Below are 144,179 nucleotides of genomic sequence, written 5' to 3'. Positions count from 1 at the left end.
TTCGATTGTGATGTGCTGTGGTTTTCCTTATACTCACCCTACTTGGAGATTGTTCAGCTTCTTGAGTCTTGGTTTATAGACTTCTTCAAATTTCGAAACATTTTTGGCTATTATATTTTCACATATCTCCCCCTCACCCTACCTGTCCCCTTGTCTCTTTTCTCCTCTTGGGATTTCAGTCAAATGTTTGTCTCGTCAGACCCCTTGATATTGTTCCACATGTCATAGAGGATATTTCTTCTTCTTCTTCCTCTTCTTCTTGTTTAGTTTTCTTCCTCTCTATGCTTCATTTTGGAGAATTTCTATTGCATTGTCTTTAAGTCCACTATCTTCTTTTTTTCAGTTTCTAATCTACTGTTAACCATATCCAGTGAAATTTTATTTCAGATGTTATAGTTTTCATCTGTACAAGTTCTTTTTTGGTTCCTTTCTCTATCCTTCATTTCCCTCCTCTTTGTATTCATTTTCCCCTGAGTTCTTAAGCATAATGATCATAGCTGTCTTAAAGTTCTTGTTTATTAATTCCACATCTCTGTAATTTTTAGATTTGTTACTATAGACTAACTTTCCTCCTGGTTATTAGTTATATTTCCTGTTTTTATACATGTGTAGTGATTTTAATTAGATTCTTAACACTATAAATTTTATGTTATTTGGTGGATTTTGCTGTATTCCTTTAAAAAGTGTTTGTTGGGCTTTGTTCTGGAGGTTATTTAGGTTGTTGGCAAATCAATTTCATTCTTTCAAGGATGACTATTTTTTTTCTTAAAGATCATCTGTACTATTTTTTTTTGCTTTTTCTCCCCGAATTCCCCAGTACATAATTGTCTATTTTAGTTTTGGGTCCTTCCAGTTGTGGCATGTGGGGCGTTGCCTCAGTGTGGCTTGACGAGCAGTGCCACGTCCATGCCCGGGATTCGAACCAGTGAAACTCTGGGCTACTGAAGTGGAGTGCGTGAAGTTAACCATGTGGCCGGCCCTCAAAGATTATTTTAAAAGACTTTGTTAGGGCTTGTTTAGACTAGACTTTACTTTCTGGCTGGTTAATCACCACTACTAAATGTTGACTCCTCAGTGGTCTCTACTGAATGCCCTTTGTATTTAACAAGGATATTTTATTCTGGCTATTGTGAACTCAAAATATTCCCAAGTCTGTGTGAACTCTGGGGTTGTTCTCTTTGTGACTCCCTGGCAATTTTTATCACCTTAGAAGTTGTTCTTTGCACAGACTTGTAGAATTTCACCCTTTGCATGTGCAGTTTGACATTTACCCCAACACTAAAGGGGAACCTATAAATATTTCTGAAGCTTTTTCTCTTCTATTCTCCATTACTCTTCCCTGCACACTCTAGCTCCTTCAGCCTCCTTGAACTCTGAATTCTGTCTCCCCTACCCAGTGAAACTGATGGAGTGTCTTTGGGTTCTTTCTTTCCACACTGAGTTTTGGAAATTACATCTAGGCACTCACAGGGTTTACTTTATTAGTTTCCCATCTCAGCCATTATAGTCCTGTGCTACCTGTTGTTCAATGTCTGAGAATTGTTGTTTCATATATTTCACTCAGTTTTCTAGTTGAGTATGTCCTGACAGTAAGGCCAAACTTTTTCCTCCTAAGGGCTGGAAGCAGAAGTCCTAATTTTAATTTTTACCCAGGCACAAAGTTTAAAGAGTGAAATAATTTTCCAATGTTTTAATAAAACAAAACAAAACAATAGCAATTCCCTGTTCTTGACCCCGTTGCTCACTCCCAAAGGCAATCACTTTCAAACCTTTCTGTTGATTGTTTTCATATTTACTTCCATTTTGCTTATGTTGCCATTTTTTGAGTGTTTAGTTTTGAAACATTGACTTTCCACCAGAGAATACATAGATTTGGTTCTTTATCACATTCTCCACCCTTACTCCATACATACAAATTTTGATTGGATAAATATTGTGTTTACATTGTAATGGTATGTGAATATTTTAAATAGCTGATCACATAATATGTTACAATTATTTTTATTTATTGTCCACATTTTTTAGTTTCCCTGGAGTTGATAACTGTCTTGTTTTCTTCATCTCCAGATCTCCTCTAGTTGTTTATTTCTCCTTTTATTATGTTTGAACACTTCAGATATTCTATCCCTAGCATCTTATTAAAGAAGTTGGATTGTTTTTCTCCGAATTGAGAAAGTTTTGTTTCATTTTCTTCTAGATTTCCAGTGTTGTTGTTGTGATATTTGATCCTCTGTATGTGATCTATTTTTCTTCTCTCCAGAAAATTTTAGGACTTTTTCTTTATTCTTATGCTTTATCCTTTAGAGGTCTAAAATTTCACGATGATATATGTTGGTGTATTTTGACATCAGTTTCCCAGAAAGTGAACTTGAGGCAAAGGCTTAGTTGCTGTTTCTTTATTGGTAGTGCACATCCAGAAGTTAGGGGTAAGCAGCAAGGGGAGTGGAGGAAAAAATAAGTAGAGCCAATATGAAGATGCGTTACTGGTCTGATATCACAGAACTGTCATCCATGATGCAACACATCTCAGGATCATCCATCTGAGGTAAGCAAGAGGAAAGAAGTTTATCCATCAGCTCCCATTTCCCACTGGTCAAAGGTTTACCCTGAACATCAGTACATGTGTAAGCGTTAAATAGGGTTCTGGGGCATCACACTCTTTAGTGTCAGCAGAAAAGCTGCAGGGCAGGAGTTAAGAGGCATGTAGTGCTGGCTTGAGGAGAGACATATGTGAAGCTTGTCGGAGCCTGGCAGATCCGGTTGCCATAGAAGTGACTGAAAAAAGAGACAAGGGAGACCAGGAAGATCTGACGTATTACATTAGAGGTGTCTGATACAGTCTGGGTCTTTTTGTTTCCATCGTGCTGAGCTTTTCATGAGCCCTTTCATGAAAATTATGTTGTTCAGTTTTGGCAAAATTTCTCAATTTTTTTTTGGATGATTCCCTTTCCTCATTTTCTCTGTTTTCCCTTTCTGGAACACCTGTTAATCGGATTTTGGACCATCTGGATTCTTCCTGAAATCTTATGTTTTCTCTCTATTTCCATATTCTGCCATATTGCTCTACTTTTTGGAGAGATTTTCTCAACTCTACCTTCTGATTCATTGGATGCTTTCATTTCTACTATCATTTAAATTCCCAAAGGATTTTTATTGTTGTTGTTTCTGAATATATGCATGTATGTATGTACACACACACACACATTTCTCTTCTTATTCAGTGGTTGCAGCATTTGTCTTTGAATTCTCTGCATATTAATTATAGCTCATGTGCTGTTTTATACTTCATGAAAAGAAACCCTTTGTTTCCTTTATACTTTATCTTTTTCTTGTGGTTTTGACCTCTGTATTCATATTAAAGTTGTTCTCCAGGCTTTTGCTGATTAGTATATATAAAAATGGGGCCCTGAAAAGCTGATTGAAAGCTCTCTGTGCATGGGTGAGCCATTTAATTAAAATGCTTCTAAGGGGCCAGCACAGTGGCATAGTAGTTAAGTTCCAGTGCTCCACTTCGGTGCCCTGGGGCTCACCGGTTTGGATCCTGGGCACGGACGTACGCACTGCTTATCCAGCCATGCTGTGGAAGGCATCCCACATATAAAGTAGAGGGAAAATGGGCACAGATGTTAGCTCACGGCCAATCTTCTTCAGCTAAAAGAGGAGGATTGGTGGTGGATGTTAGCTCAAGGCTTATCTTCCTCAAAAAAACAAACGAACAAAAGCTTCCAATGTCGTTATCTTGAAGACTTTTCTTTTGGCTGGTCAGATTCCTTAGAGAAAACTCTTGTAATCTTTGACCTGGAGGCTATATGCCAGGCTGCCAGTGCTCAGGAATCCAAATGGGGCAAAAGGCTGAGAGTCACAACATTTGATACACAAAATTGCACACATCTTCTTTTTTCCTTTTCAGGTTAAGACACCCACTGTCAACTGTGTCGAGGGCTCTCCAGCGAGAGACCCTCTATTTTACTTTCTTCAGAGACTAAGCTCTGGCCTTCTCTCAAGAAGGGGAGGAGATCTTGGAGGCTAACTAGTTCTTAAACAGAGTTGGAACCAAACATCTTGATTTTAACCCCACCTTCACGCCATCTCTAGAGGTAGCTAGTGCCAGTAATTCCTGAGTCTTTGAGGGGTCTGTAATGTGAAATGAGTTGCCTCTCAGCTGTCCTCACTGCCAGTTTAGGATTTAGCTTCTTGAGTCTGTGAAGTTATCTGTATGTTTTTTAGCTTCCAAAAATTTGTGACTAAAATCTCTTCTCCTGTTCTCTTTGTGGTACTTTTCCAAATCTCTTCTCATGGAAGGTAAATGTACATTTGAAGGCTACTCTTCCACCCACTCTAACAAATATAGATGACCAAACTAAGTCCAGGGGCAAGTCCACTGTTCCTTGTGTCTTGGAAAATTTAGGTCTTCTCAATGTGTTTGTAGCACAATAGAATTTGTGTCTCTTAATGTGTCAATTCTGGCTCACTGAGAAATTACAAAAGACTGTGTGTTTAGTATGATATATAAAATAAGACCTCATTCATGAAGTTTTATGCCATCTAAATACAGTATAGTAGAATGGCAAGTCCTTCAATTGATTTGCTTGTTTTTCTCTGCACTCGGCTTCCAGGCGAGAGAACCAAGTTCAAATATATCAACAGCATCAGGTATTTAGTCAAAATAAAAGTAAACATTCCGATATGTGTCCTGAGGCTGAAGAGATGTGGGGCCACATTCTACACTTTCCATATCTAAGTGACAAAGAGAATTGATGTTCAAAATGATTACCTTAAGATGCTATAATGTCTTCTATCAAATAAATTATATTCTCTCTTTATTTTATAAGGTGGAAATAGACATTTCAGAAAAGTTTTTAACAATGAGAATAGAACGTGAAGGGATTTTAGTTTAACTGTAAGCCATTCACCAGAATGCTCCATTTCCCAAAGTTATTCTAGCTTTATGGAATGGAAGTAAATAAGTAAACAATTGCCCAGAATATTTAACTATGGAATTGCTTAGTTGGAAGAAGCTGAGTCTACAAAATTGTAGGCTTGAGGCCACATTCAACAGCAGCAAACTGTTTTTCATCCAGAATCTGTTTTAGTAACTGCTTTGCAGTAGCTGCCTCTAATGAAACTTCCAGAATCGCAAAGAATTACTGAAGCAATCTGCCATGAAAAATCAATAATTCACGTGACAATTCAAAAAATCCCAAGAAAATGCTTTTGAGGCACACCTTCTTTTCTGAGCTCTGGGGAACCCAGACTAGTATATAACAGAGCCCTTGTTTTGAGGGTCTTACAATTTAGTCAAGGAGAAAGATGCTATAAATCAATATCAGTAAAAGTAAGGGGGTACATTAGTGGCAGGGATATTAATGACTTTAGGAGAAATATAAAGGAGGTAGAAGACTTCATTCAAGAGGTAGGTGGATCCACCAAACCAGAGGAGGAATTAATTAGGTGGTTCTTGCTTTTGTTTCTTAGCTCATCATTAGCGCTTGGGTGGTAGGAACTCAGGGCAGCAGTTTAGATGCAGCAAGCTGGAATACAGAGGCAGCTTAAATGAGCATATTATACTGTACAGTTTGGGTTTCCCAAATTTCAAGATCATATTTCATATATAATAGTATATTTATCACATATTTGTATATATTAATCAAGTTTCTTCTGGTTACAGACACCCATTTTAAACTACTTTAAGAAAAGAAATTCTATTGACTAATCTGATTGACAAGGTCAATGTCAGAATGAATCAGGTATGAATGGATGTGGATGTTCACATAATGTCATCAGGAATTTCTCTCTACCTCTTGGCTCTGCTTTCCTGTATGTTGACTTGATTTTTAGGCAGGCTTTCTCCATGTGGTGGGAATTATGGTCAACTCAGGTCTTACGTGGCCCGTACAGTTTCCCCTCTCAGAAGATTAGAGAACAATTATTCTTAGCACTCATATATAGGAAGTGTCTGGGAGCTGCTCTGCCTGCTTTGTGGACCAGTCATGATGGACAGAGGATGACTGACTGAGTCTTAATCACACGGCATAAGGGAAGAGCAGTTTCTCAGTGAAAAGGTGCACTGGGAAGATAGAGACAAGAAGTTTTGTTACAGACATGAAATTACTCATGTTACCTTAATTTGTGCCAATAAACATTTAGATGTGGCTGCTTCTTGAGTTTCAGATTGCACATAGTAAGAGTCACTAATGTAGACATGAATAAAAGGATGGAGAGTTGGAATTGGGGATATTACACATCTGAGATATGAATTATCCCATCTTTTAGGTATTTCCCATCATTAAAGATGACACTCTTAAGAATATGTTACTTCTTGGGGACCTACCTCCTATTAATGACCATTAACAAATCTGGCACTCACAAAGATAATGTGCTAATGAAGAGGGTGAAGAACAAATATGTTCAACAGGACCTCATGGTTCTTTCTGGGTTCTGTTCTTCATATTTGCCAGGAGTCTTCTGAGTATTCACACTCTCTTTTTTTTCCTGGAGATTCAGAAGCATAGGGAATTGCACTTTTAATGGAGTCCAATCTGTAAGGCCTTAGTAGCAGAAGCAAATCTTCTGAATCCCATGTCAGGACGAAAAAAATACTCTTGGAGAGAGGAATGTAAGTGGTTCAAAGTCCAGGCAAAAGATTGAGGCCTTGAGACCTTCAAGAGCTGAAAGAGGAGGGAAAATTTTGAGGCGCTGGGACAAGGAAGAACCTTGATAACTGTTGTAACTTTTCAGATTCAGGGTTTTTAGGTGGTTCAGGTATAAATGAAAGAATGGGAGAGAGAATGGTAATGATTGGGAAAACATGACTTGGAAGGTAGACCAAGGGTGTGGACAGATAAATCTGGGGCATTAGAAATACTGCTTAGGCCTTGTCTGTTTATTTAGCAGTGACTGTCTTGAGCAATGTGTTGAGAAAGTTTCAGAAGCTGCAGGGAAGAAAGCTGTAATTGGTTCAAAAGATCAGCCAGGGGCAAGGTAGCAGAGGTACCGCCCCAGTAATTCTCTCAAGGGCATTTGGTAGAATGGTAAGGAAATATCTAGAACTCAAACCTAGGCACAAATATTTAGATTGCTTCATGGACAGGAAATTAGAATTATAAAATGCTTTAATCACTCAGGTATTGTAGGAATTAAGATGAGAAACACTTTAACATATCCCTCAAGATGGTTGGCTGGAGAGTGGTGTTTAGGGGAATCCGTGGAGAGACACATTGAAAGGATTATCCAACGACTTCAAAATCACTTGTGAGTTTTTAGAAAGAATTTGCGCTTAGTAACCGAATAAATGTAAGGACTATAAAAGCAGATTGCTCATTAGCAAACAGCCATTGCCTAATTTTAATGTATTTGTCCGTTTCAGTTGCCACTCAATCAACTTAAGGATGCTGCTATATATAGGAGATAACACAAATTTCCCAAGCACCTCCAAAAGTGTTTTCCTGCATTCAGCAATCAATCACTTATTGAGCCACTACTATATGTCAGGAGTGCTAGGCTCTGAGATACAAGGCTGCTTATGACATATTTCCTCCCTATGTGGAGTCAGAATTGTAATAATTCAGTGTAATAAATGCTAACATAACCTACCGCCACAGAAACAAGGACAGAGAGGAAGGAGAGATTCGTCCTGCCTAGGGATTTAGGAAATACTTGACAGAGGAGGTGACATTTGAGACAAGCTTTTAAGGGTTGACTAAATGCTCTTGGCTCCATAATTTCCCTATTCACCTGTGGGCTTTAACTTTATTTAAAATCTTTTTTTTTTTTTTTTTAGCTTTTTTATAGATAAGGTATACATAGCAAGGAGCTAAACAAAGGAAGAATGAGATAAAAAAAAAGAATTTGCCTATTGTTTAGTGGAGTGCTGAACATCAAAGGAAGAGATATAAAGCTTTGAGTAAATAGAATGATCTAATTATATGTTATATGGTGACTACTTCTCTTTCCTTTTTTATTATTGTAGTAAGAATACTTAAGATCTACCCTCTTCACACACTTTTAAGTGTACAATACAGTATTGTTAACTATAGGCACAATGTTGTACAGAAGATCTCTAGAACTTACTTACTCATTTTGCGTAACTAAAATTTTATATCCATTGTATAGCAATTCCCCACTTTCCCCTCCCCCCAGACTCTGGCAGCTAACATTCTACTCTCTGTTTCTATGAGTTTAACTATTTTAGATAACTAGTATAAATGGAATCATGCAACAATTGTCCTTCTGTGACTGGCTTATTTCACTTAGCGTAACGTCCTCCAGGTTCATCCATTTTGTTGCATATGGAAGGACTACTTTCTTTTTTTCTTCTTTTGTTTTTAATTGAGGAAGATTAGCCCTGAGCTAACATCTGCTGCCAATCCTCCTCTTTTTGCTGAGGAAGACAGGCTCTGAGCTAACATCCGTGCCCATCTTCCTCTACTTTATATGTGGGACGCCTACCACAGCATGGCTTGCCAAGCAGTGCCATGTCCACACCTGGGATCTGAACCAGAGAACTCTGGGCTGCCAAAGTGGAACACGTGTACTTAACCGCTGCGCCACCGGGCCAGCCCTGGGACTACTTTCTTTTTTAAGGCTGAATTATATTCTATTGTTGGTATATACCACATTTTCTTTATCCACCGATCCATCAATGAACATTTAAGTTGCTTCCACAGCTTGGCTATTGTGAATAATGGTGCAATGAACATGGGAGTGCACATATCTCTTCAAGATCCTGATTTCAATTCTTCTGGATCCAGAAATGGGATTGCTGGATCATCTGATAGTTTTATTTTTAATTTCTTGAGAAACGCCAGACTGTTTTCTGCAGTGGCTGCACCATTTTGCATTACCAGCAACAGTGCACGAGGATTTCAATTTCTCCACATCATCGCCAACATTTGTTATCTTTTGTTTTTTTGATAATAGCCATCCTAATATATGTGAGGTGATATCTCATTGTGATTTAGATTTTCATTTCCCTGTTGATTGGTGATGCTGAGCATCTTTTCATATCCTTGTTGGCCATTAGTATGTCTTCTTTGGAGAAATGTCTTTTCAAGTCCTTTGCCCATTTTTTCATTGAGATTATTTTGTTTTTGTTTGTTTGCTTTGCTATTGAGTTGTAGGAGCTCTTTATGTATTTTGCACATTAACTCCTTATCAAATATATGGTTTGCAAATATTTTTTCCCATTTTGTAGGTTGCCTTCTGTTGATTATTTTCTCTGTTGTGCAGAAGCTTTTTAGTTTGATGGAGTCCACCTTATTTTTGCTTTTGTTGCTTATGCTTTTGGTGTCATGTCTTATGTGCACTTTAATTTAGTTGCCAAATATTTATTGCATATTTACAAAGTACAATCTAGAGACAAAATGAAGACTGTAACATGATAGAAGCAAACTCTTTTTTCTCAATAAAAAGATAGTATTATAATCCTTATGTAAATTTGAACTCCAAAGGAAATGGCCATCTTTGATGAGAGGCTGTATAGCATAATGGTAAAAAGAGCAGTTCTGAAGCCAATCTGCCTAGATTTAATAAAACTTAGAAAATTTACTGTGTCTCAATTTTTTCATCTGTAATGTGGGATAATAATAGTATCTATATCCCAGGGCTATTGTGAGGATTAAATGAGTTAAAGCATGTTAAATTCTATATTCCTTGGCACATAGCAGCACTCAATAAATGTTAGCTAATATTATTATTCTTTTTTGAATACCCAGAGCTAACCTGCATTAATATCCTTATTCAGGCTGTATTTTATCAGATGTGATGAATTTCCAGACCCTAGTCACTTTAGGCATCCTGGTTAATCAGGTGTGAAACCTGAGTGGGGGCCTATGGGGTATCACAGATGATGAGGTTTGCTTATTTTTTCAATAAAGAAAAATCTGACTTAAATACTGTCTTTAGCCACCAAATGCTTTATTTGACAACCAAGGGCAATCTCCTCCTATATGTCTTCCTTTTAAAAAAAAGTTGAGGTCTAGTGAACACATTGCAAAATGAACAGCTCTTAAGTGTGCAGCTTGATGGTTGTTTTTTAATCTGTGTATATACCCATGTAACCATCACCCAGATCAAGCTATAGAACACTTCTATAACCCTAGAAAGTTCCAAAGCCATCCCTAACTGGTGTTTTATAATATGACTACTGGGCCACCAAGAAGTTTGCTTTCTCTTGGTTTTCATCTCAAGACTCCCCTATCTACATCTGCATGTCAGAGCTGATCTCTACAAAGAGGTAACTCGCTCTCAGCCGGGACTGAGATTCAGGAATCTTAGAATGTTCTCCTAACATATGACTGCCTTAAATCAGTCCAACCACTTTCAAAGCCAGGCGCCACTCCCCTTGAATGGCACTGCCACAGCAACTGAAATTTGAACCTCGGTAGAGACTGTAACATAGAATAAAAGAACACCCAGCTCAGTTTCTCTGAGACCGTGGTCTGTGATCAGCTGAGTTTGGATAGCACGCTGCCTTCTCTCTTGGGGTTCCCCTTGCACATTAGTGTATTAAAGGGATTGAGAAGTTCTGTTCGAAAGAAACCTATTAACCAAATGTTACCCAAAGGAACTCAATCACAGAAAGATTTTCCCACTTTTTTAAACCCGCATCTCCAACTTAACATTTGGAAAGTTGAACTCACTACTTTTTTCTACAAACTGGCTGTCTTCCTTTCCTAACTTTTCCAGTTTGATAAATTTACTTTTTCAGTTCCCCAGATTCAAAATCTTGAAACTTCTATTTCATACCCTATATAAAAAGTTTCTCACAAAAATGTTATTGATTCTTCAAAATTCCTCAAATGTTTTATATTCTCATTCCCATTCTCTCTATTTCCCATCGGATCTTTAAAGTCCTTGAAGTACTTCTGTGAATTATTTTTGAATCTCCCTTGAACCTTCGAAAAATGTTTACTTATGAAGAAGATCAAGGTTTTTATCAATGCTCCTCAGTTATTTCTATATGTTCATGGATACTGCTGCTTGTTATACTAATTATGGTAAAGGCTTAGCTAGTATAACAAAGAAACCCCCAGAATATAGTGGATTACATAAGATTTTAGTTCATTCTACTCTCACATGAGAGTCTGGTTTGTCTAGGTTGGCTAGGCAGCTCTGCTTTAAGAGGACATTCAGAGATCCATGTTTCTACTAATCATAGCTCTACCCACCCCAGGCATGGTCCGCATATGCGTGGTTGAAGCTGAGTCACTGTCAGGTCAAAGTTCCAGCCCATGGGAAGAGAAAAAGCCAAAAACCAGGAAAACAGTTTGTCTCTAAGTTAAAGATGACACATATCGCAAAAGTTGGCCCAAACTTGGTCACATGGTCACATCTAGATGTGACTAAGGAGACGGGGAAATATATAGTAGTCCCCCATTATGCGCAGTTTCGCTTTCCAGGGTTTCAGTTATCCACGGTCAACTGCAGTCTGAAAATAGTATTACACGGAAAATTCCAGAAATAGACAATTCTTAAGTTTTAAATTGCATGCTGTTCTGAGTAGCATGATGAAATCTTGGGCCATCCTTGTCCATCCCACCCAGGAAGTGAATTGTCTCTTTGTCCAGCGGATCCATACTATATATGCTACCTGCCCATAAGTCACTTAGTAGCCCTCTTGGTTATCAGATTGACTGTCATAGTACCACAGTGCTTGTGTTCAAGTAATTTATTTTACTTAAAAATGGCCCCAAAGCTCAAAAGTAGTGATGCTGGCAATTTGGATATGCCAAAGAGAAGCCATAAAGTGCTTCATTGAGTGAAAAGGTGAAAGTTTTCGACTTAAGAAAAAAATCATATGCTAAGATCTATGGTAACTTTTATTGCAGTATATCATTATAATTATTCTATTTTATTATTGGTTATTGTCGTTAATCTCTTACTGTGCCTAATTTATAAGTTAAGCTTTATCATAGAAAAACATAGTATGTACAGTGTTTGGTACTGCCGTGGTTTCAGGCATCCACTGGGAGTCTTGGCACATATCCCCTGTGGATAAGGTGGACTACTGTGTTGTCTAGCTTCTTGGCCATGTATGCAGGAAGAGGAGTAAAATGGATCTTGGGACACTAATATTCTGCCATACTATCTTCTCTGTACTCTGGCCACAAAATATCTTAATCTTTTATTCATTCATTCGGTCTATCAGCCATGTATTTATTATTATATTTGTTCATTCATCAATATATATTTAAGTGCCTACTCTGTTTTATTCTGACTGTGTTCTTAAAAAGGTCCATACAAAGTTGGATAAATGAGGGGTGTTTTACACCACCTAAAGAATTTGAGGGACATATTCTTGGAATGGGGGCTACTTAATCTTTCTTATCGGTGAGGTTACCTGTGTGGGCATGCTCACCTCCCAGCACATCAAAGGACCCTATTCTAGAGGTTGGGAAAAGTTGTTTCAAGTGAAGCTTGCCGAATGGGTGGGTTGAAGTACTTTGGATGCATCCCTCCTTCTGAAATATGAGTACTTAGAGAGAAGAAAAAGGTAGGCCAAGTTCTTTAGCAGCAGTATCACAACTGTTGTCTCCATTTCGTGTTCTAATGTCCCTTACGTAGTAAATTGCTGTTTTAATGCCTCCAGAATTTGTCATCTGTTACCCAGGTTGTGGGGAGTCAGTCAATAGCTACACATGATTTACTGTACAAGATTTGTCAAGACAAACACCCAGCAATTTCCATGTCAAAAATACAGTCTTGTTCTGTCCATCCCTGATGAGAACCTCTTCATGCATGAAGGATGAAGACCTCACATTCTACTCTCTAGTTCCTCCCTACGTTAGATGCTTCAGTCATCTCAAGCAAATCTGCTAACCTCTTGGAACCTACATCTCTGCAATGGGGAACCACTGATAATTAATTTTTGGTGTTAGAAACCTACTTTGAACACTCTTACTCTCTTTTTCTTTCTTTTACTTCCATTTCTTTTCTTCTCTTGTTCCTTTCTTTGTCAAGGCTATGCAAAGTCAATGCTACATTTTATTGGCACTGAGCAACTAGCCATGATTGTCCAAACCAATAAAACATGAGCACTGTGAGTAATGACCCACATTTTAAAGTATGGTCCACATTAATAATTACCATGTATTATGTGCTCATCTTCACTGGTTCTTGACACGGTGCGGCACAGAGCAGACCTTCATCATCACGTGATGGTGCTGTACACAAACGTCTTCGAGTCAGCCTTGCCATCTTGAAAGAGAGTTTTATCTTCATTTTACAATGACAGAAATTGAGGCACCAAAAGGATAGTTAACTTGCCAAGGTCATGAGCTAGAAATGTACCTGTGAGTCTCTGCTTATGAGATCTGACCCCAAAGGAGTAGTTCCATTGTCTGAAATAACACTGGGTTTCTCTTCTATGTAGCTGATTTTTCCTGTCCAATTGAAAGTTTTCAGAGACCCTGATACCAGATGCTATGACCTATATAGGAGATCAGCAAGCACAACACTCTGTTGAGGAACAGCAGAGGGGAAAATACCATAAACGCCTCCTTTCCATCCATTCTCTCTTCATTCAGCAAATAGTTAAGGAGTCTATTACCTATCAAGCTCTATGATTGGTCTGGGCAACAGCAGTGAACACGATACAGTCCCTGCCATCAAAGGCTTCCAGTCCAGTGGGAAAGATGGCAAGGAAACAGATGATACAGTACAGAGGGGCAACTGCCGGGATGGAATTAAATTTGTGTTGTTCTGGGAACATATAAGAGGGGATCTCCAATACAGACTCTGGGGAGGGAGGAAAGTTCCTGATCCTGTCCTGACAGTCTCAGAGCTTACACTCTTTGCCTTATTTCTGTAGGAATGATCATTTTAGATCACTGCTGCAGTTAGCAGAAGTTCTAATTTGAGCATGGCTAGGTCCACTACTGGGGATCATACATGGTCTGAGTGTCTGTTAGCATTAGAGGTAAAAATAAAGAGCCTTTGAGTTGCTAAGCTATGTAAACATCTTTTATAGAATATACAGTTAATAAATGGCAACTGTTCATAAAGGAATTCACTCAACCAAGGCAGTAAAAAGTAATGCAATGTTTCCCAAAATAAAGGAAGTGAACATTTTGTATGCCTTAGTCTGGGGCCTATGAAATTCACATCTGCTCAGTCTCAGGCAACTTTCTTTTCTCCTACTGCACATTCTACATGGGCAATTTATGATTTCAATTACCAGCTACAAGGCAATGACCATCCAATCATATCTCCCGTCTGATCTTTTCTTACGTGTTTCAGATCCATATGTGTAGCTAATTGCCTACTGGACATTTCCATTGAGATATTCCACAACCTCTCAAACTTAATAAGCACAAAACTTTATTTATAATCATTCCACCAAATATATTATGATGCCTGTGCTTCCTAATCTTATTGAATGGCACCACTATGAATCCATTTGCTCAGGATGGAGACCAACCTAATCAATTCTAAGTCCTGCAGATTCTAAGTCCCAAGTAGTTCTTGACTCCATCCACTTCTTTCATGCCTATTGTCACTACTCTAGTTGAGGCTACCATTATCCCCCACTTGGTTATTGCAGGAGTTGCCTAATGATTGTCCTGCCTGCAATTTTGCTATACGGCAGCCAGAATAATTGTTTGAGACACAAATCTGGTCATGTCACCACTTGCCCTAAATATTTAACAGTTTCCCCTTGCTCTTTGTATACAGATCTCTATCTTTCCTGTGGTTTATAAGTAGGCTGACCATATGTCCCACTTTCCTGGAATAGTTTCAGTTTACGTTCGTTATTTCAGTATAATTATTAACAGTCCCTCTTCTCACTCACAAACGTGTTCCAGTTTGGTTGATAAATTATAAAGTCACCATATTTATAAGACCTTTCATTTTTTGGGTTTTGCATACTTCTCTAGTCCTATCTCTCACCATTCCTTACTTAAATTTTGTTCCAGTCTCACCAAACACCTTTAATTCTTCTGACATACACTCTTTCTTTTGCTTCCTGACTATTGCCCATATACTCCTGTCCTCCTGGACCGCTTTGCATCTTCTTTCAACCCTGGCTAATGGCTGCTCATTCTGCAGGTCACAGCTTAGCTCAGTTATATGTCTGTCTTATCATCACTCAGAGCACTGATATTTCTGTCCTCATGGTTCTTACCACATTGAAGCTTAATTACAAATATATTTGTCTGAAGTCACCACTAAACCACAAACTATAGCAGGGATTGGGTCTGTCTTGTTCAAGTTTTCCTCAGGAGTTAGTGCTATCCCAGTTACAAAATAGATGCTCAGTAGATATTTGATGAGTAAATGAATGATTCTGGGCATATAAGAATGTCTAGTAGAGTATCAACATATCCAGACTCTCAAGTATGGAGTGGGTAGTTACAAAGGGTTTAACAGTCAGCAAGACAAAGGGGAGGACCATCTGTGTTACTTGTACAGTAGACCTCACAGTGCCTTTCAGGAATATCTTTTCTTCTCCTGGCTGCCAAAAAAAATTTTTATGTGTGACTTCACCTGTATCAGCAAAAGGCTGGTGGTTGGGGCATGAGCTCACAGGATATAAACTTGCCTTGTTCCTTTCCCACTCCTCGGCCCCTTGTTCTGCTAGGGAAAACCCAACTTGAGCATGGGGCAAGTTATGTGTAAAGTGTGAGGCAGTAAGTGGTTGTGCTCTTGCACCTCTACTTCTCGTGTCCTCTCTGTCTAGGGCACCAGACTAGCCTTCTGAAGGGGAGTCCAAATTTTCCATGAGGATATTCCAACCCACAGTTTTGTTTCCTGGTTGCTCTCTTGGTTGCATTCTGAATGTATTATTCTTTGCCTTGCTTAGGCATGGGTAGAGCAGGGCTCCTCAAACCAAGGCCTGGGTGCCAAATCTGGCCTGATGTCTGCTTTTGTAAATAAAGTTTTATTGGAACACAGCCATGCCTGTTTACTTACATACTGTCTATGGATCCTTTTTTGCTATGATGGCTGAGTTGAGTGGTTGCAGTGAAGACCCTGCAGCCCATGAAACCTAAAATATTTACTATCTGGCCCTTTACGGTAAAAGCTTGCTGACCTCTGGTTTTGTATCCCAGTCAAGGAAACCTTGGGGGGAACCTAGGAGCTTGCTACTCCAAGTGTGGTCTGTGGACCAGAAGCAACAGCATCAAAAATTTTATTATAAATATAGAAATCTTGGGCCCAACCCCAGACCTACTGAGTCAGAGACTGTATTTTAAAAGATCTCCAGGTGATTCATGTGTACATCACAGTTGGAGAGCACTGATCTAGGTACCTCTGGACACTGAGGAGAACCCCTAGAAGAACTCACTCTTGAGAAGGCGTTGCCTCTAGGATGTAGAGAGAGTCCGGCTGGTGGCCTAATGTTTACGGGTTGCAGGAGTATCACTATGTTAACAAGCCATAGTTCTTAACCCCAAACAATAAAACCTTAACAATGAATCTCAGGACTATGGAAACTGACAAGGTGAATATGCTAGGGCCAGGGAGACTCCAAGTACTCCTCAAATTGCACCATTAGGCAGCCACATGCTTTGGCTATGAAGGCAGTCAACCCTGAGCAGTTTTTGAGCCCAAGGGTGGCTGTGGGGATTAGCGATGCTGGTCAGAAGCAGTTGCTGTTTTATTACAAGCTTCACTGCTCTATTTTATTGCAACGACAAAAATACTCACTCTTTCTTTGTCCATCTCACTATTTCTGATTTCATTTCCCCTATGGCTACAGTTGGTATTAACAGTTTTGAGGGGGAGAGGTTTGGTGAATTGAACAAAAAAAGTTATTTGCTATCCATAATTTGTTTTGGTGGCTCTTAAATGAAGAAAACCACAAAGTCATGTAAAACAAGGCCATTTTTCTATTACTCTTGAGACATCACACTGGGGACAATTCCTGGAACTCTGCAAGAATCATACTGAGCAGCAGGACAGCATGTCAGTGCCTGTTCCAACACAAGAAATAAGTTGATTGCCATCAAACAATGCCTGTACGTGAATACCAGCTAAAGTTGTAGAATATTCTGTAAGATACTTAGGTGGGAGGGCAGTGAATGTCTCCAACAGCACACAGTGTTCTTCCTTAGAGCAGGAGATGTGTTTACCCTCCCCAAACAATCCAAAATGAAAATTCAAAAGCCATGGACGCAGAGTGCTCTCTTGTTGTGGTAAATGAGCGGTTCCAGTATGTCAACCCGGGGAATTTAATAAATCTCATCATCACCTCCATCGCTGTAACATTTGTCACAGTGAGGAACACGTAAGAAGTTGGTTTTGTTTGGCTGTTTTTGTTGCTGTTGCTTTGCTCAGGATTTTATTTCGCTAACCTTGAGCTCAGATTCCTTTATCAAAGAGGAGAGAACACTTTAAATTTATTAGCTTATTAATTTGGGCAAAAGTACACTGTGTATTTTTTGGAACCTGAGAAGAGTAGTCCTAGTTACTCACAATTCACCACAGGAACAGGGGACAGGGTTGGTTTAGAAACCATGGTTTTGACGGCACTTTTTTCTGCCCTTACTAAACCCATTTCTATAGTTGGTAAATAATAAATTTGATTGATTTTGACATAATTTTCTTTATCTCATTTTACCATTTCTCTGATGCAGATTCAAATGAGTCCATTAAAATAAAAATTACATTTAAAAAAAAAAAGGAGAAACAGAAGAGACTTGGATACGCCAGAATGGATGCTCAGGCCCTTGGACTATGAAGCTGCTGGTGTAGATTCACGGAAGGAGTCTCTCAGTGAGGCTGGGTTGGCGATGCTGGCCCAGGGGGGTTTACAGACCTAAATTTCAGTTGTGTTCTCTTGTACCTCTGAATGACTTGGTGTCCCGTAGCTCAGGGAGCATATATACAGATTTAAGATTCTGGACTGTTGTGGGGCCTGCCCAGTGGTGCAGCAGTTAAGTTCACATGTTCCGTTTCTTGGTGGCCTGGGGTTCACTGGTTCGGATGCCGGGTGCGGACATGGCACCACTTGGCAAAAGCCATGCTGTGGTAGGTGTTCCCTGTATAAAGTAGAGGAAGATGGGCATGGATGTTAGCTCAAGGCCAGTCTTCCTCAGCAAAAAGAGGAGAATTGGTAGTGGTTAGCTCAGGGCTAATCTTCTGCAAAAAAAAAAAAAAAAGATTCTGGACTGTTGTAAGTTGTTTTTGTCAAATCCTTTGCTCATTTAAATGTAGGCTCCGTATCTAAAGACTGGGGACTGCTTATAACTGTTCCCATATTGAGGGCAAGTCCCTTTCCTCTTCCTGCAGCAGGCTGTTCTGATCCAAATAAACTCTGTGAATGATGGAATTCACTCTCTTTCTTTCCCTATTAACTCATTTAAAAGTGTCCAAGATGCTAGTTCAGCAAATAGTACCTGCTCTGGACCAGGTCCTGTGTCAGCACATGTTCTTGAGGTTACTCCTCATGGTTACTCTGTAGGGTAGATATTATTACTCAGGTTACAGATGAGGAGGCAGACTCCCACACGCTAAGTATTCCAGCCATTACACTATGCTGTACGGTGGTATGAGTGGGTTAAAAAGACCTCACTTATTTATTCTTTGTCAACAAGTAATGATTAAGGCAGCTAATATGTAATATGCTGGGCACTGTATTCAGTGTTGGGGATACAAAGGTAAGTGGGTCACTGTTTTTGCCCCAGGGGGATCTATGCCAAATGGCAAGATGTAGGTTTTATTTTTCATTACCTACTTGAGTTGTTGGTTTTGTGGCCCCTTTTATTGCTGTTTCTTGTTATATAGCCCATGTCGACCAGGACCTGTGTGAACTGGCTTAGGCAGAGGCTTTGCTCTGAACGTTCATACTTCATGACAGACAGACACGGGGACGACGAAACAACTGTAAGGCAATGACAAACGTGCTCATTAGCTACAGCAGCTCACTAATTCCAGAATCTCAAATTCTGAAAAATCACAACCATCTAATAAGTAAAAATGAACCTCTGAGCACCCAGATAGAAGTCCCGGAGTCTATTTACTCAAGCTCATGTGCTCTAGTTGCAGGGAAACAATTCAGCTCCTCACTTTGAGCCAATTTACTCCTCTCTCATCCAGAATTTTAACATGATTGGATATCTGCTTGCAGCTTATAGTAAATGAAAAAAGGAGCTTGTTTATCCTTGGGCATTGGCTGGACAAAAGAAGAGATTTGATTACCCCAAAAACCATTAATAATTTTGCTGAGGGCTGATTTTGTGCACCTGAACTGGGAGATAGTGCAGAAAATGTGTTTAACAACATAAAAGAATTGAAAACAAGTACGTTTGATTTGACTTTCCCAGGAAGGGTGTGATTGAGTTTAACAGTTTTGCTGAAAACAAGTGCATCTTTTACCCTTTTGCTTCGTCCTCTCTCATCTCTCATTGGTTTGTGTGCATGGTTCTAGTGCGTCGATAACAGCTTCAGTCAATTATTAACTACAGAGTTTCTGCAAACCAAAAGAGAATGGCTTTTAATCTTACACTCCCACAGTTTCACAGGGGCATGGATTTGAGGTGGAAAACATCTAGCTAGAATTTCACCATCTTTTGGCAAAACAGTATTTCCTGGAGGTCTGCCTAAGTTGCTTCATGTTGTCAGTCACTAGACCTGCCTTCTCCAGCGAACAGCTACACTAATGAGAAAGGAGGCCCTATGAATCAGAAGGGGAACCAATGCACACACTGAATTCAAGGGTGGAATTGCTGGCCATCTGGGCAGAGGAATTATGGATCTTGGCTTAGGAACTTCCATTTCCAAATGGTACACAGGGTACTTTATTGACTTGTGAAGAGTCTTTTTTTTTTTTTTTTTGCAGGAGTTATGTGACTACCTATTTCTGAGAGTGATATAGTATCCAATGGTGGCTTTTCTCTTGAAGGGGAAAAAAGAAGAAGTGAAAAAGTGTACCAGGAGGACTTCATTTTGACATTTGGAAGAATTGTAATATGTTAGTTACCTAAGGAAAAGTGGATCTTTGAATCTGAAGATGAGCTATCAAGTATAAATTCTTGTTTTTCTTTGAATGAGTAGGAAAGGGATGTGTAATGTTCTTGTCACTTTTAAGAATCACACATGTGAACACAGAGCAATTCAGAATCTTGACCAAGGGTGGTGGAGTAAGACAAAATGGGGAGAGCTAGAAATACAGTACGGATCTCTTGACTTGCATTGACGTGTTCTACATGCTAGTCTCATGTTTATATAACTCATTTGGGAAAGTTGCCCACTCTTCAAAGATTAACATTTTACAATGAAATGACTGAGAAACATCCATCTCTGGGTCAAGATGGTGAGAGAAGCATGGTGTGAGGGATCCCACTGGATGAGAACAAGACTAGGAATGATAGACCTGGTATCACTCTCAATGAGTCTCTATGTCTGATAAAAAGAAAAACTTACATTTGACTGCTTTTCAGTGTCTATGTTTGAAATTAAATATGTAATCTGATGTAATTTTGTATTTAAAGCAATTAATAGAATTAGGGATTTATTTACCCAATGATTAAGTGCCTAAGGCACAAGTTTCCTTAAAAATTTCAAACATGGATGAGACTTACATTACAAAGTTCCTCAACTGAATTTCTCCTTTGACCACTATATATAATCATATTTTGTGTTCTCTTGGATTTTACACAGTTTGTAGATAATCCAAATATTTTTACCTTATCTTCTTCTCTCATAAAGGCTCATTTCATAAAATCATCATCATCACCACCGTCACCACTATCGTCTTCTTCAGCATTGCCATCACTATTATTGAGAATGTATTAAGCTCTTGACACATATTAACTCATTGATAGCTCCCAATAATCCAATAAGGTAGATATTATCATTATCCTGATTTTCCTGATGAAGAAAATGAGGCACAAAAGTTAATAATTTGCCAAAATTTATGCAACTAGTATATATTACTGAAGAGAGTCTCTTAAATGTTATTCTATATTACCTTGGATCTGGTGAGATCTTAGTGAAATTTTCATTGTATCTAGGCCTTTATTTTGCAAAGTGAATTCTTCTCTCTACATAGAAGAACTGACTTTCCTTTGACACTCAGCCAATTCTTGACAGAGCTTTGATTAGAACTCACATTCCCCGATTTCCTATGCAGTGATCTTTCTAACATTATACTTTGCTCTTATTTTCTAAGTAATACAATCTTTGCCAGAATGTCCACTTTACAGGGGAAAAACTGTTGAAACCAAAATTCTTCACTCTTCCATAAATAAAATGGTTGGTAGGGGCGGAGACTTAGCCTATTGATTAAAATAGGATTCTTGGAATATTTCTATATTTATTGCTACCTGTGACGACCTGTCAATCTGGATAGTTCATAGATGGCATAGAATATCACCCATATTTGGCCTGTTAGGGAAGCCGTTTTATCACCCCCCAGTGTCCTTAATTGTGAAGGGCTATAGTCCAGGGTTCTCACATCCATTCTCTTTAATATCATTCATAAATGAGTCATGCTGAGTTATATTGCAAAAACAGGTAGTTTACATTCCTCATATCTAAAACGATAAAGTTAAACATCCACATCCCTGGAACAAAGTTGAATAGTACTTGAGTAACTGTGAACTGGACTTGGTTTGCTTCTTCAATCCTTGGAAGATTTCATTCCTATCCAGGACTAGTTTCTTAGGCATAGGCAAAATAAGTGATTTTCTTTTTTAATGAATGAATTGTACGATATATGAATTAAAGCTGTTTAAAAAATTAAGGGATACAATCTCCATAAATATTTTCTAAATTTAAAAATATACATAATGCACACATACACACCATTGCATTAACCTATTATGTACATTATATCCACTATAACAGAAACACGTAAACTAGACTTTTATAGGCTGAGATGAAAAATAAATAGAAATTTTAACTTTTTCTGTCTGCAACCCAGTGGATTGCTTCTGGAGACCCCTGCTCTAGAAGAAGCAGCTGAGATTCTGGAAGGTAACAGAGCATGCCGGCTAGCAGAACCTTTGCTCTTCCTGGCACAGCATGCAGATTCCAGGGTCCCCCGGAGGCTGAGGCAGCCCAGGGAACCCTACTTTTTTTTTTCTTAATTATTTTATTGAAGTCATATTGGCTTATAACAGTGTGTAAATTTCAGGTGTACATTATTTTCAGTTTCTTGATAGACTGCATCGTGTTCACCACCAAAAGTCTACTTTTTATCTGGATTAGTGACTTCTTTTGAAAATGGAAAACTCATTGTTGGTTAACATCTGTTAACTACAAGTAGAGTCAAGTACATTAAGAACATGTGGAATACGTGCCTTCTGCCCATTAATAGCTGGCTTTCTAAAAAATCTGAAAGTGAAGGTCTCCTAGTAGTTTAAGGTGCTCAATGGTATTTAATTGTGAAAACTATAGAACATGGTCTTTCTCATAAACTCTGTTAATTACAGGACAGAATTTCCAAGTATGAAATTGAATTAAATTTAATCTTTCTTTATGGTGAGGAATTTAGATTGTGAGTACCCAGAGGACTTCATTACAAGGCAGCTTCACTTAGAAGCAGAGCATCAATCTACCTATTTTGCTTCTGAGCAGATTCAAACTTATGGGTAAAATATTCCCTTGGGTGAGGCAGATGCTTTGAGAAGTTGCATTAATAACTATTTAGAGCAACTGTTTATGATTCATGAGCTAAGCGAGGTTATTTTCCTGTGGCTCACCAGACCATCTGTAAATTGGCTTGACACAGGGCTTCAAAAGAATAAATACATAGCAAAAAATTCTGAGTTAGAATTGAGGCTGTTTTCTTAACTTAATTTGAAATCCCAGTTCTTGGGTTTTTTTTTTTAAACCAATCAAGTACCTTTTATTTTAAGCTCTTTATCAAACATTTCTTTTCACTGAGGTCTAAATGTCGACTGTAGGTTTTTAGCATATAAACTTTAACATATGATAAACAAGTAAATATTTTTCATTTATTTTATATACATTTCCTAATGTTTGAGTATACCGAGCATATTAAGTAAAGAATATACATGTCTGGGAAACTCAGAAAAAAATAATAAAGTAACAATATTATATAACCACCAGATCCATGACTTCTCCATTCTCCAAATACAAATAAGGTCTCAATGACTTTAATTACAAAGAGCATATACACTTAATGAGAAATGCAACACATGACCCTGTACAATTTAGACAAAACAGAAATGAATAAAAAAATGAGAATGATTCCGCACCACTCCCCCCTGTCTTTCAGGGATCCATAGAGTGTAAGATTCCAGGCCCTCTTTCACAAACATCCCTAGATGTGTGCATGTACATACACAAGTGTGGTTTTTGTTTTATAAACATTGGGACCAAATTATACTTATTGTATGGTAACTTGGGTTTTTTAAATCTTAAAAGCGATCCACTATTATAAAGATTAAATTAATTTTTAACAGCTGTGCATGATTCCATGTATCATCTTTTAAAAAATCATTTCCTTGCAGGGGCTGGCCCCATGGCCAAGTGGTTAAGTTCACGCGCTCCGCTGCAGGCGGTCCAGTGTTTCGTTGCTTTGAATCCTGGGCGCGGACATGGCACTGCTCATCAAACCACGCTGGGGCAGCGTCCCACATGCCACAACTAGAAGGACCCACAACAAAGAATATACAACTATGTACCGGGGGGCTTTGGGGAGAAAAAGGAAAAAAATAAAATTAAAAAAAAAATCATTTCCTTGTTAATAGATATTGAAGTTGTCTTCAATATTTTTTCTATAAAAAATGCTTCCTGTTGAAGACATCCTTGTAAATTTCCCACTAACATTAATCATTAAAATTTTAATAGGTAACATTTATACTTGATTCCAAATTTAAAAGTTATACATGAGTATATGGTGAAAAATAAATCTCCCACTCTTATTTCCCAACCACTCAGTTTCCTTCTCTTTCTTGTGAATCCTTCCAGAGATCTTCTGTGTATGTATGCATGTGTGTGTATACAAAATTTTCCCCACATATTCTGGCATAATCTATAGACCGCTCTGTACTTGCTTTTTAACTTGCTAACAGGTCAGTCTGTTTAAGCTGCTTATTTCTTTTTATTGACTCTGAAGTATTCCCTTGTATGGATATAGTGTAACTTATTCACCTTATTAAATATTAAATAGTCCCTTATTAACTTGTTTCCCATCTTTGCTAATACAATAAAGTGAATATCTTCGTATGCATATCATTTTTAGAGGTGGCCATGTATGTGCAGCGTCACACTTAATTGTGGGATTGTTGGATCGAAGAGTATGAGGAATTTTATTCTGAAAAATTTTAAATTCAAGCCTCCTGTGGAGAGAAGTTGTACCCGCATACTTTTGACCAACAATTTATAAAAAATTATACATTTTCATAATTCATTTTACATAATGCATTTTCCCTTCAACTCGGTCCAACATAGTTTCTCTCTCTTTCTTTCTCTCTTTTATCATGGCCAAACCGGTAGATGAAAATGTAACCTCATTATGATTCTATTTACTATTTTTAAAGATTATCAGTAAGGCTGAACAATAATTCATGTGTTCAAGAACCATCTGTATTAGCCTTTCTATTAATATTTATCTTCCATTTTTCCCAATTTGATTTTTAGACTTTTCCTACTGAGTTATATGAACTCGTTACATTTAAGGCCATTGGTCTTTTATTAGTGATTTTGGTTGCAAATTCCCACCCTGCTTCTTCCAAAAGCTGTCCTCTGTCATTTGACTTTTGGTCATATTTGCAATGCAGTAAGTTTTTATTTTTACATAGCAGAGTGCATCGTCTGTTTTTAGTTGTTTCTGAGTTTTGTTTGATATTTGGAAAGTCCATTTCCTCTTCCAAGCTGTTTAACAAAAATCACTTCATCTTTTTAGCTCTTCAATGCATTATTATTTTTTCTCTCATCTAGATCTTATATCCATCTGGAAATTATTCTATTTCCTTTTCCATATCAAGTTTTGAATCTACTCGTATTGATTTAAAGTTCAGCTTACATCACACAAACACCTCCTTACTAGATTCGAGGACCTTTGCTGCTTCACTAGCCTCCCTCAGTTGTGTTTTGGATATTCTCAAAGAATTATTTCATGAACCATTTGAGGATGAGGCATGATAATTCCTGGGCTATAATCATAGCTTCTGGAGTTGGACAGACTTTCATTTAAATTCTGGCTCTGCTACTTACTAGCTATGGCACCTTCAGAAAATGTGAGGAGATGCTGATGGTCATAGTGGTAGTAGTACCTACATCATAAAGTTGCTGGGAATATTCAATGAGATGATGCACGTCATCTTGGTGCACAGTAAGTGCTTGGCAATGTTAGGCATGATTATCATCATCATTATTAATATAATTATTAATAGTTAATAATGTTATTATTGTTATTATCACTAAAGTCAGTTTGTTGGGTAGAGTCCCATTGAGATAGCTTCCTCTGCTGATCTGGACAGGAGGCTGAGCGATGCCAAAGGGACATACAATGTGAATGTCATTGTCTAATGTGCTGTCTCTAGACATGCCACTCCCAAAGCCACAAGCTGATAGAGCTGGACTATGTTAACAGGTAGGGAAAGGGCGTGTTCCCTAATGTGCAGTTCACATTGCCACTTGGGCCCCGAAGAGCCTTGCTTACTCCATGTCCACCCAGTGTTCACGAAGGCTGAAGATCCTCATAACCATCTCATTATCAGATTCAAACCCAAGCTGATAGGCCTGGTGAGTAACATGTGTAGAAAATAAAGAAGCAGATATTTAAAACCATGAGGTAGGTAAAACCTTCCTGGGCATTCACAAAATACAGAAGTCATAAAGGAAAGTGTCAATTGATTTTAATAACTGAAAGTTCAGAATTTCTGTTTAATAGATGTCAAAAGCAAAGTTAAAAGACAATTCTGGGGGCTGGCCTGGTGGTGTAGTGGTTAAGTTTGCGCCCTCTGCTTAGCGGCCAGGGTTCGCAGGTTCGGATCCCTGGCGCAGACCTAGCACCGCTGGTCAAGCCACACTGTAGCAGTATCTCATATAAAATAGAGGAACATTGGCACAGATGTTAGCTCAGTGACAATCTTCCGCAAGTAAAAAAAACAAAGGGGGAAGATTGGCAACAGATGTTAGCTCAGGGCCAATCTTCCTCACACGTGCACACACACACACACACACACACACACAAAAGACAATTGTGAACCTGACAAAAAATTTGGAATATATATATGTAAAAAGATATCAGCCTTAATATCTAAAGATTCCATGCAAATTAAGAAAGAAAAAAACAACTAATATAAATTTTAAAAATTATAAATGGTTAATAAACCTGTGAAAAAATGTTCAAAGCAAATTAAAACAGAGATATATTTTTGCCCTTCAGATAGACAAACATTAAAATATTTATAATAGCCAAGATCATGGGTACATTGCAGGCAGAATGCAATTTGGGAGTACCTAAAAAAATTATACTATACATACACTTTGAACCAGCAAATGCCACTCCTAGATATCTTTTTTACATACAGGTGTGCACTAAGATATATGATTAAGGGAATTAATTGCCACGCCATAAAGAAGAAGTTAAAACAATCTAAATATCCATCAATAGAGGAATGGTTGATATGGAACGCTACACAATGGTTAAAAATCATGTGGTAAATTCTGACGAGGAAAGATTTTCCAAACGTATTATATGGAAATCAAGTTTTATACGGAATTCAAGTTATGGAATTATATGGAAAATCAAGTTGTAAAATAAAATGTATAGTGCGATTTCAAAAGTGATAAGAAATTATCCAGACCAAAGTATATATCGTATATATAATTATGTTGAAAAAGGTCTGGAAAAATGCACACCTCATGTTAGAATGGTTCTGATAAGGAGAGTGGAATCCATGAGGGTGGAGCAGTGAGGAGGTAGGAGAGAGAATATGGGAAATTTTCACTTTTCATTCTCCATACCTCTTTGTTGTTTAAAAAGTTTATGACTACAATGTATTCAAGTGTACTTACATAACTAAAACTTTCAAAAATGACATCATGGTTATCCTTACATAGTACTGCTTGCCGTAAAGTTTAATGGAATGATTACTTGTAAAACCTTGCGTAATATAATTTATATTTTTCAGAATACAATTGGAAAACCAATTAGGAGATCACAAATAATCAGGGCGTATAAGAAGATTGCTCACAAACCACTAAATTTAGGACCGGCCTGCCATAGCACATGTTTAAGACAATGCCGAGGTCCTCATTAGAGCTGGAGTCAGGTTATAATGAGGTGATTCTGCTGACAAACTGCACCCAACCCCATCATACTAAATTCTGTGCTGCAGAAAGCAGTGTCACATTCTGAGATGGACTTTCTTTCTCTGCTGCAATCCTACTGAACTTTTGCTCTTTAACATATAAGAAAAACAGTGGCAGAGTGAAACTTCCCTGGTGTCATTAAGATTGTGAAACTGACACAGTTATTTGGCAAAGCTGTTGCACAAGGACATCATTAATCTTTCTTGAAACTTCATGAGAAAGAGATTGATGCCTTAATATCCCTGAATTTTCTGCCTCTGAGACTGGCCCTTTTGATCCGTCATTTGTTTTCCTGCTTTTGACAAAGATGAGGTTATATAAAAAATTTCACTTTCCTCTTCTCTGTACATACTATCTGTATAAACAAAACAAGAGTGAAAACACAATGGTAAACAGCAGTGTTATTCATCTGCAGAAGAAGGGAGACATCAAGGAATGAAGAGGACTGTGACAAAATGGTAAGTGCATGCTCCACCCAAAAGAGGCAGGGCCGTTCATTTCCAGCTAGTTGTTACCGTGTTGGAATGGAAGTCTCGTGGTGCAGTGTTGTGTGCCAGTGTCAGCCTATCAATAACCAATGTGGTGGTTGGACTGGCCCTTGTGGTTCTTAATATGCTTGCAAGAGGCCCTTCAGCAATAATCATCAGGAAACTTTGAGAAAATAAAGATTTATTACTCACAAGACCTAGAAATTTCAACCTCACCTGGGGCCACACAACAAAGTCTCTGGTAGAGAGAGAGAGAGTGTGCATGGGCCTGGGGTCCTGCTGTTATTGGGGTCGAAGATGGGAGCCTAGGGTTTCTTGGGTTCACTGTTTATCGGTGAATTTAAAACAAGAGCAGAAATTTAAAGTGACGGTGGTGGCCTAGCTCTTTATCTAGTGGTGTGGCTGGCAATGTGTTTATTTGTGATAGTCATCTTCAAAGTTGATGCCTCCTTGAAATGGATGCCTTGGCAATCAAAACTTAAGTCAGGCACTTGCATTACAAAAAGGAGAAAAACCAACAGTCAGAGCTTACATGACATGCAGATTTTCTAATTTTTAAAGAGAAGGAAAATATCCTGATTTTATGTGATTTCCCCCCCAATTTTTATAAATAGGGAAATATAAATATAAAATATAAATACAAAATGTAGCATGTAAAAATTATTTAGCCAACCCTATGAAACATACGAAAGCCAAATTTAGCTTATGGGCCACCACTTTGCAACTTCGGATTTATGTCATTCCTTTTCCCCTGAGTGCTCTGCATCACAGATTCCCAAACATGGCAGTGCGTAAAGACCACCTGTGGAAATTATTGAAGATATAGACTATCAGGCCTCACTCAGTGTACTAAATTTGAAACTACACTTTTAACAAGCTCCCCTATTGACTGTATAAGCTAGCCCAACAAGAGCTTTTGGCTAGCAGCCCATCAGCTATAACTGGAATGGCAGATGGAATCCATCTTGAATGCAAATTCCAATCCATTAATGGGTGACTGCCTGGAGCACTGATTAGAGGGGGACTGCCAGATTGTGACCTGGTTCAGTGGGGAAAGATTGGTGATCTTTTAGTGATGCCTACCTTGGGCATAGGTGAATGGAAAGATGGTACGTGCACAGGTTGTTTGCTGACTATGGCTCATTTGGTAGGATCTATGCTTCTAAAAATAATATTTAAATCCCTCCATAAAGTGATCCCACTCTCTTCTCTGGTCTCAACATCCACTTTATTCTGCCTCATATGTGCAGCTCCAGCAATATCAAAGTATTTGTTGCTTCCCAACGTATCATTCTCTTCCACTGCTCCGTAGCTTTATTTGTGCCATTTCCATCCCCGACCTCCTCCCTTTCTGGGTGCCTCTTACTTCCTGTTTAGGGCTCAGCTTGGATATCTTCTTCCAGAGGAGGATTTTTCTGACCTCTTCTCTCTTCCTTTTTCATTTCAGGATGGATTAAGTGCCTTGTGCTTCCTTGTAAGTGTCCTAAGAATATCTCCATCATAGCATTTGTTTCATTTTATTAAAATGATCGGATTATACTTGCCATTTCCTCCCTAAACTGGAACCTTTCCCTTCTTGAATATTTTATTCATATATGTATAAATGCACAATGTATTATCAATTATATAACTAAACTACATCTAGGACATCTGCAGTGATGAATTAATATTTATTAAATTGAACTTTGCTATGTTTATTATTTATAAACTTGTAGTATATATGTTTGTAATGAAGACTTATCTTTCTTGCTGAATTACATCTTGCTTAAGGGCAAGGTACCTGGAAACAAAGACGTTAAAAAGATATTAAAGCATAAAAGCTCCTTACAAATTATCTTATTAATATATTTCCCTTATAATTGTATACAAGAAGAAAATGAGGTTGAGAGAGGAGGGAAGATTATGGGTTAAGATTGGTTTCTGGATTCAGACTGCCTGGGTTCAAATCCTGTCTCCACCACTTCCTAGCTATGCGAACTTAGATGTAAATTCTAAGCTTCAGTTTTCTGATGTGAGAATGATGCCAATAACATTAGGTCCTTAATAGGGATAATATGTTGGTTCAATGAGAAAACCTCTTTTTAACACTTGGTAACATTCCTACCATGTTACAAGCACTAAATAAATAGTGGTTATCATAACAGGTTAAGTAGTTTGCCCTTGAAATACATAGTAGTTAGTGAAACAGCCAGAACAAGAGCCCAAGTTTTCTGACTTCCATTCCAGTTACTTCGACAGCTTAGTTGATCCTCTTCTATGGCAGACTAGATGTTTCCTAGTTGTCACATTGGCCTAGACCCCAAATACCTAAGACTACTGTTTTCTCAGATGAGGATTGTTTTGCTAAAGCCTTTAAAAGTAAGTGCTAGGTGAAGGGAAAGTGTTCTCTAGCAAAAACAAAACAAAATGAGAACAGCAAAAAAATTTGAACTAAATGAATAGACAAATTCCTTTTCTTGCATGTAATATATTATGTAAAGCATTTATAAAAGCCACTGAATACATTTTGAACCAAGTTTGCTTACAATCGTTTAAAAAAATCATCCATGGTGAATTGATGGGAAACATGTCTGGCTGTGTCCTCTCAATGACACTGTGCTTATAAAATGGTGAGTACTTGTGAGTCCTTACTAAAATCATGACAATTATTTGAGCCATAGTCATTGTGAATAGTGTGAATAAATTATTCTTCTAAACCTTGTGGCATTTCGTATGTTGAAATTCTTGTTTTTAAATGAGTTGTTCAGGATTCTCATTAATCTGAAGAAAATAAGGAATATTTCACTATTACAGTGTGGCAACCAGTTGTGCATCTCTTTGGCTCTGTCACGCGTCAACAAGGCTACATTCTGAGAAGTGCATCATTAGGTGATTTGGTCACTGTGCGAACATCATAGAGTGTACTTACACAAACCTGGATGGTATAGCCTACTACACACCTAGGCTACATGGTACTAATCTTACGGGACAATGGTCATATGTGCAGTCCAAAACATCATCTATGTTGACCAAAACATCGTTATGTGGGGCATGACTACACAGAATGTTCTGTTTGATGTAATTTCTGGCATCCATTTCCTTGCCTTGCCTACAATATCCTCTCTCAAGGCTTCTAGATATCATTTCATGTTAGCCATACTCACTGGAAATCAATTAATTTAACCATATAATCAAACAAATCAGTTGTTAATATATACTATTTTTTAAATTAATCAGTTTTAAAGGATATGATCAAATATCTTTGGATAATTCTAGCCTTGAAGCTGACAGAAATCATTCTGTTTTTACTGAAAACAGTAATGCTTAATTACAGGTTTAGATCAATGTATGGTAGGAACCTAAATCCTTTTTAAAAAGGGATGTATGCTATTTGTACAGAGTTGACATTGGCATGGTACCTTGGTTCTTCATGACAATGTGATCAACCAAACCAACACTGAGACTGCCCACCTCCAGTTTCCTTGTTAATGAATAAGAACTGTGTTATATGCCCACCACTAGGTGAATAATGGGGAGTGACTGGGACCAATTACAATTCATCCTATGGGGCTGGACACATTGTAATCAACAAATCAGAAAGAGGGGGGAATGAGTGATGGGAAAGTAACCGACAGTGTGTAGTGTATGTTATGTCACATCTAGAAATCAGTTCAAAGAACAGATCCTAGTGCTAGGATGATCAGTGTTGTTTCACGCCAAGGACGGCATTCCTAATGATCAGGCATTCACATTCATAAACAGCTTGGACAATAAAAGATGCACAAAAGCAATAACTGTTATGAATTTAGTTGTGATAGTAAGATGCATTCTATTGAACGACTGCTCTTGCATTTATGCATTTATAAGATATATTTAGAAAAACTTCTATTATTTCAGGCCATGCTAGTTAATAAAGAGGTTTTAGTTAATAAATAAGATTAGCATTACACCAAGAGGTTCAGTAAATACTAGTTGTTCCCAAACCAGGCTGTGAGTCTGAATCACACGGGCTTTAGAAATTCCAAGGGGCTATGCGGTAGCTGAAGTGCATTAGTGTGAACAATAGAATGGTCCAAGGTATTTGTAATTTGAACAATAAAAAAGCCTAGAGACATTTTGTGACCTATAGAGTTCAGAGTAACAATATATAAAACAAACACGCCTGCCCTGAGTACATTGGTATTCTTAAGGGGTGATTAAAGTGTAGTCAGGTGTGAGTAGAAATCTTCATTAAAAAGATGGAACAAACCAACTTGTGTTTGCCTCTATCCAGTGGTTTTTAACTTTCTCAGTTCAAGGGCTTCATTGAGAATTTGAACAAGGTTATGGAACGATTCCCAGAGAGATGCACATTTGCATATTCACTCAATGTTTTGAATATTAATAACCTCTTCTCCAATGTTCTTGGTCCTATTAGAAAAACTGAAGCAGCATAGCTAAAAATTAACAATAGATACCATTAATTGAATCCTTACCAGTTTTCCAAGTTCCACCTAGCTCTATTGAATGAAAAGCTTCACTGGCTCAAAAATACACGATTTTATAAAATTCTTTCATTGTTTCTGATGACATTAACCGGATCCCTCCTGGTTAGTCAGTCTATTCTTTATCATAACACTCATAAGGGGCCTGATTTGTTTGCAGTCCAAATATTAAGTAATTATTTGAGCTAAGAAATTCATGGCTGTAATGTAAGCATTGAACGTTAAAAACAAAATTCATGATACCAAATCAAAGAGAAAATAGCAATGGTGTGAGCTGGACATGGTTTTTATTTGAGTCATGTAAATGATAAACACATTAGCATGGCACAGCTTCAGAAAGCAAAGCTCATTGACCCCTAGGTCCACAGGTCTCATCTTCAACCCTAATTTTGCAAGACTTTTGGAAGTTTTCCAATTCCTAAAGCTTTTAAATTTTCATGCCGTTTCAATAAATTCTTGGTTGTGTGGAAGGAGACTCTTTCAAGTGTCCAGAATGGTTCTGAATCGGGAAAAGAATAAAACAAGCCATGTCTCATGTCTAGCAACAACCAAAAAAGAATCTTTGAATATGATGCAATAAACACCATGGAGAACAGTTAAGATTTGGAGATTTACCCTCATTGGTTGTTTGGGCAACAAAAAAGAATATTCTTATTGCAAATGCTAATTTTAAAAAGGACAAAAATGGGGAATCTGGTTTAGGCAAGAAAAGGACAGTAGAGGCCTGGGTGAAATAACTCAGGGAACAGAAAAAGAGAAAGTAGCCCCAAACAGGGAAGCAGTGATAACTGCCAGCATTATGGGAGGGATTTTAAAGTAATTTTGCATAGCTCAGTAATCTACCTGGGAGGTTTTCTATCATTTGTTGTGTTAATATATCTTTGACCCATCCAAGGATCTATCAGGTGGGTCAGGCACATTAAGGTCAACAATGGAGTGTCCAGAAACAGAATCAGATTAATATAAGAGCTTAGTGACATTTAGCGACCACTAAATGAGGCCACTATTGTTTCTTAGAGAAACAACATATAAGATAAATACGTGCCCTGATCTCTTGAGCGCCCTGTCAAAATGGAGAGTGAGGAACAGAGGCTGAGTCAGTACCTTCAGAAAGAACAGAGCTAATTTATGTTTGTTTTCTTGCAGTGGTCTTTACATCTTTCACTCGTGGACCTCACTGAAAATCTGAAAAAAGACTATATATACCCTTCCTAGAGCAATGCACATAGAAGCATAGTGTTTTGTGGATTGATCACCACTTTGCTAATGTTCTTGGTGATACAGGGAAATGGAAACAACATGACTAGTAATAATAGCTCCAATTAGTTATTAATTAATTAAGCTAATAACTAATAGCTACTATTAATTAAGCCTTTACTATGTTAAAGGCATTGTGCTAAGCCCTTTATATACATTATCTCATTTAATCCTCCTCTTGATGCAATGAAGTAAACAATATTATTGACCCCATTTTACAGATGAGAAAACTGAGGCTTAGGGAAGTTAAGTAGCTTGCTTGAAGCTCTACAGCTGGCAAGTGGCAGAGCCTGGACTCAGACTGAGGTCTGTCTGAGGCCAGAGCATATACTCTTTTTTTTTTAAAGACTGGCACCTGAGCTAACAGCTGTTGTCCATCTTTTCTTCTTCTTCTTCTTCTTCTTCTCCCCAAAGCCCCCCAGTACATAGCTGTATATTCTAGTTGTGAGTGCCTCTGGTTGTGCTGTGTGGGACGCTGCCTCAGCATGGCCTGATGAGCTGTGCCATGTCCACACTAAGGATCCGAACCAGGGAAACCCTGGGCCGCAAACCGGAGCGCACCAACTTAAGCACTCAGCCATGGGGCCGGCCCACAGAGCATATACTTTTAAACACTCCTTTATACTACCTCTAATTTTTTTAATTTAATTTTTTATAGGCACTTAAGATCCCATATTCCAAGCTGGGCTCTAAAAGATTAGTGAGCCTGCTGAATTTATATGCTACGTTGTTTGTGTGTGTGTGTGTGGGTGGGTGGGGGTGTGTGTGTGTATCTATGCTATGTTTGTTTTTCTGGAGATCCAGAGCTTTAATCAGATTCCTTTGGGATATTTCATCTACAGTAGTGGAGAGTCCGTCATCTAGTGATGCCAGATTTTTAGCTACGGATTAAGTTAGGTCATCACAGAGCCACGTGTTTGGGCCACATTGATCATCTTCCCTCCACTTCTCTCACCTCACAAAATTGCTCCTATTGAGCTGTTTTTGGAATTATGTCTTGAATGAAGACTACTGCCAGAAATAGCTATATAAAATCTACTACCACATTTACATTAGGGATATTTTTGAGTGTATTTTTAAATATATCCTTCAACGTCTTCTAAACAAACCCCAAGCAATAAATTACCTTTGGAGGAAAGAAAAAACATCTTTCTTTAAAGAATGTAATGGTGTATCCCTTTACTTAGAAGTCAAAATTTCAGACTCAAAGTTGCAATCCGGCTTTGGTACTTGTCTAGAGGTCTTTGGCCTATATTTGCATCTGACCTTTCCCTCAGTCATAGCCATCTACTCCAGTTTGTATTTTTTCTTGTTTTGAATATGTATATTTCATTCCATGTATTCTTGTAAGGCATCTCAGATTCTTTATGGAACACAGAAGAATGTAAACTAAAAATTTAGCTTTTTCAAACCTTCTTCTTTTTCTGCAGCTCCATGCCTAAGAAGGAGGCAGAGCTTTAAAATCCTGTAGAAATTTGTTCTTTTGATACCTTAACCTTCAAAGATACAAGGAAATGATCCCCAGTTAGGGTTATACAGCAGACTGAAATAATACAATCACCTCCAGTGACATTTTTCTTTCTATTGACTTAGCAGAGGACTGCATCCTGCTTCCCTTCCCCCCTGTAAATACTCATCTCAGGCAAAAATGGATTTTTTTCATTCATGATCGGATTTTCTGAGAAATAGCTGTTATGCAGCTATATTGTGTTGTGAATCAAATGAGAGCCATATGGTTTAAACCTTGGATTTGAAGGGGCAAAGTTCTCTTTCACTTGTGTACACTTGAGTATATGATCAAAAGATCAACACGCCAGCACAGGGGTTGGGCAATGTAGTGGTATTTAGGCGTAGCGTCAACATTTTTCTCAGGAAAAAACTTTGGATTTTCTCAAGTAGTTACAATCAGTAACTGGTTAAAATTCAAAGCCTTACCTTACAGAATATGACTCTTGAAAACATTTTAAGTTGGATTGAACCAGTTGTGAGCTTTGCTAGGAGACTATAAAAAAATCAGGAAAATGCTTAAGACAGCGTCAGTGACTGTCTGGTCTGAAAACATGTATCCGGAAAATCTTATCCACAGCCTTGGGTTCAGTTACCCCCTGCATACCAAGAGAACTCTCAAATTTTTGCTTCTAGCCAAAACTAATCTTGTAAGTCCTAAACCTATATATCTAACTACTGGCTCCTCAGCTCTAGTTGGGTGTCTCACAGTCATTTGGAACTCAACATCTAAGTGGAATTCATACACATCCAACCTGACTCTTCTCAGTGTTTGCTCTCTGAGTGCACAGCATCTCTGCCCACCCAGTGCAGACATCAGAACCCTGGGGGTTACCTTGAGTCATTCCTCTCCTTTCCCGTCTCCTCCTCCCTCAGTACAATTCCCTTCTATCGTCCCTGCCAAAACTGGTTCCTGCCAGAAATCTTTTTTCACCCAGATGACTGAATAATCCTCCCAGCTAGTGACCTAGATTTCACTCTTGCCTAGGCACAGCCCATTCTCCACATTAGAAGCTACAGTGATATTTTAACGTTACGATCTGAATTTATTTAAATTTTTCAGTGACTTCCCATTACTTTAAAAATTAAGACCTAAATCCTTAACGTGGCCTAAAAGGTACCCCCGTGAGCTGAATATTTTTTCAGACTCATCTCTAGCACTTTCCACACTGGCGTTATTCAGGTTCCTCTAAAACCAAGTGCTTTCTTGCGTTGAGTCCTTCAAACACACAAACAAACACTCACACACAATACCTAACTACTTTCTGTTCTACTTTCAAGCTCTGCTCAACACACTTCCTAACAGACACTTTCCCTGTTACCTCTGACCGATTCAACCTATTATAATTTTTATAGTATCCTATATGTGCCCTTTCAAATACTGATCAAATTTAATTAATTATATAAGTAGATGTTTAACATCTTTTTGTTTGACATAAATTTCATGACAAGTGGATGACATTTCTCTTTTCACACTACATACTCAGTATATGGCACAGTGCACGGCACAAAGTAGGAATTGAATGGATTAAGTGACAAGTGGTGTGCCAGCTGCATGAGTTAGGTGTAAGATGCCAATCAGTTACATGATTTTACCTCGTGGAAATTATTAAAAATTAATGTTACTAACTATTTCTATGTCATTTTGGGAGAAGACAAGTCTAAACACAATTTTTGGCAAAAACTAGGAAAGAAGAGGATGGGTCTTTACATTTATCGAGTGCTTACAATGTAAAAGGGCTTTAAAACATCATGTTACTAATTCTAGTGTAAGTCTCAGAATTCCCCGGTGAGAATTCATGAGAAAGGAAATGGAGACCCAAGGACTAACTTGACCATAGTTACACAGCTATCAAATGGCAGAGATGACAATAACTCAAATGTCTCAACAAAATAAGTCCATTTTTTTGAAACAACGGGACCAAATTTATCTTCTTGTGTATTATAGGACTACGGAATAATACCTTCCAAGTTGTAGGCATTAAATAAATATTTCTGAGTAATTATGTCGATTTAGTTAGATTTTTATTAACAAAAGGACATGCTGGGATCTAGGTCTGTTTGACTCAAGTGTCAAGAAGCCATTTCTATCACGTAATGGTCACTCCACTTATGGGATGAATGAAGAAAAGACAGCAATTAGCAGTAGTGTTTTGATATAAACACTAAAGATGTATTAATAGCACAGAAAACTTAAAGCTTAAGTGAAACTTTGGGGGTTTGTGGAAGCAGTCTTAATCAAATCAAGATAGAAAATAGCAAGTTTTCTATCTGCTCCTATGCTATGTGCTATTGGGTACTTCGACCTTCAAAGTTTATGAAAGAGTATTAAAAAACCCTTGTTCTCCATTTCATTTATCCTAAGGACATTAGAGCTTGTTAGATGTGTCTGTACTATAGCACGACATGTTCCAGGACTCTTGAAGAAGCAGATGACAACATGTTGTTCACTTCTCTGCCTCTCTCTCATTTTCTGGGCTTGGTCTTTTAAGAGATAGCTGCAGCAGGGTAATGGATAGGCCAATCTCCTCAGGCAAACTCCTCTTTGGTGCCTTTGAGTGCGGACTTGACTATCAAGCATCCACAAAGAGAGAAATCTGGCATTGCAGTGAATTGGGTCCCTTGCCACGGTGTGTGTGTGTGCATGTGTGTGTCTCCTTTGGTGTTTCTTTGCTCTGGATTCTGACATGGTTCTCCTGTGACGTGCAAGGCCACACCGACGTGGGTGGGAGGAGAGTGAGGGGTCTTCCTTGCAAGAGTCGGATATTCTTGGAGTCAATGTGGTGAAGAGGTGTTCATTCTTGAGAATGAACATGTAGAAGTTAGGCTTTAAAAAGGCAAGAGGGAATGTTTGTTGCTCTTTGGGGTCAGCCTCCCCCTTGTAAAGGATGACCTTTGCTGAATGGGCCACAGGGAAATGAGCCTGGAGCTGGGTGGAAATGCCTTTAGGAGACCACAAGACAAAACACGAGCAAATGATATTTTATGAACTGTGCTGCCTGGTTGTATGTTCCTATCTGGTTTTGTTTCCCTTTTCGTTCTGTCTGGGCTTTAAGTGGAGTTTGTTTAAACGCTTCGCCCTGTGTCAATTCTAGTACTAGGAATTTAGAGAACAGTTGTGTTCTACATTTGAGCTGGAGTATTACAGGGTGAACATTTTCTACTTGTGTCCCTGTGTGCCAACTCTCTGGGCCCATGTGTTAATAGCAGAATTGATTATTGAAAAGTCTATCCATCCACCTCTTCCCCACACGACAATATTTCTCCATTGAAACCTCAGAAAATATTAGACTTGATTTATTAAGCCAGACTCTGGTCTCCTTAGAGGAATATCTTTAGTGTCTTCTTTACATAAGATTTCAAGTTTCTCCATAGTCCTCAGATTTCTCCCTGATCATGTTGCTGTTATCTGAAAGTCATTTAAGAAAAAAATTTTTCTTCCAAAAAAGGCTTAAAGGCACAATATACAAATACCCGGCTATAGTAGTAGCCTGAGAGAATTTTGTTCATTCTGAAATATAATTTATCAACCAATAAGCATAGGATTTCATAACCTTTCTTGTTTGAATGGGAGGGATGGGTCAGAGACTAGGAGCCCTTTGTGTAGGACAGAGGGAGCAAAAGGGTGGGAAAGAAGACAGCTTAGAAATATCAAAGACCATGTGGGGTTACTTTGCCTTTTCTCTTAGATGAGGCATATGTACTTTCAACTGGATATTGGGACAACAGGTCCTGCTCCAACTCCTTCTGCCCTGTGTGAGGAGTGGCAAGCTACGAGACAACTAGGTTTTCAATGAAGGACCAAGTATTCAGTGACTTTTTTCCCCCAGCCATAGCAGAGTTTCTTAAGGAGAATCTGATTGCCAGAGAATTCACAAACAGAGGTACCACTGTATTTTACATCTCCACACAATAAATAAGAAGGGGAAACCAAGAAAATAATGTACTCCCTGTTCCAAAATGTTATGCTTTGCTATATAGTTAATAATTCGAATTTAGGAGTCATCTCAAAGGAAATGGGTGGGTTGATAATGACTTACTGTGAGCTTTTAAGAGTACAGACACATTCGGGGGCCCTTATCACAAGAAAAGAACCCCACTTGGCGGCAGGATAGTAAAAGCTATAGGTCACACAGACAATCCAACAGGAAATGATTGAGTTGGGATTTTATAGAGATCTCCCAGCATCTCACCTTCTCACCACTCTTAAATTTGCACCTCTGGAGCTTGGGCAGTTGTGCTTTCCATCATTGTTCTCTTCAGTTTCTTGCCCTGTTAGGTTCTAGAAGAACCTCTGACTTTTGAGTTTAAGGACAACTGACTTACTCTGAGGAGATAGAAAAGGATTATTTTTGCTAAGTATTTTTGAGGGCTTTTGTCATTTGCAATCTTTTTTATTTTGTACATTTTGTGTTTTACATTTTGTTTTGAAAAACAAGGAGAACCAAGGCCCTGCCAGACAAATAAACAGGGAAATAGAAAGGAACAAGGACAATCATGTGGCCCCTTTCATTTGGGAATAGATCACTCATGGCCACCAATATTTGCACATAAACTGCATTTATCACCATAGCAGAAAAGGAAAACAAAGATCAAACATTTTCCAAACAATTTCACCAACAACAGTACTAAATCCTTGCAAATTTTAATTATATTGAAGTATTCTACACTCTTATTTCTCACACAAGTGATTAAAAAATCTACTCCTTGTATTTGTCCAACTTTTTTTAAAATTCAAAAGACTTCCATGTAATGTTTATCTCATTATCAAAGGTTTTGTGCATGGGAAAATAGTATCATGCCCATTTTGTGATAACAATAGTATTAACACGTTTTCATAACAATCTAAAAGCATTCCATTCACAAAATAAGTCTTGGAGGTACATTTCTCCATTTTATAGGTGAAGAATATAAAATGTGGTAAAGTTGTGGCTAAATAAGGCTGATGGGAGGTCTGAAGCCTCAATTTCGAACTGTAACTTTGAAAAGATTAGGTAATTTGCCCAAATTCTGGAAAAGTGAGATTAGAATCCTGGGCTTCTGGAGCCCAGTTTGTCATTCCTTTTGCACCAGTAGCACTTTTGAACATTCATCCTATTTGGAGGGAATTCCCCACCTTGTGAATCCTTGCTTCTCTTTATAAAAGCCTGCTGCTCCGTTCCCAAGCCACCTTGAAGCTACAGTTAGAGTGCAGAAAGCCACAGCTGGTGTTCAGATGCAGCAGTTGGAGAGGTTCTAGAAGAATCATCCACTGTCCAGCCTCAGGGTGTTGATGGTGCAAGATGCACTGTCTGTGCCCAGTGGAAGGATGGGGCACAGCATCTCTGAGGTCTGTAGTAGCATGTGGCATGCTGTCCCCGGCTGTGTAACTCCCAAGCCTGGTTCATGGGCTTTTCTGGAGAAGCTACAAGCTATTTAGCATTCTTTAATAAATTTAATTCCCACTTACACTTATTAAGGTAAATTTATTTTCTTTGCGATTAAAAACCTTGACTGATATAGAGCTCAAGTTTCTTTTTAGTGAGATGAGTTAGCTCCCAAGTCAGAAAATTCCGTAACAAACATTCTTTGGTCACTTTTAAGGTTTACTCATTCTCAGTTTTAGCGTTCACGCTCATTAGCTATACTTTACCCAAACTACCATCTGTGGTTGGACAATGTGAATACAAAGGACGTGAACACCTAGTTATAAAAATGCTGCTGTTGTTGAGCTAATTTATTTATTCAACACAGCGTTGATGTGCGGGGAGCAGAGGGAAAGATGGAGATACACTTGGGAAAATCAGGTTGAGGATCTTAAATGTCATTTACTCACTCATTCAACAAGTATTTATTGAGTGCTTACTATGTGCCAAGCTGATTTCAGATGCCAATGTTAGACCTGCTAGTGTTAGAACTGGCCATATGTCTTAGATAGCTCTCAGTGATATGCTCATATTAGTGCTATAAAAAGGTTCCTCTGGCTGAAGGGTTGGCAGGAATAGATTGCAGAAGAGTGAACCTCAAGGAAGGGACACCAGTTAGGAGGCTTTTTTGACATTTCAAGTAACAGAAGATGATAATCTGACATAGGATAGTGCCAGTGAGGTGGAAAGAAGTGAAAAAACTTGAGAGATTTTTATAAAAGTTAGAATCAATAGAAACTGCTGATTTATTGGAGGTAAACGATGAGACAGAGGGAAGAGATAAAGAAAAAATCCAAAGTATCTGGCTTGAGCGGTGACAATTACTGAGAAGTAGGACAGGAGGAGGAACAGGTTTGAGGAGCAGCTTCTGTTGTACAAATTGGTTTCGACCACTTTTGGGTTGTATAGAGAGAAATGACAGTAGGACATACAAATCCAGAGTTTGGGAGTAAGATCAAGGCTAGCGATGGAGATTTGGGGGTCTTGAGCACATAACACAGAAATAAACACTGAAGTCATGGGAAGGGATGAGGTCACCTAGGGAGAATGTAGAGAAATGAGCTAGTGTAGCAGTTCTAAAGGTGTGCTTCAGGGCCCCCTGTGTGTTCTCAAGACCTTCTGGGGGTCTACGAGGTGAAAACTACCTCTGTAGGTAATACTAAAATGTAATTTGTCTTTTCCACTCTCATTCTGGCACAAAGAGACAATGGAACTTTTCAGAGGCTACATGGTGTGTAATGAGGTCATCTCTTAGAAGGCTAATGGAATTTGTGCTTTTGTATTCCTTTGTTTTAAGAATTTATCAATGTAAATTTCTAACATTGTAAATGTTGATAGATATAACTCAACATAAGCTTTCTGGGGTCCTTGGAATTTCTGAAATGTAAAGGGGTCATGATATAAAAAAGTTTGAGAACCAGTATGCTAGAGAATTTAGCCTTAATTCTATAGGCAAGGGTGATCATTAAAGATTTGAGGGTAGGGGAGAACATAATCAGAGTCATGTTAATAGAAAGTTGTTCTGATGGCAGCCTTGAGGTTACATTACGATGGGGATAACATGAAGCTGTGGAGATGATTTAGCTGGTAATTACAACAACTCAGTATGTTGTTACTTGGGGCTTGGACTATGGAAATAACAGTGTGAATGACAATGGACAACATGAAAGAAGAATAAATGTGACCTTATTATTGACTGAATATGGGTTGCTATTGAAGAGACAAAAGGAGTAAAAGTCTTGCTTCTCCTACCATTTCAAGCACAGGAAAAATCCTTGACATTCAGTGAGGATTCATGAGATGAGCACTGTCCAACAAAAATAATAATGAGAATCACATAATGATTCTAAGTTTTCTAATAGCTACATTAAAAAAATGAAATTAATTTTTTTTTGATGAGGAAGATTGTCCCTGAGCTAACATCTGTGCCAATCTTCCTCTGTTTTGTTATGTGGGATGCTGCCACAGCATGCCTTGATGAGTGGTGTGTAGGTCCATTCCTGGGATCCGAACCCGCAAACCCAGGGCTGCTGAAGTGGAGCATGTAAACTTAACCACTATGCCACCCAGATGGTTCATGCAGTGAAATTAATTTTAATAATTTATTTCATTTAACCTAATATATTCAAAATATTATCATTTCAACATGATATTCAACAAGTGAAACTGAGAGTCCCCAACGCAAAGATTTCTGGGATTAAGAGATGAGATGAGTGGAGACGAGTGATTCTTTAGGGGGGATGTGAGTTTAGGGAAGGAAAAATTCAGTAAAATGAGAAAAGATTAGACCTTGATAGTATACAGCAAATTATCATAGTATGCCTCCTCACCATATGCTCATTCCATGATAAGTTCACGTTCCAAGATGAAACAAGAAATTAAGATGCATGGCATGGCAGATTCTGGAAAGGATAATAATAAAAGAAACCCATATGATAAAAAAATCCCAGTCATTTTTAAAGTTCAACAAACAGTCATTTTGAAAGTTCACTTATTACACACATTTATTTGCCTTATTAATTTGGAATGTTATTCTGAAATTGTATCAAATTTTTACAGTTTAAAGTCCCAATATCTGCTTCCCTTAGTTATGCAAGATTTTCTTACCCAAAATCTGTTTTGCTGATGAACTCCTCAGTTATTTGTTGTTTTTGTTTTGTTTTCATTATGAGAATCCAGGAGTCATGATGTAACGTTGCTATGGTAACGAATATGTACAAATAGATGATTAAGGGTGGGGGGAAGGTTAAATCTTGAGAAAAACATTTGCACGTAAATTTCTTTAAAATGAAATTTAAAAAAACTCTCATGTAAATCTTTTTTCTGTTATGAACAAAAACATGAAAGATGTATTATATCACATCTTGAACAATGCATTTGTATTGCTTATATTAAATAACAGGAGTCACTTAGTATGCTCCAAAGAGTATTTTCTTAATAATAGCTCATTTAAAAAGATATTGAGGGACTGGCCCCATGGCCGAGTGGTTAAGTTCACGCGCTCTGCTGCAGGCGGCCCAGTGTTTCGCTGGTTCAAATCCTGGGCGCGGACATGGCACTGCTCATCAAACCACGCTGAGGCAGCGTCCCATATGCCACAACTAGAAGGACCCACAAGGAGGAATATACAACTACTGGGATGCTTTGGGGAGAAAAAGGAAAAAAACAAAAAATCTTTTTTAAAAAAAGATATTGGATTAAGACTGGATTAATTTCCATAGGAGTGTTTGCGTGTGTGTATAAATAAAGAATATTCCTAAGTAAAATTTGGGACACATAAGGATGAAGGTCTTTTCTTGGTTGTTATGAAGATGGCATTAAGGACTCAAGCATATAAGAAATATTTAAAGTTGCCTAAGAATATACTTTGCCCGCTATTGGGATTCAATACATTGAGAGTGGTTAACTTCAAAGCTTCCATAGTATTGATATTGGAAAAAGAACATGCATAAGAGGACAGAGGGAAATAGTATTTGAAGATGTAGTTTAAAAGAATCCTACAGATTAAGTACTTAGATTTTTTTACATATTAACCTTTTTTTGTTGTGTTACAGAACTTTGCACTAAGAACTCAAAACATCCTGCTTCCTTCATTGGCTGGCCATATGTTGATTGGCACGGCACCTAATAACTCTTGGTTTTTTTATACCGTACTTACGGCAAAGGTAATGATCTCTGCCATCTGATGAGGACTGCACCGTCCAATAAAGAAATAATGCGAGCCACATATGTAATTCAGAATTTTCTAGTAGTCTTATTAAAAAGCAAAAAGAAATAGGTGAAATTAATTTTAGTAATATATTTCATTTAACCCCGTATGTCCAAAATATTATTTCAAAATGTAAGCAATATAAAAATTATTAATGATATACTTCACATTCTTATTTTGTACTAAGTTTTTGAAAGCCAGTGTGTATTTTGTACTTACAGCACATGTCAACTTGGACTAGACACATTTCAAGTGCTTACTATCCATATGTGACTGGCAAATACCATACCATGTGGATAGCAGATACCACAGCGGACAATGCACTGCTGGACTAAGAGGAAAGGGTTGAGTTTGTTTAGAATGTTGAAGTTATTCAATAGCCGACTTCTCAGGATAATAACCTTGCTTTCTTTAGAAGATGAGAGCTTTCCAACTTGCAGGGACATTGCTTACTGCATTCAAGAGACAAAATAAATATGTGGGGAGTACATACCTGACATGAGTGTAATGCCTTATGATTTGACAGTGTGTTCACATTCACTGCCTTTTTTAACCCCGATCGTGATTCTAAGAAATTGGGAGGGATGACGGTCCATTTATTTTTGAGGAAGGCGGCCCACAGAGGACACTAAGTTTTGCTCTTTCAGCACCAAATCTCATGATCCAATGGTAGATCACAATCTAGGTACAGTTACCAAATAATAAGCAAGCCAAGTCAGCCAAAATATAATGTGTCCTAGCATTTTCTTGCCTTTTTTTAAAAAAAGCATCTGTTTTGTGGGTGTCTGGAAGGGCTCAGGCTTGTCCCACATCTCCGTTTTTTTTTTGTTGTTTGCTTGGATCCAGAATAAAATGAGAACAAAGTCTTTTTATGCTTAGAAATGTTTTGATTCATCCAAGGTGGTGGTGATGGGTTGAGAGCCTCAGGACTGTCACAGTCATGCATCAAAGTCCAACAAACATCCTACCTCCAATACTGTGGCCCTTTGATGGTAAAGGCAATTGTATACACCATTCCACCATAGGTCTTTCCTAGACCTCAGAAAGAACATTCGCCTTATTTAGAGCTGAGCTGGGTGAAGCAAGTAATATCTCTTACTCTAAAGCAATTAATTTAAATGACAATCACTTTTCAAGGAGGCCCATAACAGTAGCGATAACACCAGTATTGGATTCTCGGCTTTTTGTGTTGTGCAGGTTAAAAGAATCCCATTCACTTTAGTGTATAGGCTATATACGTGGATTGAATTTAGGCTAATTTCTATTCATTGGTAACGTTGCCCTTACATTTTCAATCATAATCCACCTGGGAAGCACACCTATTTGATAATAAGCCTCCAGGGACTTAAACAATACTCAAACAAGTTTCTAATATATTACTTTAAATCATTCTTCACCTCCCCTTAATCCGTGTATATAATCCCCCCTCCCCCACTGTCTCCCTCTCCCTCCCCCGCGTCCAGTTTTTCAATTGCTGAAATTGTAGCTGCAGAGATAGCTTCCATAGGTCGGGGCCTCTACCTCCAAACCTGGATTACATATGGCAGACGATCACATCACCTGGCGCAGGTGGTCTAGCCTTGGTAGCCATTCATAGAGTGGAGAGTCGCTGGAAGGCATCAGACAAGAAATGAAGTTTGTTAAACCAAAGCTTTAGGTAGCCGATTCGGTCGGACAGCTGGTTATTTCCAAGGCTGGACAGAGAGGGCGCCCTTCCACAGACGCACGCACAGCCAGGATGTGGTGGTGGGACGACACGGGGAGGAATACCAGGGGTGTCTCATGGCTCAGTCTAGTTAGAAAATCTTTAGGGCACTGGACCACAAACGAATGTCAAGCGATCTGGACGGCTGGATCTTCCGTAGGAGACTAGAGAGCGGACCACCAAGAAGCAATTGCTGCAGGGTTTAAGTTTCCCTAAAGTCTCAGCAGGGCTTTCCCTCCCGTCCCAACCCACCCCCACGGTATCCAGTCTTGGGGTTCCGCGCCATCCCACCCCGTTCCTTCCCCCCAGCTCTAGGTGATCTCACTGCCTTGCCATCGGGCTGCCTTTGCCCGCCTGCCGGGCAGCGCCAGGCCCGGGGCGGCTGTGAGAGGGCGCAGGGGGCGGAGGCGCGGCAGGGGCGGGCTCTGTCGCCCCCGCCCCCGCCCCCCTCCCAGCGCGGCTGCTGGGGCCAGTGGCAGGAGCGCCGCGCACCGCCCGCCGCGGGGGGCGTGGGATGGGGGAGACAGAGGAGGGGGGCACACGCGCCGATTAGAGCCAACCGCACACGTCAAAAGGGTGTCAGGGCTGTGCTTGCCTCCCGCGCCCCGGGAACTTCAAAGCGGCCCGCGCTGTCCCGGCCACGTCGCTCCGCTCCGGGGCCTCGCAGCCCCGGCAGCCGCCTGGTGGCCATGACCCGAGCGCTGCACGCCGCGCTCCGCCAGGCTCTCCTGCTGATCGCCGCCGCCGCGCTCTCGGCAGGTAGGATGGGCGCCCCTTCCCCCGCGCCCGGAGGGTGGGAGTCGGGGGCGCTCTGCAGTGGGCGCTGGGGTGGGGGCAGAAGGTGCTCCGCCACGGGGCCGAGTGGGAAGCGCCTGTTGGATTGAGGGGGCGCGGGATAGGGCGCAGCGTGGGCCCCTGAGTCTGGCAGCTGTAGGGGTAGACAGGTGTGTTGGGGACGAAGACACCAGGAGGAGGGAAAAAGCGACAGAGATGAAGGGGTATGAGTATTATGAGTGAGATGGGTGACAGATTGGGGGCAGTTTGCCGCGGCGGGAGTAGGAGAGCGTGTTTGTAGGTGTGCGCAGGGCTGGGCATTGGGTGGCACCATGAGTTTACTCTGCAGGGGCTTCGGGGACCCTCTGTGCCGAGCTCCGGAAGCTGAACAAGGATGCTGGCGTGGCGGTGGTGGGAGGGTGGGGGGCGGTGGTAACGAATCAGTCTGAATTTGGGGAGGTGGGGGATACCTCAAAAGCCACTGGTGCCAAGCTTTGTAGGCGGGAGTGGGAGCTTAAATCTATGTCGTGTGCAACGCACATTGCTTTCGAGGTACGATCTTTACTAAGAGTTGAAAAAATTCTGGCAGGCGTCCCAGCGTTTCTAACAGGTCTGTGCCTTGAAAGGCTAAATAGAGCCCTCGGCCCAAGCTAGAAACCCATTTCTTTCTAACGTTCACTAGAAACTGGGGCAAATGCATCTTTGGTAAAATCATAGTATGCTATGTTGAGAAACCCTTTAACTCTAGAATTATTTTCATTATTACATTATCCTGGGTTATGGAGACCAGGAACAGATTTCCTTGCTAACTTGTTCTTTAAACATTTCAAACAGACATTTAAGACATTTGCACATAAAAACCAGGTGTTTTTCCGTAGAGCTGTACTTTGTCCGAAGCTGATTTTGATGCATTTTTGTTTTCTTGGATGACAATCTGTTTGACATTAATAGCTATACGCGGGGTGGGTAGTTTTTCTCTTAGTGACGTGTGCAGGAGAATGTTTTGAATAGTATGATTTGTGCCCTGTACATATTTCAGTGTTTCAGATGGCCTGAGAGAATCGCTAAATACAATATTCAAGTGAAAATTTGATTATTGGAAGTGATGAATTGGTACAATATGAGGATTAAAGCATTTCAGTTATCTTTGAAAAGGCACAGCCCCTTAGGAAAGCGGGTACCCAGAGACTGTCAGGAAGATGATGGCATACGGTGAAATGTTTGCTTTCAGAGTTAGGAAATCCATCAATGGGAAGAAAACTGATTATCAGAAAGTCTTTATAAAAAATGGGTGGAAACTCCACTAACTTGGAGTACTCAGAGTGCTCGTGATAATCTAATAGAATTTACACACGCGCGCAAAAAGTCTTCCAAACATCACAGTTTTGACTGGGCACCTGTGAAATTCTCTCTACAGGCTGTCTGTACAACCCTTTGATTTTATGGAGCTAATAACTTTGCTGCAGACATTTTAAAAAATAGACAATTATTTTTTGTTTAGCTTGAAAGGTATATTTTGTTATAGGACAGAATCTTTAGAAAATTTCAGAGACCCTGGGCATAGCAACTTAGGTAAACATGCCCCACTATGTTCTTAAAAAGACATGGAAAATTTGGACATTGAAATGTGCAAAAAAGAAAAAAAATAGATCATCCATTCAAATTTGATTGTTTCCTCAAAATTTGAAGGCTAAGAAAAATGCCTGATATGGAGATAATGTGTCAATATAGTAGAGACGTACTTATTAAAATGGAACTTTTATAATGAACTTTTCTGTGTCAAATGCTATCATTTTCAAATCTCTTTAAGAAACTTTACCTCTCTTTGTCCCACAGAAAAAACGTTTGTTGTTATCTACATTTTTGATTCTTAATTTTTATATAAATCTTTGATTATTTGACAGAGGGATTTAAGGTAATTTATTTATTTCCTCTTTTAAATTGTTTTTCTCATGTGGTTAGCCACATTATTTTTGTCTTGCTCTCTTTTAAAAATCACCTTGTTAATCATGTTGACCATTTTTGAAAATGTACATACCATTGTTGACATGTTATATGAGAAGTTGCTATTGACATGATGACATAGCAAAACGGTATGACAGAAAACATCACATTCCAATTTGGCTCTGCTGAGCACCAAGCCTAGAACCTTAAATATCTGAAGACATTGATAAACCAATACACCCTTTTTGCTTTAGCTGTTCTTAACAGCATCCCTATTACTTAGGCGCGGCATGCATTAACAGCAGAGTAGAAACTATTGCTCCTTGATGAGAATCTCAGAGGGTAACCGCTGATGGCAATTTAGAGAAAATGTATATTGGTCTGGAGTGGCCTAAAAATTAGTCTGCTCTGAGTTGTGTAATTATCTAGTTTCTGGGTTCCTTGATGTTTGATAAGAAAGACCTGACATGACCTCCTAACATTTATCATGTGTACTAAACAAAGAATTGGCAGAAGTGTCCTGGAGTTCTCAAATTTGAAACTGTGATTTGCATATTATATAGATTGACACATTGTGCATTCTCTACCAATTTCACGGAACTCCTTGGTCTTGGCATTATTAAGAATCTGGAAAGCTAGATGCTGTTACTTTAAAAGTGAAAAGATAACTGTTTCATTTAATAACCAGGGTGGAGGTGGGGGTGTCAGGTAGTGAGAGTTTACCCCCTAACAACCGTTAGCAGTTCCCACTATAAATGTTAAGTGGTACTGGAAGGGAAAGTCAAAACCTTGGGCTGACTGCGTTTATAAATGCAAAAGATGTGGCCCCTTTGTCCTTGTTTAAGCACAGTTATTTACTGGTTGGTTGACACAAATGTGGCAAGAGGCTCCCTGGTTCCAAGGAAGAGACTTCTCTGGCCCAGGAGAAACTCTGTGCACAAGTCTTTGGGGGCATATTTCTTCACTGACTGTACTGCCTCAGCCATTTTCTAGCCTCAAACTTATAGAAGTGTAAACTAGAGAGTTCTTCTCATTCGCTACAGTCATACAAAAATAAAGGATTTGAGATGTGAGAGAAAGAAAGGAGCAAAGGATGACCCCAAATTGTTAACCCAGGCAAAGAGTGGAATGAAGCAGACTGCAGGGGGAGCATCTGGGGAGAGAAGGGGACAGTGGCATTTAGCTGGAGCTCAGTTTTGGATAGGTTGAGTTTGAAATGCCGATTAGACACTAAAGCAGAGATGTCAAGTCAACAATTGATTTTATGGGTCTGGAGTTCAGGGGGTAAGTCTGACCTGAAGATAACAAATCTAAACCCAAGGACAATTACAGGTAATTTTAAAAGACATTAAATAGGGTTACAGATTTGGCAAATCACAGAACACCCAGTTGAACTGAATTTCAGATAAACAACAAATCATTTTTGCGTTTAAGCATGTTACAAATATGACATGGGACATACATACATTAAAAATTAGTTGCCATTCAATTCTAATTTAACTAGGCATTCTGTACTTTTATCTGGCAACCCAACATTAAAGAAATGTTGTGATGAGGTGAACTGAACTGCGTCTGATACGTGTATTCCTAGTTATTGCGTTAGAAGGAGAAGGATAGACCTATTTTCTAGTCCTCGTCTGTTAAAACTTTTGTTCCAGCTCCTCTGCCGTCCCCACATACATCTCTGAATGGGGCACTCCCAGCTCTCTGCGCTGGCTGTCTCCACTGCTCTGAGTAAGCGGGGAGGGATCCCTAGTCGTTCCTATCTTACATGAGTATCTGAACATGAAAGGATATGTGCAAAAGATAAGAATACATCTCTAGGCCCCCTGCAAATGACTGTTATGTGAAAGCAGTTGGTTTTGCCCAAATTAACTGTCTTTTGAATGTGATTGCTGTTTTCAAATGCATTTTTAGTGTATTTTCCTTTTGAATAAACATTCGTATGTTTCCCTTTTAGGAGAAACGCTTCCAGGCGGTAGTTGAGATCCAGTTTGTTGTATTTTTCTTGGCAGTACTTGCATCTCTTATTGTAAATAAGAGAGGGTGAAGAGGAGAGGAGAGTGGATAGAGCTGGGGCTAGAGAGGCCGTGAGCCCCCCAGGACCTGATAATCTGACACAGTTTCAGGTTTGAGATCATGTTGCCCCAACAGTGATGGCAAGTCCTTTGGGAGAGGGGCAGGGAGACATAAATATCAGGCACAGGCTGTTTAGTGCCTGCTCGAGCTAGGTCTGGACCTGCTACCAAATGATTATCGTTGGCTTCATTTTGAGATTTGTAGGGGAAAGTGTCCTAGAAATGAACAATTGTACGCATAGAACATTAAAAAGCTCAAACAGGTATGTTCACATGTATCTAAAGAGTTGATTTCAATAAATAAAAAATGAGAGTTTATTTTCAAATGTAAGTTGAAAACAGAACTAAACAGAAAAAAAGAGAAAAATTCCAAGCACAAAGAGGGTACTATGTATCATTCCTTATCATTTATATCTGTGAGGCTTCTTCTGGATTTTCCATTGCTTTGGACTTCTTTAAGTTTTTCAAAGCCGATAGTCAAAATCTCAAGGTTTATCCTTAACGTTGTTTAAGAAATTGGGATAATATTGGAATATGTTCATAAGTGGTAGAGAAATGCTACTTTTGTGAAGGAACCTGGGAATACCTAAATACTGTTTTGGCTCCGCTGTGCCTCACCGCCAGTCTAAGAGGGGTTATTCTGTCCTATACTAAGGGGGATATCCTAAAAAAGGGAGGCAAAGTAACTTTTTCTTGTTACCTGGTACTTTGGCTCCAAATTGCATAGTGGAACTCTATATACTCCCCTTTTCTAAACTTTTATAAACAATTAAATAGCCTCAGAATAAAGAAAGAGGGGTTGTGATAAATCGGAATCCTGGATCCTGACACTGTGATACCCTTGGAAGACTGTGCAATGCCTGGCCAGTTGAATCCAGAGGAGAGGACCTCCATCTCCAGTACCTCACATTAGTGCAGGCTGCATGGCCCTTGTGATAAGAATTCCAGACTATAATCTCAGGGCCGACTGTTAAGTGAGGAAAAGACAGAGTCTGTGGAGAAAGGTGGCTGGTTCTTTTGCATGAGGAAGCAAGTCCTGCCCTTCCCACACCTGCTATGAAAAGAGTAGAAGACAAGACCGTGACTGTGAGCCTGTGCCTTTCGTGTTCTTTCAAAGCTGGATCCCTAAAGTGTGTGAGCCTCTTGGTTCCCTGGAATCTGAACAATACAAATCACTACTCCTCTCACTTAGGGATCCAGTAAAAAGTAAAAGAGAGGGAGGAGGTGAGTAGGAGTGTGAAATAGGCAAGGAAAACTTTATTTCCATAGAAGCCACACTCCGCTGTTCCTCAGGGGACGCTCCCTTGCCTTATCACGTGGCTTTTGAATTCGTCTGCTCTGATTGGCCAACCAGACTAACCAGGTTCTGCTCTGTCCTGTTTCTTCGCTTTTTCTCTTCTGGAATAACTTCCCTTGTCTGTTGTTCTTTTCTGTCTTTTTAGAGTAGGTGCATGAAGACTGTTTCTTTAGAACTGTTTTAAATTAATCCCCTCAAGAATTCATGGGTGAATCATTCAGCATGACTCAAGAGCTTGGCTTATTATTTTTTTAAAACAATTTAAATTTGCCAGTGACTTAAGCACCCCAGATTAGATCAATCTACTTTTCCATTAAACTTTTCACATTGAAATGATTAGGATGCTCTAATTTTGAAAGTGAAACACATACATTTTCTGCTGGTCTATTTTATCATCCTTAACCTCATGATAAGGTAAAATGACCGAGATAGATGCCACATCTCTCTATGTTGATTAAGTCCCGTGTAAATTTTTTGTTCAACACCGTGATTGACTGAAATAAATGCTCTGTGGTCAAAAACAGGATTAGAAAATAATTTAATCCATCGGGATCTGGACAATGATAATTTTAATGCAGTATGTTTAGTTTCATAAATACATGCTTATCCAAGAGAGAACTCAGAGGGTGGCAATCCAGATTAACACAGCTTTAAGGAACCAGATTGTTTTAAAACAGAGCCAAAATATGTTAAAGACTATTAACTCATCACATCTCACAATTTGATCTGATGACATTTTCCTGGCCTACTCTTCTAGAAGTGTGTCTTTTCCTTTCCTTTGTCCCCATTATTGCTCTTCAAGAGTGAAGACCTACTTTGTGAGTATTTGCCTGCTCTAATAACCACAGTGAGACTGCGTTCTCACTCAGATTCCACTTACAATCTGAAGTGTGCATTTCCAGGAAAAAGACAGTACACTGTAAATTTGAAACACTGAATAAAGAATAACTATATGATTAGCAGAGGATTCCTTACAGGATAATAAATGCATAATTGAGTGAACCTCCCTCCTTTTTTTTTTTTTTAAGATTTTATTTTTTTCCTTTTTCTCCCCAAAGCCCCCCAGTACATAGTTGTATATTCTTTGTTGTGGGTCCTTCTAGTTGTGGCATGTGGGACGCTGCCTCAGCGTGGTTTGATGAGCAGTGCCATGTCCGCGCCCAGGATTCGAACCAACGAAACACTGGACCGCCTGCAGCGGAGCGCGCAAACTTAACCACTCGGCCACGGGGCCAAGCCCTCTCCCTCCTTTTTTTTTTATCTTTCTTTCCTACAGCTGTTCTCTAGCTGTATTATGTTAGCTATTGTATATTAAAAGGCATTACTTTTTTGCACAGAGAAGAAAGTTGACTTTGTTAAAACAACTGGGCCACTTTAAAAGGACTGAGAGTTGCTGCACCAGATTGAGGTGAACGTGCTCCTTTGGACTTGCTTTTACTGAACTCTGCTTTGGATATTGTCATTATCATAAAGTTTTTCATAATATTTCCTTATTATCTTTTTCATATCTCTAGGATTTGTAGTGCTGTCCCCTCTTATATTCCTGACATTGTGAATTTGGATTTTCTTTCTTTTTGTCTTGATCAGTCTAGCTGGAGGTTTATCAATTTTATTGATTTCCTTCAAATAAATAACTTTTGGTTTTATTGAATTTCTCTGGTTTTTTTCCTTCAATTGTTTCCTGCCCTTATCTTCCTTATTTCCTTCCTCTACTTACTTTGAATTTAATTTATTCATTTTTAGTTTAGCTTCCTAAGATGGTACCTATTAGATCAAGGGTTGGCAAGTTTTTTCTTAAAGGGTCAGATAGTACATATTTTAGGTTTGTGGGCCATGCAATCTCTGTTGCAACCACTTAATTATGCCTTTGTAGTATTAAAGCAGCCATAGACAATACATAAATAGGTATTGCCATGTTTCAATAAAACTTTATTTATAAATGGGCCAGCCAATGGGCTGTGGTGTGCTGACCCTTTCTTAAATCATTTATATAAGACATTTCTTCTTATCTAATATAAGCATTTAAAGCTTTAAATTTCTTTTTTTTGGCAACTGCTTCAGCTCATCTGTAAGTTGTGCTATGTTGTGTTTCATTTTCATTGAGTTCAAAATATTATCTAGTTTCTGTGTGTGTGTGTGATTTTCTGGGACCTGTGGGTTATTTAGATGTCTGTTGTTTAATTTCCAAATATTTTTGGAATTTCCAGGTTATTTTGTTATTGACTTCTAATTTAAATCCATTGGGAGGATGAAAGAACATAATCTGTATGACTTCAGTTCTTTTGAATTAATTTTTATTTGTTTTAGAGTCTAGCCTGTGTCTGACCTAGTGAATGTACCATGTGCACTTGAAAATAATGTATTTTCTGCAGTTTGTTGGGTTTAATGTTCTATAGATATTATTTAGGTCAAGTTGCTCGACAGTGTTATTTAAGTCTTCTCTATCTTCACCGATTTTCTGTCTTCTTGTTTTATCAATTATGAGAGAGGCTTGTTTGTATCTCCAGTTTACTTCTGAATTTGTTTGTTTCTCTTTTAGTTTTTCCAATTTTTGCTTCATATCTTTGAAAATTTTGTTAATGGGTACATTCACATTAAGATTGTTTTGTCCTCTTGATGCATATTTATCATTAGGAAACCTCCTTCATCCCCATTATTGCTTTATCTCTGGTAATATTTATTATTATGACATGTCTGTCTTTATCCCTGGTAATATTCTTTGTTTTAAAGTCTACTCTGTCACTATTAATATAGCCACCGCAGCTTTCTTATATTTAACATTTGTATCTCTCTCTCTTTTTTACTGTTAATATAGCTACTCCAGCTTTCTTGTGCTGAATGACTGCATATGATAGATTTCCCACCCTCTTATTCTTAGCTTATATGTATATATATGTATATATGTATATGGACATGTATATTGAAATATATATTTAAATTGGGTTTCTTGAAGAGAGCATATGGTTGGGTCTTGCTTTTTTATCTAGTCTTACATACTTGTCTTTTAACTGGAGCATTTAGAACATTTACATTTAACATATTTATTGATAATGGTTGTGTTTATACAATATATGTGTTTAAATCTGTCATCTTATGTTTTTATATCTCTCCTTTTATTTCTTCCTCTTTTTTTGCCCTCATTTAGTTTACTCGACTAATGTTAGTATTCTGTATTATTTACATTATTAGTTTATAAGCTCCATGTCTTTGTTTTATTTTTAGTGATTTCTCCAAGATTTATACTATCCATCTTTAAATTATCATGGTTTAATCTAAAAGCCTTACTATCATATTCCTCCATTTTCTTCTTCTTGTCCTTTGTGCTATTAATCTCATATCTTTGCCTTCTAAATGTTTTATAAACCTTGAAACAAATAGTTATTTTGGCTTTAAATATTTAATTACCTTTATATGAATTAAAAAATAAATGTCATATTTTGCATTTACCCACCTATTTATCATTTCAGTTCACTGCTCTTCATTACTTTGTATAGATCTGAATTTACATCTGGTGTCATTTTCCTTCAGCCCGAAGAACTTCTTTCAACATTTCTTGTAGTTCAGTTCTGATGGCAATGAATTCTTATCTATTTTGTTTTTGGAAAAGTTTTTATTTCATTTTCATTTTCCCCCAAAATTTTATTATGAAACTATTCAGACACTGAAATTAAAAGAATTTTACAGTTACCACCCATGCATCCACCAACTAGATTATACTATTATATTTGCTTTATCACATATATATCCATTTATCTATCCCTCTCTTCATTAATACATATTATTTTTGATGCATTTCTAAATAAGTTATAAATAGCCCTACACTGCTCTCTAAATACTTCAGCATACATATTATTACACAAGTTCAATATTTGCTAACATTTCTCTCTTTTGATGAAATGTTTACATATAATGACGTTCACAAGTCTTATATATGCACTCATGGAGTTTTAGAAATGCATTCACTTGATCTTTTTCAAGCTATTAAAGATAAACATCACCAAAATGAGTTTCCTCTTGTCCCTACCTGGTCATTCTTCAATGCTGTACTCCTGAAGGCATCTGCTCTTCTTGTTTTTTCTACTATAGATTAGTTTTGGCTGTTAAGCGTATTGTTCTGTAAATACCAGTTAGGTGAAGTTTGTTGATAGTGTTGTACCCACTGTCTGTATTTTTACTGAAAGAAGTCTGTTTAAAAATCTCCAGCTGTACTTAGGGAAAACACTTATAAAAATTGTGAGAAACACATAAAGCTGTGATTAGAGTGAAACTTAAAGGAACAACAAATGAACTCAAAGCAAACAGAAGGAAGGAAATAATAAGGTAAGGAGAGAAATCAATGAAGTTGAAAATAGAAAAATATTAAGGAAAATCAAGGAAACCAAAAAACTCTTATTTTTTTAAACATCAATAAAATTGATTCACCTCTAGCTAGATTTACCAAGGAAAAGAGGGAATACACAAATTACCAATGTCAAAATTGAAAGAGAGGATCACTATACACCCTACATAGATAAAAATAAAAATAAGAGAATGTTTCAAACATCTTTATGCCCACAATTAGAAAATTTAGGTAAAATGAACAAATTCCTTGAGAAGTACAAACTGCCAAAGGCCACTTAAAAAGTAATAGATAACTTGAATAACTTCTATCAAAGAAAGCTCCAATCCCAGATGGCTTTACTGGTGAATTTCGTAAAAAATTTTAGGAAGAAATATTATCTATTCTGTACAAACTCTTTCAGAATTTGGAAGTGGAGGCAATACTTTTCAGCTCATTTTATAAGACCAGCATTACACTGAGACCAAAACTAGGTAAAGACATCTCAATGAAAGAAAACTAGAGACCAGTATCTCTCATAGAGATGCAAAAATCCTCAACAAAATATTATCAAATTGAATCCAACAAAATAACAGGATAATGCTCCATGATGAAATGGAGTTTATTCTGGGAATGCAAGGCTGGTTCAACATTCAAACATCTAATATTACAATTTACCATTTTAGCATATTAAAGAAGAAAAACCATATGACAATATTAATAGATGCATAAAAAACAGATGACAACATTCAACATCTATGATAAAAACTCAGCAAACTAGGAATAGAAGTGAAGTTCCTTAACATGATAAAGAGCTTCTTCAGGAAACTTTCACCTGGCATCGCACTTACCTGTGAAAGACTGGATGCTTCTCACTGAGAATGGGGACAAGGCAAGGATGTCTGCTCTGACCACTTCTAATCAATACTACATTGAAAGTTCTAGGCAATGCATTAAGATAAGAAAAATGTATAAAAGCCATTGGATTGGACAGGAATAAGCAAAATTTTCTTTATTCACAGATGATTTGATTTTATATATAAAAAATACTAAAAACTCTCCATAAAAGGTATTAGAACTAATAAGTTGTAGTTCAAGTTTAGGATTTCAGGATACACAGTTAATATAAAAAAAAATCAGTTGTATTTTTATATAGAACAATGAAAAATTAGAAATTGGGAAAAAAGGAGCCATTTACAATAGCATCTAAAAATCTGCGAAATATTTAGGTACAAATCTAGCAAAATACGTGGAGAATCTGTATCTTGAAAACTATAAAACAGAGGTGAAAGAATTTAAAGAAGACCTAAAAGAATGGAATGATATACTATATTTACAGAATCAAAGGCTCAGAGTTAATCTCAGTTATCTCCAAATTAGTCTGTAGATTCAATGTAATCCTGATCAATGGCCCAGTCAAAATTCCAGCAGGGATTTTTTCAGAACCCACCAAACTGTTTAAAAAATTTATGTGCAAAGGTGAAGCAACTAGAATAACCAAATCAGTTTTGAAAAGGAAGAGCAAAGTTGGAATGCTCATGGTGACTGATTTGAAGGCTTGTAAATCTACAGTAATCAAGACAGTGTGTTATTGGCAAAAAGAGAGGCACAGTGATTAATGGAATAGAAAAGAGGAACTGGAAATAGACCCATACATATATGGTCAGTTGTGGAAATGGAAATAAGCACAGCAGAATGGCTCAGGCCATTAGTCATTGAGGAAATGCTTATTAAAACCACAATGCCATGCCACTGCATCTTTATTTGAAAGGCTTAAAGAAAAAGACCCCAAACAAAAAACAAAGATGACAATACCTAGTACTGGCAGGAATGCTAAGTAACTAGAACTCTCATACTTTACTGGTGGGAAAATAAAATGGGTACCTACTTTAGAAGACACTTTGGCAATTTTATATAAATTTAAACATGTGTTCTATATTAAATGTAGTAGTGTCACTTCTAGATGTTTAGCGAAGAGAAATGAAACTTATTTCACATAAAAATCTGTATATTAATGTTTATTACAGCCTTATTCCTAATCAGCAAAAACTGGGAAAAAACTCCACAAACATTCTTTTAACTAGTGAATGGATAAACAAACTGTTGTGCATTCATTCAATGAACTACTGATGGATGCGACAACATGAATGAACCTCAAATGCCTGAGGCAAATGACAGAAGACAGACTCGAAAGGCTATATTCGTTTGACATTCTGGAGAAGGCAAATGTATAAGGAACAGGAAACATCATTGCTTGCCAGGGGCTAGAGTGGCCGGAGGAGTTGTCTAAAAGAGAGGATGAGGAAATCTGGGGGGAGGGGTGATTGACTGCTGTTGTCAAAACTCATAGAACTGTACGCTGGAAAGGGTGAATGTTACTAAGTGCAAATTACATCTTCATAAACCTGACCCTCGCCCCCAAATTGCAGGGCATGTATGTGAACTAAGAAATCTTATGTAAATCAGGAGGTCAGCAGATAAGATTTCAAAGTGGTTAATCCGGAATAGCAGGAATAGCAGTATATTTTTAAAATTAATGTCTAAGATAATGTCCTAAAGAACAACAACAAAAATAGTTCAAAGTGCCCCTTTAAAGTGAGACTGGGGAGATATGGGTCACTAGATAAATGCTTTTCATTTTAATTCTTCCTATACTATTTTATTTTACCGTGTGTATTTATAATGTTGACTAAACAAATAAAAATACTTTAAAATTACAAATGATTGATTTTCTTTTGTTATATATCTTCTATGTAAGGGATTTCTGTCCATGTTAAAATGTTTTTTGTGTGTGTCATCTTCAGTGTGTAAAATGGCATAAAGTAGATAGAAATGAAATCAAGTTACGATAAATTAGGCTATGTTTTATTCATTAGCATGGATTAGTGATTTCTTCTCTTAGCAAAGGACATTGCAACTGAGGGACATTATCCATACATAGATAAAGGCCACTGTAAATACAGCATTACTCACCTGCTCTTTTAGGTGAAAGCATTTGGTTCAACTTGAAAGGTCATTTATCACCTGCAAGGGAGCACTTACGGGCTGCTGGGGCTCTTTTTGTTGGTTTGCTATAGCATTAAGCTTGCTTATGGAGAATTTTGCTTGCATCTGCAGTCTGTACTCAGGCTCATTAATTCATTAACAAACCTCTTTTTGCTGAGTCAGAAGAGAGGTACCCGTTGTTCAGTAAAGTGTCATATACACAGTGGGCAGTCAGCATTTTTCTTGATTGTCTTCTACACAATCATGGAAAGTCACTATGCCTGTTTTTGACCCGTTTCCAAGACAAATTTAAAGATGAGGGGAAAGCTATGGAAAGATCTAGAGGCTAGGCTGGTCTGCTGGTTAATGTCCCAGAGATCAAGTAGGTTTCCAGTGTGGAACAGGAGTCATTCTGTAATAATCACGTACCTGAATTTTCAGGGACAGCCCTGCTTTCAAGTAGGCTAGCCTGTTTTCGGACCACGAATTCCAAGTTTTGGTCTTGAAAATAGAGTTGCTGTAAGCTATGGGCCAGCACGGCAGAGAGATGGGTGTTCACCAGACTCCACCATCAGTGCTACTTTACAGGCCTGTGCAGGAGAGCTGACTGAAGATATGCCTGTGACATCCTCAACAACTCCCTGTGAACAAAATACTTGACAGAGCAAGAAATGACTTTAACGAAATAATGTTGTTAGTTTCTGATTATAGCATCAACATATGTTCATTATAGGAAATTAGGGAAAGTGTTGAAAAGTCTAAGTCATCTTTAGTTTTATACCTGAGAGACAACTATTAATATATTTTTTATTGAGATAATATTGGTATATAACATTATGTAATTTTTAGTTGTACAACATTATAATTCGACATCTGTATACGCTACAAAGTGATCACCACCAAACGTGTAGTTACTATCATATTTTGATGTATTTCCTTCTAGTCTTATTTCTATGCATAATATGCAAATTGAGATCATATCCTGTATCTTTTATGATTCTACTTTTCATTTAATATTTACAGTGAACAATTGCCACTCTAATTAAAAATTACTAAAAGCAGGATGTTATGCCATTATATGTATTGTCAACATTTATTTAAACTTTTTGATTTGGAGACATTTAGATTATTTCTATTTTTTACTTTTATGAATAATAACTTTGCAATGAGAAATTTAAATAAAATATTATTTTTATGATTATTTCATTTAGAGGAAGTGGGACTACAACCACAAAGATCACAAACATTTTTAGGACTCTAGAGACAAATAGTTCAGATTGTACTCCCGAAAGTTTGTCCCAATTGATCCTCCACCAACTGTGAATAAAGATGAAACTTTTTGATCACCTCTTACCATTTCTGGGTGTTTTACAATGATTTACACAATAATTTACAATTTAGCAAATGGAAATAACGTCTTTGTATTAATTTTCCATTTTGAATCTTAATGAAATCAAGCCTTTTCGTGTTTATTGACAGTTTTTCTTTCTCCGTTTATCTACTTTGTTTGTTTTTCTGTTGACATATTTGTCTTTCCCACATTTATTTGTCAGACCCAAGAAATAATTGGCATAGAAGGGAAAAAAAATTAGTGTGGTAACCACTAATGAGAGTTAACATCCTGGATACTTGTACCCTTTAATCATGCCCCGATGCCAGTTTTTTGTTTCTTTTTAACAAAAATGTCCGTTTTGTTTGGGAGCTGCTGACTTTATCACCTTAGTGTGGCAGTGTCGCTACCAAAGAAAAAGTTAATCCAAGTCCGAAAGGGTTGTCAGAAACACTGAAAGTTTTTTCTTTTTAATTCGTATATCGTTGACATATAGTATTGTATTAGTTTCAGGTGACAACACAGTGACTCGATGTTAATATACTTTATGAAATGATCACCCTGATAAGACTAGCAACTGTCACTACCCAAACTTACTACAATCTCATTGACTGTATTCCCTATTCTGTACGTTACCTCCCTGTGACTATTTTATAACTAGGAGTTTGTACCTCCTAATCCTCTCCTATTCCACCCTTCCCCCACTCCCTCCTCGCTGGCAACCACGTTTGTTCTCTGTACTATGAATTTGATTCTGTTTTGTTTTGTTTGTTCTTTTTTTTTTAGGTTTCACATATAAGTGAAATCATACTGTATTCTTTTTCTGTCTGACATTTCACAGAGCATAATACCTTCTAGATTCATCTAAAAGTTATTTTTAAGGAGTATCGTTTGGGCCTTGAATATTGAACTTGGAGTAGGTCATAATTTGTCATATCAGGAGCTTATAATGTTTCATTTTTTTTTAAATATCTGCTGTGTGTCAAATATTTTATCTAAGATATCATTTAATCACATAATAACCTGTGAGATAGGAATTATTATCTGGGCTTCACCTATGTGCACGCAGTCACATTTACAGAGGTGGAGTAACTTCCCAGGCCACCAGGCTGCTCTAGCAGTGGGTCAGAATTTCAGCTACAGGTGTGCAGTCTCTGTAGCACGGGATCCTTGCATGACACGGTGCGGAATTCCGACAATATGAAACTCGAACAGAGCTACAAAGACAAGGTTTGTGTTTGTTTCTTTGCTAAAGTTTTTAAAATTGTATTGTTTTATACTGGCTTATCACAGGAGAAGCAGCAAAACTCAGACAGACGACCTGCCTTAGACTTCTTTTTTTCTAGCTAATGTGAATTCTTTGAGACTTCTCTCAGGTCCTCTAATTTCTTTGTATAATTCTTTGCTTTGATGTCTTGAAATATATTTTGTAGCTGCAAAAAAAAAGCAGTTATTTTGTTTAATAGTGCTTTGATAAACATAAGGAAAATATAATTCCAGAGAAAGCCATGTGTCTACCTTCTAAAAGCAGCTATGATAAACCCTAAGTCTGAGAATTATATATATTATATATAGTAAATATATATATATATAGTTTAAATTGTGGATTTAAAAATTTCATCTACCCCTCCTCAGCTCCTGCTCCCACCCATCTTCTTGGAGCAGAGGTGCAGGCAATGCTGCCCTTTTCATGCCTGCACCATATGAGTTCTCCAGAGTATCAAACCTAAACCCTGAGTGTTGGGGTCACTGTTGGAAAGAGGCCCAGCTGGGATCAGCCTTAAAAAAAGCGTTCCTTCTAAATCACTTGCCCTCCTCTTCCCCTTTCAACTCATCACTTGCCATTCTATTTTTGGTTAGATCAGCTTATTTTGGATAGTTTCCTTTTATTTCTAGATTGAGAATTATGTATTCCTTACCATGTCTGATCATATAAATGAATAACTGTGGATTGTGATAAAAAATTTCTGACGAGCCCCCGAGAACTCTTGAGGACCTTAACTTTTCAATTTTCTTTGTTACTTTCATTCTAAACTTGAGACAGTTCTGTCTCTTTTTCTATCTGTATATTCTTTTAGCCCTGTAGTTTGACTGACTATTAATTGATTACTTACTTTTTTCTTTGCTGATTATTTTTAATTGCCTCCTTTCATAAGTGAAAGCTTCCTTAGCTTTTAAAACCTTATGATTTTATCATTAATCTTTTGTATTTTATTCCATCTTTCCCAAATAGGTTGACCATGTCATGTACTCCTCTTCTCCTTTTGTTAGCAAATTCTCTGTGATCCTCTCCCATTTGGTTTCCACTTTTTCTACTTCATGGAAATTGAAAACACAAAACTAGATTCTATGACTTAATGGGCCTCCAAAGTATGAACTTAGATTATTCACTTCAATCTTTATCAGACTAATACGATGTTCCCCTGAACAGCTTTCTTCGTGAACTGTGATTCTAGGACGACAACCTCTCTGTTGCCTGGGTGTGTAGTCACTCATATTGCTCTTTCTGATACTGCATGGTGGCCATTGATGCGTTCATCTCTTAGGGTCATAGAACTTTAGAGCTGGAAGAGACATTAGAGATCATCTAATTGAATTCTTTCTTGGACGGGTCAGTTGAGGACAAAGAAAGCTCAAAGGCCACATGAATAGAACGAGGATTAGAACCCCCAGTCTCCTAACTTTGACCAGTGCTGGACTGTATCAGAACTCCTGCACTGTTCTTTTCTTTACACAGGTTCATTTCTTTACATGACAAGGTAGCAATCTCTACGTATAATTATAGGATGTTGCTGGAAATGGTATCCTTCAGGAGTTGGTTATAACTGGTGATAATTTCGCATGGAAACCATATTAAAATTATATGGTGTATTCCTGATCAAGAGCTTATCATCAAGTAAATCATAGATTTGACAAGCAATATAGTTAACACAGGCTTGTAATAATTCAAAAAAATGTATACCATACTCCAAGTCCTGTAAAATAGACCTGAGTTGCACATTGATCAAATACATTGTTAAGATCTGTGCCCCCGTCCTGGAGGAGGCATTGCAAGGTGAATTTCTGGCAGGTGAACATTTGCCTAGTGTGAACTCATTGAGTTGCGCCCAGAAGGCCCAGGAGCCCGTTCCCTGAGCAAGGAGGTCCTTTGTTAGCTAGACACTGGTCTCCCACTACTAGCTTTCTTTGTAGCTTGAGGTGGGTGGCTACTGTTATTCAGCTTTTTTCAGTTTTCCAGAACATTCCATATAGAGTAAAAATAGCATATGGAAGATTGCCTCTTTCATTTTACAGAACATTTCTATATATATTGTGGCCATTAATTGTAAACAAAACAAAGTACAGGAACAGGTTGGACACTCAAGCTCCAGTTTCTGATGCACAGTCAACCCCCGGATTAACAATTTGTATCAAAAAAAAGACAAAAGAAATATAACATTATAAAATACAATTGTTTTTCAATATTTGAAATTTAAAAAAAAGCATCTTTGCTCTTGGTAAAATCAGTCCTTAATTCTGAGATTTATGCCCTTTGTTACTTGGTCGATAGCATAATGCCCTTTCTTTTTGAAATGATATTAATAGAGGGTGTGTTTTTTCCTTTGTTTTTTAGTGTTCTCCCTTGGGAAAACAAAAATTTAGTTCAACCTTTGGTTGAGTCCTAAAATTATTTTTGAAATTTTACTGGTTGATGAAATCCCGGAATCTCGTAACCACTGCTATCAAGTATGATTTTATGTGACCATCAGTGTAACAGCTATATAGCCAATAAGATCTAAATGAATATGCAAATTGTAGTAAGTATTAAGGGCTTAATTATTAATTTTTCTTTTCTTATAATTTGTTGAGACTTCACTAGCAATATTTAGAAAGCTGGAATCTTTTGGTGCAAGCAAGAGATTTCCTTTAGTAAATTCTGATCTGTCAAGCAGTGGCTTTCAAAGTCATTCCCTTAGGCTAGAGCGATGATATTCAAGGGAGGGAAGACTACTTTTCAAATGGAAAAGCACATTCAAGTCACCACTGCGTTGATTTGTTTCTAGACAAGCTATACATTTTATTTTGAAATCCCAAATAACAGAAAACTAAGGCTGTGAGATTTTTATGTTTATTTTAAGGAGACTCGAGTTTTAAAAATGCTTTAGAAACGGACAAAGAGAACTGATCGGTGGTTGCCAGGGGAAAGGGGGGTTGGGGGGAGGGCACTAGGGGTGAAGTGGTGTAACTACAACATGACTAATAATAATGTACAACTGTAATTTCACAAGGATGTTAACTTTCATAACCTTAATAAAAAAAATAAATTAAAAAAAAAGTGCTTTAGAAACGCTCCCCCGGAGTTGAGGTCATTCTCTAAGAAGTAGCCCGCATCCTCTCTCCGCTGCCGCTAGATGGTACCCGGGTGCACCGGGAAACCGTCCAGAGGTCAAAGCGAGCCAGGAGCTGACAGCTCCCGAATTCACTCACGCCAAAGCCAGGCTGAAAGCCTGGGGGTCCCCGCGACCCAGGGAGGGCTTGCAAACCGATCAAGCAAAGAGGAGGCGGAGGCTATAGGGCCCTACACGGGGGGAGGGCTCCGAGCCCCAACCTGCAACTCCAGGGATGGCGGCTGAACCTTCCAGGGGCCCTGCGAGGGCGGGGCCTGGGACTCGGAGAGGGGTTGGGCATGAGTGTGACAAGAACCCGTGGCAAAGTAGGGTCAGGTTAGTGCCCATACGTTTCAGCCCCACAACAGGAGGTATTTCCTGCTGCCTGGTGGGTGAGGACTGGCTGGAGGGTCTCTGAGGACTGAGAGGGTGAGGTGCGACTGGTACTCTAAATGGGGCGAGGAGGGGTTGGGAATGGTGAAGAAGAATTGTGCTCCTCAACACTCAATTTAAAGAAGCCTCCTTTACCCGTCCTTGCCGCCAGCCCCGGCTGGATGACGTATTGCTCAGCCTCTGTGTTGTGACACAGCCTGTACACATGCCTGACTCAGTTTACCACGCTATCATAGTGCCCTTTAACTCTCCAGTTCCTTTAGGGATTGATCTTTTCTCTTTCTTGCCTCCCTCCTTTCCTTAGCTCTTACCATACTATTTGATGTATGGTAAATACTTGTGTGTGGTTAATTTTGTGTGTCAACTTGACTAGGCCAGATACTCAGTCAAACACCAGTTTGGGTGTTGCTGTGAAGGGATTCTTTTAGATGAGATTAACGTATAAATGTTAGACTTTGAGTAAAGCAGATTACCCTCTATAATTGGGTGGGTCTTATCAAATTTGTTGAAGGCCTTAAGAGAAAACAAACTGGGGTCCCCTGAAGAAGGAATTCTGCCTCCAAACTGTCTTCAGACTGGAGCTACAGTGTCAGCTCCTCTCTGGGTCTGTAGCTTGCTGGCCTGTCCCACAGATTTTGGAACGAAACTGTCAGCCTCTACACTGAAATGAGCCAATTCCTGAAAATAAATCAGTCTTTCTCTCTCTCTCTTTCCACACACACATGGACATCCTGCAGTTTCTGTAGAGAACCCCGACTAATAAAATATTCTTTAAATAATGACTTAAAAAATTTTAACATCTAGGAATTTACCATAAAGCAATTCACTTATCATCTGTCAAAGAGATTTATGTATTATCTCGATGCAAACAAATTCTGTGTGAATTTGGGGGTTAAGTGTATTAAAAAAACCAAATCATAAGTTGGAAGAAAATATTGAATAATTAGAAAATATCTGGATGGGGGATTTGTTAAGCTTGAAGGCAAATGAAGAAAGTGCTAAGTAAAAGGTTGCTAGATACAATTTCCAACTATTGTGTTAGGATTTTAATGGGAACATCACAATGCATAGGGAATGTAAAACTCCACAGACAGATCTTGGGAGAGGCTGATAGGAGCAGTCATTTTGGGGATGTGGGATTAGGGGTATTTATTTTCTTTTACCTTCTTCTTTATGTCATGTGTATTACTACTTTTTGACAAAGGGCAACTATCATTTTTTCAAAAACAATGGAGATGGTACATTGGGAAAAAACAAACAAATGTGAAAGTGGGAAAAGTTATATGTAACACATGACAGAGGATTTCCATCTTTATAAAGAGCTCTTTCGAACAGGGAAGAAATTTTAAGATTCATCCAAGAGATAAATGGCATGGACAAAAAAATTCACCCAAGAGGAAATCCAGAGGAAATATTTGAAAAAAAGTTCAATCCCATTAGTAGGGAAAAGCACACTAAAATAACGTACAACTTCTATCTATCATATTATTAATATTTTGGTGAGAATAGTTAATGCTGACAAGTGCATTGTGAAATGGGTACTTTCATCCAGGGCCGATGGAAATCTTAATTGGTACGACTTTTCTAGAATGCTATTTGACAGTGTATATCAAGAATGTCTGATGTTGTAATTCCACTTCTGGGACTCTAGCCTAGGAAGTCAAATTTAAAGGTTAACCCACAGAGATATTCAACAAAGTGTTACTTAATTGCAAAAACTGACAACAGCTGAAATGCCTAAAAGTAAGGAAATGCTATATGCCATCCATTTACATTAATGATAGGTCTATAAATGGCATTAAATGACTCTAAAGAAGAGATTATAAAGTTCATGATATAACACTGACAGAATAAAAAAGCAGTATTTAAAATTGTGTTTATAGGTAGAATTCAACTTTGAAAACTCATATAGAAAAAAAGACTGGAAGAAAGTATACCACAATGAGAATAGTTACGGGGTTTTGAGTCTTTTTATGTGTTTGGCTGTTTGCATTCTTCTGTACATAGCAGTTTTCTATACTTTTTAATTTAGTACATGTTTATTGGGTTTTTAAGCTACATCGTGTTCTACTTGTTGGGGATATGATGGTAGATAAGACAGGAAAAGATCCCTGCCTTCATGGAGTTTTCATTCCAGTTGGGCTGATACAATAAATAAGCTAATCACAGATTGCAGTAAGTGCCAGGAAGGTTGGGGAGCAGATCGTTTGTTAAGAGGAGTCTGTAAAGATTTCTCTGAGGTGCTGACATTCGAGCTGAGACCTGAAGAATTAGAAGGAAAGCAAGAGCAAAGGCCATGAGGTGGGAATGAGCTTGTTATATTAGAGCTATAAAAAGTCGACCAGTGTGTCTGGAGGGCGGAGCTATAAGAAATGAGGTTCTAGAAGTGGTAAGAACGCAGACCTACTGGCCTGTTAGGTCCTATTAATCATTATGGATTTTGTTTTATTATAAATTGTAATTGGAATCCGTTGAGCATCACTCTTCTCCTAAGCAGAAGACAGTAAGTTAAAAAACTTCAAGAATGAGGGAACAGTTTGACAAGGAACCATTTCGGCTGCCAACGTAAGAAAATAACTTCTCAAATTAAGTAAGAATTATATGGGAGGCAGCAGGGGGAATGTGTCCTGTGATTGGGAACACTCTTTTCTTTGGCATGATGGTTTGAGATGGGAGACCCCAACGGGGTCCTTTTGTTCCTTACATGGCTACAGCTAAAGTCTAAAGCTGGCCGGAGGACTCCAGGCGGTGTGTCCTCCCTAAGGAAACGAGAATTTAGACAAGGACATGCTGTGTTATTCCCAAAAGCAGTCAGCACACAACTGCTCCCGCTGCCAGCTGCTGCCCCCTGATGCCTGGACTTCCAAGGGCAGGAAGGAAAAGGCTGTCTCTCCCCATCTCAGAATTCAAATTATCCCATTTCATAGGAATAATTTAAGAGAATCCACACAAGTAATTTTGTCATCAGCCATTTTAGATTAGATTATATCCCTTTATGGTTGATTTATATTTGTTCCAGACTGAAAGAGTTTAGAGGCTAATGTTATTAATAAGTATTTTTGGAAAAGCCTTTCTTTGAAAAGTGAACCTTTCAGTTAATAACTATGCCGATAAGCAAAAATGTTAAACTGATCATTTTTCTCTTTTAAATTTAAAGTTTTAAATTGCAATGAAAGCTTCATGATATTATGCCATCGTACATATCCTTTCTGTATTTAGTCACAATTTTGAGGCTATCAGTAAAAAAATAACATAATTCTAGCTGATTTTGAGCTCTACTTTTTTGTCAGTCATTTAAATATTATTGGGAAATGTTTTCATTTCTTCTTAGCAGAATCAGATTGCTAAAGGGTGCTTTCTTTAGCACACTTAGTGATGGAGGGACTAGGCCAGAGTCTCTGGATGTCTAGCCAAACTCAGAGAGGATGTAAGCATTTGCAGGCCATCACTTTCCCTCCATTTCCCAAAATTGTTATGCCTATATTGGAAAGAGTATTAAATTCTCATATGATAAATAAAGTACAAGATAAATCATCTTTAAAATCCACTGGAGAAGTTTTGTTGGATTATAAACCAGTAGGATCCTTTCACCCACTGAAATATCAGTGTGTGAATTTGAGGGTGCAAATCTATCCTACTTTGGGTGCTCATACTTCAGACCCCAGCTCTCTCTTATCCACATAGATAAGATAACCCTAAAGTTACTTATATTGAGAATTGTGACATGAGCTCAGAGCCACAGAGGACTAGAAAACTGGAAGAGTCTTTAGAAATCTTCTGATCTACTTCCTGACTTCATCGTATTTCAGATGAGGAATCTAAGGTATAGAGAGATTGAGAAAGTTGTCTGAAGTCTTAGGTTTATGTTAGAGGTAAACTGAAACCTCAGGTTTCATTTAGCGCTGCCTTTGAACAGAGGACATTCAGCATGGCTAGCGCTATAATTCAAAGTGTGCTGGACTCTTCGTAAATTGAGCCCTGCAGTTGGACGTGAAAGCCGTTCTCCTGGATAGACTCCCTCTGTGAGGGTGGTTCCATTCCTTCTCAGCTGTAAGAGTGAGGCCTTCTTGAACAGGGAACATAATTGCCACTTTGCACCAAGGAACACTTTTTCCTTGTGCTGAGTATATTCCCATATTTGGGGAGTTCTGAAGTTCTTAGATACAGCCTGGCAAATAGAATTTCTAAAAGCTGAAACTATTGAAAGCACTTTTGGACTAAAATTTTGCATTTATATTGCCCATATTTTATTAAAGCTATTTTCTTTCTCTATTCTACTTTTCCTTCTGTTAAGAAACACAAATGCTTTGAAATGACTGCAGGACAAGAAAATAAAATTTTGAAAAGGAGTAGAAAGGAAAGACGGATGTTTGCATGGCTTCCTTTGACCCTCTCTGGCTTTCCTTCACCGGCCCTCCTGCTGGTGGTCTTGACTTTTTTCCTGTTGTTGTACTTTTCACATTCAGCACACTCATCAGCTTGAATTGTTCCTTTTGTTAACTCAGGAGCCTGCAAATGATGAAAAGATTACATATGCAGCAGGTCAAATTTGAGACAGTTTTCTGAATTTAAAAAATATTTTGTGTTTAATAGCCTGCTCTAAAATTAGGGAAGTCAAATCAAGTAATGTCTAGAGAAGAGGAAAGAGTATGTGTCAGAAATTTACATAAGGCACTGGTCAATAGATATTTTAGCATGTAGATCCAAAATGTAGGAAACCTAGGAAATATGAAACCAACTTACTGAAAACCGTATCTAATTCAAAACAGCTAGTATTTCCTAAGCAAATATTTGACTTTTTAATAAGGATAGCACAAAAATGCAAATAGGTAAATTTGGTTCTTTTTTTGTAGTCTGATGGTTTTTACATTTCTGGACACCAGGGTGCGCTTGCCATCTCATGTAAATATGGATGAAAGTTTATTTTCTGGTTGACTAGGAATGTGCACATCCTTTGGTTTCATGTCGGTAACAGATGTCTTGGCTTTTACAGACTAATTGGCAGAAAGGGGGAAAGAGGGGCTAATTAAAGGGGTGGGAGGAGGCACAAGGAAAGTGCAATCTTTGTGGGGAAAAATATCTAATGGACCTCCTTATTATGGGTAATTACCTCCTTCTTCAAGGTCATTTGCTATCTCTTTCCATGTAACTTAAGTATATTATAATGGGAAAGTATAAAATAAAGAAACATAAGGCTGGACTACTGTCTGCTAACAACCAGATTTATCCTGTCAGGGAGTATTCTAGAATAATTGACTTAACGTTAGTTTTTTAAAAAACAAAATCTGAAAGCAGAAGCCTAATCATCAATGGCAACATGTTTTAACTGGCAGCACAAGGGTTCTGTGTTGAGGATGGTTGACATAAATATAATTTAATTATATACCAAATGTGACCATATAGTGGATTGGTGGGAAATGAAAAAATGCAAGATTGATGGTGTTGTATTTTAGATATACATCTTTTAGGTTGCTGTTTGCTCTCTGTCAGTGCTATAATATTGCTAGTTGACCTGGAATAAATGAGAACATTTAGCAGATGTTTGAAGCCATTATCATCAACAAATTCTCAGTTTTTCAGTGTTTTCCATCGTGCAATATTTAAAGTAAGGTGTCGTATACTATGTTGAAACTATATCAGCTAGGTCTATGTTATTTTTCTTATTGGTACCTTTTACTTTAAACTGAAGGAAATTTGTATAGCTTGTTAAATGTTCAGTGAGTATCCACATTATTCCTTGATGAGAACTATCATGTAACCATTTTTGTAAGGAGCTCATAGTGCTTGGAAGAAAAAGTATCATGTTAGGTACTTAGAGGCTTAGACTTAGTACAAAACTCAAACTACCCGAAAGGTAAGGTGATTTATGCTAGATGCAAGGCACATGATATTGACTTTCATTTGACCACCTGTCTCCTCAGAAAATAGGTAGGTAGAATTTGTTTAAAAAAAATCTGTGTTTTTAAAAGGTAATTAGGACTATATAGATCAAAATCTCAAATGTCAGTTGTTAATTATTAATTTCTTTCTGCTGTCTTAGAATTGTATTTTATTCACAATTGCTAGGAACTGATGATGTGGGAGAATGGTTTCTGTACCCGTCTTTTTTTTTTAAATATCAGCTTTGGTAGGATAGAAACAACATTGCTTGGGTAGTCTAATGACTGCCGCATCAGTTTAGTCACTGGATCTTTTTGAGCCTCATTTCACTATCTATAAAATGGAGATCGTGACAACTAACTCCCACAGTTGCACTGAGATTTATATGCAATATAAACGCACATGAAACTAACATATGTTTAGCTGTTTGAGTACTTTATGGTTGTCTTCGCCCAGTGGATCCATGTTATTAGTTAGTTTCCTTGATTTCCAGGCTAGGCTTCTCTTGGAAATAGAAAATTCAAGGAGATTCTGGTGAGGAATCTAGTAACAAATGGTTTGAGATTGTGTGTCAGGAGAGTTACTCTTCCCAACTTCAGCCCCTTAAAATAAGAGATTGAAGAATAACCATAGTGGAGTAAGTTTCTTAACTGTCAAAGAGTTTTCCCTATTTTATAATTGTAAATTTCCATAAATTGTAAATTCATGGAGTCATAAAATGTTGGCACTATATGAGGCTTCAAGATTTCTGGACCCACTGCCCCTACCCCAATTTTTTTCCCATTTTCAGAGGAAGGCAGTGAAGCCCTGTAAGGTTCAGTATCTTCTCCAAAGTCAATCCGCAAGGTGGTGACAGAGCTAGGACTGGGACCTTCGTCTTTTCCTGAATTCTTTATCTGGAACGTTGCCAGACACCACCCTGCTGTGTGACTGTCTGGGATCTAGTCTGGACCATTAAAAGAATGAGAATATTCGACTCACGAGGCAGAGCAGAAAGAGTTGCATTTCTGTGTTATGCCTTTTAAATGGTCTGTACACCCTAGTTCATTCAGCCATTCCTTCATGGGTTACAAATGTATTCCGATTGTTTACATAGGATGAGCTGTACCTCCTCCACTAGGAGAAGACACAGTCACTAATATTTACATAGTATTTCCTATGTACCAGGTATTGTTTTAAGGGCTTTAACTAATTCTAAGGGATTAACTAATTTATTTTCCACAACAACACTATGAGGAGGTATATTCTTCTTCTTATCCTTCATATAAGGAAATGGAGGCACAAGGGGCCAAGTAAAGCCCAAGGTTGCAAAGCTAGTATAATCAGGATTTGAAGGCGTTTGTCAAATTGGAATTGGAAGATGCTGGAGTAGCAGATTCTACTATCAGAAGACACGGGTGGATGGATCCTCATGCTGTGAGCTCTCTTTTATGCAAGGAAAGTGACTTAAAACATTTTTCAAATCACCTAGATTTTATATATCTAGCTCTACTGAATCCAAGTAAATCTAGATTATAAAGTCCCACCGAAGCACGTAAATATCAGCAAAAGAATATGTTTGTTTATGTTGATCACCACTGAAATACATAAAAGAGTGAGCTATTATGCTTGGTCCAGTGTTGATAACAAAATAGTATTTTATTTTATGGTTGTATTATCCTTAGCACATAATAATAAAAGTGTTTATAGGGATGGTATTTTACCAGTCAGGAAAAATGATCAAAAGAAGAGATAATTTCTATTGGCAATATGTAATTTTTTCTTATACACTGAGTTATATAGAAATATTATCCATATATTGGTATTTGAAAGTGAGTATAAAACTTGCCAGTTATGGATCAAATGTTTTACAGGTATAAAATCAGCTCCAATTTGAGTAATTAGTGATTTAAAGACTTTAGTTTGAGTAAAAACGATTGTATAGTAAAACTTAGGACTTTTAGATAATTGTGGGGGGCACTTTTGACTTAACAAAAATTTTATTAAAGTAATACGAAAAGCTTATTCAGTATTGTATTATTTAAAAACAATATGATTAAATAAAATTCGAATCAGTCGCTCACAGCCACTGGACTCTATGGTGACAGATATTTTACGTTAGAACAGAAGTGCTGCATCACTTTGAACACGTGAGTTAATGTGCAGGGTGTGTGTGTGTGTGTGTGTGTGTGTGTGTGTAGTAAGTGGGGAGTGTGGAGGAAACTTATAAGGCGAACAGATTAATTTATCGAAGTCTAATTTTTGAAAGTTTTGTTGATGCAGATATATTAAATTCTGTGATTGATGTGTTTTGCTTTATGGAATAGATGTGCTCATTAAAGAAAATTGTTTGAAGGTCGTGGTCTATTTTCAAATGACTCACATTTTAAGATGCATTCTTTAGTGAAGAGGGGGAGGTATAGTGGCTCATCAGTGCCTTGAAGGTACTAGGACAATAATAATGTTCAAATACCACAGAGTATAAATGTAAGAATCACACTTTTTTTTTTTAGAGCTGTCAATATCTATGGTTAGGTTTCTATTTAGCGTATTCGCTCAGAAGTGTAAAGGGGAAAGAGTAAATGAACAGGATATACTGGATTGTTTGGTTACACAGCTGCTGGGACCACACTTTATGTTCTACGGTGATGCTGGACAGCACCCCTTGGTTGCTGTGTTACTATATCCTAGCATTTTAGAGGGGCTATTGACTTAGGAATGAGCTGATTGAGTTTAAGAAGGAGGAATTAGACCACGGATGAGAGAATTGTTTTAAATATAGTAGCAACTGAACAAATTCACAAAAATACAAAGAATGGTAACTAATGATTAGGCAACCTGTTAAATAAAACACATGGCTGAGAGGGAGTGACAGGATTACCTTGTGTTTATCCCTCTCTCAATTTTCATTAAGATTGAATTTTGATACTCAAGTATTATGAAATAAATTTGCATGATGTCTTTTGTATCTTAAAGCTTGTTGCCTTACACCTTCCAGGATTGAAGTGTGTGTGTCTTTTGTGTGACTCTTCAAACTTTACCTGCCAAACAGAAGGAGCATGTTGGGCTTCAGTTATGCTAACCAATGGAAAGGAACAGGTGATCAAGTCCTGTGTCTCTCTCCCGGAATTAAATGCTCAAGTCTTCTGTCATAGTTCCAACAATGTTACCAAAACCGAATGCTGCTTCACAGATTTTTGCAACAACATAACTCTGCACCTTCCAACAGGTAAGGGGTTTATCTTTGTTCATTCCGAATTTAATTTTACTCTTGGGAAATTATAAGCGTGGTAGAAATCAAACTGTTTTTTGTTTCTTTAAATAAGAAAATCTGTTTTACAGCTCTCTTTCTTTTTTGACTGGTAAAATTCGCTAAAGCCTAGCTGAGGTTGACTTTTTTTTCAGTTGCACAAGACTGTCAAAGCATTGACGAGAGCATAACAGTTTTGGAGAAATTTGTCCACATGAATTGCATTTTTTGAAGTGATTAATGGACCTAAAGTAAAATGTAAATTTTTATGGATTCTTGTAAAGGAAAGAAATTGAAATGTGCGCCAAGTAAGAAAAAGAGCGAAACTAAAAGTAGTAGATTGCCAACTTTTATGAAGACAGAAGCTTTTTTTCATGGAGATCTTCTATTTATCTTCTTCATCTGCCCACACTCCAATGAGAGCACTCATTAGCAGAAAGATAGAGGTAGAATGGGATTTGACCCTTCATTGTTGTTCAGATATATTCCTGCCTTTCGCCAATTTTATGGTATTTTATTTTAATTTATAAGCCACTGAAAATCTTAATCTTGCCTTTTATCAGTAATCTGGAATCTGAAACTTTGGGGGATATTAAAGGGCAAATAATTCAAATTAAAAACTAACTTATGACATGAAAATGTCCTGTTGGTGGATCTTCTTCAATATTTATTAATAAAGTGATGATTCAGTGCTTATTCATATGTTAATATCTCTACCCAGATACATACTTTTCCTTACAAATGAACATTTTAAGGTACTGTTATCCAATCTCAGATGTTCATATATCACCATATCAATATCCACTATAGTAATTTTAGTATAGTATTTTTAATCTAATATTTTTTTATAAATTAGCCACTCCAACCCTTTTTATTGAAGAACATTTATTTTATGCTAAAACTTGGCATCACTACCCCAAATGAAAAACCACTTTACTTGCCATAGATAGAAGATAAATACGCAAATAGACAAACGTACCTACTGCATTCCAGTTGGGTATTTTGTATTTTACTTTTGTTTAAAAGAGAGAAGAAAGAGGTGTTAAGATATTCGAACATGAAATGAGGCTTTTTGACACATAATCAGAAAAACTAAGAGAACTAAAGAAAAAAATCATCATGTGATTTAATGTTAATATCATGTTTGTTTACCACTCCAATTTATCTCAAGAACACTTAAAATCATTTCATATACCACCACTGGTATGTCTCACTCTTTGGGAAACACTGTTCTAAGGCGTTATCCTGCATGTTGCAATCTCAGAAGTCATACTTGGCATATTTCATCCCCCAGAGCTACTTGCAGTCTTGGTTTTTAGACCGCACTTAGTCTCTCTGTTTCAGATTCTGTAGATTCCTTGGTTTGGTAGTGATCTAGCATCTATTCTGGACACTTTTCTTTCCTTGCATTTTCTGCCCTGGTTATCTGTGGACCAGAGATACCCTAAAGTGAAGGCTCTCTATATTCTATGCTGGTCTTACCCATGACCAAGAGCCAAAAGATTAAGGAGGGAGAGAGAAGTTTCCACATTAGTCTGTGGCAGTGGCTTCTAATGTTTTCTCAATAATGAATTATTCACAAGACCACATTCTGCAAGTGAGTAGGGGTACAAGACAGTACTTTGACTGCAACAAAAGGTCTTGGAGGACAAAATGGTTCATATGCAGTTGGGCAAATTAAAGGTACTTATTGCAGCCAGAATGTAAGTCCTTCCCAGCCCAACTATACACTCTCACTACCGAGAAGTCTGTGTTCTGCCCTCAAGTCCAGTCAGGTACCAGTCTTTCTTTTTTAAAAACCAATTTTGTTGGGGTGTAATTTAGATATAATGAATTGCACACATTTTAAGTGTAGAGTTCGATAAGTTTTGACACATGCATATACCCATGTAACCACTACCACATTCCCATTACCTCAGAATGTTCTCAGTCAATGTTCACTTTTATCAGGGCTAGACAACTGATGTGTTTTCTATAACTGTAGATTTATTTTTCCTAGAGTTTCACATACAAAGAGTTTTCTGGAACAAATTATTTTGCACTTGGCTTCTTTCACTCAGCATGTTTTTGTGATTTATTCATGTTGTTGAGTTTATCAGTAGCTTGTTCCTTTTTTACCTCTGAGTAATATCCCATTGTGTGGATATACACTGTATGGATATTTTTAACCCATTCACCCACACATGAGTATTCAAGTTGTTTCCATTTGGGGGATGCTATTAACAAGGCTGCTATGAATGTTCTTGTACAAGTCTTTGTACATATGTTTTCCTTTCTCTTGAGAAAATACCTAAGAGAGAAATTGCAGGATCATGTGATAAGTATATGTTTGTTTTATAAATAATAATATCCCAAGTAGTTTTCAAACTGCTTGTACCATTTTACATCCCCAACAGAAATGTATGACAGTTTCACTTGGTCCATGTTTTTGCCAACACTTGGTGTAATCAGTCTTTATCATTTTAAGTGATTGTGTAATAGTATTTAATTGTATCTTAATTTGCATTTCCCTGATAACTGATGATGTTCATTATTTTTCATGTGCACAATGGATGTTTGTGTATCTTCCTTTATAAAGTGTCAAATCTTTTTGCACATTTAAAAAAATTGGGTTATCTTCTTATGATTGAATTTGAATTCTCTATATATTCTGAATACAAGTCCTTATCAGATATGTGTATTAGGACCATTTTCTCCTGTTCTGTGGAATGCCATTGTGTTTTCTTGAAGGTTTCTTTTGCAGAGTAGAAGATTACAATTGGATGAAGTCTATTTTGTCTTTTTAAAATTATTATTATGGTTCACATGTTTCATGTCCTAACAGAAGTCTTTATTCAAACATCATAAATATTTTCTTTTCTGTTTTCTTCCAGAAATTTTTAACATTTTAGTCTTTACATTTAGATCTATGTTCACTTTAAACCTAATTTTTGCTATTATGTGAGGTTAAGGTAGAGTTTTGTTTTTCACATGTGGATATGAAGTTGTTCCAGCATCATTTGTTGAAAAATCTATCCTTTCAATGCCTTTGGTACTTTGATTGAAAATAAAGTGACCATATGTATGTGGGTATATTTCTGGGCTCTTTATCCTGTTCAAGTGTTCTCTATGTCTCTACTTATACCACTAGCAAACTTTCTTGATTATTGTAGCTTTATGGTAAGTATTAAAATCAGGTCGTGTGACCCCCTCCGACTTTGTTCTTTTTGAAAATTGATTTGGCCATTCTAAGTCCTTTGCATTTCTGTTTAAATTTTAGAATCAGCTTGACAATATTTATGGAAATACATGCTGAGATTTTTATTAGATTGAATTGAATATATAGGTTAAGAGAGAATAGGTACGTTAACAATATTAAACATTTTGATCTAAAAACATAGTATATTTTTCCATTTATTTAGTTTTTCTTCAGTTACTCTTAGTGGTGTTTTGTAGTTGCTGGAGAACAGGTCTTGGACATATTTCATTGGATTTGTCTCCAAATTTTGCGTGATTTGGGTGCTATTGTGAATGGTATTTTTACTTTCAACTTCTAAATGTTAATTTTTAGTGTATGAGAACAAAATTAATTTTGTATATTGACCTTACATCCTACAAGCTTGACAAAATAATATGTTGATTCTAGTAGCTTTTTTTTTTATTCTTTGGCATTTTCTGCATACACAAACATTTTATCTGTGAATACAGTTTTACACCTTCCATTCTGAGCTGTATGTGTTTTATTTCTTTTTCTTCCCTTTTTGCACTGGCTAAGACTGCCAATATGATGATGCATAGGAGTGGTTAGATGAAGATCCTTGCCTTTTTTCTGCTCTTGGGAGGCATGCACTCATTCTTTTACCATTAAGTGTAATAACCATAGGTTATTTGTAGATTCTTTTATTCCTAGTTTAGGAGAAAGCTTTTATCATGGATAAATATTAAATTTTTCCTGGTATTTTCATGAACTTAACTGAGATTGTCACATGATTTTTCTTCTTTAGTCTATTGATATGATGGATTACATTAATTGGTTTTCAAATATTATTTATAAGAGAGAAGATATGTGTCTAGCCAGTAATTAATATTTTTACAAAAAATACTATATGATATTTAATTGAATTCAAATTTCTCTACTTAAACTAAGAGTTTGTTTCTTTTAATGACATTGTCTGGTGAGTTGACATTCAGTTGAATAGGGTTGTGTGCGCCGTCATCTTGTGTCATGCTGTTCTCTCTGTGAGGCAGCACTAAAGGGTTATTAGCTGTATTTGGAACAGCAGCTGTTTGAAGAGGACTTGGGAACCTCCAGGCTGAGCGCTGACACAGCCAGTGCCAAGAACTGCCGCTGTTTCCATGTCATCGGGGGCGTGATTGAAATCCCTTGCTCTGCTTGTAGAGATTCATCAATTTCAGATGTGATCACATATATATGAAATATATATAAGCACTCTGAAAAGTAGACAGCGTGGCATTTCTACAGTACTTAATACTCTGCATCACATTCATGAGCAAAACAGTAGAAGAAGCGGTTGGGAGGTGACCAGAAGAGGTTGGAGAAAATCTGGGACTTCCTTTTTCAGTTTCGGCTGAAAGCCAAGTGGACGCTTGCCTCTGACTCTTTCATCCATCACCGAAGACTGTGGGGCCATTTCTGGATAGCTGACTTGCTATAGGGGCAGTAACCAAGTCTGTCGTGTTTCAGCTGGCCCTCTTCTGTCCTCAGATCCTGTTTGTAATAATCAGGCTCTTCCTTTGTTTCTTTGTGACAAAATTCCTACCTTGAATACAGCTGGGGACTTCGTTCGCCTCCTCCTCTCCGTGCTGGTACCCCAGTAGCTCAGCACTTGCAGAGCTGTGAGCACTCACTCCTGTCCTCCTAAAAATTCTTTTAAGTGTTTGATTCTACTTCCTAAAACCTTAGACTAGTGGCTTTCCTACTGGCTTCCATTGTGACACACAGAAAGAAATTCATTTTGTATAATTTCCCCCAACCTGCACGCATACACAGCTGAAACAAGAATTTTACAAAGTATTCTTACTCTTAAAATGTGTGAGTTGCTCTGTGCTCTTTCATTAAGTAAAAATGCTGGTCAGGCCTCACTAATAAGTTGTTTACAATTTAAGAAACACTGCTTTAGCTGATATTTAAAATGTGATAATTTTAAATGGAGTAAAGACATTTATTATTTTAATTTATTAGTACAAACATCTATTAAGAATCTAGTCACTATTTTAATTTAAAATGTTTTGCTTCTAAATGGCATTTAAAAACCTTCTTGCCCATTCCTTTTTAATACTAAATTGGATTACATTTAAGTTGAATTAATTCAGATCACTGTAATCAAGATTTTATTTAGATCACATTAAATTCTGTCACTTGACCTTCAAAAAATACTTTCTTGGGGCCAGCCTGGTGGTGTAGTGGTTAAGTTTGTGCACTCTGCTTTGGCGGCCTGGGGTTTGCTCATTCGGATCCTGGGTGTGGACCTACACACCACTCATCAAGCCACGTTGTGGTGGCATCCCACACACAAAATGGAGGAAGACTGACACAGATGTTAGGTCAGGGCCAATCCTCCTCACAAAAAAAAGAGAGAAAAATGCTTTCTTCTTTGACATTACATGGGGGGGCTAATATTTAGGAGTTGTTAATTTTTTTTGATAGAAGTAATTTTATAGTTTGGTAGAAATAAAATGTTAGAAAACTTGCAACCTTCCCTGAAGCTTATTGAAGGAGATACCTTGATGTCACTGGAGTGACTTTCCAGGTGCAACTGTTCTCACAAATATTTAGGGTTTTTTTGTTTTTGATTTTTGCTAAGGAAGATTTAACCGGAACTAACGTCTGGTGCCAATCATCGTCTTTTTTGTTTTTTTTTTATATGAGCCACTGCCACAGCATCCCCACTGACAAGGGAGTGACATGGTTCCACGCCTGGGAAGGGAACCTGGGCCACTGAAGTGAAGTGTGCCAAACTTTAGCCACTAGGCCATTGGGGCTGGCCCGAGGGATTTTTTTCCCTACGTAAAATTTGAAAGACAACAGCCATTTCCAAAAACAGCCATTTATTTGACTAGTGCTTTGAGTTTGTCTCCCTACTAACAGCAAATATGTTATTATTTTCATGAAACAAGTATAGTACTGAATATTTAAAAATTAGACTATGCAAGTCAGTTAAATAAGAAAAATATATATACTTTGTACAGTGTACCCTAATTTCTTCTTTCTGTTTATTTTTGGACCAGATAAGAATAGCTATCTTCAATTCCAAAAATGTCTGCCCACCTTTCTGGATGCTGCCTGTCTTACTCAGACTCCAGTGACCTTTGGTCTAATACTCCCAGGCTTCATTAAATTTCCTTCCCAGTAACTCGTGCAGATTGTCCACTCTCAGCTTCCTCTGAAATTAGGAGAAGGGCCACTTTGGAGGGAAAACTCACCTTCAAAAATACATGATATGGGGCCAGCCCTGTGGCATAGTGGTTAAGTTCGGTGGGATCCGCTTCAGGAACCTGGGTTCGCAGGTTTGGCTCCCAGGCACAGACTTACACCACTCGTCAGCCACGCTGTGGCAGCATCCCACATATAAAGTGAAGGAAGATTGGCACAGATGTCAGCTCAGGGCTAGTCTTCCTCAGGAAAAAATTTTTAAAAAAATGATATATTCTTAACTCTTCAAGAATATTTCCATTTCCAAAATCACAGACTTATTTACACAAATGAGTGTGCATGAGGGTGGGATCCAGGTAGGGTAAATAAAGCAATAATAGGTGAAAAAGTTCCATTCACATTGGAAGATGTTTTGGGTGTGGGTCCCTACAATGGGTTCTTTTTGTGAACCCTCTAAGTTCTCCTTCGTTCTTCTCACAATACCTTCACTGATTTTCTGTAAGTTGGGCCTTCTGTATCTTTTCTCTGTGCCCCTTATCTCTTTTCCCTTTATCTTCTAATATTTGAATCTCTGATAATTTCAATATCTATCGCTTCTGTGAGTTTGAATCTGCTGTTTTTGATTCTGCGGACTCATATTCTTGGTGGCTACTTACTTTGTGCATCTTGTGATTTTTTGATTGTGAGCTCATGTTTTTGGAAACTATATCTAGAGGAAACTTTTGAAGCCTGTATTTAAAATGTATTCCTCCAGAGAAGATTTGCATTAGCATCTGCCAGGTATCTGGGGGTGCTACCAACCAAAATTCATTCAGTGTTTTGATTAGGTTTTTTTGGCCAACATATAGCATGAATTCTGGCTTTAAGCCTCCCTGTATGGGTACACACTTGTGGTGAGGAACTCTTGAAGACATTTTGTTTTTCTTTTTTCTGCTCTACCCAAAGTCAAGTTTGAGACGGACAAATACATGAGTATATATACCTTGTCTCTCTCTGTGGAACACTTTCTGTTTTGTTTTCAATGTAATGCCTTTCATAGTTGTCTGATTTATACAAGGACCTCTGATCTGATCTTTCACTGTTTTAGGAACCATGTTTTATCGCCTGATCTTGTGATACAGTCTGGAAAAACTAAACCCCAGCCACCAAGCACTGGCAGATGCCTCCAGGGTAAATGGCAGCCCCAGTGCTTAAGTATCTCTCTGGATTTGTGCTTTATATTTGTCTGCTGAGCAATTCATTTATTTTCCTACCAACTTAATCACGAAATAGAAAAAAAGTTTTTCATTTATATTTTATTTAGCATTTTTGTTTGTTCCCTACCAGGAAATGCTTCTGTGGACATCTAAAGTGTAACTTGGCAGAAATGGAAATTCCAGGATAGTTTATTTTTGAGATGATGCTGGCATAATTGTCTATCCATCTGGAAGAAAACAGGGCTGTACTACAGTGTCATACCATATACAAAAATAAATTACAGCTTGATTAAATATCTAATTGTGAAATATAAAACAATTTAAATGTCAGAGGAAAATTTAGAAAAAAAAAAGACTTTTATGACTTCATAGTATGGAAGCTGTTCTTAAATAAGACAGGAAATCCAACTGCTATAAAAGGAAAAGACAGATATAGTTGACTGCATGGAGACTAAAATAAAAATGAATAATAAAACATAACAAATAAAACCAAAGATAATTTAAATATGGGATAGAAATATTTGTGACATATGTGACTGGAAAAATGGCAACTATTTAAAAGGTTGATTTTATGGTTTGTTAGCAAAGAGGCTCAACAATGTCACCAGGCTACTTTAAGCTTTCTTGTTATGTGAATCAGTGAACACCCTTATTGTTTAAAACATTATTATCTAACTTTCTTATACTTTTTTGAAGAAGAAGATTAGCCCTGAGCTAACATCCATGCCCATCTTCCTCTACTTTATATGTGGGATGCCTGCCACAGCATGGCTTGATAAGCATTGCATAGGTCTGCAACTGGGATCTGAACTGGCGAACCCTGGGCCACCAAAGCAGAGCATGCAGACTTAACCACTGCATCACTAGGCCAGCACTAACTTTCTTATACTTTTATCTGATACTTTTTTCCTCATGTGTATCTGCTTTTTCTAATAAGGAAAATGTTGAGTTTTGTTATTGGGATCTCAAGGTTTAGGGAAGACAAAAGTCAAGAGGTAATTTGCTCAAATTGGGTCGTCTAATAGAAACTCTCATTTTTAGCAGAGATATTGATGGTCTCTTTTCTTATTGCAAGTTTAAACCAGATATAAACCCATCTTCTTCCAACCCCAGGAAGAGGGCTTGGATTTATTACTAAGAAGACCAGGCAAAACAAAAGAAGGAAATGAAAATAACAATAGTCTAAAGACAAACAAAAAAAACCTTGTTCCTGATAAGCTGTGAACATAGCCTGGCCATCGTGTGGATTTTACGCCTAAGTTCCCATTGTCTAAGTAATAGAGAGACTCTCCAGAAGGAAGAATTTCTTTAAGGTAGTCCCAGACTATTAGTGCCTCAGCTGCCCGCCAGCAAAAAGTACTGACCTAGAGGAAGGCACTTTAATATTAGGTCTCAAAGAGACACATGAACACTTTTGCAAGGACATGAGCAGCAGTGAAGAATAAGCACCCCAAGCACGCAGAGAGGCAAGACAGCATGAGCATGCACCAGCAGAAAAGAGTGCACAGCAGAAATAGATCACAAAGGCTTCATGTATTGGAATTATCAGACAATAATTGTAGACCAAATATTCTTGTAAGTTTAAAAAAAAAACGGTGGGGCTGGCCCAGTGGTGTAGTGGTTAAGTTCATCCACTCTGCTTCGCCAGACTGGGGTTTGCAGGTTTGAATCCCAGGTGCGTACCTACACATCGCTCGTCAAGCCACACTGTGGCAGCATCCCCACATACAAAACAGAGAAATATTGGCACAGATATTAGCTCAGGAATAATCTTCTTCACCAAAACAAAAAAGGGAAAATTTGGAAATATTTTTAGAGAATAGGAAATTGTAAAAAAGTGGCTTGGCAGATTTCAACAATAACAGAACAAAACATTTTAAAATTAAAAATACAATAATGAAAATTAAAAACTTAATGGATAGATTTAACAGCAATTGGTATAGCAACAATTAAAGAGAGAATTAGAGTTCTGAAATACAAAGCAGAAGAAATTATCTTGTATGTAGCATATAGAGAATACATAGTGGAAAATGTGGAAGGGAGAATGACAGATAGAGGAAAGCATGAGAACATTTAACATGTACTTGTACATAGTTGTCCATGAGGTAAGGAGAGAGAGAATTGGGCAAAAGCATTATCTGCAGAGATAATATCTCAGAATTTTCCAGAATTGATGAACACCAATCTACAAATTCAAGAAATTCAATGAATATCAAGAGGAGAAATAAAAAGAAATTCAAACCTGGACGTAGTGTAGTAAAACTACAGAACACCAAAGACAAAGGGAAATCCTAAAAATTGACAGACAAAAGGGTAGATCACATTGAAAGAAGTTACAGAAGAACTGATGGCACCTTTTCAAAAGCAAAAAGTAAAAAGAGAAAAAGTAGAATTGTATCTTCTATATTCTAAAAGACAATAACTGGTAAACCACAATTCTTTACCCAGCAGAAACATCTTTAAAGAATGAGGTTAAGGAAAAGACATTTTCAGAGTAACAGAATAGGTGAGTTTGCCATCAGACTCCTTGATAAAGGAAATTCCAAAGGATGTACTTCCAGCAGAAAGAAAGTAATACCAAAGTTCTGACATGCAAAGAGGAATGAAAAACAAAGAAAGTGATAAATAGGTGACTAATTCTAAAGAACATTAATCTACAACAACGACAATGTCTTGTGGAGTTTTAAAAACCAAGATAAAATGATTATTCAGTATAAAAATGGCACATTATATATGTCAAGAGAGGGGTAGATGGAGTTAAAATTTTGTAAGAGCCTGTTTTGTCTAGGAGGAGGATAAGGCTATCGTTTAGCTTTATGCTTTTAAATACGCCTGTTGTCATTTCTAAGTTAATTCTAAAAGAATAGAATGAGACTGTGTTCCCTCTAATCTACAGTAGGCAAAAATGGAATAAGAAAAACAATCTAAAAGAAGTAAAATACCAAAAAAAGGGGAGAGAGATAAAAGGAAGCACACAACAGATATAACATAAAGAAAGCATCCAAATATGTCAGGAATAGTTAAATGTAAATAATTCTAATGTAAATATACTAAGCACTCCAGTTAAAAAGCAAAGGTGATCAGATTGGCGAAAACAAATCCAATTAAATGTTGTTTAAAAAATGTATCTAAAATGAAAGTTTATAAAAATGTTGAAATTGTTGTGATGGAAAAGATATGCCATGCATATATTAAATAAGGAAAAATGTTGATTTATTTATATTAATAGCAGACAAAATAAACTTTAATGCAAAAAAACTTACTACAGTTAAAAAGGGTCATTTTACAATGATTAACATTTCAGTTTACCAGAGATTCTTAATAAATTTAAATTTCTGTGTACTTAAGAACATGGCCTCAAAAATAAAGAAAATATTTACAGATCCAGAAGGAGAAATTAAGAAGTTCACAATCTCAGAGGGAGATATTAATACGCCGCTGTCTTGGTAATTGATAGAAGAACTAGATTAAAAAAATTAAGACTACGTAAGGTTGAAACATGACTTATAAACAACCGAATTTTTAGAAAATTATAATTTACCAAACCTGAATAATAGTCATATGATTTATTAAAGAACTTGAATCAGTAGTTTAAAAAAAGGGAGTCAAAAATATTCTTGTAAACAAAATTTCAATGCCCAAGAGACTCTACCAGAAAGTTCTGCTGAACTTTTGGGAACAGATCATTCTTACATAAACTCTTCCAAAACGTAGACGAAGAGGAAAGACTCCTTGACTCATTTTATGCATAACCTTGATATCAAAACCCAAGAAAGACAATATCAAAACAGAGATCACAGGCCATTCTCATTCATAAATATGTATGCAAACGTCCCCAGTTTAACCTGGAACCATATAGGAAAAGTGATTCTGGGAACCACAGTACAAAGATGAGAAAATGATTATTCTTCAAATCAGGATAATGGCTACCCTGGGAGAAGGGATAAGGTGGTGACCATGTTGGGGTATCTCAGAATGGGGGTAAAGGGACATGCAGGGTGAGAGGGGTGGTAATGCATGGGAATTTAGACTTGTTTTTATACTCAATCTGTGTATCCTATGCACTTTTCTGTATATTCATTATATTTCACAACAAAAGAAGAATGAAATGTCAAGTTTCAAAGTAATGTTTGAGTATAGGTAAATTTACGGAAGTTACACGCTCTATTAACATCTCAAGTTGGTATTGGAGAGCAGACAGGCTAAGGACATTATTTAACTCTTTCCTCATCAATTCTTACTTGTTTGACTTGTTTTGTTGCAACCATGTTCTTTTTCTAATGAAAAGAATCTAATGGATCAAAGTTTACTATGACTATAAATAAGTGTTTCAAAGCCATCTGGTTTCCTCCAATACCCATTTAGTAGCAGAACCTAGACTTTTAGCTGGTTGTGTGGCTGTCCACGCAATGGACAATATTTTCAGTCACTCTTATAGGTAAGTGTGGCCTTGTGACTAAGTTCTGGCTGGTAAGATGAGTGGTAGTGTTTTCGGGAACTTCTGAGAAGACTGATGGAGTCTCAGAGTCATGGAGCCACCCTACTAACAGTGGACTGCCCATCTTCAAGTTTCCTTTGCAAGAAAGAGAAAAGGAAACTTCTATTTGGTTTCTTCTGTTACTTGTAGCTAAACCTAATTCTAAGGAACATAGAAACAGCAAAACAAGTTATCCAGAGTTCTACCTGCTTGTGGGTTGTAACCAGACCACAGACAGGTTATTTTTGATTTACACAGTTTCTGGAAAAGAAAAGTGGACTTCTTTATAACGTTAAAAATTAAGAGTCTTAATATAAAAATCCAGATATCTGGGTTGTCTTGAAAAATCAGAAGATTTGGCATCCTTGAGGTCGCCCTCTTGTTATCAGTTGGTGGAAGCGGAAGTGACTGACTCTTCCATACTGGGCACCGGCTTTCCCTTTCATTCATTCATTCAGTATGTATTGAGCTTATATCCAGTGGCCTAGAGTTCTCGCTATCATTAGTTTAGCATATTTTCTATTTTAGTATAGTTGAGTTATTCTGTTTAATACAATTTTGTATCTTACTTTTCTCCCTTATTGTTAAAACATGTGACTTTTCCTACATGAAGGATTCACATCTTCTTGCTTGATTCTTTCATGGCTGGATTGCATTTCAGTTTGTAACAGAAATGATTTCGGGTGACTCTAGGTGACATCAGAGAAATGGTCAGAGAAATAGTGATGTCAATAGCACTCTAAAATCATCTATGAAAATTCATCCAGGAGAGGGTCAGGAAACCTGGGCCAGAGAAGCTGGTTATTTATAGGGTTAATTTTGATAGCAATTGCTGTTTAGTTCCTGTTGTGCTAATTACCACCCTTCATATGGAAATAGACTATTCAACAAAAACATTCAAGGTATCTTTGTTCCCATTTTGCTACCCAAACATACAGTGCTTGAAAGGGTAAGTGTAGTAATAATTTCTGGGATTTTTCCTATCAGATTTCAATACACTATTTTAATAATGTTATTATATTTTTGACTGATTCAAATAATTAGTTTAAATAAAGAAAATACATGCACAACATTAAATGTGGGTGCTTTATTAACCTTGGTATAATTTCTGCCTTCCTATTCTGTTCTTAGTTGTGTAGAGAGAAGAAGAAAAATTGATTATTTATATCAGTTAGGGTAGGTGAACAATGCGTATTGATTGGGTACATGTCTAAATTAGATTTTAATTTAAGTCAAACTGAAGGATTACATCCAAAGGAGGATAAACTGCCAAAACATTAGAATAAAATTTATCAAAAATTAATAATTTTAAAGCGTACAATAATCATAAAAATTGCAGACTCAGATAATGAGTATTATTCTTTTGGAAGTTTAAAAATTTTGTTATCTTCATTCATTTGAACAAATCCATTGTTGTTTCTTAACTTATATGGTTTTCTATTTTAAACATAAATTCATTGCTCTAGTCAGTGGAAGGTGACATCTACATGCTGAGAAATACTCCTGGGACCCCTTGTGGAATTGTTCTGCCATCACATGAACAAATCCATTTATAGCTCATTCTCTGAGGATTCAGGGCACACCTGACAGGTGTGTCAGACGGGGGGATTTTTTTCCCCATGAACTGAAAGATGCTACGATTTTTATATTTTGGAAAGCGCTATGAAATATAAGCATACAAAGAAGTCAAACTTGTGCTTTAAAAGTTAAAAATAGGCAGCATTTCTTGTCTCAAGAAACAAGTACACTGATTGCAGTTGTGAAATTTTGTTCGTAGAGATGTAATGGGAAATTGAAAGTAAAATTTATGACCAGTTCTAAATTAAGGATTTTACCTTAGGTAAGCCCCTACTCCTTCAGTTATGTGAATACTATTCCTGTTTACTCACGTATTTTGGGGGCGACTCTCATGTCTGGGACATTGAGCTGGGTCAAAATATGATTCTCTCACATCAGTCTTTTCTGTGTGAACAAGCTGCTTTGTGTGAATGTGTCAGCTGTGGGAGAATTTATTCTAGCATGATCTTGAGGACAGAGAAGTGTACCTGATCCTTTGTCATCAAGATTTTTAAGAGCTTTCTTGGAAAAAGGCTCTCTGCTATGAGCTGGAGAAACAGAGAGACAAGATATGGGTGATGCTTCCAAGGAACTTTCTTTTTTCCCATGTGCAAGCTTGGCTTGAGAAGAAAACCTAAAATATTCCTTGAGTAATTATTATCTAGTTTCTTTACAGGTATGTATTATTTGAGAATATGTGTTTTGATGACAGATTAAAACTAATCTCTGGGTACATCCCCTGAAATTAAGAAAAACTGATGTAATTCTCAGGAGCCAATTTAAACTCTCCTTTCTATGTTTTATCAGTCTCATCTCTGCTTCAGTCAAAGTTCTTCAGACCCTTTATGCCAAAGATTATATTCTTCAGTCTATCATTCATATTTCCGTAAAATACAAAAACAGTATTATTATTAAGTTCAGATGCTAGAGGACAACATGAGATCTGAAGCTTCTCAGTGTTCCTCACATACTCCCAGAAAACCAGGCAAACGAGGAAAACTGTCCAGGACGTACTTGTATGTGTGATGCCCCCTGCCTGCTGTACACTCCTGAAATCAAGCCAGACAAAGACAGTGTATGCAAATAGCCACTTAAAGATTGAGCACTGAACAATGAAATGGCCCATCAGTAGCTCATCTGATTCAGTTAAAAGGTATAAATAATTCTCATGTTATTTCTATCACTGTCGTGGCTTAGTAGAATATCTAGATTAGAAAATATTCTGCTCTTGTCCAGTACTTGATGTCACGTTGATCAGAAACAACCTGATTGACATGCTTATTCTTGCTCTGTGAAGAAGGGAGACCATTTGCTTCTCCGTATGGTGGAACATGTTGGAGGGATCTAACCGAATTAACTTCTACCTGGATTATTCCTGATGACGTTTATAAGGGTCACTGTGAAGAAGTAGGAGGCTAGGACAAACTCTGGCAGGGGCTGGTGGTGGGGTGGCTGCCTGCAAGCAGTGAGTACAGAGTTCCATGGGAGTGTTAGACAAATAAAACCAGTGTTAGCGACTTAGCTCCTTAGACCCATTCTACCTCACGTGTGTGCTTCACACATGTAAGTGCAGTTATGTATTCTTTTATATTGAGCTGATTCATCATGAATGGAACTCTTCATGAGGATCTTTTTCTTATCTCCCATCTCCTTTGCTCTTACATAAAGTTTTCTCATATTTCACCTTGCAAAGTCGCTTTGGAACTGTTCCCTAGATGGGTCATGTATTCCTTAGTAGATTTTCAGTTCCACAAGGGTGTGGACTGTGCTGCATTTCTCTGACATACCCTCTAGAGAGTTGTTCTCAGTGCAACGTTTTACAAACCAATCCATTTGGTTCCAGTCTCTGAACCAACTTAGTAAAGCAAGAAGAAACCAATTAGACATGTGTTTTCATTACCGTGAAGCAAATGTTTGAAACGATGGTACCCACGTTTAAGGATGCTTTAAAAATGGCAGGTTAAAGGAGGTTCATCATGAAGATTTGAGAGATTTCTCATTGCTTAAAATGTCACTCTGTTTTTGACAAAAGAAATTATTCCTTTTGAGCTAATTAATGAGGTAGCTTTGAATGTCTTAGAGGTAATTTATTCTTTCTTCTTTCAGCTGCACATATTATTTCCACATTTTTCCCCCAGAAACTTGTGAACTAAACAAAAACTCTTTAATTGAAGTCACAGGGTTGTGTCATAGGAGATTTATAGGATATGTGGATGCACGGTATATCACCACATCATTCAGTTGACATTGTGGCATTTCCTCGCGGTGTAAGGACAGAAACAGACCCATCAGAAAGCATCTCAAGCAACATTGCCTTTTTGGCTGGTTTTTTACCTGAGAACATTTCAAAGCCAGAAACTGGAGAAAGAAATGCTTCCCCTTTTTTGGGGGTGGGGTGAGGAGGCAGTTGGAGACTTGATATTTATACATTCATGGATTCAGCCTTGCCAAATGGTATCTTTTCACTTGAGGAAAATCTTTCATGAAAGGAAGAGGAGTGGTTTTAATGCTAAATCAGTCTGTGGTTTCTTTAGGGATGTTCTGATCGTTTTAAATTTCCCTAGCTACTTGTTCCAGCAGCTTTGGGGAAGGAAGCGCTAACCTTGAAATGTTTCATAAAAATGTGCTTTGTCTGGATGAAGACCTCTGTGTTCTTTATCTGAATTTGTTTTTAAACAGCTGTCCAGCCGATATATGTCTCTTTAGTCACTCTATCCTCAAAGAGGTTCCATACATCGCTCCATAGTCATATCTTAGTTTCTAGTCAGTTGAATGTCATTCAAATATAGAGAAGAAATGTGCCTGTAAGTTGAATGTAGATATACTACTACAAGACTTTTATGTTAGTGTCAGTACGAGTTATTTGAAGCAGTTGGTCAAGTCTGTATCTCCACGTAGTTCCAAGGCTTCTCCTCCTAATAGCGTTTACTAATGAAATGTAAATTAAATTAATTTGAAGGTCAAATAAATCTCATACATGTCAATAATTTTTCAGACTTTTAGGAAAGAAAGAGAAGAGGTCAGCAGGGGTGGAAACATGGGGATCATGCCCACATTTTCTCATCTTTTTCTTTTCGTCTTGAGGAGTTTGCCTCCCTAAAGCCAGAAATAGGAAGTGGCAAGGAGGTAATGGGAGCAGTGAACTGTCCTGGGAGGAGTGGAGGCATCTAAACTGGTTCTGGACTTTATTTGGGCAGTGGCAACCACCATCGCCTTTTACCATCACCAGTTCCCCTCGCGTCTCTAGGGAAACTTGCAAAATTCACAAAAATAAATGCTGTCATTTGCAACAACATGGATAGATCTAGAAGGTATTATGCTAAGTGAAGTAAGTCAGACAGAGAAAGGCAAATACCATATGATTTCACTTACGCATGAAATCTAAAAAACAAAACAGACGAGCAGACAAAAGAAAACAAAACAGAAACAGACTCATGGATACAGAGAACAAGCTGGTGGTTGCCAGAGCAGGGAGGCATTGGAGGGTGAGCGAAATAGATGAAGAGGATTAAGAGGTACAGACTTCCAATTATAAAATAAATAAGTCATGGGGATGTAATGGACAGCATAGGGAATATAGTCAATAATATTGTAGTAACAGTGTAGTGACAGATGGTAACTAGACTTATCATAGTGATCCTTTTGTAGTTATATAAATACCAAATCACTGTGATGTACTTGTGAAACTAATAGGATATTGTATGTCACTTACACTTCAATAAAAAAATTTTGGAGATATAAACCAATATGTGTTGGAGCCAGGAAGAAGTTATAGCCAAGCATATATTGATGCCATTTTAATAAAGGTATTTTTACAGGTAAAAAACTTTTTTCCTCCTTTCTTCTTTCCTTCCTTTTTCCTTTTCTGTTTTTCCTTTTTTTTAAAAAAAAATTTATCTTCTTACATTCTTTTGCCGTTCACATGATGTCTTCAGCTGTACAGAATCTTCCACCTCATTCAAGTCGATGCTCCCTTCTCCCTGCCTTGTAAATACTTCCTTCCCCTGTGTTGTCTTGGTTTAATGTATTGTAACTTATACAGGGGAGAGATTTGTGAGCTCTGCTCTCACCCATCTGGCCTAGCACTTTTCTCTCTTTTTCCCCATTCTCTTCTATTTAATTCACTAGGGAGTGAAATAACTTGAATTAGCAGTGCAGCACTTCCCAGACTGCACTTGGGATTAACATATCCCCCCATGAAGCTGCTTGTTCCATGGAGAACGCATCTCAATTGACACAGACAATCTCAAAAACTGGAAACTATCAAAAAATAAGAGTTCTATGATCAAGAATGTAAAACCTGCCAGAAAAATTAATATGTCATCAAAGGTAACTTATTAAAATGTATTCTTAACTGCACTACTGTCTCCTTCTACCATGACTCATTGGGTGTACATTACAGTTTTTCATTTATCTCCTGTAGAAATTACAATCAACATTTGGTTTCGAAGATAGTGTTACAAATGTTTGCTTTGAAAATTGCTCAGTGTTTAAGGAGCTCTTTCTGGATGATGTTGCTAGCCTTTTTCTAGCTGAGTAATCTTTTTTTCTTACTAACTCATATCAGTAAATTTGTTCACAAAAGTAGAAACATTGCCCATCTGTAATAAACATCCCTGAGTGCAGCAGCCTTCACCAGAGCAGTGTACTTTTCTAAATATTATTCTGTTTTCAGGCTTACTGACCTTTTGCCTCTTTATGGGTTGCCATAGTGATGATCAGAGCTCTGCTTAATAGAGCTTTACCAAAATGAAGATAATCAATAAGCTTTTAACTGTAATGTTGATATTGATAGTTCCTGATAACGTATTTCAAAATAAAATTTAGCCATATAAATGTATCCGATAGTGGAATTTTATTTTTAAAAACAGATTTAAATAGATGTTTATGTAAGTTGCAAGTAATTAAGTGCATTGTGGGCTTTCTTTGCATTCCTAGAATACCTGTGTGAGGCCATGAAAATATGAATACAACTTGAAATGTAGATTTGAAAGTTCATTGTCAAATGGGTAATGAAGCTCTTTTATAACAGCAAACGTTACAAGTTGCAGGTGCCATGGTTAATGATTTCTCAAGCAAAGTCAAGTCCAAGAGCTTTTATCTCCTTCTTGTAAGAACTCTCAAGCCCAAGCTGTCCTCAGATGCACCTGTGCAACGTCTCATGCTTTCAGAGGAGTATAAAACACTCGGGAGGAGGAAAGCCAGTGATCTGTCAGAAGTCACCAGGCGAAGTACAAGAGTGTGGATTGTGTTTGTTTCCAAGGTTCACTCAACACTTTTAAATCTTTTACTCATTGGTAGTAGATAGACTACTATTTTTAGGATTATAGTGAAACTTCTATGAACACATTTTTTGAGGAATTTGATTCTTTTTCCTTTAGAATTAAATAATATTTGTTTTCAAATCATATGTATTCTGGTTGACACATTGTAAGTAATATGTAAATAGATTTACTATAACAAACTCTCTAGGAAGTCTGAGGAATGGCTGATTCACAAGGGCCATTGTTGTTGTCATGAGTGTAGACTCTCAGGTGCAGGCATTATGCTGTTGATTCCCATGCGTTGTCTCTAACTCTCACCGTGCCTGTGCAGAGTCAGCGGGCCGGAGGGCGTGCAGTTGTCCCACGGCGCAATAGCCACATAGTGAGAAAGTGGCAGCCCACGCTTGGAAGCAGACCTCTCTCTCCAAAGCCTGCTTTCTTCTCCTTCTCCTTGGTGTTTGAGAACCTAAGACTTCAGAATTCTATTCCAATATTCTATCAAATACACCCCAAGGTTTATCAAAACTAAAAAGCGACATCCTTGCTGGCAGGACTTAGGGATAAAATTAAATTGATGCTGAGGCTGTCTTTAGTGAATGAAAAGAAAATGAACTACGTGCTCACTTCAAGTGTCAAAATAATTTCTTTGAAAAACACAGGAAGTATCTGTCATCACAGGTTTCTCTTGTATCCCCTTTTGTTCTAAATTTAAAAGATTTCTTACATGCAAGGTCAACTTAAAAAAAAAATCTGGCTATATGTGTTTTAAAATTAGAGTCACAAGTTTAATTATATCCTTATGTTATTTGGTTTCAATGATCATATTTATTTTTCTGAAAGTAAATGTCTTATCCCTTACTTATTAAAAATAAAACCAGTAGAACCTTTAGTGATTCTCCCATTCAAGAACTACCATTGTAAACACGGCGCATATATTTGGGAACAAAGCAGGCCAAGTTCTTCCGCTCACGAAGCATATGTTCTTGGGAGGGAATCAGATAATAAATAAATGAATATATGATGTGCCAGGTGGTGATAAGATCCAGGAATTAAAATAAAACAGGAAAAGGGTACAGAGAGTGAACAGAGAATGAGAAGGGAGTGCTATTTTAGAGAGTTGTCACCCCACACCATCATGTCTCGCCTGGATCATTGCATTCAGTTTCTAATTGGTCTCTTCACTCGTAAGCTTGTGTTCCGTGTGTCTATTCACACAGCAGCCGCTCAGAATATAAGTTAGATCTTATCTTTTGCCTGCTGAAAACCCTGCAACAGCTTCTACTTAGAATAAAATTCACAGTCCTCCTTTTAGCCTACCAGACCCCACATGATCTTTCTCTTTTTTACCTCCCTGACCCCATTTCCTTCTATCTTCTCCGAGTTTACTGTGCTCTGGGCACAGGTTGTTCTCGAACACGCTAAACAGGTCCACACCTAGGGCACCTCACCCTTGTTTCCCTGAGAGACTTCTGTTGTTGCTCCCTGATGCCTGCCCGGAGTGGCCTCCCATGACCAGTCGATGGAAAGTAGCATCTTGCTGTCACTGTTTCCTTGGCTTCATTTTCTTCATAGCACTTACCATCCCTTGCGTTTGTATTGCATAGCCATCTTTTTAATGGGTGTATGAGAACATAAGCATCACAAGAGCAAGGATTTGGGCTCTCTCACTCACCACTATATGTCCAGTGCCTCGAATAGTGCTGGCAACATATTGCCAGAACTCAGGAATTATTTGTGGCATGAATGAATGAATGTACTCTAAGGATGGACAGCTGAAAAATGGGGAGAGAGTGGGAGAAAAATCTCAGATGGTTTGGAGGTTTTAAAAAGGATTCTGTGTGCTAGTGCTTTCCAAGTTCCTAATTCTGTCTCGTGTTGTCGCCTGGCATAATTATTCCTAGCTACGCCCTAACCTCAATCCCTTTCCCCATCTTTGCTTATAGCACAGAGAGTCTTTACCAACTGACATAAGTGCATACAGTGTAGCTGCACGTTATAGATGTGAAATTTGGGCGATTGCATTTCCAGTTTCTAAAATATTTGAAATGGGTTGATTTATGGTCATGTTCTTTCTTTTTTTAATTAAAGCATCACCAAATGCCCCAAAACTCGGACCCTTGGAGCTGACCATTGTTGTTACTGTGCCAGTTTGCCTCCTGTCCATAGCTGCAGTGCTGACAGTATGGGTCTGCCAAGGCCGACAGTGTACATACAGAAAGAAAAAGAGACAGAATGTGGAGGAGCCCCTCTCTGAGTGCAATCTGGTAAATGCTGGAAAAACTCTAAAAGATCTGATTTACGATGTGACCGCCTCTGGATCTGGCTCTGGTATGTGCCCATTGTCCATTTTTCAGTAAGAAAACTTATTTAAAAATAAATAAAAACAACTTTTAACAAAAAAGGGCCCAAATATTATGAATTCTACTGTTTAAAATGCTTGATATGGTACATGGTAAATTCTGATATAGAGACTTCTTTTAGGATTTGATGAAGAGAAAACACTGTCATGGCCTGAAGAAGTAAGTCTTCTCAATTGCCTTTTATGCTTTTAGGCATTCAGACTGTCATTTTCACATGATTTCAGAATTTATTTTTGAAGCAAGAAAGAGTTTCTCTTTTCTCCCCTCTCCCCCATCATAGCTAGTAATAATCATTGTTGCTCTCTTGGTAATGTTTCATGGGTTCAAAAGAGTTACTTTATATAAGCAGTTGAGTCTTGGGGAAAAGATGTTAGTTATGCAAAGTAGTGTTCTTACAGCCCCTTTGCTTGTGGTTATGAAGGTCTTCAGAATCTGTAGGCATCCCCTGGGATGTGTGTGTGAAGTTAACAGGGAGCTGACCCGAAATTAAAATCAAGAATGTGTTCTTAAAGCATAACAATGGAAGATGAAAGGGAAGCGCACAGCGTTCCTGTGCTGGCTTTTGCTGCTAAGGTTACATATCACTCTTTTCCTCTTTAATGGAACTCCAGAATCCCTGGTGAAGCAATTCAAAGTACCAGGCTGTATTATGGCCTAAATGAGCGTTTCTCACATCACAAAGCATCTGTGGGCTTTTTGGGTTTCTGGTGACAGAGCAGAGTTTCCTTTGTAATAGCAAACTCTCTGAAATGGCAGAGAGGAACCCTGGTCTCATATATATTTCCAGAAACCCTGTCAGCACGTGGTGTTGCAGAAATAAGAACTAGGGTAAGCCTAGGAGAGCCACTTCAGAAGCTCCTGCATCGCCTCTTGCTTTGGAAAGATCGTTAAGGATGATTACCCGAAACAGATTTTGAGGAACTCCCTTGCCCATGGCCTTTAGGAGCATCCAGGCAGGCACAGTTAACAGGGGCAGATGACAGAGGGATGATAGCATCTATATGAACATCAAATTTAACATGGAGCAGCTTTGGACAGACAAGTATTCATCGGAAAAGAGAAGCCTAACTACGTCATCCGGGGAGCTCAGACTGTTGCTTCTAGGGGCAAGGTCGCCTCCACTGTCACTGACCAGTTTCAATGGTTACACCACCATTGCACAAATTAGGTGGCACGTTTTCAGAGGAGGAATATTCGGGAGACTATCTCCAAACTGCCAAGTTTATAAAACTGAAATCCAAATTAGATTATTGGATGTAATGTTAGTGTTCTTTCTTTAAAACTACAACTTCGTAGGACTCAACACTCTTTCCTCTAGCATTACATTTTGAGGCCTGCTGTGCCCTATTTCTTGAGCACTGGCAATGTTGTGGGCACAGAGAGCTCTGATTTGTGCCAAGTTCCTTGAAACCTCACGTAATTTCTTTAAAAGTTTCGAGTGGCTAAATAGTCATCTATTTAATCCCCACCAAAACGTTGCGGTTCATCTGAAGATGTCAGGTAGAAATGTGGATTTGGGAGCTACTTCTTGAATATGTTTGAGATGACCAAGGATTTCCCTTTCCAATAAAAGGAATAGAGATTTTATAACTGGAGACTGGATATTTAGTTTAAGAAAGTAGTCCTAAGCCAGGGCATAAAAGAAAAAGTGAATTTTTGGGGTGCATCTTTAATCCTGAAACTGGATTTATTGACTGTTGGACCCTCTCCTTTTTAGATTATTCTGTCTCTTAAAAAGAAAGCTGTAAATGTACCCAAGCATGAAGGATTTCTTTAATGACCAATTTGAAAGGGTTTTAGACACTTTTTCCCGAAGCCAGCTGCATATTTTTAGCAGTGACCACTGGCTGAAAGGAACTCTGTGCTGCCATCCAGAACCCAAGAGGATGGGTCCATCTGCAGCCAGGGTTCTGTCACAGCAGCTCACCCTTGGGGAGGAAGGCAGGCAGCTCTGCTTCCCCTCGGCATCTCTGCGTTAGCCAGCAACCTTAAACGAGAGGCAGCTTTGTCAGATGTTGAGAAACAGAAATTGTGAAGCTTATCCGTGACCAGGTCAGGGACAAATTTCAAAGAGACATAATGCCGGCAGGAGAGAAAGTGAACTGTTTTGCTGGGCTGTCTTTGAGAGTGGATTGTGTCTCAGGTGGCTTCTCAGAAACTGGGTAGATGGCGGCTTTCCTCTCGTGATATGACACTTCTGACACCGCTGAGAGGTGCCTTTCCATCTGAAAGGCATCAGCTTCTACAACTCCTGTAAAAAAGAGTAAAACGAACCTGCAAAGGGAAGGAAAGTCCATGGACCTTCAAAAGAAAGCTCTAAGTGTATAACACAAGAATTGGATTATTTGGGGAGGTTGCTTTCAAAGATACCAAAGCACCTTTCTTTTTTTTTTTTTGAGGAAGATTAGCTCTGAGCTAACTACTGCCAGTCCTCCTCTTTTTGCTGAGGAAGACTGGCCCTGAGCTAACATCTGTGCTCATTTTCCTCTACTTTATATGTGGTACGCTTACCACAGCATGGCTTGCCAAGCGTTTGTACCGTGTCCGCACCCAGGATCCAAACTGGTGAACCCCGGGCTGCAGAGAAGTGGAACGTGCGAACTTAACTGCTGCGCCACCAGGCCGGCCCCCTGAAGCACCTTTCATTGACTTTTACTGTCCCAACCTAATTGCTGTGCTGAGTCCCTTAGATGCTGTCATCTTACTTCTGTCTATGGTCTGTGGCATTGATCACGTGCTTGATCAATTTGTGGTTTGAAAACATCGGCTTGTCTAGGTCACTAGCCAGTTGTTGTTTGGTTGTGGTGGTTGGTGGTGATGTTTTTGTGAGTGTGTGTGCAAGATGGGGGCGGGAGGGAGAGATTAATATTGCGATTTGGCCTAATAATTGTTAGTACAACTTTTATTGTGTGGTCAAGTACTAAAAAAAAATTGGCTCTAGCTACAAAAATAGCCCGTATGGTTTGCTGCTAGAAATCTGCTCAACAGAGGAAGACTGCAGGCATACCTGTTGGATGATGAGAGAGCAAAAGTTTGAACTAAGGACCAGTGTTTTAGTTGCAGGTCTGCCTCTCGCTAGCAACATATTCCCAGGCAAATCTTTGATTACCTTGGGGCCCTAATTTTCTCATCTCTAAGATGATAAAGTTGAACCAGATGATCTCAGGAGAACTTTCTGGCTGTGGGGCTCTGTGACTAATTGTTGAGACCCATAATAGCAAACTTACAGTCTGCGCTTATTTAGCCATGGTGGGTGGTTCTCATGAAGCTGAGAGCGTGTGCATAAACCGTGGCTCATTTCAGGAGGGGAGGCCGAAGTCTGCAGGAGCTTCCAGGGCTGTTGCTATGAGGGTTTCCCAGCCATCTGAGTGCAATGACAGTAACTAAACATGACTTTCCAGAATAAATTTATACTGTGACCCCTTTAACTATTTTCCCTCTAATTATAAGAGTAGTAAATACCCATTGTGGAAATTAAGAAAATGTACAAAATTAGAAAGAAGCATATCACAGTTCACCCTGATTCCACTAAATAGAAGTCACTGTTATGGCATTTAGCATATTTCCTTTTCAGTCTTTTTCCTGAGCATATTTTGAATAGCTAGATACACTTATTTAGATGGATAGAATTTACGATAATGTTTTCATTTCACATTCTAGCAAAAGTAATTTCTCATGTCACTAAGAAATACCTCTTCAGGGCCAGCCCCAGTGGCCTAGTGGTTAAGTTTGGCGCACTCTGCTTCGGTGGCCCAGGTTCAGTTCCTGGGTGCAGACCTACACCACTCGTCTGCCAGTGGCCATGCTGTGACAGCGGCTCACATACAAAAAGAGGAAGATTGGCAGCAGTTGTTAGCTCTAAGTAATCTGTCCTAAGACATAATATTAAGGGCTAACCATTCCTGAGTAAGTAATATGCCAGATCCTGTGCTAGGATTTTAATATTAAGCTTATTAATTCTCACAGTATCCCTATGAGATAGGTAATATAATTATCCCCAGTTTTTCAGACAAGGAAGCTAAAGCTCAGACAAGTTCAGAAACTTGCCTATGGTTACTATGTGGCACAACTGAAATTTGAGCCCAGGTCTTTCTTTTCTGTGCTCTTAGTCTCTGCATTATATTTAACAATTTTTCTATTATCTGACTCTTTTCTTTATTTTTCCATCAATAATAATAATATATTAAACTTCTCTCTCTCTCTCTCTTTTTTTTTTTTTGCTGAGCAAAATTTGCCCTGAGCTAACATCCATGCCAATCTTCCTCTCTTTTTTAGTATGTGGGCTGCCAGCACAGCACGGCTGCTAACAGAGCAGTGTAGGTCTGTGCCCGGGAACCGAACCTGGGCTGTTAAAGCAGAACATGCTGAATTTAACCACTAGGCACCTGGGGCTGGCTCTAAACACTTTAACGTAAATTTTTCTGCATTTTGCATTATATCTTTAGGATAGAATTCTAGAGGTGAAGTTATTGGCTCAAAGAATCTAAATATTCTACCCTGAATATATTTTCTTGAATATATTGAATATTCTTTTATTCCACAAAAAATATTTGTTTGATATTTTCTATGACTGGATCTTGCCTTTAGTGTAACATGTTCACCCCACTTGATCACTGAGTTTGATTCTTCACTTTCCAATTTTAATTTGTTTTTAAAAAAACTCGCAAAGAATTCTTCTGCCTTCCCAGTTGTCCTAGGAGCCATCCAGTTGATTTTAGAGGCCAACGACATGTATTTTTTGAACTTTTGTGTATTTGGTAACCTCCCTGGCTTTAATGAACAAATCAGAGAGACTTTTAGCAATTCTGGAAAACCAGCTATCTGCAGCAGCAGGCTGTGTTCAAGAAATTTTTATTTATGAATATGAGAAGAGAAATTCTTATTAAGAATTTGGAGTATTTTTTTGAGCATGGCCTGACATTAAAATTTGGCATAAAGGTGCTTATTTCTTCACAATTGGTAAAATTATTAAAGTGCTTAAATGTTTGCTTTTTCTATGAAAATAATAGTCATCATGACAGTTCTTTTCTGGCACTTGTTTTTAATCATCAATGCCATCTTTTCTTTGATTAGGTCTACCTCTGTTGGTTCAAAGAACAATTGCAAGGACGATTGTACTTCAGGAGATCGTAGGAAAAGGGAGATTTGGTGAGGTCTGGCATGGACGATGGTGTGGGGAAGATGTGGCTGTGAAAATATTCTCTTCCAGAGATGAAAGATCTTGGTTTCGCGAGGCGGAAATTTACCAGACGGTTATGCTGAGACATGAAAACATCCTTGGTTTCATTGCTGCCGACAACAAAGGTATTTTCAATCTCGTTGGGTTCAGCAAATAAGATATTCTGTCTACTATCAGATGAGAATAAATAATCTCTTTGTTTAAATAAAATCTACGTAAAAGCCTGATGCATTTACTCAGGAACGAAAATGCTTTTCTCTTCTCTGCAGATAAATGTGCATAACCGTACAATAAAGCAGGGCAAATGAGTGATATAAAATCATGATGATGCTGTATAGCCAGGTTGATATTTAAAATATTTGATGACTGGTATGGCACAGGAACTAACCAATCAGAATAGAAGCTTCAGGGGGAATAGAGTCCTGGGAGAACCCTACTCTGTTAGGTTTTACCCCTTTAGTTGGTGGGTCATGAAGAGATTTAGAGGCATCTTGGGGGCAGGGAGAGGGGTGTCGCTTTGGGTGTCTAGGGCAGAGGAATGTCATTGCGAGTTTTGTATAGTAACTGTTAACCAACCAAGATGGAAATATTTCAGTATTTTAGTAACTGGTGTAGACACATGAGTGAGTGCTATCTGAATAGTCACCTTTGCCAGGACTTTCCTTTCCATCTACATAACAGGCTTCAACTCCTGGACTCAAGTTTTCTGTGAACATTATCAGAATGGTGGCAAGCAAGACAATTTTAGTGAAATTTTCTGTTAATGTACTTTGAATCTGATTTACATCTTGAGGTTTAACATTAACAACCCCAAACAGTATTACTTTTTGAGTTTCATGGAGCGAGACACAGCATCAATGTGTGATATTTAAATCCATATTCATAAAATATTGTATATATGCCTGAATAACCTGAGGCTGGATATAAAGTTTGTGGATATCCCATGTTCCCCTTCTTCTTTTCACATGGCTTTTACTCATTTGACTTTAGGTCCTTTAGAGAGAAACACGGAACAAAAGTGAGAAAAATTTGATCCAGTCTATTTTTTTGTTTGAATTAGTGACACTCATAAAGAACTTTGGTGAGGCAGAGATTGTAAGCTCTATCTAAAACACGAATCATCTATGGATATCAGGGACCCACCATTACCTATGAAAATTAAAAATATGATTGTTTTTGTCTAATATAAGCTTGATCATGAAAGTATTCATTATTACTTAGACGGCAAAAGAGATGCTTAGCATTATCGTACATTTTGGCCGGAATAATGTGTGCTAATGACTTGTCTTTTCTGATTTGCTAGACAGAAACAGACTAAAGCCAAGGCGAGCTTAAAAAGAAAAGATTCTTTCCAAATTCTTAACTATATGTACTTTGAAAATATATCCAGACTGTTGAAAATGAGATATTTCTTATTAAGCTGTTAAGAACTTTTTCTTTTCCTTCCTGAGATTGCACTAAACTGCTTACTGGTTAAATTAATAAGCAGTGTTGTCCAGCAGTAATGACTGTGGTTATATGGATCATCTTGGCGGGGCTAATTTACTCATGACACTTGTTGGATTATAAAACAGTATGCACAAGAGAGATTATCCTTGATTTCCTCTTCTTCAGTCAACCGGTCTACCTCTGCCAATGGTTTACTTGTCAGTGGCTTTGTGCATGATTCCAAGTAGTCTCTAATATCGCTTTCATCTTCATGCGTTTATGTATCTTTTTGCAACATTTGCAGTTTTGCTCTTTAGTCAACTGTCTGACAGAAACATTGATATGAGAGGGCAAAGGTAGTCACTGATATTAAGCAGGGAGAGAGGGGTGAGTAAGGGTTTACTTTGTATATGGTGAGTTTATTAGTGAACTTTATCATGTTATGTTGATTTGCATTGCTAGGAAATGTTATCACCACCCAGTTTTGGAAATTAAATATTTAGATAGCAAGGAGTTCTTGTTCATAAAGCACTAGGTAGAAAAATTCCTTAGCAAATATTTATTATGGTTTCCTTTCTCTGCGTGTCAGAACTGGTTAGGACTGCCCAGGGCTATTGTAGACACCTTATTGCAAAAGCTTAAACTAACTCTAGGGGCTATAATACCTAGAGAAATTTTAGGCTAAATTCTCTTCTGCCAAAAATCTTTTATAAGCTGGATCCACTTTTGGTTAAATGAGATAAGTTATTTGATAATGTCTGGTAATTGTGTTTGTCTCTTACTATAACCTTTAGGGAAAATCATCAACTTCATATTTTGAAAGGTGAATAACATGAACATTCTTGGAGTGTAAGAGTTTTTGTGCTACTTTGTGTAATTTGTTATATTTCTGTTTTTCATTGATACAATCTTTCTTAAAAGCTCAGGAGTAATTTATAATCCAAGACTGAGCCCAAAAGCATCTCTCAGTAGTTTCTCCTACAATGTGGTTGCTATCACCAGCAGGTATTGATGTAGAGGGAGTGAGAAAGGAGCTGTTCAGTTAGAATCACTGTCTCACAGCTTTCTGTAACTATGATGGGTGCGTTTGAGAAGTTCTAATATGTCAACATCGTCAGGAATTCACTGAGAATCTTTGCTTGACTCACTTGGACCGTAAACTTTATCACTGAAGGAATTCACTTTGCCTTGTTAACAATACAGATTTACTTTAAAAAAAGACATTTTTAAAAGCATTTGGCTTCTTTCTCAATGTATATTTATAGCAACAAAATAATTTTTTTCTGTTAGATAACGGAACTTGGACTCAGCTTTGGCTTGTCTCCGAATATCATGAACAGGGCTCCTTATACGACTATTTGAATAGAAACATAGTGACAGTGGCTGGAATGATCAAACTGGCCCTTTCGATAGCTAGTGGTCTGGCCCACCTTCATATGGAGATTGTTGGTACACAAGGTATGTTTTTCTTTCTAATGAATATTAATTTCCTTGAATATGAGGACAGAAACACTAGGTTGTATGTTAGTGTTCAGTTGTATTTTAGTTTATTACAAACAATTATCAAATGTAAAGAAAGGCTAAAGGTACTTTATAAAGCTGAAGATTTTGTCGTGATACAGCCAACTCTCATCTACATACTCCTGATTTGGTATATTACCCATAATAATATTTTTATTCCTAGTGCATCCATCTTTGTCATTTGGCACTTATACTTGGGATATTGACTATATTAGAAACTAAAATTGAGAAATTTAAAAATATTTATTAATTTACATAAAATAATTAATCAAGTCAATGTTAACATAAATATTATAGTTTTAAAAATTTACATAACTTTTTGTAATACAAAAACCAATCTAGTGAAGATAATGGTTTTGTTTTACATTTTTCAAATCTCTTTAATGTCTGGATTTTCGTGTCTGTTCTTTATTCACTTGTTTCCCATATTGTTGTTTTGGCTGAAGTATGTGAAGAAAAAGTGATATCACACAGATATGTGGTTGGAAAATAGTCTCAAGGACCCCTGGAGATGTTTGGGCCACATTTGAGAACTGCTGATTTAGGGTAGTAGAAATTTGAAACTTGTTTTCTGAGAGTATTTGCCATGTTCTTATGTGGACATAGCAATCTTAATTCTTTCCTTATTCATTCAACAAATATTTATTAGTGACTACTAAATGTCATCTAGTGTTCTCAGCATTGGAGGCGTGGTGATGAGCAAGACACAGTCACTGCCTTTATGCAGCTTATAGTCTAGCTGGGGGACACAGATAACTAAACATGCATGTGAATGAACAAGATAATTTAGATAGTAATAAGAGCTATGAAGAAGGCAAAATGGGCTACTCTGTTGGAGAAGGACTTGGGGTTGGAATGGTGGTGAGAGAAGACCTTTTTTAGGAGGTAACATTTGAGCCAAGTCTTCAAAATGACTCCTTTTGGAGAGTCAATCTTCAGTAGCAAACAAAAAACAGAATGTGCTTTTCTTCTGTGTCATAGGTAAACCTGCTATTGCTCATCGAGATATAAAATCAAAGAATATCTTAGTGAAAAAATGTGAAACTTGTGCCATAGCAGACTTAGGATTGGCTGTGAAGCATGACTCAATACTGAACACTATCGACATACCTCAGAATCCTAAAGTGGGAACCAAAAGGTAAGATGACTAACTTTGGTAGCATACTAAGACTTATGACTACCCCATAAATATGAATGCCTGGGATGTGGGGAGAGAGGGTGGGGCAGGTAGGTCCAAATGGGAAATCATTAGGCCCAAGAAAGCAAGAAGGCTTCTCTGTGTCGTTGATAAGTCAATGGCACGATGGTTGTAAAGCAAGGAGAGTTGGCATTTTGGTCATATAGACAGTATCCATTTGAGTGGGGAATCCAGTGAAGAGGAATGGAGGAAGAGACGGTGATGTATTTTTTTAGTGTGCTATGTTCTGAAAATACATTTTCCTACAGATAAGAGAGAAGAATGTCAGCAGTGTATAACTCCTCCAAATCCTGTATACCTCATAAATGAACTGAAACTCAGGGCTCGTTCTATGTGTTCAGGTTCTAAACAACCGGTACAGAATCAATATATTGGACTAAGAAAGGGACTCTGTGTAATAAAATACATATGTATGCTATTGTGTTCTCTAATATTTAGAAATGTTATATAACAGTTTTTGTATTTACCTGTACTTGTGCTTATTGTTGAATCTCTCAAACTGATGTGTATTAAGATAATATGAGTTTGCACACAATTCTCACTTTCAAAGAACAGAATCTCTGAGGGTTAAGAACAAGCATGATATAAACAGAGCAAACCTTTACACATATATCAGGACAGGCCCATTAATAATGGGAGCTCTGGTGTTTTTATGTTATGGCCAGCCAGTGACCATATGGCCAGCATACTTCCATTTCTTTTTATTTGAATTTCAGGCTCTGTACTGCTTTGGCATAATTCCAGGGTACTTGACCTTGAAATCAGAAAACAACCAAAACATTTTCCTGAAGTTGTTAAAGGCTTTTGAGAGGAATTTCTAAGCTGGTATAGTTGGCCTCAGCCCTGTTTAAGATTCCAAGCTAGGGGCTGGCCTGGTAGCGCAGCGGTTAAGTGCACACGTTCCGCTTTGGCGGCCTGGGGTTCTCTGGTTTGGATCCCGTGTGCAGATGTGGCACCGCTTGGCAAGCCATGCTGTGGTAGGCATCCCACGTATAAAGTAGAGGATGATGGGCATGGATGTTAGCTCAGGGCCAGTCTTCCTCAGCAAAAAGAGGAGGATTGGCAGTAGTTAGCTCAGGGCTAATCTTCCTCAAAAAAAAAAGAGAAAGAAAAAGATTCCAAGCTAGTCCTTCTGAGTCTTTCACTTGGTTCGATGGGAGGATTTAATGAGGCCCTAGGAATGCTTCAGGACAGTTTGTTCAAACTGGGTGGCTGTAAGGCACCTCTTCTTTTCCCAGTAAAAGGGAAGTCTTAACTTGCCCATTTGATGGTCCCCACTTTAGAGACCCTCAGGGAAGCCTTAGATGTCAGAGTCCTTCCGAGGATCTAAAATTTGTAAAAGAGTTTGGGAGAGGGTTGCAACCTCACCTCAATATTCTGGGAAATGTCCTCACCTCAATATTCTGGAAAATCCTCAAAATCTCCCTAGGACAGCTAGATTCACTCAGGTCCCATGGTCTGTAGATTTCTTTGATTTACTTCTATTCAGACAAGGCTGTCATTTTTGGGGGAGCCAATATTTAATATGTATACGTTTCTTGGAGCCAATGCATAATAAAATTGTTCATTCAGAGAAGATATTTAGGGAATGCTGCTGAGCGCTGTGTTGGAGTGCTGGGCCCATCATGATGAATAAAATCTGCTCTTTCCCCTCAAGGAACTTTCTGTGGCAACAAACTCCTGGTGGAAATTGAGTTCCATCTCTCCTATTGAGTTCTTTGCTTACTGAATTTCCCTCCAGCTTGTACTTTCTAAGTATTTGGCTCCTGGCGCATGTACTTTAACACAGAGTAGGCTGACCTCTAGCTCTATTTAAAATGTTTTCTATATTATGGTTGTTGAGTCAGTAACTATGTTATTTAATTTTATTATAGTGGCTTAAATTGATGTAAGCTATCTTAATTTATATTTTGTATCAGGATTTATTAAGATTGTGTTTTCCTGGACTACTATAAATCTTATACAGAATCTGAAATGTGCCTGTTTTTGAAGGTATATGGCTCCTGAAATGCTCGATGATACAATAAATGTGAATATCTTTGAGTCCTTCAAACGAGCTGACATCTATTCTGTTGGTCTGGTTTACTGGGAAATAGCCCGAAGGTGTTCAATTGGAGGTAAGATTTAGAAACAGTCTTTGTGTCTGCCTTTCCTTGATGCTGCGAATATAAGATAGGATTTTCTATCTTTTTTTTTCGTAAGCACTATATTGAATCATTTCTTAATATTTAAGAAAATACTTTTAGGTACTATCTTTCCAGTGGCAAAAGTGGGGCATCCTGCATATAACGGAGATTTTATATTATGATTACTGCTTAGGTGAGGTGACAGTTCTCCTGATAATTCTGGTTTCCATAACAATACCTTGCAAAGGGCTTGAAAATTTTCTTATTTGAGTTTGAATGCAGTTAGCTATATTCCCTACTTTATACCAGAAATGAAACCCAAAGAAGTCAAATGACTTGCCAAGGCCACCGGACTTGAATTGAAGTCCTGGTTCATAGGCTGGTTCTCAGGCTTTTCTTTCCTGTGATGGTGAATGTGTGGGGGATAAAGTGGAGGGCAGAGCTGAGCACGGACTGACTTCCTGACTCTACTGCTCCCGGCAGTTTAGAGATTAATAATGAGAGGAAGAGTTTGAGAGGATGAAGTCCTACAAATGCAGTCTGGTGAAATTGTTGCATCAGTGGAGAAACGTTAAATACTGGTAGAAAATGGTTTGGAGTTTTCACTTTCAAGTGAGACAGACTTAGGGCTCAGCCTTGGCTCAGCAGCTTCCTGAATGTCTGTCTTAAGGAAAGTTACTTGGTCTCACTTTCCTCATCTGTAAACTGAAGATGATAATAAAGCCAACCCCTTGGGCTTTGAGGATTTAATGAATTAATTCAGTTAATTTATGTAACGTTTTTAATACAGAGCATGCTCAGGTTAAACTTTCAATAGCAGCTGTTATTATTAAATCGCTATCAGTTTTTGCGTTTTGTATTTGGCCTTGAGCTAACATCTGTTGCCAGTCTTTCTCTATTTTGTATGTGGATTGCCCCCTCAGGATGGCTTGATGAGAGGTGTAGGTCTGCACCCAGGATCTGAACTCACAAACCCTGGGCTGCTGAAGTGGAACACGTGAACTTAACTACTACACCACTGGGTCAGCCCCACATCAATCTCGTTTTAAAAAAATGAAAATCTTACAAGGTTAAAATTGTATTTGAATGAGAAAACATACTTTTCCCCTTTATTCATAGATGAGATAGTAAGGCATTAGGAAGATGAAACTATTCATAGAATAGAATTATGTGGTGTGGAACATGACTTGAATTCCAGACCTGCCACTTACTAGCTGTGTGATCTTGAGCAAATGCATGACACACTTTGTCCCTCAGTTTCCTCATTCTGTACAATAGGGGCAATATGGCACTTTCTTTAGTCAGTGGTTTTGAGGGCTAATTAGTTAAAATAAGTCAAGGGCTTAGGACAGTGCTTATTCAATAGCAAGATTCAAACATGTTTGCTATTATTTTTTAAAATTTCATATTGATATATGTTCAGATTTGCTTTTAGGTTTTTGTCCTTCAATTTTCTTCAACTGTTGAAATAGTAATTTAGTTAACATGATTTGAAGTTTATTTTCTAATATTATGGCATATCTTAAATATTTTAAATTAAAAGGACTGTAGTTAATTCAAATGATGTTATAAGGAAATGTTCAAATTCGAGTGATATTCTGATAATTGAGGTCAAGTCTTTGTCTATGTCTTTGAGACTCTAAATCTTGACCTTCATGCTGAACTATCTGTCTTCAAATACCTTTGGCTGCTTCTTTGGAACATTCTCGGGTGCACTGGTTCTAAAATCTAAATAAGAAACTCAGCTTTTAAGAGATCGCCTAACAATTTTCAAAAAGAGAAAGCTATTTTGTTTTGAAAAGGTTAATTAATAGAGAAATATACTTCATTCACAGAGGAATGAGGCCATGCTACAAATTTTGCAATTACACAATATTTTTGAATTGCACAATGGCATTTTATGTAAATCAAGATTTACATAATTTTCATAATATAAAATTCTATTTTGTACAGTTATTTAAAATTATATAGATGTAATATATTTACATAAGAAATTAAGTATATGTAATACATAATTATATAAAATCTATTTTTATAGTTATATAAATATAAATGTTATAAAAATAATTATGTAAATGATATATAAAATAATTGCATATAATTTTGTTTTATATAATTGCAAAATTATATAAATTTTCATAATATAAAATTTCATAAACATATAATTATTCAACTGAGTGCTTTAAACTTATATCTTTGGTTTTATAGTGATTCTTAATTTTGATAAACCTGACTTTCCAGTTTCCCCGGGTGCCACCTGTACCTAGAAGACATAATTGGTATTAGTTTGAAATAAGCATCTTTGTTTTTATTCACACTGGGAAATTTATTATGCAAATTTCTTATAGGAATTGTTGAGGAGTACCAGTTGCCTTATTATGACATGGTGCCTTCAGATCCCTCAATAGAGGAAATGAGGAAGGTTGTTTGTGACCAGAAGTTTCGACCGAGTATCCCAAACCAGTGGCAAAGCTGTGAAGTAAGGCTATATTTTTATGTATATTTTTTCAATTATAATTTTTAGGTAACTATCAGGGGAGATTTTCAGAGACCGTATAGTTCTTTTCTCTTAATCCAGGCATCCAGTTCCTTTCATATACAGTTATTTGCCACATAACAATGTTTCGGTCAATGATGGGTCACATATATGACAGTGGTCCCTTAAGATTAGCACCATATAGCCTAGATAGTGTGGTAGACTATACCACCTAGGTTTGTTTAAGTACACTCTATGATTTTCACACAATGACAAAACCACATAACGACGCATCTCTTAGAACATATCCCCGTTGTTAAGCGATGCATGACTGTATGTGGGTATATGTCTTTGTATGAGTCTTCAGAAGGATTTTATTCCCTTTAGCTGTGTGTATACATAGTGCTAAGTTTTGTGGCAGTAACAAACGCTGACATCTCAGTGACTTTACTTAACGTGACTTTATTTCTTGCTGTGCGAAGTCCCTTACAGGTTAGGCAACTTTCAACAGCGTCTGTGTTCTCTGTGATGATTCAGTAATCCAGGTGACTTTGATCTTGGATTGCTGCTATCTCAACACACAGTTTCCAGGTGTCTAGATCAGCAGAAGAGAGGAGCTGGAGGGTCACACACTGCCTCTTTAATGCTTTGGCTCCTTGTGACTCACATCACTTTCACTCAGGGTTTATAGATCAGAATCAGTCCCACCGTGCCATCTGACTCTAAGGTGGCTGGGAACTGTGGAGAACACAGACGTATTTGGTGGATAGTCAATGTCTGTGCCACGCAGAGTATTACAATTTCAATCATCCTTATAGTCAATAAATTATTCCTACTCCCTAACTTGCTGAAGTTTGAGCTTATTCTCTCACAGCAGAGAAGTTTCCTCATGGCAGGGCCCACTGTTGTTTATTTCTTCACCCCCATTGACACATGTAGTAACCGTCATATAGTAGATACACCATAAATGATTATCGCAGTGGTTGTTCTGCCCTCACATGAAGAGAGAGACTTTTCTAGCTCCCACAAGAAAGAAGGGAAGGTGGGGGAAAGACTATAAACCATCTAACTAAGTCCAGAACTACTTTAATCTCCTCCATCCCAGCTATTACTCTGTATCTTCTGCCATAGTTAAATATAATGCTTGAGGTCTTTTTTTAAGTGACATTTTTAGTTTGATTTTGTCATAGGGATTATTATATACAGTTACTTTTTTTCTTCACCTTTTCCCCTTCTTTGTGTTTCACTCAACTCTTTTTCTATTTATCTCTTGGTATTCCTATTTTGTATAGATATCTTAACTACATACTTATTTTAGAAGCAGAATTTGAGGCACTTAGAACCAAATTGAAATTAAATTAAATTCTTTTCTAATATTAATAATTTCATGCATATAAAACAATTTATATATACATTACATAATATAGTACACAATAACATATGTGTAAAGTTTAAAGTATAATATATAAAGTATAAGAATAAATTGAAAGCCAGTGAATTCAGTCCCAAGTTTTAAAAATAGAACATTTCCAGTACCTTTGAAGATTCCTCACCCCTGTGAGAGGTTACTATTATAATTAATCATTTATCATTACCTTGCTTTTCTTTAGAATTTTAGAATTTTGCCATCTATATATATATATACTGAAAAATATATTGCTTACTTTTGTATATCATGAAACATATTACGGAAACCTACTATTGATATTCTTCTTAAAATTATTTTCATTTTCCCTTGTATACGTACAGCTGTATCTGTTCATTTTCGTATCTTGTAGTATTCCATTGTATGGATATAATACAATTTCTTTTTCTACTCTGTTGACTGTCATGTGTGTGATTTTTAGTGTTTTAAAACAATGCTGCTATACATGTGTGTGCATGGAAAAGTTTCTTTAAGGCATAAAATTTTAGATCTTTTGGGGTGTCCACATAGATGATCATATCTGCAAATAATGAGAGTTTTGGGAGCAGTCCCCATGCCTTTTCTTTCTTTCTTATTGCAGTTTCTAGCACTCCCAGTATAATGTTGCCTGAAGGTAGTGATATTGACTATCTTTGTTTTGCTTCTGAAAGTTTTGTATGTTTCATCTCTGAGTATGATGTTTGCTGTAGGTCTTGTTTGTAAGAACTTTAATTACATTAAACAAAAGCTGACTCTGATAAAGCTTTCTCCCTTTCTATGAGGTGATGATAGGACATTTCTGCTGTAGTCTCTCAAGCTGATGAATTGCATGTATAGATTTTCCACTGTTAAAGTAATCATGCGTTCCTGAAATAGATCTAACAATTTTTATGTGATCAATTTTGTACATTGCTGATATATGCAATTTTTGTCCATTTTTGCCCGGTATTTTAATTCTATCTTGTTTTGTATTAATCCCATGTGTTAGATATTAGTATGATTTTATACCATCGCTGTCTGTTTAGACTTATGAATATGTTTATCATTTTCTTTGTTCAACATTCCTTTTTAGCTCTCAGAGCTTCCTTTCAAGATCATTTTCTGACTTCCTGATATGTATCTTTTAAATGTATTTTATTTAAATTGGTTTTCCAGTGGGGATCTAGTGGTTGTAAGTTGTTCCAGTGTTTGGCTATCTGAAAATGTCTTTATTTTGTCCTCAATCTTGAACAAATAGTTTATCTGGGCACACAAATTTAGGTTCACAGTTATTTTCTCTAAACACCCTAATGGTATTATTCCACTGTCTTCTGGCTTCCATTATTGACTGTTGAGAAGTCAACTAATATTTGTTTCTTTTTAGTTAATTTATCTTTCCTTTCTGACTACTTTAAGAATTTCCCTATGTTGTTAGTATTTTGCAGTTTCTCTATGAGGTTTTGGTGTAGATGTCTCTTGATTAATCTTGGTTGGAATTTTTGGACTTTCTAATTCTGAAGATTTGTCACTTTTCTCAGTTCTAGAAAATTCTGAGCCATTATCTCTTCAAATAGTTCCTCCTTTCATTGTCTCTATTGCCCATTTTTAGAGAACTCATTGCAGACATGTTAGACCTTTCATTTTACTTTTCTTGTCTCTTAGTCTCCCCTATTTTCCATGTTTGTGTCTTTATGCATCATCTTTCCTATTTATCTTCCATTTCATTAGTTCTGTCTTTAGATGTGTCTAATCTGCCATGTAACTCATCCATTTAGTTTTTTATTTTAATGGCTATATTTTTCAGGTCAAGAAGCTTTACTAGCACTTTTTAAAAAATATTGTTTTTTTACTTATATTTTGAATTTCCACTTCGCTTTTTAAAAATGTATTTTTATAGACTGATTTTATATTTTATAGCATTTAATTCTAGCACCTTATGTTTTGATGGGTCTGATTTTACTGTGTTGTTTCAGTTGACTCTTGCTTATGATACTTTATTTCCTCATGTGCTTGTGAATTTTCATTATGAGCTCAGACTTACTGCAACATTTTCAGGCCTGGGTTTGATTTTTTCTTTACCAAGAGCCAAGACTTAGACAATTTTCTTTACAAAGTTCCTTCTAAGACTACTTCATCCTCACACTCAGGACTTTGTGAACATCCTGATCTGACACCTTCTGTGTGCTTTGGGCTATGCTTCTTGTCTTTCGCATGTAGTCCATCATTTCTGAAATTCTAGACTCTGAGATCAGTGATGCCACCAGAGCGGCCTCTCAACTTCAGCGATTTCTCATATCTCTGTGGACTTATGCGTTCTCATTGTTTTCTCCTCAGAGTATTTATCTTATTTATTTACCAGTTCACTTATACTGATGTTTTTTAATTCAGAATTTTTGATATTTATACTTAGATCATTATTTTATTGTGGCATAATTTACATATGGTAAAATTCACAAACTTTAGTAGACAGACTGATGAATTTTTTATACAATGTATACAAGTGTGTACTTACCATCCAGGTTGATATACAGAGAATTTCCAACCCACTCATATCCCTTTTTGTGTTTCATGTCCCTTCTTAGAAGATTTTAAAAGATAGCCATTCTACCATATTCCCAGAAATCAATGGATTGAATTTTCAATTAAAAGTTAGCCTCTATAAGATTAATAAATGTGTTTTGACAGGATTTTTGATGGAGTTTTGCCCTAATTTCCTTCTCATGTTGTTTTAAGTTTACTATTTCTTCATCAGAGCCTAGCATCAATTTCTGGGTTTGTGGTTTTGCTTCTCTTGCGCTCTGTTTTGTGTGAGTAGCTAAAATCTTTGATCTCTTTCTCTCTTAAAGGCACTCCGAGTCATGGGGAGAATAATGCGCGAGTGTTGGTATGCCAATGGGGCAGCCCGCCTAACCGCCCTCCGTATTAAGAAGACTATTTCTCAACTTTGTGTCAAAGAAGACTGCAAGGCCTAATAATGACAATCGTGTAAAAAAGAAATCTCTCACAGCTTTCTTTCTCATTTTCCCTCTTTATGTGAATGTTTGCCTTTTTTGTTGTTGTTCTACCTCAAAGATATTACAGTACAGTATTTAAGTGCCCAAAGGCAGCATGAAAAAATAACTCTCAAGTCAAGCATGGGCAGGAGCTGACTTCATCCACTCTCTGTGTTGTCTTTAATTTTATTTTGAAAAGCAATACATTAACTCATCTTTTTATTTAATAAGAAGGATATTATAAAAGTGTGAAATAAGCTATATAAAGATAATAAAAGTTATTAAGGTTTTATTTTACTTGAATCAAGAGCATATGAATGAATAGGAAACAAAAAGGTAAAAACACATTTTTTTCCTGAGATAAAAACACATTCATTAAAAATGTGAACTAGAGCATGTTATGTCTAGACAAAACTTTAGATCATACCATCTATGGTTTTCTCTATTTCTTTTAATTAAGTAGAATCTTTTAAAAAATTAAATATTGCTCTGAACTTTAGTATATAAAACAAGTAAAAATGGCGCTGCTTGGTTGGAAGATAGAAGTGAGGTCAGAGGTCACTTACTTGGTCTCCCCTCCCCCTGTGTCCCTACTCCTCATAATCCACCACCACAGCAGCCTCTCAGGCAAACAGTTTGAAAGCCACTAAAATTGTTTCTTCCTCTCATTTACAAATGAGATACGTGACATCTTAAGGCATTGAGAAATGTTCCAAAGTCACATAGCTAATGGTAGAGCCGGCAGTAGGTCCAAATCCTGTGGTAATCCACACTGTGGAGTTAGCTAGCTTCCTACTTTCCCTTTAATTCCCATAGTGCTTTTCTCCTTATGCAGAAACAACAACTTTCATCATGGTATTTGTGCTTTGGTCAAACAGAAGACAAATTGAGTTATTTTGCTGAATCATAATGGACCTGAATGAACTCTCAAGACAATATCCTTTGAGATTTTCCTCACAGAAATTTCATAGTCACCCTCTAGAGGAGTATTGTTTTCTGAATACTTCCAGAGATTAATCAAGCATGAAGATCCATTGTCAGAAGATGTCTTTAAGATGCATTTCAGAGGTCCCTACTACTTTTGCACATATACTTTTAGAAAGAAAAGAACAGAAAGAGGAAACTAGGAGATATTTTGAGAAAAACTGATAAAACTCTTAAATGACGTACAACCACTAAACCCTACAGAGGTATCAGTTAACTGTGGAGAGATAACCCTCTCCCCTTTCAAAATGAGCTAGTGGGCGCAGAAGAAAGCTCGTGATCATTTGCTTTTATTCTACTTCCTGTGCAGACGGACAAATTCAGCGATAAGTTCTGAATAATACATGGAACATTAAATATTTCCTTCAAAGCTTTGGTGAAGGAGATTGAACATGGTATCTTTTATTATTCTAAAATGTTCTTTCCTAAACTCTATTCCTTAGAACACTCTTCTGCTGAGATGAACGAAGACCAAAAGCGTTCTTTGATAGATTCTTGAAAAGTGATACTGCACTTTCACATATCATATGCTTTGAGGAGTCTAGCAGTAAAGAAATTTACTTGAATTTCTTTAAACTGGGCTTCCTAATTATTTGACCATGGAACCCTTTTGTTAAGAGCAGGGGAAACCTTTTGCTATCACAAATTTTAGGGTTCTACAAAGCACAACTTGGGTAACAGTATTCTAAAGGATATACCTAGTATTTTCACGTAGAGCACAATCTAGTGATCACACTTCATTTCACTATGGAAATATGTTACTGACCCTGTCTTCATCTGACTGGTATGAGATATCGAAGGCAAAACTCTGACACCTGTGGTTTGCGTATACTTTTGCTCCCATTCATGCAGTTATCCATTCATTAAATAATATGGAGCCCCCATATCTTCCTTGCCACAATGTTGGGTCCCATAGGGAGATGAAAAGTTGGATAAGTTCTGCCCTCAGGGATTTTAAAGTCTAATTTGGGAATGGGTATAGGGATGTGGGTGTGTAGGGGAAGGAAGTAAATTGGCAAATAGGTATAATACAAAGTAGGATGTCTTGAGTTCTATATGACAGTGGGTTTTGAAAATTACTTTTAATTTGCATCACATTTAGAAAATATCTTTATTTGGCTATTCCAGACAATCTAAATTATATAATAAGTTTTAAAAGTGCATATGTGGAGGGATTTTAAAAAGAGCTATGTGAAGGAGTAGTCTTGCTTATGCTTGTTAGTTTGATTTCTCATAGATTGTTTCTGCATATATGAGAATGAAATTATTTATTTACTATGGTCGTACTATAGTTTCAAATAAACAAGAATAATATTTCCCGTTTTATTCATTTATGTTGGGTAACTATACTTATTTAATTTTTAGGAGAGGATGTTTTAACATTTTCCTTGACATAATGTTTTGTAATCTATTTGAAAGTGTCTGAATATAATTCCATATTTTTATTAGTTCAACTTTAACTTTAGAGAAATCTGTACATTTTGAGATATTTTTCTTGTTTTTGTGTTGGTTAACTATAACTCCTAACTGAATGGTCTTATATTTTTTAAGAAAAGGGGTAGGTTAACAGAAATGACAAGGAAAACTTAAAAGTTCTAATTATTCCTTGACACTCAACATGATTATAAGTAGAAAAGACTCACTTAGAAAAATAGGATAAAGTTTAGAGCATAAGGCAAATTTTCTGTATATACCTATGCTGTCAAACTTCTTATTCTTTGTTTTTGATGGAGTCTTATTGTATAATATTTATTTCTTTTGAATTGTGTTATAAGCAAAAAGTACTCTTCCTAGGCTCAAAGTGTCAGTGTTCTTTGCTCCTTTCACATACTTTGGCTTTGGGTGTAATATAAAGCTTGGGAAAATGCTGTTTATGAAATTTCAGTACTGTATAAAATGGTGATGGAGTTTGTATGCAGCATCACTTCCTTAAAATAAGGGAAACATTGTTTGTTGTCAATATTTCAGCATGAACTTGTTGCCTTATAAGCTATGCATTTAAGTGTGTAATTGGTACAGATTCTGTTGTGTGCTTTCTTCTATGTCTGAAATATTTGGCATGTCACATCTAGAATTCTTAATTTATGTTCTGACTTGAAAGTTAAGTGAAACATGACTGTGTCGTGCACTATTTTAGGCGTAGCACTTGTTTTTCATCTTTATACTTTCAATTAACTTTGCATTTTAAATTTCCATGATTGTATGAAAATAGTAACCCAATCGCAGTGTCTGAAGACTTCCAAATCAGCTTTTGTTTTAAAATGAAAATCTACAATATATTCATTAGGTTAGAAGTTCCATAATAATTTATTATTTTTAATACTTCTACTTTAGTAGAATTATTAAACAAAACAAAACTACTTGTACTATGCTGGAATTTTGCCACCATGTGACTTACTGGGGCAGAGAAAACTCAGGACTATCTAGAGTTTATGCAAGAGTACCAAGGAACCTACTTAGCAAATCACACGAAAGCAGGGAGCCCACGTTTGCCATTATGCAAAATTCAACTTAAAATTGCTTGGCAGAGAATAGTTTTTGATTACTTATTTAAGATAAATGTGGAAATGTATTTTGTTTAAATAAATTTATTTAAAATATGATCATTTTATTTCCCATCGGGAAATTAAGAAAGTAACAGTAGCAAATGAGTAAAGCTGATGGCAGTTGATGTCTTCTGTAATCATTTCGTTAAATAAATTTACAAAAACAAAATTTTAAGTTACTTGGAAATGGTTAGGAATTAGTATCTTAAAATGGTATCGTTGTGGTTTTAGAAGATATTCTAAATATCTTTTCTTTTGTGAAACATACTGTTCTCTGTTGGACAATGCTTTGTTTGAGGTCCCTCCACAAGCTTCTACCTACATGGACTTTATGTACTATTTAGTGAAGACAGTAATCTCTTTGCTCCTGAGGGCCTCCTCCAAACAGAAAAAAAATCAGTTGGAATATAAAAATTTCATAAAAATATTAATATTAAATAGAATGTCTATAATATAGTTTTTCAAAGTGTTTTAATGCAAATTTTCTGATATTTGACTTTTGTTTTTTCCTCTAGCTTTTCTTTTATGTTTCATTATTTCTCTTACCTCCTTTTAAAACATTTCCTCACTCTTTTAAAATTATCTTTAGTCTCTAATTTTAAGAATAACCAGCTATTATTTAACCTAATCATTCTAGTGTTTAGCCTTCTATGAAAGAGAATCCCTTGGTGGTCTAGATTATTTCAGATGTGTCACACACAGAAACAAAAACCAGAATTTGGAAATTGTAAAGGATATAAGAGACTTTACAATTCAATTTCTATATTTTATAGATGAAGAAACCAAGGATCAGAGATTAAATGACTGCTGGTTATTTGCAGAACTGACAGGAGCACTGAATGGTGACACCCACCGCAGTGCCCTCCCATATCCAACGTTTACTAATTAAGAAATAATTAGCATACATCGTAACCTACTTTGAATGTACACGAACATAATGTGCTGTTTAATGGTGATGATCAAATCCCACTTCTCTTTTTATTTCTGCTAAAATAGTTTGCTCACTCATGGTGAGGTCAGTGAGAGAAACTAAAATAGGCTCACGAAGAATTGTGAAATATTTGCCAAGTTAGGTAGGCAACTATTGGAGTGCTGAATAAAATTTAGGAATTGTGAGAACATAGAATTTCTTAGTGCAAGTAATGGTAAGAGACTCTTCATGACTCTTTTCCCCTCTTAGCTGTAGGAATTGTTCTGTCTCTTTATGCGTTGGAACAGGAGTGAAAGGTGATTTGGTAGTTGAATTTGGGACCATGTCTAGTAGCGTATTATTTCTTCTCATTCGTCTTAGTTTCTCATTAGTTTATCTTTGGCATTCATTTTCTTTCAGTGCATTAAAAAATTTTTGCAGGATTTCATCAACTCCAACAATCAGTCTATAATTCCTGTTTGTCTAATATTCTTGCCCCTGTTCAGATTGCTACACACTGGACTTCTTAACAAGATTTTAATTTCCTATACCCCTGTATGAAAGATTTCGTCTCATGCCTCCTCCAGTAATTTTTCACTTGTCACGATGAAGAGGATATTCATTAATGGCAGAGAAGACTTTCTTTTAAATTTTAAAAAGACTAGCAATCTAGTTATACTCTAGCTTTTAGCTAACATATAAGAAATGTCTACTTTTGCCTTAATGCTAAATTCCACTTAAGAGATGGTGACTCGGGCAGAGAATGTGAAATACGTATCCCATAATGTGATTGCTAAATTTATTTTTGCTGTTTCATACTATTCCTTTGTTGTGCTTTGGCTATCTTTTTAAATTAAGCCGTTACATCATATGGTTTGGAAGATAATATTATATCAAAGTTAGGTAATAATCCCTATTTTAAAATCTATCTATTAAGAACTGCCTGGATACTTCTTAATTCAGTTGTAGGTTAGTACATTTGGGAGAACAGGAGCTCTATCTCATCCTAGATTTTAATATTTTCAGATATGACTATATTTTCTTATCATTTGTTCATGTTTTCCTACAAGAAGTTTTTTCTTTCCAGATCTAACAGTTTTAACTGCACGATTTTTACCCTGGGCTACATGAACCTGAATGTTAACACAGCCCTAAGAATCTGAATGTATTAGGAAATTAGCCTATACCCAGGGTCACCACATCCAGCTGTGCATGTTGTGCTCCGCACGAAAGTACTCTCAGCTGAGGGACAGGTAGGGCTGAAATCCAACCTGCAATTGGCTCCTCAACTCAGAAATATTTTTATATTTTGCAAAAAGCACCTTATGTGCTTATATATCTTCAGGAAATGGCCCTGCTTACATATCTTCCGAAAATGAGAATTAAAATTTCAAAATAGTTCTTGACATCTGCAGATTGAATAGAGAACTTAGAAAAAAATACTTTAGATTTTCATCCTAGCATTCCCAAGAGATCAAAAGAAATTACATGTTTGTCCTGTTGGTTTAACTTTTTGACCCAATCTGCAGCAAGACATATGGACTCTAATTTTGATATCTCAGTTGAGTTTTCATCTCCTGTGCAAACCTATTCATTGACTTTGCCTGCAAGGAGGAAATTGCATCCCTAAGTTCTGTCTAACTAATGCAGGCATAAAATGAGATTTACCAATATGTCTATTTCTTCCAATAGGCTGAATACAAGTAATTAAATATTCTAAAAATCCAACTCTTTTTTTCCTCTTTATATAAAACAAGGGTATCTGAGCCAAAATATTAAATTCTAGTTCATTTTCACGATGACTACTGTCGAGCTCTTATACTCTTCTGCTCCTAGACTAAAGAAAATTATTCAAACTTAATCTGTGTTTCAGGTTTTAAAATGTCCTAAAAACAGAAAATCAGATTCAAATCTCAAAAGAAAAAAAGGAATTTTGGATTGACTTTCAAAGTACTAATACTAATTATACTTTTCTTTTGGTAGTGTGACTTTTCTTATACCTAAGAACATATTGTAAATGTCAAAACCATTGCATTTTGACATTGCAAAACATGCCTTGAACTCTTGAACTACTGTGAAAAGAGTCACTGTTGTAAGGACTTATTGTAAGCTAGCTAATATTCTTAAGTATGTAAAAAGAGGTTACCTTTCAAGAGACAGGCCCAAATGAATGTATATAAGGAATATGAAGAAATAAATCAGGTTTTAAAATAAGAATTGGGCAATAAATTGTATCAAAAAATATGCAGATGGCAATTTTAGTAGTTGCAATTTAGTTGTTGAAGCTGAAGAGAATTCCAAAATCCAAAGAGAAATGAATGATATTCAGATGTTTCATTAATTTCTAGTCTGTGGAAATATGCATTTTATAGTAATATATATATATACTTATTTTGTTTAGAAATAATAGTATTTTAGAATTTAGTAAGAACTCAATGATAGCCTTCATACCAAAATGTTTAACTTTACCAACAACAAGTCATAAAAGTATTTATTTTAAAGCTTTTTTAATATTATTGCATAACTTTCAGCTGCCTCTAGATGTAAATACGTATCTGCCTAAATGTTATATTTTTATGTATGCATTTTCTGAAAATGTATTGTTTTGTAAAGTGGCAAATATTATAAATTAAGCACTCCTTGCACTTGTTTCTGTGAAGCATATAGAGCTCTATTTTAAATAAAAAGGAAATGTGTCATATTTTGGTTTCTGTACAATTATGTCCTATTATTTTTATATTGTATTTATATTCCTATGCAATGTATGGAGGGGGTTTTGGAATGTCACTGCTGGCTCCGGTGGGCACTGGGATTTTGCTTCTTTCTTCCTGGAAGTGACACTTGCTTCTTCAACAGCCGTTTCTCTACATGACGCTTAGGACCATAGTCTTTGTTTTCTTTTTCCTGTAGAGTAACCATTCTTTGCACTTATGTAAGCATTTATTGAAAGACTTAATGGGTTGGCCTGCTCTCAGGCTAAAAATAGCTTCCTTCACACTTAAAAAAAATCCTAAACACTCACGTGATCTACAAGCACCCTCAGGATATGGAATCTGACAACCTCTCTGCTTTCGTTTCCGGTATCCCCCCACCTCCACCTTCAGCTCTTCTCCAGACTTGTGCTTCTTGCTGTTGCTTGAACTTGCCATACACTTGCCTGATCCACGGGACTTGCTCTAGTCCGTGTGCCTGGAATACTCTTCCTCCAGATATGTGTATGGTTTAGGTCTTTGTTAAAATACCATCACCAAATGGGTTCTTCTTTGCCATCCTTTCTAGAGTAACACCCTTTGTCATTCACTATCCACTTAGCTTGTTTTATTTTTCTTTATATCATTTTGCATTAACTGCCATTATATTATATCATATATCTTATGTATACAGTATCACAATGACTAGATCCTTGAGCACTAGAATTAGGAGTCATTTCACTTAAGTCTGAAGATACAGTTTTAAAACATTGAGTAATATATTGTTTTGCACAGTGAGATATACTCCATGGAAGTCATTATCCCCTCCCTCCACACCCCCCCCCCAAATGTCTGTAATAAACCTCAAGGGATAGTTATATATCCCATCAATAATAGTGTAGGGGCCCGCCCGGTGGCACAGCGGTTAAGTTTGCACGTTCTCGGCAGCCCCAGGTTCGCCAGTTCAGATCCCGGGTGCGGACTTGGCACTGCTTGGCAAAAAGCCATGCTGTGGTAGGCGGCCCACATATAAAGTAGAGGAAGATGGGCATGGATGTTAGCTCAGGGCCAGTCTTCCTCAGCAAAAAGAGGAGGATCAACAGTAGTTAGCTCACGGCTAATCTTCCCTCCCAAAAAAAAATAAAAGAAAACAGAACAGTTTAGCCAAATTCATAGTGGTTGTTCCAGAATGACATTATGAGAAAATTAGGTTGTTTGCTTTAATTCCCAACTCTACCAAGTTGATATTTTCTAGGACTTAGCCCAAGAGAGACAGAACACTGCTTTGATTTTACTTTTGTTATGGGTTCTTAAGTTCTTCTGCTGCTTCATTTTTTTTCCACTTTTGGGACAGTTTTGTTAATGTGTCCTCATTTTCTTGCATTAAATGGGTACTAACCAGATTCAAAGCCAAATATTGTTGATCAGCAGTCATTAAGTCAAGTTCTCACCTGTCCTTGTTAGCTTCTTCATGGAGTTGTAGAGAAAGGCAAAATATTTATTTTATGGCAATCTAAATTGTGGCATCTGTGCGTGAAATTTTATAAAAATGCTTCAGTTTCAGCAGCACGAGTTGTAGTTCGTGTTTTCTTCAGTTGTAATTTTTTAATAACTTTTCAGCATTTTTATTTTTTAACACCTTGTGCAAAAGGTGGTGAACATTCATGTTGATGAAATAATTTACCTAATGAGTGAACTTTAAATTGGATAGTTGCTTTTTTCTCTTAGGATAGATTCCTGGAGATTAGGGGATCACTAAAGCCAGGTTGTTTTATGGGGTGTTCTAAAAGTGAGATTTTTAAGAAATGCTCTGTGACTTTTAGAGGAAATATATGTATGTTGTGGTTAAGGAGAGTTATTAAAACTCTGAATAGGTTTTTTTAAATCTATTTAATGAGAAACATATTTCTATAGAGAGGGTTTTTTGTTAATGCCGTCTCTAACAAAATTGTAATTACAATCACTTCTATAATTAGAGTAGGTTAAAATTCTTTTCCCCTCAAATATTAGTCAACAAATCTTTATCAAATATTGCTGTTAAGTGCACAGTATCATTAACAGTCTTTGTAGGTGATGCTAAGAAAACAAAAAGCTCCTGCATTTGAGAAGATGATCTGTTTAGGAAGGCAAGGCATGCACATGAAGAGCAATCTAAACTTAGAAGCTAGTAATACAAGAGATGTCATAGGAAGAAAATCATTAAGGCTGAGTGTGGGTATAGATGTTAAATGATAACAAAGACATGGAGATGAGATATAAGTTAAGTTGGAGGATTCAAGAAAATCAATGAGTCGATGCTGTAGAATGGGAAAGATTTGTAGACGTGGAATAGACAGAGAAGCCCCTGGTTAGGAAAAATGTCTGAAACAAAGGTAGGAACGCTCACGACAGTGAGTAACCTACAGAACTAGAATGGGGGGTTTGTATAAGGTTCAGGTTGCAGCATTTAAATTTGATCCTGCCTTTGAGGGACATTGAAGGGTTTAAAGCGGCAAAGATAATGTGAAGTTGGTATTTAATAAAGGCAGTAGAGTTACCTTCTTAGGAGATTTATCAAAGAAACCTGAAGATTCCACTATTACCTCTCTTCCCTAATTGGTGAATATTTAAAGATAGGAGACAGGTGAAGAATTTCAAGATGAGCTGTACAGTTGGTGCGATGTAGGTGTCTTTATATGGTGCTTTTCTTCTAGTTTTTAATGTGTCTGAAAAGTAAAGTAAAATGTATTCATAAGGAAGAGAAAACAAATTAAATATTAAAGATTGCATCTTTAATAACTTAGTTGTATCGCAAATATGACTCAGGGAATTTCAACATACACACACACAGCCACAATCATTTAAAAAGGTCTACCTCAGGGACTGGCCCCGTGGCTGAGTGGTTAAGTTCGGGCCCTCCGCTACAGGCGGCCCAGTGTTTCGTTGGTCCGAATCCTGGGCGTGGACATGGCACTGCTCATCAAACCATGCTGAGGCAGCATCCCACATGCCACAACTAGAAGGACCCACAATGAAGAATATACAACTATGTACTAGGGGGCTTTGGGGAGAAAAAGGAAAAAAATAAAATCTTAAAAAAATAAAAAAAATAAAAAATAAATATAATATAAAAATTATATAAAATATAATAAAAATAATATAAAAAATAAAAAAAAAAGGTCTGCCTCATAATTCTATCTGCACATCAGGAAATTTCCAGGTGCCACTGAACCATGCACAATAAATTTCAAATATAATCAAATTGGGTTTAGAGATACTAATGGTAATTTCATAGAAGAACGCTTGCTTCAGCAACTTAGGAAATTCCACTTGATTTTCTTTTGAGTGTTACTCCACTGTGCTTGAAGTTCTTCATTTGAACTCTTCTTAACAAGAAGCAGGTGGTTAAATGTGGGCACCGTTTAACGTTTACTCAAAACATTCCAAACACAACGCACTTTTGTCCTCTGAATGTCAAGCGTCTCTCTCTTCTCTCTCATAGCCTGGCCTTCCTTGGCCTTTTGATTTGACCTCACTACATCCCTGACAGGAGAATTGGTTCAAAAGCATTTACCTGCTAGAAAGCATTAGACTATTTTTATAATCTTCCAGCTAATGCTTTTAATGTAGGCAACCGCTGGTTATTGAAGCTGTTTAAGAAAAGGGAACTGCTGAGTTGGCTTTTTATTTTTAAATGGAGAAACACAAGGTGACACTATCACATGAGACGTAAGTGAACCAGAACGAGGAAATACAGCCTAGTTTTCTGCACAGAGCAAAAGCAAGACTGTGCAAAACACATTTCAATTCTATGCCACAATCTGGATCTATGCTTTTATATAATACATGAACTAGTTCATGAAATACACCTTTCCCTCTAAGTCAGCTTTCCCTTTACCAGAAATGTACGGGTGATGTCGTGAACCTCTCACTGAGAATCCATTTGCTGCGAAGTACTTATTGAATAACCAAAATTTACAGTCGGGTAGGAAGAAGACAGTCAGAAATACACAGATGTGGCTCTTTATTTCTTCTTTCCTTTCTGAAACAAACTTTTGTAAAAGTAGGGTACGTTTTCTGTCCGCATCTCAGCTCTGCCTGTTCACTCCTTCATCCACCGCCATAGACCTTTTGTTCTCATTGCTCCTCTAAAACTGCCTGCTCTCTGCTCGTCAGTGACCTTACACAGCCTTGTGCAAAGAACATTTTACCCTTTTCTTTCTTGGTCCCTCTAGGATCTTTGACACAGAATGTCCTCTCTTGGAATTATTTTTCTTATTTTCTGAAATATCCCTTTCTTCTGGTTCTCCTCCTCCCACCTCTTCTTCTCTTTCTCAGTGTTCTGCACGTATTTTCCTTTCTTTGTGTGTCCCTAAAATGCTAATATTTACCCGGGATTCTGGTTCTGGCTCTCTTCATCCTAAACATTCCTTCTCGGTGATCTCATCTACCCTTTTGTCTTTGACAAACCCACACATTTGTTCCAGACTTCTTTTACAAGATCCAGTCCTAATTTCCAGGTGCTTCTTGATGTGTTCATGTGGACATGTCACAGTTACTTTGGACTCAAATATCAAAATGTACTTTTTTGTGTCTGACTTCTTTTACCTAGCATAATGTTTTTGAGATTCATTCATGTTGTTAGATGTATCCACAGCTTGTTCTTTTGTATTGCTGGGTACAATTCTATTGTGTTACCATATCACAGCTTGTTTATCCATTTACCTGTTGGACATTTGGATTTTTCAAATTAGGAGCTATTATGAATAAATCTGCCATGAACATTCATGTGTAAGTATTTTTGTGGATATAATTTTCATTTCTTTTGGGTAAATACCTAGGAGTACAATTGGTGAAATTGTGAGTGGTCAAATGGTGAGTGGACACTGTTGTCCAGAGTATTCATACCATTTACACTCTCACTATCAATGTCTGAGAGTAATAGTTGCTCCAGACCTCATTTTAGCTTTTCTAGTGGAAGTGCAGTAGTATCTCATTATTATTTTAAATTGCGCTGTCATGATAGCTAATGCATATTTAGCTTCTTTTCCTGTGCTGATTGACTCATACACTGTGAGGTACGTCAAAATATTTTGCCCGTTGTTTTTAATTGGTCGTTTGTTTTCTTATTATTGAGTTGAGTGTTCCTTACATAGTCTAGATACAAACATTTTGTCACAATGGACTCATTTTCTTCATGACAAACCTATGCTGTTGCCTATGATCCTTCTTGTTCCACCCAACAACCAAGTCCTATTGTTTCTGCTTCCTTGGTATGTCTATCCCTTCTCTCCATCTTTATGCCACTACTGTTTTAGGTAATTTCCCCTCCTATATGTTTCCTCAGATAACATTAGCAATTATTCTAAATCATAAGTATGATTGTTCTAAATCATAAAAAATAGGATAGCAGTGGGGGCAAAATCCCATTCTCCTTTTTACTTATCAAATAGGGATGTGCAAGTTCTGTATGCTTTGACCCATAGATCCCTGGGGAAAAAAACACATCTTCCCAGAAGTTCACAGTATTCCTCTGTGAACTGTCCTGGCTACGGGAATCAGTCTTCTGAGCCCAAATCTAGGTTTACTTATTGCTAGTATTGTCCTGAATTGTCTGTACTCCAAATGGTTTATATCCTCTTCAATTTTTTGAGATTTGTTTTATAGCCAGAATATGGTTTATCTTGGTGAATATTCTGTGTGCACTTGAAAAGAATACGTATTCTGTTGTTTGTGCGTCTAGAGTTCTAAATATGTAAATAAAGTCAAGCTACTTGATAGAGTTCTCAAGTCTTTTTGTCCTATCTGATTTCTCTAATCAATCACTGACAGAAAGGTGTGGAAGACTCCAACTATAATTATGGATTTGCTGGTTTTTCCTTTCATTCAGTCAGTTTTTGTTTATGTATTTTGAAGCTCTGTTTTTAGGTGCATTCACATTTAGATTTTATGTCTTCTTGATAATGGATCCTTTTATTATCATGATATATCTCTTCTTATGTCTCATAATAGTCTTATTCTGAAGTCCACTTTGCATGATATTAATATAGCCACTGCACCTTTCTTATGAATAGTGTTGGCATGTAATATATTTTTCCACCCTTTTACTTTAACATATATGTGTCTTTCTGTTTAAAGTGGATTTCTTATAGTTAGGTCTTACATTTTTATCTAGTCTGACAACCTCTGACTTAAAAATTGGAGTGTGTAGACCACATATATTTAATGTAATTGTCAATATGTTTGTTTTTAATTTATTTTATTACCTTGCTCTATTGTTTTTCTATTTGTCTCATCTGTTTTTTTTTTTGTCTTTTTTTCTTCTTATCTTACTTTGGATTAGTTCTGTATTTTTAGTATTCTAATTTATTTCCTCTATAGTTTATTAGTGATATCTCTTTTTTAAGGGATTGTTCTAGAGTTTGCAATATGCATCATAATCTACCTTCAAATATTGTCATATCAGTTTACATATAATGTAATAATTTTACAAAATATGTTTTCGTTTTCTCCCTCTTGTCCTTTGTGCTTTTGTTGTCATGCAATTTACTTTTATATATATTATAATTTCACAGTATATTGATTTGATTTTTGCTTTAAACTGTCAGTTATATTTTAAATAATTAAATTAAAAATTTTTAAATGAGCGCTATTTTTTCCTAATATTTACTATATCTGCTGCTCTTCATTTCTTTGTGTAGATTTGAGTTTTAATCTATTATTCTCTTTATTCAGAAGATTTTTCTTTAACATTCCTTATACAGCACTGAATTCTCTCAGCTTTTGTTAGTCTGAAAACACTTTCATTTTTGAAGAATATTTTCACTGACATACTATTCTAAATTAACAGGTTTTTTTGTCTTTTGGTTGTTTTGGGGTTTTTTTTTTTTGGTCGGTACTTTAAAGTGTTTCATAAGCTTCTAGTTTGCATGGTTTCTGATGAAGTCAGTGGTGATTCTTATCTTCCTCTGTTTGTGCTGTGCCCTTTTTTTGCTGTCGTAAAATTTTCTTTTTTCACAGGTTTTCAGCAATCTGATTATGATTATGATTATGATTATGATGGGCCTGAGTATGAGCTTTCTTTGCTTTTATCCTGCTTTTGTTTCGTTGAACTTCTAGGATCTGTGTATGTATAGCTTTCACGAAATCTGGAAAATTTCTGGGCCTCACAATTTCTTCAGATTTTCTTCTACCTCATACACTATCTTCCATTTTATAAGAAGCTTCAAATACATGTATATTACACAACTTGATATTGTTCCATTGGTAACTGAGGTTCTATTCATTTTTTCTGCTGCTGCTTTTCTCTCTGTGCTTCAATTTGATTCATTTCAATTGATTGTGATTTCAAGTTCCTTACTTCTTTCTTTTGCATTTTCCAATCTCCTGATATGCCCTTTTAGTGAGATTTTCATTTCAGATATTGTATATTTCAGCTCTAGAAGTATCATTTGGATCATTTTTATACCATTTCTTTTCTCATTATTTTCATGTGTACTTTTAATTCTCAAGCATTTTATAATAATTTTTAAAGTCTTGTTTTCCTCTGGGTCTGTTTCTTTTACTTGCTTTTTCTCTTGTTTATGGATCATATTTTTCTTCTCATTTGCATGTCTAGCAATTTTTTTTTAGATGCTGGACATTGTAAAGCTTACATTATCGAGTGTCTGGATTTTATTGTCATCCTTTCTGGAGAATTGAAATTTGATTTAGAAGACATTCAAGAGGCTTGAAGAATAGTTTTGTCCTTTCAAGCCTTGTTTTCTAACCTTTGTTAGGGTAGGTCTAGAATAGCCCAACTCTAGGGCTAGTTTAACCATATTACAAAGATGTGACCCTCTTGAGATTTCAACTGAACGCCCTAGGTTTCAATAAGCTCTCTCCACTCTGTCTGGTCAGTACTCAAATATCTCCCAGCCCTGAGTGAGCTGTGGGAATTGTTCAGTTTACAGCTTCGCACTAATTGTTCTTTGCCTTGTCTCAAGAAGATTCACCTATGTAGCACTACTTAACATTAGTGAAAGACTCAAGGATACCTCAATACAGACTTTTGAAGCTATTTCTCTGTGAAACTCTCATCCTGTTCTGCAAATACGAGTCATCTTAACCTTCTCAAACTCTGATCTCCATCTCCTCAACTCAGCAAGACTGCCTTACTTCACTTGGCTCCTGGTTCCTCCTTTCTCCTCACAATCCTCCAGGAAGTGCCTCCAGGAAAAGATTCTGGGCAATGATGAGGATGCTTGTTTCATGGTTCCCTTGTTTCAGGGATTATAATTCTATGCTTTCTATTGTTGAATATCTTAAAAAATATATATATATGTAATATAACATATATGATTGTATAATATAAAATATATAATATTTCATGTATATTTCACATATCTATTTTACACTTAACATTGTATATACATTTATTCATTTCAGATTATTAGCTGTTCATGGTAGGAGGGTAATTATAGTACCAGATAGTCTGTGATGGATGGAAGCAGAAGTTTCTTTTATTTTAAAATTTTTTAATGTATTATATTTGTTTTTCCAATGATTTACCAAAAGCCTTGTCTATTCTATGAACTAGGTCTTTTGAGACTGAATCAAGTCCACTGCAATGGAATAAGTACCTAAAATAAGATTTTGGACATGTTCAAAATTCAGTAAATTGTGTTTATAATATAAGGAGTGACTGGGGACAGGGAAGAAAAGAAAGATCACAAGAGCTTCATAATCATTTGTTCATGTTGAGGGGTTGATATAGACAGATGGTAGGAGTTGGTGAATGATAACTTTTGAGGGACAGACTACTTGTGAGAGGTGCAGACATCTCCAAAATTGTCCCTCTAATGTTTGGTTTCATTGTAGGCATAGCTTGACAGAAATATTTGGTATGGTACCTATATTACTTGGATCTTTAGTGTTACTTCTTTATGAAATTTGCAATTTTTACAAAACTCTAGAACAAAACCATTAATTATTATTCTAAATTAATGTAGGTGATTATATATACTTTCTACACTTCTATCTTATTTCCGATAGTTACGATTTTTTTCTCCTCTGGAATGGTGGGGGTTGGAGTGGCAGGTACCTGACATGCTTCCTATTGTGGCACTTATGCTCCCCTTTCTTACTACCAGTTTTTCTTCTTTTCCTTTCTAATTGTGTATATTCTTCCATTTCTCACTCTTTGTTACTCAAGAAGCAGTAGATATTGGGAATTACAGTGATGAAGATTGGTTTAGAAGGAGAAAAAAATTCCTTTTTCACATGGCTTGGTCACCTCTGAATCATGACTCACACAAATCTAGCTTAAAGTATTTTGAGGCTAGATTCATGAAATCAGAGCTTGTTTATTGAAATTTAAGAAAGAATAACTCCAGGGGCAGGTTGACACAGTCCCCAGTGGCTTTCAGTACTATCATAATGTGCCTTCTTTCATGCCCACTCTAATGAAATAGGAATGCTGAATTACTGCATATTGATTTTGGCTTCAGTTGAGAGAGCTTATTTAAAAGCAGGATGGAGCAAAGAGATAATATGTGTTTGCTTAAGAATATACAGTGCACATCAATTGGATTATAAAAAAGACACAACATTTAACTTTTCTTGTATCTGTACTCCTTTTTCCTCCTGCTAGTTTCTCTGAAGGAAATATCTGCAAAATTGACCTTCAAGGTTACAGGAAATAGACCCTGTTTCCAAAAATATATTTAAAAAATATTGTGCCCTATCATACAGACCATAGCAATACTTCTTAATTGTATTTTTCCTGGTCACTAATATTTTAAGAATCTGATGGCTTTTCTCCACATTAAAAATAATTATATGCACATATACACCTGTAAGATTTTACATTCAATCCAAGATATCTTTAAAGACCATGAATAGACCCCATGTTAAGGCAGTATTTTGGATGAAGATAGAAAAGAGATGTATGTTTTGCTGGAGACAGGAAACTGACCTGTGTTGAGCATCTATTTTTTTAATGTAAATTATTTCATTTAACTATTTAGAGGCAAACTGTATTTTTCAAAAATGGTGGCAATAATATATAGTTTTTTATTCTAGAAACTTGCCGCTGTCTCATCTGTGGAATCTAGTTATCCTCCACTTGAACTCATGGGGCCTATATGACTGTCTCAATGAAAAGAATGCAGCAGAAGCGACATACATGACTTCTGAGACTATGTCATGAAAGAGATTATATCTTCTTCCTGGCTCACTATTTCTCTCAAAATGTTTACACTTGGAAGTCAGCTACATGATGGAAGATCAGGACTCATGGAAAGATGACATGCAGGTGTTCCGGCCAACAGCACCAGGAAAGATCTCAGCCAACAGCCAGTATTAACCATCAGACATGTGAGTTAACAAGCCCTCAGATGATTCCAGGCTTCAGCCTGAGAGTTATCCATAGGCTTTAAGTCTACCAACTGACATCCAAAACACATCAGAGTTTTGGAACAGAGACAAAATATGAATTTAGTCCTTAGCTTTGGGCTGCCCCTGCTGAGACTGAGTTGAAGAGACATGAGCAACCCTGGAGAGTTCTTAAAATTGCAGATTTCCAAGGAAAATAAATTTCTTTAGGCCATTAAGTTTTAGGGTAGTTTTACAGTCAGCAGTAGATAGCTGGAACACATTTTGATTTCAGGAAGTAAAGTGCAGCCAAAACTAAATCTAATCTATAGTAGCAGCTTTAGGACCAGGATGCAGGCGGAAATGGGAAGCATCTTTAGGAAAGTGTTAGTGAAATACTAAAGGAGTCAAGGAGACTTAGAGGAAGCCTCAGGGACCTTGAAAAGACTGTCAATGAGCACTTAAAGGAAAGACAGGAAAATGGTATTGGAAGCTGGAGCAAAGGGGACTCTTGTTATGTAGTGACAGAGAGTTTAGCAACAGTGTCTCCTGCAGTAAGGTAGAAAATAAGAAATATACCTGTTTTCAGCTAAGGAGATTTTCAGAAAGAAGGTTGAAAGTGCTTTGCCTTTTGTCTGTTTATAGCTGCCTGTAGTAAAATGTAAGAAACAGAGATGAGCTAAAGAAAGAACTGTTATATATAAAGACTCCAGGACTTGCTGGGTTGGAAAAGAAAACTGTTTCTCATTCCCAGCCTCTCCAGATGGCAAATGACACTAAAATTAAGATGTGGCTTCTGAGCAGAGATCAAATCCAGGGTGCTGTCAGGAAAACATGGTCTAAATATAAAACCTTTGTTAAGACCTCATAAAGTTTTAAGATAGTGCCTTATAGACTATTTCAAACAGACAAAAGTCCCTCTAAGGATCTTAAGGGGTGCCTCACAGATTCCTTTCATAAAAACAATAGCATTACTAAGAATCTTAAGGTGGGTGTCATTAAAGAGAGCCCAAGTTAGAAAAAAGACTTACCTCAATGAGATTTAGACACATTGTTTTTGTCTGACTGAGTGGATTATAAATTGATTCATAAGAAACCCACAAAATGTTTAAAGGAATTTTATCACCTTGTACTGAAAAGGATAGAGACAAATTAAAAGAGGCCTTTGTACTCCCAAAAATCTATGGGCAGGAAGCAGACTAAGGAAACCACTCAACTGAAAAGATGACCTACATTTTATGGAATAGAAAAGATAAGTTAGTGGATTGAAAGAGGTCATAATGCAGAGCAAAGAGCCAACGAAATTTCCCAGGTAGTTGGAGTGAGCTCTAATCAAGGAACTGGTAAGATGTTTTTGGCTGTATTTCACAACTGTTGTGAACCAGTGCCTGCTGTGTTTCATCTCTTTTCTCCTTTTTGAATGTTAGTACATTTAATGGTTTGCCTCTATTTTTCATGTCATTGTATGTCAGGTGTGTGTAGAATACGTGAATTATCTCTTTAGTTCACAGATCTGCAGATAGAGAGGAATGACACTCAAAGTTATAAAACCAAGGGACCACACCTAAAGAGCTTCATCTGATTAGATGACAAGATCCTGGACCTTGAAAGGGGTGATTAGGCACATGTGTGTGGTGATGGATTGTAATTAGTCTTTGGATGGTAAACATGTTGTGATCTACACAGTAATTGAAATATATAATGATGTACACCTGAAATTTATATAATGTTATAAATACTGTTACTGCAATAAAAAAATAATAAATTTAAAAAACAATTAAAAAAAAAAGATCCTGGATCTCAAGCCTAAGCCTGATGAGCTTGGAGAACGGTCATGGGGAAGAAAGTCAGTGTATTTTGCATGTGGAAGAGATGTGAATTTGTGTGGCCTGAAAGTCGATTGTGGCAGATTTTAGTTTCCAAGAACAGCCTCCATAATACTGTGGTCCCAAATGCTCTTCCAAAATGTTGCCACTCCCCCATTAATGGAATATATGTCCCATCCCATAGACCTTAGTGACTACTTCAAACAATAGAATGTTGCAAAAATGATGCTGTGTAGCTTCTGAGGCTAGAGTATAAAAAGAAGTAGAGCTTCCATCTAACAGGATGCTTATCTTTCTCTTGGAATGCTTATCTTTGGAACCCCATGTTGTAAGGAAGCCCGAGTTACAGGGAGATGCCACATATAGATGTTTTGGCTGACACCACCAGCTAAAATATCAGTCAACACCCAGAATCAATTGCCAGACTTGTGAGTAAGCAAGCCTTTGCATGATTCCACCCACAGCCTTCAAGCTACCCCAACTGACACTGAGTGGAGCAGAGAGAAGCTATCCCTACCAGACTTTGATAAGATTACAGAATTATGAGCAAAATAAATATCAAATGTCTAAGCCACTAAATTAGGTAATAGTTTGTTATGCAGCAATAGATAACTCAAACCACCACCAAGAATACTGTGAACTAGGTATGATCATCTAATTTACAGCAGAGGAAGTATGCTGATAGCTACATAGCATGTAAGTGGAAGAGCTGAGCTGTGGATCCCAGGGTGTTGGAATCTACAATTTGAGTTCTTTCCACTCTTAGACCCACTCCTATAAGAGGGCATAGGTTGACTAGAAAGACATTGCGTTGAACTAGAAAGTCCATCAAGCTCTAGCCTGAGAAGATAGAGCCCAGGAGAAGGAAGATAATATTTGTAGCCTGCCAAATGTAGAGGCCTTCCTGGAAAACAAGGTAGATTCTGCAGTCAAAAAAATTTATGGTCAGATTCTACCCTTATATTTATGAGCTTTGGCATGACCTTGAGTAAGCTATGGAATTTCTCTGTGTGCAAGTTTCCTCAATTGGGAAATGATGATATAATATCTGTCTTGTAAAATTGTTGCAAGGATTATGATTTTTGTATGGGAATAAGGGAAACTGTTATTATTAGTCTGAATATTTTAATGTAGTCATCTGAGAGTCCTGCTCAAATAGGAGTGTCACACATCCATTGCTCTCTGACCTCTGATCAAGATGTCATCGCTGAACTTGGCCATTGGCCCTTTCTGTTTGGAAATCCAGCTGCCACCTTCTGTCTCTTCCCATAGTTTCAGAAACTCACTGGCCTCAGGACCTCTAGCTATCAGATGCAGTATGCCACTTTCCTTACTCCTTAAAAAGGCTCTTCACATCACCTTCCCCTATCACAAACTTTTCTGCCTTGAGTTTTAGCTAAAATTGATTATTTGTTTAATGACATTTAGGTGCAAATGAGGCTTAGCCCTATAAGACCTTTGCACTTTAAAAGAGCAGCTCATTAACTACTATGAATCTCTAATTGATAGGATTAGTGGGAGAGAGAATTTTGTTTCCAGAGTTCTTTGCCTACTCTCTCCTTCCTCCCACAATAAGCAAAAAATATTCCTGAAGCTGCCTTGTAACCTCTCTGCACCCCTTTTGGAAGACACTTTCTATCCCAACAGAGCCCAATAGAAATGAACTTGTTGCCTGGGGAGAGAATTGAGGTTGGCAGCAAAACACAGATGAACTTTATTTTAAAACTGTGACCGTTGTTTTTCTACCTCTCACCATCTTCACATAGTGGATGGAGTTGGGTGGGAGAGGAGGCTATCATTTATTGACCACCATGACATAGTAGGTGCTTGCTGTAGCTCTCATCATCTGCTTATGTATTTACTTTCTGGATTAGTCAACTTTATTTTCTTAAAAATATGTTCACTATTAGTGTTTATTTGAATCATATCAGAGAAGTGAGAGAGAGAAGGAGAGAGAGAAAAAGGTAATTATATTGTTCCTTTGACCATGGCAGGGTGACTTCACTCCATTTTGTTTGACACTGAAGCATGAAGCGTTTTTTTTATGCTGCACTGTGGAGGCTCACGAGGTAGAAATTACAGAGAATAAAGTATATAACTGGAAGGTCTTTTGAACAGGCATTTGATTCACTCTTCAGGAAACATCCAAGAGAGATTTTTACAGATTAGAGTAACGAGGGAGGTGAAGAAAGGAATAGGAGCAGATACAGCTTGTATTGTATCACACATATTTTTATCCATTCATACTGTCCTCAAAATACATAAAATAAAACTTAAAATGCATTATAATTTAATAAAGATATAAAAATATTTTATACTAAACAATATTGAACAGCCCCTATCCAAATCTTTGGCTCCATTTCTAGTCAATGTAGAGTGTCCGTTTCATTACATTCCCTTTGGATTTGTTTCTTTGAAGTTTATTTTGTTTAAGTGCCCTGTCCTATAACAATTAAACCTAAGATTTTATCATAGTAGCCTTCCATTTTCTTTAGCCTCAATCTGGTTCCTTTTGACCACTAATTCCTATGTCCAGGGCTCATGTTTCCATTAATGTCACCACATGGTGCCAGTACCTCCCCTAGTCTCAGAGTTCCTATGTCTGGCTGTGTATCAGAATTTTCTGGGAAGCTTTTGGAAATTATACATTTCTAAAGGCCATCCAGAGTCTCTGCATCACAATGCTTTTCATATCTGTCCCTTCCTTTATATTCTCATTATCACCACCTAAGTCCAAATCTTCATTTGCTGGGTTGTTGCAATAATTTATTAATTGGTATCTCTGACTGGGAGTCTCTTGTTTCGCCCAGAATGCCTTTGCCAGATTCATCTTCCTGAAATAGTCTATCACACATCTCAATGCTCAATAACTGTTAATGTATCCTTATTCCTCTCAGGAAAACTATCAATTATCTTTAGTCTGACATTTAAAGCTTCTACAATTTAGCCTCTACATACATTTTCAATATACTTCAGGGACCGACCCTGTGGCCGAGTGGCTAACTTCACATGCTCCACTTCAGCGGCCCAGGGTGTGGACATGGCACTGCTTGTCAGGCCATGCTGAGGCAGCGTCTCACATATCACAACTAGAAGGACCTACAACTAGAATATACAACTATGTACTGGGGGGCTTTGGGGAGAAAAAGAAGGAAAAAAAAAAGATTGGCAACAAGTGTTAGCTCAGGTGCCAATCTTTAAAAAAAAACCATACTTCAGTCCTTATCTTACTTGACTTCTCATTAGCTCTTAAGTCTGATGATTCTGTCATCGTTTGGACTGCTATAACAAAATATCGTAGACTGAGAGGCTTAAAAAACAAGGCTTTATTTTCACAATTGTGGATGCTGGGAAGTCTGAGAATTAGGTGCTGGCGGATTCACGTCAGGTGAGGGCCCTCTTTCTGGTTGCAGCTGGCTGCCTTCTTGCTGTATCCTCACATGGCAGAGAGAGGAAGCTCTGGTTTCCTTTCCTCTTCTTAAAAGAGCAATAATCCGATCATGGAGGCCTCACTCTCATGACCTCATCTCAATCCAGTTACCTCCCAAAGGCCTCCTAATCATCACATTGGGTGTTAGGGCTTCAACATACGAATTTTGGCAAGACACAAACATTTGGTCCATACACCTTCCTTCTTATTTAAAGGCATTCTTCCTATGATTTCTTTGATATCATAAATTCTTTTTTTAAAACTTTATGTTGAGATAACTTCAGACTTACAGAAAAGTTGCTAGTATAAAGAATTCCCGATTACCCTTAACTCAGATTCCCCATGTTAACGTTTTACCACATTTTGCTATATCATTGCCGCTCTCTCTGTTTCACATAAATATGGCAGACATGATGCTTCTTTACCTTTACCTCCTTCAGTATGTATCTCTAAACTCACGGACCTTCTCTTAGATAACCACATTACAATGATCAAAATAGGAAATTAACCTTGATTCAACCCTATCCTCTTCCACAGAAAATGAAAAGGCAAGGCACTAAATGGAAGAAAGTATTGGCAAAATATATATCTTCAAAGACCGTGCATTGAGATTATAAAAAGAACTCTTATAATTGAATTATAAGAAGATAAATACTCCCCTTCCCACTGGGCCAAAGACTGGGACGCCTCACAAAAGAAGATTGGCAAATGGTCAATAAGTACATGAAAAGGTACTCACTCTTAGAAATGCAGGCTAAAACCACAATGAGATACTACTGCACACTCAGTAAAATGCCTAAAAATGTAAAGAAAATATAACAATCCTGAATGTTGCAGAAATATGCAGCAATTGGAGCTATCATGCATTACTTATGGAATATATAATCATTCAATCACTTTGAAAAACTGACAATTTCTCACAAAGATAAACATAGATTTTCCATATGACTCATCAATTCCACTCCTCTTTAATTATCTAAGAAAATGAAAACATATACCCATAAAAAGATTGTACAAGAATACTCATAACATCTTTATGTATAAAAGCCAATAATTAGAAACCACCCAAATGCCCATGAATAGAAGAGACCAATTGTAGTATATTCACACAACAGAATCACACTCTTGGTAAAAGAAGACATGCTATAGATATAACTCTATGACGAATCTCATAGACATGATGTTGAGAGCAAAAAGCAAGACATGAAAGAATAAAAATTAAATGATTCAATCTATAGAAGTTCAAAATAGACAAAAGCAATCTATGTTGATAGAAATCAGAAGAGTGCTTGCCTTGGCAAGAGAGTTTACTGACTTGAAGAATTCATGAGAAAACTTTCTAATGTGATGGAAATGTTCTATATCTTGACTGGAATGTGGGATTTCCAGATGTGTACACTTGTCAAAGTTGATTGGGTTCTTTACATTTCACTGTGTTTATTGTACCTTAATAATAAATGTAAAGCATAAGTTGTGGGTGGGGTTCAGTTGACCTACAGGGATATGCTGGAACCCAGATCTGCTGGCAGTGGAGCTGCTAATATCTCTAGACAGGAACGACCCAGGTGGGAGCAAAAGATTTCCAAAATTTAGAAGGACAGTGAGTCCCCTACAGCGGGCCAGTGAACTGACTTCAGTTAGGGACACAGGCAGCCTTTGGTGAATTGCAGGAATGGAACCAGTGAAATAAATAAGTGCAACTCCATTGTCCTCTATCCCTTCTATTTCCTGCTTGGGCTCTCCATTTGTGGAACCATTTGAAAGCAAGAAGTCACGGGCCTCTATAGATGCAGTCCTTATAGGTCAAATTGCCAGGGCATACAGTGGGGAAGAGAAGGAAGGAGATTAGATCTTAAGGGGAAAACAGAAGATATTTGCTATACACCTTATTCTTACACAACTTCAAAGGCATCATTTAATTGTCATAATGGTGGCTTGGCCAAGAGGTTCAACAAATTGAGAGGGGTCTAAGTGAGTTGAAGGTGTATGATAGAGAGTGATTGCAATGATTGATTCTAGAATTTAAGATGTTTAGTAATGAAAATAAACATAGGTTGGGAGGATGGGCAGTGCCATCATGGTAGAATCAATGGAATATAGGGCTTGTTAGGGTCAAGGCTTATTGGAATTGGAGTACTAGAAGGGGTTTTTGCAAATGAGACTATGGAGGGATTTGAGTTAACAGTAGTGAAAGGTCAAGTATATGTCCATGGGAATGAGTGGCTAAGGTGGCATAGAATACAAAATGATTGAAGGAGAGGCAATCAAGAAACCAAGCAACCAGGGTTATGGAAGGATTATCTGCGTGTGTATTGAAATCACAAAGAATTAATGCAGGATGCAGAGAAGGGCAGAGAGTTAGGAGCTAAAAGTTTCAAAAGAATGATAAGGAATAATGAAGGGTGGGCCATAGATGAATGTAATAAAGAGGGGAAGTGGGTGGTATAGTCTGTTAACTTGAGTCATCCTTGATACCTTTCTCAGCCCCTAGAGTCAACCAATCACTAAGACCTGTCAATCTATTTCTTTTCTCTATATTAATAAGAATCCAGTCACTAACTGGATTTTTTTTTCCTTTGGTGAGGAAGATTGACCCTGAGCTAAAATTTGTTGCCAATCATTTTCTATTTTGTATGTAGGATGCTGCTACAGCAAGGCTTGATGAGTGGTGTGTAGGCCCACACCCAGGATCCTAACCTGCGAACTCTGGGCCGCCAAAGCAGAGTGTGTGAACTTAAACACTACACCACTGGGCTGGCCCCCACCAACTGGATTTTTAAAAATCATTTCCCCATGTTTCAAAGTATTCATATTCAAAGTATTAATTGGCCTTCCAGTATCTACTTTACCAGTCTGTTTTCTTTGCTGCAGTGAATTTTTCTCAATAAATATAATCATACCATTCAACCGCCTTATCCTCCTCGAATCTATCACTTAGATAGAACCTTTCAGTGAGTCTCCACTGCTTTCAAGATTAGGAACAAAATTCTTCAGGTCTAAAGGGACCTGGATGATATGGCCTCAGGTGTGCTTGTCTAACCTTATCTAGCAATATATTCCCCCGTCATCTCTCTGTGCACCAGTCGCACTAGCCTTCCTATTCTATCCTCCTTCAGGGTCTTTGCGTATGTTGCCTGCTTTGCCTGGAACGTGCCCTCCTTTACCTCCCTGTGTCTCATCAGGTCAATGGTGGTCATCAGTCAAAGCTCAGTTCAAATACCACCTGCTGAAGCAAACCATTCCCAACATTTCCCAAACTGAGCCTATGCTAGCTAGACCCTTTATTATGGAACATTACGAGTGCTTCTTAAGGGAGACATTCAAAGGACTATCTCATATGGGAGATATTTAAGATTTGTGTTGCCTCCTCCTTTGTCTAGGGTTATGCTCAGCTGGTTGCTGGGATAGAAGGGGCCAATTGACATGAGTAAGAGAATACCCTTAAAGAAGTAAAAAATGAGGTCTGTTTTAATGACATGGTTTCAGCACAAGAGTCTAGTGGAGAAGAACTGGTTTGGACAAGTATGTAACTTTCGCTGGAAGCTCCCTTTGGTGCAACCCTTATACCCCAGTGATTCTGATTCCACTTTGAAGAATGAGGACTGATTTTGAGTTGCCTGCTTTTGTTCAATGGAAACAGGTTCTACTGAATCTAAACCAGCATGGGCGCTGAGAAGTGGGAAAAGGCCAGTGTCTCCAAGTAGCAGATAGGACTTTAATAGTGACACCATGTGGTAGCAAAAAGCATGAATAGTTGATCAGTTTAGTGGTTTTAAACTCTTGATTGTTATTAGAATCACTTAGGAAGCTTTGAAAAGATACCAATACTGGTGATGTTTGCACAACTCTGTAAACTTACTTTAAAAATTATTGAATTGTGGGACCACCCAATGGCGTAGTGGTGAAGTTTGCATGCTCCGCTTTGGCAGCCCAGGGTTCCTGGGTTCCAATCCCAGGTGTAGACCCACACACCGCTCCTCGAGCCATGCTGTGGTGGTATCCCACATATAAATAGAGGAAGATTAGCACAGATGTTAGCTTAGGGCCAATCTTCCTCACCAAAAAAAGAAAAGAAAAGAAAACCAACCAAACAAGAATTATTGAATTGTACACTTAGAGTTTATGGTGTAAATTATACCTCAATAAAATGATAGAAAGCATAAAAAATGATACCAATGCTTGGCCCTACTCTTCAGCCAATCATATCAGAACCTCTGGGGGTATGGCTTGGACATTTATAGGTATTAAAAGATCCCCAGGAAAATTTATCAATATCTAACAAAGCTATATATATATTTACCTTTTTAACCGGTAACTCTGTTTCTAGGAAGTTATTCTGAAGACACGCTTTCAGAAATACAAGTAACATATACACAGTGTTATTTATTGGAGTGCTGTTAGTAAATGCAAGATATAGAAAACCATCTAAATGCCCATACATAGGAGAGTGGTTGAATGAACTATCCACATAGTAGAAAGTATTATGAAACTGTAAAAAAGAATGAAGAAGACCTTTCCAAATCAACACATAATGTTTCTAGAATATACTTTTATGTGAAAAAAAATAAAATGCTGAAATATATCTATAGTATGGTACCCTTCAAGTAAAATAAAGAAGAGATAAGAAAATATACATATACTTGCTCATTTGTGCAAAGAGGAATATGGCAAGAATAAATTAGAAACTAATGTGATTGGTTATCCACAGAGGTGGGTGAGAATGGAGTGGAAAGAATGATGGAGTGGGAATGGCTAGAAGGGATGAGTGGGGACACTTCTCTAAGCACACCTTCTTGTATAGTCTGACTTTTAGAATCAAGTAGTGTTTCACATTTTAAAGAAAATAGATAGTAATATTAACCAGGATGCGTGGAGAACCCAAATGGAATACAAATGGTAACCAATGAATCTGACTGTGCTAGAAATGAATACTACAACCGTAACAAATGGGATAAAAAAGAAAATAATAAGCCCAAGTAATATTGGAACACAGTATTTTGAATATATCCTCCAAGGCGAAAGACCAAAGGGATGCCCACAAATATTGCACCCTTTTTAGTAAATTTGTTTTTCATAGAGGTATGCATTAGTAATTCTGAAACTACTTCATGTGTATTCTAAAACTGAGTAAATAAGTAAATATGTCGTGGATAATGTGAGCCAATTTATCACTATCAGAGAAAGGAATTACAAATGAAGAAAGAAGGAAGGCTAGAATGAACCCTACGGATTAGAATCATAGGTATTGGTTTCAACTACTGGTTATACATATATATGTGTGTGTATGTGTGTGTATGTATAGAGAGAGGTAGATTTAGAAATAGATACAGATGTATATGTATTTGGGTAGTATACATGTATACATTTCTTGATCTGTTTAGTAGAAAGCCTAGAAGCAATGACACCCCAGCAGCAATGAGTATACCTAATACCCAGGACAGGACTTGGTTTCTAAGTACCATTTATCAACAAAATGGCTGAATCCAGGGCTGGGTGCAGAAAGTATAACATAAGCCTGGATCATCTTGTGGTGCCACAAAGTAAGTGTTCAATAAATGATGGGAGCATATTGAAAAGATTAGACACCAACCTGAAGTAGGTCCCAATCGCCAAAACTAGGACTATTTGGGCAACAAAATAAATAATGATAATATTGGATTATAGCCCATAGAATAAAATAACTATCTGTGAGTCTGTACTGATAAAAACATATAATTGAATAAATAAACAAATCCAGGAGAAAGGACTGCTCTTCCTTACAGCAGAATTCCAATGAGTAAATGTAGAAGGAATGTTGGGAATATAAAATCACCATTTGGCAGATGACGTAGGAATGATTGTTTTAGAGAAGACTCGATAGATGCTAAGATTAGTGGGCAAAAATATAATTAGAAACAAGATATTTGCATAATCTCAGAATATTTCACCACAAGATACTAATTACAAAGAGAAAGTAGTTATCTTTACAGTGGAGAAACTCGGCAGACACTAAGTTGACCACGTGATCAAAGTTAACATCACCAATAATGTGACACATTGATGTCATGGATTTCCTGATAGGATGCACTGAGAAGGGCATGACATCATTTCTGTGGTATTCTTATCAAAAATACCTAACTTGCATTTAGTCATGAGGAAACATCAGACAAACCCAAACTGAAGAACATTCTACAAGACAACTGACTGGTGCTCTTCACAAGTGTGGAGGTCACGAAAGACAAAGAAAAAGTCAGACTGAGGAACAGCTCAAGACTGGAGGAGACCGAGGAGACAGGAGGACTCAATGCAATGTGGGATCCTGGATTAGGTCCTTTTTTGGGGTTGGTGGAAGCTCTTTGGAGAACCAGGCAGGACTTTATGCCATTAGAATAGGTGATGGCTTGAGTAATTAAAGAGGTGGGGCCAAATAATCCAGGAGGTGGTGTAAGTCATCAAGTTTAAGAGAGCTCTTACTTCTATACTTCTCCAGGGGCTGGCCCGGTGTCACAGCAGTTAAGTTCGTGCGTTCCGCTTCTCCGTGGCCCGGGGTTCGCCGGTTCAGATTGCAGGTGCGGACATGGCACCGCTTGGCCAAAAAGCCATGCTGTGGTAGGTGTCCCATGTATAAAGTAGAGAAAGATGGGCATGGATGTTAGCTCAGGGCCAGTCTTCTTCAGCAAAAAGAGGCGGATTGGCAGTAGTTAGCTCAGGGCTAATCTTCCTCAAAAAAACCCAAAACAAAACAAAAGAATGCTCTTGTACCCCCTATACTTCTCCAGCGTAGCATTTATCAAATTACAGTCATATGCCTGTGTCCCCTACTTGAATGTAAGCTCCATGAACACAGATAGGGGCCACATCTATCTCACTCACCGCTTTGTCCCAGTGCTCAACACATTGCCTTACACATAGCATTCAATAAATGTGCTAAAAAACGTAATATTAAATTTATTTTGCTGGTCAAGCCCATGCAAGCATATTTTGTCTCTCATCTTTGCTCCAGAGAGTTCCACTGTTTGGGATGTTCTGTCCACAGGAGACTGAGGCCTCCATCCCTTCATTTAATGCTTCCTCCTCTTTCAGGCTCAATGCAAGCCCCGTCTTTTAGCGGAAAGCGTCTTGGGCTTTAGATACCGGATATAAGGATTTTTGCCCTTCATCCTGCAACTTACCGCAGGTCTTTCCTCCTCTCCGGGCTTCCAGGCTTGGTTATTTCAACAGTAAAGAAAATTTAGAGTTTTGAGCAATGATTTTCAAACTGTTTTTAAAATTGTTTTTGTTGTTGTGATCCTTGATGAGTAGATTGCTTGTTTGCTTATTTTTGCAGGATCTTTTTCTTTAAAGGAAATCTGTGTATAGTACCCAGAGGTGTACATAAATAATACAGGTAAAAATGGAGTTGCTCTCATCTGGTTGGGGGAAGTGAGAGGAGAGGAGTGTCTTGGGCAGGGATGCGGAGCCTGACCAATAACCATCCCACCCTCAGCCAGCACCCAACCTAGAAGCCTCTGAGGTACTGATGGCAAACTGCTAGTCCTTAGTTTGAAAACTCTATAAGATTGCTACAATTTTTCTGCCACCTTCT

At 37.3% G+C, this 144,179-nt stretch overlaps 1 protein-coding gene and 1 long non-coding RNA gene across 4 annotated transcripts; one reads left to right on the top strand and one right to left on the bottom strand.

The window, feature by feature from the left end:
* Window positions 1-41,846: 41,846 nt before the first annotated feature.
* Window positions 41,847-43,205, bottom strand: LOC124237846 (uncharacterized). The gene is made up of 3 exons (XR_006888157.1): window positions 42,964-43,205; window positions 42,687-42,758; window positions 41,847-42,163 (listed from the first exon to the last, which is right to left on the bottom strand). It is a non-coding gene; the product is annotated as an uncharacterized LOC124237846 (long non-coding RNA).
* A 3,064-nt stretch (window positions 43,206-46,269) lies between these two features.
* Window positions 46,270-121,011, top strand: ACVR1C (activin A receptor type 1C). Of its 3 annotated transcripts, XM_046657879.1 has the most exons (9): window positions 46,270-46,529; window positions 74,114-74,344; window positions 95,321-95,560; window positions 100,666-100,896; window positions 103,490-103,657; window positions 104,702-104,858; window positions 106,911-107,035; window positions 109,393-109,523; window positions 113,751-121,011. In XM_046657879.1, the coding sequence occupies exons 1-9, from the start codon at window positions 46,460-46,462 to the stop codon at window positions 113,874-113,876; spliced, it is 1,479 nt and encodes a 492-aa protein (XP_046513835.1). In that variant the 5' UTR covers window positions 46,270-46,459; the 3' UTR covers window positions 113,877-121,011. The 3 variants fall into 3 exon arrangements, with proteins under 3 accessions (XP_046513835.1, XP_046513838.1, XP_046513837.1); XM_046657882.1 differs by lacking the exon at window positions 95,321-95,560; XM_046657881.1 differs by lacking the exon at window positions 109,393-109,523.
* Window positions 121,012-144,179: the final 23,168 nt, after the last annotated feature.

This window comes from Equus quagga, chromosome 4, assembly GCF_021613505.1.
Source record: "Equus quagga isolate Etosha38 chromosome 4, UCLA_HA_Equagga_1.0, whole genome shotgun sequence".
Lineage (NCBI taxonomy): Eukaryota > Metazoa > Chordata > Mammalia > Perissodactyla > Equidae > Equus > Equus quagga.
This window is presented reverse-complemented; position numbering and strand designations above follow the sequence as displayed.

Bases quoted from the DNA above. Each gene is read 5' to 3' on its own strand.
- ACVR1C (XM_046657879.1), top strand. From the start codon at position 46,460: ATGACCCGAGCGCTGCACGCCGCGCTCCGCCAGGCTCTCCTGCTGATC. The intron at 95,561-100,665 runs GTATGTGCCCAT...TTCTTTGATTAG, and splicing joins CGCCTCTGGATCTGGCTCTG to GTCTACCTCTGTTGGTTCAA. The intron at 100,897-103,489 runs GTATTTTCAATC...TTTTTCTGTTAG, and splicing joins CATTGCTGCCGACAACAAAG to ATAACGGAACTTGGACTCAG.